Here is a 143,791-nt window from a genome sequence, read left to right as displayed (position 1 = left end):
AGAGAAAATGAAGTTAGGGAATATTCCAATAGAAAATGACACCCCTAGAAAAAACAGTAAAGAGAAGGATTATAAACAAGTCTTAAAGAAGACACACAGGTCAGTTGCTAACAGCAGTCATTTTGAAGTCCAATGGCTAGAGTCGGAGTCAAGGCTCTGCCCTTTCTAGTTGGCTGACCCACGACAGTATGGAGGCATTTCTTGCCTTCTTTCCCTCATCTTTCAAGTCTTGATGATGATGTCATTGCATCATGATCTTGTGAAGATTAATGGATGATGCTTGTAAGGTAACTAACAGTTGCACAGGTCCCCACACATACATGTTACATGAGTAAATACGAGTAGCTGTAACAATGATCATGTTGCTATGTACATATAAGAGTGCTGCCACCACCCCTAAATCATAGTATCTCTGATAAACCCAGGGCATTTTAGTCACGGTCACAATGCCCAAAATGAGCCTTCAATTAATATTTACATTCAACTGAATACTTGCCTTGTGAGTATCCATCTTCATAACCAGATTTTTCCTCTTACCATCCCAAATGCATTTCTAACAGTTACCAAGTCTTGCTGGGTGATGTGAGTCCATGTGGCTTTGATCTCTTCTGAGCTATCCTCTAACCCTCTTCTTACCAGTGTAACTGATGTGAGTCCATGTGGCTTTGATCTCTTAGGAGCCATCCTCCTCTAACCTTCTTCTTACCTGTGTAGCTCATATTGAATAGTTCAAAGCTCACTCATTTGAGCCATTATTATTTTTTAAAATTCTTGGGCTAAGGAGGTAGTTTCATTAGTAAAGGACTAACACCATGAGGACCTAAGTTCAAACCCCAGCACCCACATAAAAGCATAGTGTGGTAGTGTGTGCCTGAAATCCCAGATCTGGGGATGGGAAGGCAGAAGGACCCATGAGGCTTACCAGTCACCCAATCTAGATGACCTAGTGAGTGCTGCCTTCAGTGGGAGAGGAAGACACCGGCATCAGCCTGTCCTTCACATGCACACACACAAATATTCATGCACACAAGTGCACACACAGAGTTCTATTTGGGGGCACCTTGAGGGTGGGTGACTTTAACAGGAATCCTGAGTCCAAGTGCTCCAGAAGATTTCAGTTTACCAGTTCCCAGCTTCCGCTTTGGTGAGATAGCCAGAGTAAGGACAGCATCACTCTGGAAAGCACTAGGTAAATGTCCAGGCTACCTTCTTTATTTATACCTTGTGAATAACAAATTTTAATCTATGAAAATTTAATCTATTGATTAATTCTTGGCAGGCAGGTTTCATTAGGCCCAGTCACACAAGAGTTCTAGACCAAGCATGCTACAGACATTCTGACCATTAAAGAATGGCTGGCTCATGTATTTTACATCTTTTATTATGAAATATTTATAGGCCTAGAAGTCTGTGGTCTACATCACCAAGCCTCACTCAGAGTTAACCTTCTGCATAATTGCAGTGCTGTATCAGAACTAGGTCACTGATGCTGGGACCATGCACAGTCATTCTGATTTCAACAACTGCTTGCACTCTGTGTGTGTGTGTCTGTGTAATTGTGTGCGATTTTGTCTCATGTGCTTCATGTAACTACCACCTCAATAAGATAGGAAGCTGTGTCGTAAGTGCAAACCTGTTTCCTGTTTCTCCTCCTGTTTCCAGCTCCTTGAAGCCCTGTTGTTTCTATCATGCCATTTGCTAAGTGTGCTATGAAGGAACTCATGCAGTGCTGGTTTTGCCCAGGTGGAACGTAACCCTGAGGACCGCCGAATTTCTGCACTCATCCCTGTTGATCCTTTCTTTAGGGAGAGGCACTGCAGGGCACAGCTGCTACACTGCCGCAGGCTGCTTATTTGCCCTCCTCCCCACTGGAGAAGTTGAAAGCTGTTCCTATCTTTTGTTTATTACAAATGCATTAGTTACTTTCCTCCCTGGTTCAACCAAGCACTCAGCATGAAGCACTTTGGCTACTGTTGGCGGGACGCAGTCCCTCATGACTGGAAAGGTGTGGCACAGGTTTGGAGCACTGGTCACTCAGCAGCTGAAGCAGAGAGGAGACAGGAAGTGGGCGGGGCTATAAATCCCAAAGCCTTTCCACAGGGAGCCACTTCCCCTAGTGACATTCACCCCTCCTAATGGTCCTACAACCTGCTAAAATGGCTCCATGAGCTGGGGACCATGTGTTCAAATGTGTGGGGACATTTTACATACAAACCCTAACACCAAATAAAGCTGTCGCTAGCATCACTTACGAGTGTTTGCATAACGGGAAATGTCCACTTCTCTGCCATAAATGATGAAGGTGGTGTATCTGATTCTTGAGCTGCCAAACTATTTTTCAGAAGAAAGGGTTATTATATTGCCGCTAGCAGTGTATGATAACGGAATCTGTCTGTATCTTTGCCTACATTTGCATTATCACTATTGTTTTATTTTACTCGTGATCTCTTGCTGTGGTTTTACTCTGTGCTTAGTGGGTTTTAATATGGCCATTTACTGTCAGTATGGACTTTCAGTGACATGTGTATTTGTGTAGTTTGCCTCTTTAACAACTGCTAAAATTTTACTGCATACATACATACATGTGCATATGTATATATAATATATATATATAGTCTAGAAACAAGCCCTTTATCGTGTATTTGCAGACATATTCCTGAACTCTATAATCTTTGTAAAACAAGTATTTAATTTTGATAAAGTTCACTTTATCATTGTTTTCATTTTTATCAAATGTCCCTCAAACATGTCACATCCCAGCCTCTCACATTTTCCTCTGATGCATTGTGCTCCTATTGTAAGATTTAACCTTTTACCAAACCATAATTCATGAAGATTCTCAATTTTTTCTAAAAGAGTTGTAGCTTTACATATTGTATTTACATTTTTATTTACTTTGCATTGGTTTTTATGAAATATCATGTTAAACCAAATTTAATTTGGAGGAAAAGTGTGAATTTGTCAAAATTTCCTAGCACCATTTTTTAAGGGCTAAATCTGCTTCATTGAGTTCATTTTGTACTTTGGCAAATGTAAGTTTGGCAGGGTTTGGTGGCATGCCTGGAATCCTGGCACTTGGAAGGCTGAGATAGGAGAGTTGCTGAAAGTTGGGGGCCTGCCTTGGGTACACAAAGAAAGTCTTACAAACAAACAAACAAAGAACCTGGTATGAAATTTCCCATTCTTCTCTGCAAGGGTCTGAAGTCAAAGTCTGTGGCTCCTCCTGGCCCTTCCTTTGTGTGAGTTTAGTATGGGTGTGCCTTTCTTTTATAACTGGACTCTATTTATAAACTGCTTTATAATTGATAAATCAGCATGATTTCCAGTCAATTCTTACAGTCTTACAGCACTAATATACTTCAATGATGGCAATTCTGCAGTATAACTTGTATTTTGTTAACTATAGTCTGAGGGCTATCCATATCCCCATTATTTTACTTAGGAAGAAGGTTGAGTATCCACACCCAAGAGCCACTTGCTCTGTAATCGCATTCCATAGGGTAGATTTATCCACCTAGCCTTTCCTTGTGCATTTGGAATGTTAGTTTTGTGTACAACAAATCAACTATGTCAGTTTTGTTATTTTAGCCGAAGTCTCACTCTATAGACCAGGCTGCCCTTGAACTCACGGAGATCTGCCTGCCTCCCAAGTGCTACGATTAGAAGTCTATGAGACTATGCCTAGCTTTGCGTCAATGTTTTTTTGACCAATGGTTTATTTCAGCTACAAGAGCACACTGCTTTCTCTCAGCTTCACGGTGAATGTTATTATCGATGTTATATGCGCGTCCACATCTGCACATGCAAAGGAAACCATTGGAAATGAAAACAAGACACAGCAACAGTTACATCTGGGGAGAAACTGTTGGGGTGTTACTGGTGAGGGAGAGTGTTCCTTTGGGCCACACTCACTGCCTGTGTTCCTGAAAGCCTGATGAAGGAGTGTCTATGTGTTACTTTCATTATTAATAAAGATACTGCCTTGGCCCTTTAAGAGAACAGAAAATTAGGTAGGCAGAATAGACAGAACAGAATTCTGGGAGAGTTGGGGAGACGCTTCAGGCAGTCGCCATGCTTCTCCTCTCTGAGATGGACGCAGGTTAAGATCTCTCCTGGTAAGCCACACCTCGTGGTGCTACATGGATTACTAAATATGGGTTAAAGGAAGATGTGAGAATTAGCCAATAGGAGGCTGAAACTATGGGCCAGGCAGTGTTTTAAAAGAATACAGTTTCCGTGTAATTATTTTGGGTAAAGTTAGCCAGGTGGCGGGACACAGTCTGCTGCTTCTTTCTACAAAAGCCAACAAACATTTCATTATGAAAGCATTTCTTTCACAATGGAAAATAATGTCTGCTCAAAGCATAGTCCTGTAGGGGTCTTATTCTGTACCTGGTTCATCCACATGAGAATAGCTTGGGGAGCTTTTAAGAGACATGGAGGCCTGGGGATCACCCCTAGAAGTTGCTCTGGTTTCAGTCCCTTAGCATACTTTAAAAGTCCCCTAGAAACTTCTGATGCATAACAGGAGATGAGAACTTCTGCTGCAGGGGATGAAAGGCATCGCAGGGTCCCCGGAAGGCCACCGCGGTGAGGCATTCCCAGCATATAGTGGTCTGGTACCACACTCCCGAGTGAGCTCTCCTTCTCTGCTGTGTTGACATGAACTCAAAAAAAGCACAGGGGAAGGTGTGGGCAAACTGTGTTCAATCTGTGCGCAAATCTTCACTTCTGGAGCAGGCTTTTTTTCACCAAGCTTCCTCTACGTAAAAGGCTACAAAGAACCTATCCTAGCCATGACTGTGAGAAATTGCACCAAATATTAGTATTGGCTGGACAGCTGTTCCCATGCTGTGACTGGCATCAGGAGGTAGGAATTCATTGCTCTGAGCTCCTCTTAAAGCAAGTTTTCAAACATCTTTTATCTGGGGAGCCACTTTGTTCTGATGAAAGCTGGACGCCTGGTCTGGGGAAGAGGCTGAAGAATTATCTGTCTGGTTTCTAGTGCTTCTGCCTGCGGAAACCCAAGGCGGGGCTGGAAGGTCAGTTCAGCTAGCTCTTCCCTTCTCTGCTCCACTCTGTGCATCTCTCCCGATGATTTTTCCATCCTGAGCGAGTGTTCTTGACATATCTGCTTGACCTACCTCACAGTGGGTCCGCCTCTCGTTGAGTGAGGTTTTCCACACTAGGCAACCATGGGCATGTCTATTTGTTTGTGAAGGTTTGTGTCCCTGTGGTTGATAGGGCCAGACCGAAGGGGGAGAGCAGCAGCAGGAAGAGGGCAGCAAAGCCACCATGGACTTGAGAGGTGTTGTTCATGAGCGTGGAGAGCACATAGAGCTTGCATGGTGTATAGCCTGTCCAAGTTGTGTGTTAAATCAGCCTCCGGCACATGACCTACAGGATGGATCTCAGTGCAGTATGGAGCCAGAGTGGAATAAGATGCTGAGGGAAGGCTGGCAGGAAGATGGAGTGTCCCCACATCCCAGACATCTCCAAAGTCCTGTTCTGACTGCAAGAATCTAGACTTCTCAAAGGTCTCGTCAGCTGGGAAGAGCAGGGAGATGGTGTTGGTTTTGCCCTTGGTGTTGAATATTGGTTTCTGTGTAGCTCGTCAGCCTTGAAACAAATTTAGTTCAATGTGCTATGAAAATGTACATTGGATTTCAAATCTTGTGTGATAGACAACCTAGCATTTACATTAATAATGTCTTCATTGATCACATAGAGAAATACTATTTTGACTATGTAGAGTAAATAAAACATATTACTGAAATGATGGGGCTGGGGACATTGCCTAGCAGTGAGAGCACTGGTTACAGGAATGTGGAGACTAGAGTTTGCATCTCCAGAACACACACAAAATGATGAGTGGGCGTGGCAGCCTGCTTGTAACTCCAGCTGACAGAGGAGATGGGGACCTTGGAGCAAGCTGCTAGAGAGGAGAGCCACACTTGCAAGCTCTAGTTCTGGTGGAGAGACCCTGTTTCCCTGACAACCATTGACTTCTGTGTGCAGGTAGGCACATGTGCACATGCACCTCCACACACGTAAACACACACACACATACACACACACACACTCACACACTCACACACAGAAATGGAAAATGAAAAAAAATCCCCTGTATTACTTTTAAACTGAATACTTGTGTGTTGAGCATTTGCTTCCATCCTAACTCCAATTCGCATGGTGAGGATCTAGCCCTCCTGTGGTTAGAGGTGGGGTTTTTGGATTTATGTGAGATCACAGAGTGAGGTGTCACGATAGTAAGGGCCCTTGTAAGAAAAGGGACAAGGGGACAGGCAGAAGCTCCCTTCTCCCTCTCCACCTTGTGAGGACACACAGAGCAAGTGGAAAAGGGCCTCCTCTGTGGCAGAGAATTAGGCAGTTGGCACCTTGCTCTAGAATTCCCCACCCTCCACAATAGCTAGACATAGATTGCTGTCACTTAAATGTTAAGTTTGTGGCATTCTGTTATATTCAGCCAAGATTGCTGAAGCTCACAGAGATTAGAAAATTCAAAATAATATATGACCCTCATGGTGCTGTTTTGAATGGTAACTTATTTTCCCCTCCAACTCAGATATGCCTGTCATTGTTTGAGAATGAGCCACAGCCTCACACTGGAAGATCTGTTAACACTCTATTCTTGGTTTGTAATCAGAGCCGTGGCTGTTTGTCTCCAGACTTCAGCCCTGGGCCTTCTCTAATGAGACAGTTAATCCTCTGCAGTGGTCTCCAGCTCCCCATGTCCGGTGATGCTGTTTATGGCTCTGCCCAGCAAGCCCTTGTGGCACTGCGCCGCCTCTTTGCCTCTGCTGCTCTTTCCTGGCTTGCTTTCCTCCTCCCCGTCTAGAACTGGCACATGGGACAGCTGTACTCTTACCCACTTTTTCCATGGATTTTCTTCCAGAGACGCATACTCCAGCCATCAGCCCTTCCACCGAGGTAAATGGTTGCCTTCAAAGACTCTTCCCAGTTCATGCTGACTCCCTGTGGAACAAAAAGGACCAAGGCCCTCTTAAGTGTTACCAATGGCAACCAAGAGCAGTGGCTACCCTTAGTTGCCGATTTCTTTCTTTTTTAAGGTGGTCAGCATTTGTAGTGGGTACATTTCTCATTTGAGTCCTACAATGACCTGACGATCATATATTACATACGATCTCATGTTACAAATGAAAAAAAAAAGTCAGGCTGGTTAGGTTATCCTGCTCAAGACTACCGCCAGTGGGTGATGACTGTGGGATTTAGCTTCAGAGCCATCCCCAAAGTCCTTCCTGCTAGCTACCATTTACCCTGCCTCCCACAGACTTGCACCTCACAGCTTGAAGAGCCAACTTGAATTTCAATGCTGAATAGCAAGTGACATCTCTGAGCAAATTTGCGAAGATGAGCTGCTGCACATTTGCATGTTGCTTTGTGTTTTCTTTAGCTGGCATCGAGTTTTCCCCAAACTGTGTTCAGGATGGAAGGGGCACTGTGAGCCTTCTTCCACACACTGGAAGAACTGAGTTCAGGGCAGAGTCTCCTGCTGGGTCAATACAATAAGAAAACACTGTGAGAACCCAGTCTCTTCAAACACTTTTCCCTTCTCTTTGGTATCAATTTGTAACTGGACATAGAACTACCAGGATGACAGAATTTGATGGCAGAGATTTTGTTATTACTGCTGTTTGAACTGTGCTATTGTTGAGTGATGTTTTACTCTTTTGGAGTTTTGAGGGGCCACCACCAGCTCCCAAATAAATCACATACAGAGGCTTATTCTTAGTTATGAATGCCTGGCCTTATCTTAGCTTGTTTCTTGCCATCTTCTCTTAACTTAAATGATCCCAACTACCTTTTGCCTCTGGGCTTTTATCTTTCTCTCTTTCTGTATACCTTTCTTTATTTCTTTCTTTACAGCTGGATGGTTGACCACTAACATCCTCTTCTCCTTGTTCTCTTACTCCTCCACTTCCTCCTTCTATTTATATTCTCTGCCTGCCAGTCTCACCTATCCTTGCTTCTGCCTCGCTATTGGCCACACATCTCTTTATTAGGACCATCAGGTGTTTTAGACAGGCACAGGAAGGCAGCTTCACAGAGTTAAACAAACGCAATGTAAACCAAAGTGACACTTGAAAATAATGCTCCCTAACATGTTATGTGAGCAGTTGAGTTTCTCAGCTGACAGTATAGTATACCTGCCTCTACTCAGCAACATTACCTGAGCCAGTCTGGTCACTATGCTTCCTGCGAGAGGGGAAGGGTAGAGAAGATAAGACTTGTCCTGAGGAGGTGATGTTAGTGTGAGAACATCACCGTGTGTGTGTGTGTGTGTGTGTGTGTGTGTGTGTGTGTGTGTGAGATCCTCCAGAGGCAAAGGACTGTGCTAAAGAGCATAAGGAGCTCTGGAAAGCAAGGGAACCCAGAAGCAGTCTGCATGGGAAGGTGCTGTGATGGAGGCTTCCAGGTTTGTCCTCCATGGACTGGCTTTAGAGATAAAAATCCTGAGTTCAACAGAGTACCTCATAACTTTGTTTTTAAACGACAGCGTTGCTTTATAGCTTTGGAGCCTGTTTTAGAACTAGTTCTTGTAGACCTCGACCTCACAAAGATCTGCCTGCCTCTGCCTCCCGAGTGCTGGGATTAAAGGTGTGCGCCATTGCCGCCAGACATAACTTTTTAACTTCATTAGGCTTCCTAAAAATCTGCTTGCTACCACAGCTCCTTAGAGAGTGTTATAAATTATTTAGTGGCAAACTCAAAATACGAACATCAATAAATTTGACTGGAGCTCTGAAAACATCCTACCCATTTGGATAAGCTAGTCTGAAATAATGTTTTTCAAGTTATGGAGAATATCCAGTTCTATGGTGTTGGGAAAATTCTCAGAAACAAATAAGAAGCCCAGGGAATAGGTATCCCAGGTCTCAGTCACCAAGCATTGCAGATGGAAGATGGTTCAGTCCTTCTCAGTGCTTCCCAGCCTGTCATTCACAATATACATTCACATGTTTTCCCCAAGGTTTAAGTGCTGCAGAATTATATTTTTTGAATAGTAAGACTCCACATATCTGTTCTACATTTTTGGTTATTCTGAGATAGAGAGAAAAGGATCTTCCAAATTTAGACGTTGAGACTCATCAGAATAAACTCTTGAGGCTGCCCAAAGAGGAGAGTACCAACAATTCAACTGTCCTCCAGGTCATCTTCGACTTTTCCCCCCTGGCATCTAAACTTGGATCCTAGGTAATTGAGAACTCAGCTATGAAGGAGGCCAGTCCCATACTGTGGTCTCTTTCCTTTCTTGCTTCAATTAGTTGTTTCATTTAGCTGCTGGGTGGCACCACGTCCATTTATGTCACCACCTGTGCCTAAGCTGCTCTTCTTACTCCTGACTCATCAAAGAAGCAGGCCTAGCTTTATAAGCATGGAGAATACTAGAACTGGGTGAGATCTTGTTATTCACGGAGAGATGTCCATCTTACCTATGGGCAGCCTTTTTAAAACAGAGCAAGGTCCAGGAGGTACTGGAACAGTCAGAATGTAGGGTATTATCAGTATTTTGTTGAAAATCTAAATATGAATTGCTTGTCAGGTGTTCACAGATGCAGTGGGTTAGCTGGGGAGCAAGGGAGCACTGTATCCCTGTAATAGCTGGGGAGCAGGGAGCACTGTATCCCTGTGATAGCTGGGTCACAAGGGAGCACTGTATCCCTGTGATAGCTGGGTCACAAGGGAGCACTGTATCCCTGTGATAGCTGGGTTGCAAGGGAGCACTGTAATCCTAGGGTAGCTGGGGAGCAAGGGAGCACTGTATCCCTGTAATAGCTGGGTCGCAAGGGAGCACTGTATCCCTAGGGTAGCTGGGAAGCAAGGGAGCACTGTATCCTTGTGTTAACTGGGGAACAAGGGAGCACTGTATCTCTGTGTTAACTGGGTTGCAAGGGAGCACTGTATCCCTGTGTTAACTGGGGAGCAAGGGAGCACTGTATCCCTGTGTTAACTGGGGAGCAGGGAGCAATCTATCTCTGGTAGGGTTCCAGCTCAGGTTGAACAGCATTTACTAGGGAATCATGATGAAGGCAAGGCTGGGAGTAAGAGCTCCTCGTCTTCCGACTTCTGTTCCTACTGTTTGCAAACCCTTGTGTTCCCCTGTGTGTGCTTCCATGTTTCCACTTGGTACATTTTTCTGTACTGATCTGTCCAGATGTGTTTTCCCAACAACTCTGAAAAGTTTTTGAAGAAAGGGACACAATCTATCCTTCTTGACTCCAAGTGTTTATTTTAGTGGCTAGGATATAGGAGCATTATATAAATATTTATCCAATGAATAGGTGAATTTATGTGCATGCATTTATGTGTACAAGTACATACTTGTGTGTATTTTAATTTATAGCTCAAATTATTAGTAGTCTTGCTTGACATGATTCTGTCTACATTCCTTGGAACCAATGGGTGTTTGATTCCCTTAGTCACAGAATATGCTTCCTGCTTCTCCACCTGAGTCCCCAGGCATGGTACTTTATAAATTCCCTGAGAGATGGAGCTGCAGGAAGGCAGAGTAGATAACCAAAGAGCAGGTAGGCCTTCTACATTGTATTTCTAGAACAAGTTCATAGCAGCAGAAGTGGCCCTGGTGACTAGGACCTCAGGTGTGACTCAGCTGCATTTGGGAGGTTGGTGTGTACACAGGTATCAGACATGCCAAGCCAACGGCAGATGAAGCGGGATCATGGGTTGGAGGATCTCAGCCAGTTAAATCAGACAGGGCTCAGGACCAGGCTGAAATGAAAAGTAGATATGATGTGCAGAGACTGCTTGTTCATTTCCTGGCTGCCCAGACCCAAAAGAATCACACAGAAAACTCTATTAATTACAGTACTGTTTGGCCAATAGCTTAAACATATTTCTAGCTAGCTCTTACATCTTAAATTAACCCATTTCTATTATTTTATATTTTGCCATGAGACTTGTGGTAGCTGGGCTTCTGGCCTGGGTAGCTGGGTGAGTGCCTTGCTGAGGAGGCACACGGGCAAGAAAAGAGAATGTCAGTTTCAAGTGAGCTGAGTGACGTTGCTAAATTCCCACACATCCGAAGACCCCGTCTACTCACCTGGCTCGCCATACCTTATCAGAATGCGCACATCTCCCTTGGGAGTTTAGGAGATGCAATGCCTTGCTAGGATCCCCACTCGCTTGCCATTAGCACTTATTCCTCCATTTACTCAACCAACATTTAAGTAATAAGTGCATCCTCACAGCATCCGGTGTCTCAGCCCCCAGTCCATGTATGCAGATGGTTCATCTCTGTAAAGGCAACTGTTCAGAGGGCAGCTGTTCTAAGGATGCATCTTACTGCATGCTCTGCCTTGTGCTGCCACGTCATCCTTGCTCCCTGTTCTCATAGCTGCAGCAATTTTTTGGCTACTAAATTCCTATGACTTTCTTAAATGTTAACTCAGTCTTTGAGACTTTACTTGGGAAGAAGTTAAACACTTAGGAAAAATACTAGATGAGTTGCTTTATATGGGCAGAGCCCTGGAAACTATTTTCTAAACTCTAGAGTTTTACGAGAAACCCCAGGCTTCACTGGGACTCCAGGGATACTGCCTGCTGGTTTCAGTAAAAGATGTGACCGATCCAAAACCTTCCTCGTAATATTTGAGTCATACATTTTCGCTTCTTATTTGTTGCCTTGCTTTCCCTAGCCGAGGTATGAAATTCAGGTATCATAAACATCAGTGGGGCCTACAGAAAGACCTAAAAAGTTCAGGTGGCTAAGATTAAATTGGTGGAGTTGAGTCTGAGAGCACACATTCAGAAGACAGCATCCTGCAAATCTAACCTCTGGAAGTCAGGGATGTCTGCATTAGTGGGGCAGTAGGATGAGGAATTGACTTGAAACACTATTTACTGACCAGCAATTAAAAGTCAAACAAAGTTCTTGGAATTTTCAGCTCCTCAAGGGTACTGCAAGGATAAATTAGAAGGTGATTTGGAATTTCCCGTTTATTGTAAATAAAATCTTTTTCAGTACAATATCTAGCTCCAGGACAGCCAGGGGTGTTGCATAGAACCCGCCCAAAAACCCCCCAATATTTTTCAGGATATATTAGTATTATCAATATTATTTAATGATCAATAAAGACACAGCTATTATATATTTATTTGGGGCCATTAAATGGTGCTATTGTAAACACGACCCAGGATTAGATTTATTCCAGAAAAATATTTTTAGCTTTTAGTTTTGATTTGTTTTAGGTGATACCTCATGCAGTCCAGGCTGGTCTGGAGCTTTCTATGTAGCTGACAATGACCTTGAACCTTTTACCCTCCATCTTCATTTTCCAAGTGCTGAGATAGGCTTATGTCGCCTAACTTGGCTTATAGTCTTAGTTCGCATGGAGAATGTCTCTTGCTCAATAGTAGGCAATCTCTCGCTCAGTTGGCTATTACGTGCTCAGTTAGCCAATGAACAAATAATGCAGCTTTCTCAACCTCTGACACAGGAGAGAGGTTGCCATGTGTCTTGCTTTTCTATTGCTGTGAAGAGATAGCATAACCAAGACAACTTACAAAAGAGTTTATTGGGGTTCTGGTTCCAAAGACAGTCCATGATAATCTTGGTGGGTAGCATGGTGGCAGGCAAGCAGGATGCTGGAGCTGGAGCTTAGAACCTACATCTGATTCACAAGCTGGAGGCACACACACACACACACACACACACACACACACATACATACGATGTGGAGTCATATATATACTATATATACATATATATACTATATATATATATATATATACATATATATACATGTATATGACTACGTGGCATGGGCTTTTGAAACTTCAGAGCCCACACCCAGTCATACACATTCTCCAGCAAGGCCACACCTCCTATCCTTCCCAAACAGTTCCACCAACTGGGGACCAAGCATTTAAATTTATGAGCCCATGAGGGGCGTTACCATTCTAATCAGCAGATATGTAAAAGCAAACTATTCTAGCCTGCAAACTCTGGGTACCTGGACCAGCCTCTACCAGCATCAGTTCTGAGTTCTTTCAGTCAGAACGGAAAACTTTAGCCTGGGTAAAGACATTTGTCCAAAGCCAATGTCAGAGTCAGGCTCAGACCTGGATTCTGAAGTCCGGTACTTCACGTGTCATATTGATTCTTGTTTGGAATTCTCTTCTAAAACCTCGAGGCACTAAACCCACAGGGCTGAGCACAGGTTTCTGGCAGGCCTCCTGGTGCGCGTCACGATTTTATCCCCTCGATACTTCATCAGAGGCTTTGCTTGGTACAAACGCCAGGAGCAGCACATCAAAGAGAGACAATTCTGCTCTGTCTACAGCCCTGCAGGCTGCACAGGGCCCACAGGGCCACTCCGAACAGCATTCCAGAGGTTTAGAGACCGAATGGAGCCATTTGCTCTGATTACAACGGCCCATCAACTGTGCCCATCCAATTAGGCTTCAGGGTTTCTGCCATGGTGGAGGTCTCTCTCTTGCCACGTTCACAGATGAGTGACTCAGTCATGTTCAATTATTCAAAAACCACTTCCATTTGAAGCCCTGCTCCGAGCACAGTGTTAGGAAGATTGCTTTGTAATCTGGGGAAAAGTCTGGCCATGACTTGTCATCAACCAAGATGCAGTTTATTTCCCAGCATGCCTTCTCAGGGGCAGCCGGTGTGGTGGATGGACCTTCTCATGAAAGCCAGGAGGCCTTGGGACACACGCCTTTGGGCTTTGCAGATGGAAGTGGGAAGTTGGTCCCCCGGGTCCTTTGTGCTTCTGGAGTCTCGCTTTAATGTGACCTTCACTGCGGATCTCTTTCCTACTATGGAGGCCTCCAAGGAACTGCAGGAATTTACAAAAGAAAATCCATCATAATGGCCATCTGAAGAATTTTGGTCTGTTTTTCACACACACACACACACACACACACACACACACACACACACACATACACACACATACACACGACTATATTCTCTTTTCCTCCCCTCCCTCCCTCCATCATTTTTTCTCCTTCATCTCCTCACTCCTTCCTCCCCATCTCCCCATTGCTTTCCCTGAAACTCTAGGAGTCTATAATAAATACATGAAAGTCAAAAGGAAGTTCTCTGCCCAAGATCCAGGAGTGGCGAGAGCTGCTTCAGGAACATTCCCTAACCAAGTGGACAGAGGACCGTGGCTTCGGGACTTTGGTAATCTCACCCTCAGGCCATGCCCATATCTCCACAATAAGCCTGCAGCCAAAATCATAGAATGGACTGGAAATCAGTCATGTCTGAACAAGAAGGCTTCAGCCCTCAGGAGGGCATTAGTAGTAATCCACACCCCTTTGCTTTCTGTCTTTCAGGCATTTGTTCTGAGAGCTGCACGCAGGAGGAACTAGGCGGAAGCATGGACCTCAGTGAAAACTGGTCTTTGGAGGAAGGAAGCTGGCTGTCACACACTGGGGCTCAGCATTTCCCCAACCCCAGAGCGGGTATGGCCACTCTTCACGGTCCTGATTCACATGGTCTCTCTCATTCCTGCCCCTCGCTGTGCCAGCCTGTCTGTACTCCCTGTTTGCCCAGAATGGTTGGCTATTCAAGGGCTGCTGGGTGGAGCCTGAGCTGGGACTTGGAAGTCAAACAGACCTATGTTCAGATCCCAGAAGCATTCATTGTTACCTATGTTACTATAAGAAATACCATTGCCCTGGGGGAGACTAGGATTAAGAACTCTTGCAGGGTCCGGATGGGGACCAACAGTGACAACCAGTGGGTTGTCATTTCCTGAGCTCTCACTGCGTGTCAGGCACTGGGCTCTGATGGAGTCCTCTGAGGGGCCTGCAGTCCCTGAGGCAGAGGACAGGGTAGCCAAGGGTAGCAGTGTAAGGTAGCCCCCCTACCGTTCTTTCTCTTTGTCCGATTATTGAGTTGGTGGGGCCCAGCCTTAAATGACGGCGGTGATGAGACTTCTCTGGAGTGGAGCATACAGATGGCAGCAGCAGACAGCTGGCACAGAGCTGTGGTCCTCTGTTGAATTTGTCACCCTTCCCCAAGCTGCTAGAGCTCTATGGTAGCCGCTGAGGCCACTGAAGAGTTCCAAGATACCTGAGATACCTGAGGGCCATGCCTTTTGTTTTTAAGAACATGCCTCCTGATGTGTATATATGAGAATATCACAGAGAGTAGAGCAGACGCCAAGCAGTGAAAAGCTGAGAAATGGAGGTGGGGTGTGTGTGTGTGTATGTGTGTGTGTTTATGTGTGTGTGTGTGTGTGTGTCCAGACAGAATTGGATCATTAAACATCACTCTGACATGCCCCTTCTCTGAGATGGAGTAACTTACACCAGTGAGCACCGACAGGGCTTCTATATTATACAGTGTACCTCTTCCTACCAAACCAACCAGAGGGAACGCCTTAGGGCAGTGCTTCTCAACCTTCCTAATGCTATGATTCTTAATACAGTTCCTCATGTTGTGATGGCCCCCAACCGTAAAATTATTTCGTTACTACTTCATAACTATAATTTTGTTACTGTTATGAATCATAACACAAATATCTTATTCAGGATATCTGATATGAGACCACAGTGGGATTGCAACCCTATTGCTCTGAAAGGAACATCTTATGGTCTGAGGGAGAAAAGACTGGTGCATCCCATAATACACACACACACAGACACACACAGACACACACACACAGACACACACACATACACATGCACACACACGTGCACACACACACGCACATGCACACACACACACACACACACACACACACACACACACACGCATACAATGCCCACACAGTAAGTGATTCCTGGATAGCTCATGAATAAACGTGTGATGGATGGGCCTGTGCTTTATGAATATCTCTTGTGAGAGAGAGCCTTTCCGCTTCTGCCATCCTCCTACCCCTTCACCTTGCTCTCATCTATGATGTATGAACAGCATCTCAACCAGTGGCCTGGAAGGCAGAGGGGAGAGCAGAAGCCAGTGGGACTTGTGGGTGCCTTTGGAATCATGCAGTAGAATCATCTATAGAATTTTAGAATAAGAAGGCTCAGTGACCATGGTAACGTGGGTGTGGCCTCGCTCATTGTGATCTCACTACCACAGTGCTCTGTAAGCTCACAAATCTACACTCCTTGGGGCAAGGCTGGCCATAAGAAGGGAAGCAGAGCTGGTGCTGAGGCTGCCCACAGGGGAAGTCCAGATCTCAGGTACGTGCAGAGTATCTGGTGCTGATGGTGCTTAGCACCATCTTCGTTGAGAACTCAAGTCTCAGTTCAGGTCATCAGTCTGTAGTGATGGAGACATCTGGGACAGATGAAGTGGGATGATATCGGAGGACACAGCCCAGCCACAAGGGGTCATCCTGGCTGGAATTTATGGGAATCTGGTATTGGGGTGATCTCCAGAGGACCTGGTCAGAGATTCAGGAAAGGGGTATGTCCTCAAGGGAATGAGTAGAGCCTGGTGAGGATTGGAAACAGGATGAGAAAACGTGTTAAGAAACCAATTGTACAAGCCTCTCCATGACAGAGCTAAGTCTAAGTTGGATAAATTATAAAATTTAATTATTAGTTATGTGCTATTTCCTGACATTTGGCTGAAGCCTTTTTGGATGGATATAGACTATCTCAAACAATTCTTACTGGAAAAAATCATTTCAGTTGATGAATGAGGAAATGAGGCCTGGAATGTTGAGGACTTGCCCAGCATCGCTCAGCTGTGAGTGGCAGAGCTGAACCGGCAGCCTGGATGTGCACCACCCCAGGCTCATAGGCCCGTCCAGGCACTTCCCAATGCCCCTCACTCTGCCAATGGAATCTGAGACTCTCTGGGTCCAGTGGTGGACTTGGATGGCTAGGAACTTAATTGCTTCATCGACAAAAGAATTAGAGGCAGAAAACATTGATGTTGAAACACTCAGATGTTCGCCCGTGCCCGCATCTGTCTCTGTTTACGTATTTCAAGGCTGTGGATCACCTGCTTGGCTCCGAAGACACCACTCTCTACCCCACCTCCAGCCACTGGCTCCTGGCGTCTTGGAGCCCTGATTCCCAGGGCAGGAATTGACTTTCTAGTGAGGTTCCAAGGAAAGTTGAAGTGTCAAGACCTTCGGGCCCTGTCCTTGGCTTCTCAGAGTCTTCAAAATTCCGTCTCTGCCGGTGAGGCTCAGTCACCCTGAGTCACAGACCTTCCGGCAAGTCCACACACAGCTGCGCTTGCGTTATCCTCAGAGCTTCTCTGGGCAGTTGTCAGGAAGTTGGCTAGGAAGGCCCTCCGTCCAGGCTGTGTGTGTGTGGTGTTGGTGGGAGGGATTCGGAGTTTCCAAAGGAAAGTCCCTCTTCTGTTCTTACTTCCTACATACTTTCAAATACTTCAAAGGGCTTGGACCTTCAAAGGACTTAGGATTTTCAAACATATTTACCACCTGGCATATTTCTGGATGAAACTGTATGTAGTTGCTGGCACACAAAACACAAAGAGAAGTACCGTGTTTGGCCAGTCCCCTGTTCCCGAGTGTCACCTTACAATTTGGTCTGGCCCGGGCTAGAGTCTACCACAACACTGCCTTGTGGTTTAGAATTTGGTGCAAGGTAAACTGGCCTGTCAGGGCACTCACAAAGCATTTCCTCTTCTGGCTGCACACTCTCAGCTGTTTGGGGTGGAGGCAGGGGACTTCCCCCACCCCCTACTTGCATTCCTTCCTAGGGCAGAGGCAGAGGCTGGGAACCCTGTCAGCCTGAGGCAGGCAAATCACAGAAGGTCAGTGGTTAAGGTCTCCACTGTGGTCATCAAAACTGGAAGATTTCCCTTAGTGTCAGGGTCAGGGGGAAGCCAAATCTTGGTGGAGAAGAAAGGAAGTGGCCATTTTCTGAATGCCATGTGTGTGCTAAGCACTGCTTCTTTATAGTTCAGAACTCTGCCGTGTCTGTAATTTCTCCGCCGGTTTCAAAGGCCACACTCTCCAGATGCCCCACTGTCAGTGACTATTGATGCCTTGTGTCTTGTATCCCCATGGACTGGATCATAGAAGTACTGTTACTCATGACATCCTGTTCGAATGTGTCCTCTTTTCCATTTTACAGAGAAGGGCATGGTATAGGAACACTGAGTGGCAAAGCCAGGTCTAGAGTGTGGGCCTCTGCCTGTCTCTGCCCCAGGTACACGGAGCTGACTGCTAAGGTGGTTGACCCCTTAAGGAAGCCATGTCAGTGTGACAGAGAGAGGCACCCCAGCAGCCCAGGAAGACTCGGGGCATCTCTAGCAGAGCAGGATACTGGGGTGGGAGTCATGACCAGAGTGCTTGCTGCATATTGGCCTTCATGCCACTCTTCCCGTGTGTTGTGTTTCCTAATGGTTTGGCTGTGGATTTCAGTTACAGAAAATACCTTTGCCCCTAGTCCCAAATATGGGTTATTCTGTCTGATTTCAGTGAGTCCAGCTGAGAGTTAGTGGGAGCGTGCGATTTTTCCTCTTCAGGGCCCTCTTTCTGTGTGTATTTTTGGAATCGTTTTCTTTCTGGTTTGTGCCTGCGTACATCTTCAAGGAGCATCTTGGCCCAGCCTGCGCTTATTTCCTTTGATGCGGTGCTGAGTGCGGAGCTTTCATCTTTGTGCCATTCTCAGCCATGGGAGTGTGGGAAGAAGGGGCTGGACACATCCAAGCTTGTATGCTTCAAAAAGAATCTTGCATTTGTTAGCAGTCTCTCTTGTGATAATAGGTGGTATTTTGGAGACCTTACTTAGCATTTTCCTAGGATGCATCCCTGTAGTTTCTGCCAAGGATAACAATTGTTTTCTTCAGATGTAGAACTACCTCTCAACCTATGCAGCTCATTTATTTCTTCTCAGATTTACAAAAAAACTTAAAGCAGTTATCTGAGGTTTGACTTTTATTTAAGGGGAGGGAAACCAACCATTTTTTTCTTCCTTTTTTTTTTATCAAGGATCATGAAGTAAGATTGTGCTGAAAGGAAGAAGTATAAAACCCTAAGAGAAATGGCACCTGCGCCGATTTAGCCCAGGTGCTGATCAGTCAGTAGTAGCAAGTGGCCTTTTGATAAAAACCAACAGCAACGATAAAGAGCAGCACAAAGGCTCTGGGTGGGTTTGTGCCTGTCCTCGGAGGTGTGGATGGGGACAAGGTGACAGATCAGCAGCTGCACTGCTGCAGTCACCACCCGGCCATTGTCTTCCCCTGTTCCAGGGAGAGAAAGTAGGAAGGCTGCACCTGCTTCTCCCCTGTATCCTGTGCTTAACTGCAAAGAGATGAATACCTGCAGAAAAGACAGGCAAAGTGGGGTGCTGCGAGGGGAAGCAGCAGCAGAAGGGCTTGGCTCCCTCTGTCCTTCACTGGCGATCTCCCCAGGCAAGGGGCTGGGAAGGCTGTTCAGATACTAGTGAGCTCCGCCCACGGTCCAGCCTGACTTGTTGGGAGGACTCCTCCATAGCTCCTTTCTTCTGAGACAGTGTCTTACTCTGTAGACCAGGCTGCCTTCCAGCTGGTGGCAAACTCACGGCAACCTTCCCACTTTAGTGGCTCAGGTGTTGGGAGCACAAGCACGAGCCAGCACACCCAGCGTCTCGCTCTTTTCTCTGCCAGGATAGTTTGTAGCACATCTTGCGTCCTAGAGCTTTCTGTTGCAGTGATAAAGACCATGGCCAAGAGCAAGCTGTAGGTGTGTGTGTGTGTGTGGGGGGGGGGTGTTCAGCCTACAATCTATAATTCGTCACTGAGAGGAAGTCGTGGCATGAACTCAAGGCAGGAACCTGGAACCAGGAACTGAAGCAGAGACCAGGGAGGAATACTTCTTACTAGCTTGCTCTCCTCCGTTTGCTCAGTCTGCTTTTTATATAAACCAGGCCCACCTGCCCAGGGATGGCACTGCCCACAGTGGGTTGAGCTCTCCTGCCTCAGTTGTTAATCAAGAAGAAGCCCCATAGATGTGCCTACATGCCAATCAGATGCAGGAAGGTTTTTCCCAGTTGAGGTTCCCTCTTCCCAGATGACACTACCTTCTGTCAAACTGACAAAAGATGGTTTCCATGTGGCACTGAACAGTGACCTCCTACCCCCACCCCTCACCACTATCAATCTTAGAGGATTACTGTAAGATACTATGGCTTTTTCTCCTCTATGTAAATGATGGGTCACTCTTGGTGAGTTCTCAGAGTCATACAACTGTTTTTGCCCTTCCTTCACGCAGGGCCTCCAGAAGGCTTCCCTCAGCAGCAGAGGCTCAGCCAAGGTTAGCAACCTTCCTACACTACTCAGGGCACACTTCTGCTGGGGTCCCTGGGGACAATGGAACTGGGCATTTTGCTAGGAACACTCACAGCCATTCTAGAAAGCATTTGGAATGTGTTCTTAGCTCTAGAAGTGGAGGGAGAGCCAGTGTAGCCGTGTAAGCATACCTCAATAGTGAGAAATAAGGCTCTCATGGAATGTTCCAGATTTCATTTAAAACTGTACAGCATTTTGAAAAGTGGGCATATGTTCTTTTCTGTGAGTTTTCAATACATTTGCCTGCTCTTTAAACAGAAAACAGCCAATACCTTAGCTAACAATTGAGACTGAAGCAAAATTTAATTTAGAAATGTGTTGCCTTTGATTTAAAAAGTATTCTTTATTTTATGTATAGAAGGACAACTTAGCTTTTTGTGTTAATTATACCTAGCTTATTTTTAACAATTTACACACATATTATGTTCACCTGTTCTTTGAAATGGTCTTGTGAGATATCTCAGACTCATGTGTGACTCACTGTGTAGCTCGGGTAGGCCTTCAGTCTGGGATCCTCCTATCTGAGGCGGGCATGAATTACAAGCTCAAGCCACCACATGCAGTTCACGTGAACTTTTAATTATGTTCAAAAGATAACAAACAGGGTGAAGGAATGAAAAGCTGGGGTTGCAATTTAGGCTAGAGGTTCGGGAAGATGGGAAGCAGACTTCCAATGTTTGTGCCTGTGTGTACCGAGTGTCTCTTTCCTTGACCTCAATCAAATAGCATCATCTTGTCTAATTATAAATATTTCAAAGCTTAGAAAAATAACTAGTATTACATTAGGAAGTGGGGTCCAAAGCTACCTTCCAAAAGCCTACTGGGTTAGCTGTACATCAGGGTAACAGTGAGAGCGTCATGCAAAGCCCTCATTCTGTTTATTCTCCTTTTATGGAAAAGCTTACCTGTGCCACCGAGAGAGTTTCTCTTTGCTGCTTTCTCCTTTTGTGTCTAGCTTTTTAATATTGCTGCCCTTGAAATGGCAACAGGGACTCCCTCTTTCTGTCTAGAGGGGCCAGTGCAGCAGGAAGTCACTCTCCAGCGGGGACATAGAAAGGTAGCACTCTGAAGTGTTGGGAATTCTGTACGGGAGAATGAAGGTTTAGTCAGCACCTGGCTGCCTGACACCACACCCGCTCTGTTTCTCCCAATAATCTAGTGAGGAAGTACTTACTATCTGCAGGGAGCTGAGCCTTTGCAAGGCAGCTGTCATTCCTGAGTAGGTGTCCCCTTCATAATGGACAGCTACTGGAAGTGTGGTGTCCATTATAACTCAGTGATGCTCCCAAACCATGCTTTTCTAGAGTAAGTACTTGGCATGTGATTACGGGAGCCCAGAAGGTCCTCTGCAGTGGAAACCCTTTTTAGGAAGTGATAGAAAGTGGTTAATTGCTTGCCAATCAGCTGCGAGGGTCAGAGTTCAGTTTCCTGGAACCTACCTAAATGCTGAATGGGCATGGCAACCTGACAGTGATTCCAGACTCAAAAATCGAGGATGAGTTTCCAGAGCAAACTAGCTAGTGAGAGTGATCATTGTCAATGAGTTTGACTAAGAGACTTTGCCTCATTGAATACGGTTTTGGAGGCGTGATGAAGGATGATTGCTGACATCAGCCTTGGGTCTACACACACACACACACACACACACACACACACACACACACACACGCACAGACACATGGAAATGGAAAGAGAACAGGAAGGAAAGAAGGATGGAAGGGAGGAAACAACAGAAGGGCTGGCACGGTTTGCTCTGAATCTGCAGCTCTTGAAACAGTGCTAGAAGCAGGGCACATTCCCAACACACATCTTTGTTTGTTAGAGACAGGGTCTGCCTTCTTAGTCCAGACTGGCCTGTAGCTCCTATCCTCCTGCCTCAGCCTCCAGAGTGCTGGGATTACAGGCATTTGCTACCATGCCTGGCATGCACAACATTTCAATTACCTAAATAAAATAAAATAAGAAAAAATTGTTCACTTTACTTCATAAGATGGAAAATTGGAGTCATAATTCCAGAAAAGTTTTTTAGTAGCAAATATTGACACTGAAAAATATGTGTTCTCCTTAGCTCCCAGGTGACTGGGAAATGCCAGTGACTGAAGTGCCGGGAGGAAAGTCCTTGGTTTGTAACGCTCCGTTTTGGTGACAGATCGAGTCCTCTGTGGATCAGAGCAGTTCAGCCAAACAGCGTGGCAGGCTCCGTATTCTGACCACCCTGTAGAACATTCGTTATGCTGTCCTCATCAGTTCCCTTTGCTGTAACAAAGCACTAGAGGCTGGCAGTGCATAATAAAAATGTTCTTGCCTTGTGGTTCTGGAGGCTGGCCCAAGCGTGTGTTGCTGGCGCATGCTTAGCATCTGATGAGGATCTTCTTGCAGCATCCTGAGCCTACTGGAGGGTACCACATAGGGCCATAGCATGAGTGCCAGCTCAAATTTAGTTCCTCCTCTTAGAAAGTCACTAATGCCACCAAGGGAGGTCCATTTACAAGTTCATCAAATCCTAATCATTTCTTCAAGGTCTTATGCATGAACACAGAACTTGGGGGTCACAATATCTATACATGGGGTTAGGGGTATCATATTTAAACTACAGCACTATTCAGAGAGGGTGAGGTTGTTGCCATGCAACCAGCTTTCAGCCCAATCAGTGCAGCACAAGCGAAGTGCTAGAAACAATGAATACCATTCCTCCTTAATTTGAGTATATTTTGTGGTGAATGTTTTTCTTTCCATAACTAAAATTTGTAAGTAAACAAAAAGAGCCCATTGGCATGAGCTATAAAGACATACCAGATCCAACAATAACCCACAACTTTTCAGACTTTACAACAGGCCCTCTCTCTTCTTGGAATTTACTGAATGAACTTGTAGTCTAGCAACAAGCAGTTACTAGATGATGATATAATCTCCATTTTTATAGAAAATAAAGGCTGGCTGAAATTGCCAGCAAATGGTTCAGCTGGTGTTAGACTCAGGTCTGAGCGGCCTGAAGCCCTCATTAGGAGGAACTGGCTGTGTAATTGACAAGGGTGAGACTGGGCTCTACCTTGGCTAAAGAGGACATTTCAGCATACAGACAGGTTTGTTGGCTTGCCTCCGAGAGTAAAAGGAAGAGAGAGTCAGACTGACACAGACTATTCTTTATATGATTTCTGTTGTGAAGGGCAGCTGAGAGGGGGTAGGGAGGGAGAAGAAGTTGAAGAAGATGGGCGTTAATATAGGAACTGGCATGTCTGTCGCCTCGACGGAAGGGACAAAGGCAAGCATCAGTTCAGGTCGGGGAAGGGGAGCCGTGTCCATTAGGGCTGCTTCACAATGGAACTGGCCTTGCTTGGATCAGGACAGGTGGTTCCTTCATAGACGAGGAGCGCAGGGGAGAAAATGCAGCAGGGGGTGCTGGAGAGCAGAGGAAGTGTGGATTTGAGGGTATGAGAAATGGAGATCCCACTTCCTTAGAGCACTGGAGCCAGCTAGCTCACTACATTTTGGGGTCCTGCACCCGCCCCACATGGCAGGTGTGCTGCTTGAGTGGAAAAACAAATTTTAAATCCCAGTTCCATAAGCCTCTTCCTCCTCTTCTCTTTGGCTGTGTAATCAGGAGGGGATGATCTTACATATGCCATCCAGGTCTTGTGTTTCTCTGTCACTTATGTCTGTTTTTCAACAAAGCCATCTGTAGGACCATCTCAATATCTCAACCCTGTTCATTTCAAAGCTCATGGGGCACGTGGCCTTGTCACCCCTTTAGGTTATTAGGTCGGTTTGACTGTTCACTTTCTATTCTAAACTTATAGTTTGCGTCTGTTGGTGGGGGAGGGCAAAGCTTAGCAAAATTTGTGTATGTAGGAATAGCAAACGTGGTACACATTAATAGGCCTCTAGTGTTTCTGTTCACTTGTAACTGGACATACCTAGCTTGAGGCACTTTGAAAATGAACCATCAGACTTTATTTGTTACAAAGAGACAAATAAATGAGAAATGATAGCAATTGTCCTGAAAACTAGGAGGGCAAGATGGAAGGGAGTTCGTGAGCCATGTGCAGGACAGGGAAAGAGCTAGAATGCTTCACTTAAATTCTGCTAGAGTCAAGGAAACTTTGGACTAAATAAAGGGGCAGACTGGAAAGGTAGGAGGTGTTGAAGAGCTCAGTACTGGCCTTGATCGTAAGGATGGTGTTGCTATGACAATAGGGGCCTGGATGGCAGGGCAAGAATGAGAGAGATGTCAAAGAGCTGAGCAGACGGAGGAGCAGAAGAATCTGCTATGTACAAATAGAAAAGTCCAGAATAAACACAGGAGTGTGACTGAGGAAAGTACCAGCAAGCCAGATGGCCATACCTTCAGGAGTCAGGAAGACACGCGGGTCTGTGTGTTGTCAAGAAGAGCCAGGGTCAGACAGCAAGGAATTCAAAGATACCTTCAGGGAGGAGACTGAAGACAAAACAAAAGCAATCTTGTTGCTGCTGGGAGTAATGGAAGGATCTTGGTGTGTGTGAGTGTGTGTGTGTGTGTTTTGTGTTTGTGTAAGGAGTGGAGTGGTGTGGAAACATGCATTCCCATATATTCAGTTCTTGAGTTTGGAACTTCCGTCTTTCATAAGACAACATTCATAAGAGGATGGAGTGATGGTTCAAGAACGGCTGCCTGGGCAGGGAAGGTCAACCTGTCCTTGGGACTCCGTGAGAAATGCAGGATGATGCTTCTTTCTAGTCTTCCACAGTGTTGTGTAACTAAAAGCTGAACATGGAAACCGAGAGTTACCTGTTTACAGGGTAACACTTTGACCAAGACACAGGGCTGCAGTAGCCTGCAGCTACAGCCCTAGCCACTTTGAGCCACAGAAGGCCCCAGAAGCTCTGAACTGCCAACCGCCCCAGTCCTTTAAGGAAGGAGAGAGAGCCAGGATCTCTCTCTCCTCCCTTTTCTTTCACCTCTCTGATCCCAAGCATCACTCCTGGAAAACACACAGGGTGTACCCACATTGCTCAGTGATCCAGACAAGGAGAGTCCCATGTCGGAAGCTATCAGACACTAGTTACACTCCGATGGAAACGTCCGTGTCTCCATTCTGTGCTTGAAACCAGTCAAGGTACACTAGAGAAAGGCTACTTTCTCTGCCTGTCACAACAGGGAAGTCTATCTCAGTGTGCCCCGACTACTCAGGTTCTGCTTCCCTGTCCATAAAATGGTGAAATGGGGACCAAGTTACTTAGCCTATTTAAACCAAGGGGTCCCTTCAGAGGAGAGACTAATGCTCAGGCTACAGTAGAATGCAGATTAAAAAGAAGGAAGGGCGGAAGGCATAGAACGCCCATCCTGGCTGCCAAGACAGTGCCCAGTTCTGAAAATTCTCTCCGAAGCCCCGGCACTTGGAGGAGGGCACACCCAATGCAGAGGAGCAGTGGATCCGTTCAGAGCTGGCAAGGCTCTAAATTTTAACAAATGGGCAAAAGGTTAGGGTGCGGGAACACATTCTCTGACGGGGAGTGGGGAGTCAGCGCGCGCACGTGCGCGCGCGCATACCTCGTGATGGCCAAGGTAGCCTAGCAACGGGCGGGGATGCATGCATGCCCTGGGACCGGGTGGGCTCGTGGAGCTCTGGTCTCAGCGGTTGCGTGTCCACGAGCCTCCGCGATCTAGGAAAACTTTGGGGTTTCTCAGAGTTGAGGTGTCCGCACCGGGCCAGCTGGAACCAGCGATGCGCCCCAGGGGATAAGGGAAGACGATGGGGTCTCAGCCCCGTCCCCCAGGGACTGCGCGATCCCAACCAGGAAACTCGGTGCGCATCTGCGAGCTTCTGGATGACAGCTCCTAGACCAAATCGCTCCCCAAGTTTCTTCAGCGAGTCCTCACTCACATTCAGTGAATGAGGCAGTTCAAACCCCGCGTGGATCCAGTTTCACCGAGTCTAACCGTTGAAGAGAGAGAGAGAGCCCCGCTCTTTTCTAAGGGAACTGAGCTCATCAGGATGCCTGATTTATTGGTCCTGCATGGTTGCAGACTCAATTTTTATTTTCTTCTTTCCTTCTTCCCCCAGACAGTGATTTTGTGGATGCCAATCCCGCACCTTACAGCCTGGAGGAATTAGGTAAGTCATTTTCTTTTTCTCCTCACTGCTGGAATTCGGCTGTAGAACCGCGAAGGTCCTGAGGGAATTTTGTGGAAGGTGCATGGAAAAGTCCGGGAGACATGCCTGGGTGCAGGCTCCATTCTCTGGGATTGGCCATCAGCCTTTCCTTGGTTGGAGCGTTTTAGGTGTGTGTGTGTGTGTGTGTCTGTGTGTCTGTGTGTCTGTGTGTGTGTGGTGTGTGCCCTGTGCCCAGGTCAATTGCTACCTGCAGCACTACAAACTTCCAAAACAAAGGGTGTGTGTCTGTGTGTGTGTGTCTGTGTATGTGGTGTATGTGCCGTGTGCCCAGGTTAATTGCTACCTGCAGCACCACAAACTTCCAAAACAAAGGGTGTGTGTGTGTGTGTCTGTGTGTGTGACTGTGTGTGTGGTGTGTGTCTGTGTGTGTGGTGTGTGTCTGTGTGTGGTGTGTGTGGGTCTGTGTGTGGTGTGTGTGTCTGTGTGTCTGTGTGTGTGTATCGGTGTGTGTGTATCTGTGTGTGTGGTGTGTGTGTGTGGTGTGTGTATCTGTGTGTGTGGTGTGTGTGTCTGTGTGTGTGTCTGTGTGTATGTCTGTGTGTGTCTGTGTGTGTGGTGTGTGTGTCTGTGTGTGTGTCTGTGTGTGTGTCTGTGTGTGTGTGTCTGTGTGTGTGGTGTGTGTGCCGTGTGCCCAGGTCAGTAGCTACTGGTAGCATCACGAACTTCCAAACCTGGCTTCTGTGATCGTCTTGAATTCCCTCACCATGTCTGGTGTCTGCCTCTGTCTTGCGGAGTACCAGTAGGAGAAGGACCCTGTAAGGGTCTTCTTTCTCTGGAAGCAGCTGCAGAGTCATTAAATTACAGGTCCTACGGTCCCCTCCCTCCCTAGTGTTCACTTCTCATTGAGTCTGTAGGCATTGGGAATTGAACATTGTATCCTCTGTGCCTGTGGTCTTTAGTGAATAGGGACAGACAGACTTCTCTGCATGGAGGGAGGACAGTCTTGCATCCCTGTGTCCACCCTCACTTGGTGGCCAGTAATGGGCTCCTTTCCCTTCTCTGCTCTGTGTTTCTTCAGCTACTAGCAGTTTGGTTTGCCAAGGCTCTTACCAGCTGCAGAGCCCAGCCTTGAAATAAGATTTGAGGGGATGATGTAAGGCAACAATAACGGAGAAGAGATTGCCCACGGCAGTGTTTGTCCTCAGAGCCAGAGACTGGCTGTTGCTGTCGCCTGCCTCATCTATGATACACCACAGCCCTGGAAGGGAAATTCCATCCTAGCAGCTACTTGCGCCCCCTCCTTGGAGCCAAGCACTCAAAATAGGTCAGAAAGTAGACGTGGTGACTCATGCCTGAAACTCCACCACTTGGGAGGCTGAGACAGGAGGATCGCTCTGACTATATGAGGCTAATATGTACTATAGAGTGAGACCCCATTTCCAGAATAAGGAAAAGTAAAAATGCAAACAACCAGTCAAACAAACAAACAGTCTGACTTCCAAGGCTGCATCCTGAGACAGGGGAGAGAGCTTTGTCTGTGTGGAAAACTGGTTCACACAGGTTGAGACTGCTGCACCTCTGTCGATAGAATCTCCCACCCAACACTTGAGCAAAGCTGCTCTTCCAGGCCCAGTGGTGAATCCTCTTTGTAAATGCAGTGCCATGCACAGCACTTTCCAGAAGCAGCTTGTTAGAGAGAAGGGACTGGATCTTGTTTTTCACTTGTACCTTTCCACCCACACGTCACCATGTGCCGTGGCACAATATGATAGATACAGTTCCACCCCTTGTGCGGGAGCTGGGCAGGAGCACTGGTAAGCTGGGCACTGCTTGCTCAGAGGAAGTTGCTCAGAGGAAGTCTGGCTTCGAGTAGTCTCTGTTGCACGATGATGTATGTCTCTGGAGGCCTAGGTGTTGCGTCCCCTCTCATCTCCACACATCTCCCTCTGGGATTAACAGGTTGGGTTTCTCTGCTGAGGCACTATTAACAGAGGCAGCACCCCGCCCCAAATGGGCAGTACATGAGAAAATAACCTTTCTTCTCTTTAATTTCGAGTGAGAGAATAACCTTTGTTCTTCTTCAGCTCTCCTGAGACAAGCCAGTTTTCTCAGGCAGAGGTAAGGGGGCTCTTCTGTTAGGGCTGCAAACAACCATAGTAACAAGAACCATCTGTAGGTTGGACAGTTTGTAAGCAACAGAAATACATAGGTTCTGATTATGCTCTCTTGAGTCTTCTGCTTCCCGTTTCCTAAGGTGTCATGAGGGGCCGGAAGCTGAAGGTGTTTGTGGGATGTGCTTATGCTTCAGGCTAGTCGCGTTCCCAACATCCCCAGGCATTTGTTCTCCCTGACAGAGCTGCTCACTGGATGAGAGAGCCTGGATGAGTTCTTTCACACAATTCAGGTCAGAGGGAGTTCCTGTCTGGCACCTGGCGTAGCCACGTCAGGGAAGACGCCCCCCACCCCCCTTGCAACAGTGAGCTCACTAAGCACTTGTAGTTTCTGGAGCTCTGGTGCAGAGGTTCAGGCCTGGCTAGGTCATACCAAGAGGTAGAAAGAAGCTGGAAGAAATGATTTCCCTACCCACTACCCTGTTGATACCACTGGGTAAGCTTCCTACACCAAGCAATGATCCTGTCCTGTGCAGATCTCACATGGCTGTCCTATCAGCTAATTAAATCCTGCCATGACTTACCAGACTTAGTGCATGGCATGGGTTCAGTCACAAAAGGCTGCTTCATCTTTGGTGCCAGTTACAAGCTTAACTTTACACTTCGAAGTGGAATTATTTAACTACAAATTGAAGATTCCTGTAACATTTTTCTGCATTGAAGTGGACTATTACTTTAACTAACCAAAGATGTGTTCCATTTGTTTATACTGTACTTGTTTAAGATGTAAAGATGTGTTGTTTTGCCTACCTAAGGCAACTGATTGGTCTAATTAAAGCTGAATGGCCAGTAGCTAGGCAGCAGAGAGAAAGGTGGGGCTGGTGGGCAGAGAGGATAAGTAGGAGGAGAAATCTAGGCTTGAAAGGAGAAAGACAAGAACACAAGAACAAGAGAGAAAGAGAGCAAGATGCCCTGGACCTGCCAGGTAGCTACCAGCCAGCAGACACTCTAGAGTATGACAGAAAGAAAGGAGAAAGAGAGAGAGAGAGAGAGAGAGAGAGAGAGAGAGAGAGAGAGAGAGAGAGAGAGAGAGAGGAGAGAGAGAGAGAGAGAGGAGAGAGAGAACCCTGAGGCAAAACATAGATAAAAAGAAACAGGTTAATTTAAGTTATAAGAGCTAGTGGGACAAGCATAAAACAGAGCATTCATAACTAAATAGGTCTCTGTGTCATGATTTGGGAGCTGGTTGGTGACCCAAAAGTTCAATATTAGTCAACGGAACTCCGGAAAATGCTTTGGTTTTATTTGCTAGTATATTATAAAGGATATGAGTGAAGAGTCAAATGAAGAGCCATACAGGGCAAGATATGGAGCAGTCCTACACATAGGGCCATCTGTCATGGAGAGTTCGGGTATGCTGCTTCCTACCATGGGGGTATGATGGCCAACCCAAAATCTCTCCAAATTTCATTTAGTGTTTAGAGAGGCTCTATTTGTGTAGGTATGATAGAGATAATCTTCAGCCATTGTGATTATATTAATTTCTATTTCATTGCTGTGATAAAACACCATGATGAAGGCAACTCATAGAGGGAAGTGTTCATCTGCGCTTATGATTCTAAAGGAGGAGTCCCTTATGGTGGGGAAGGCATGACAGGAGGCAGCTAGAGTTGGAATCTCAGGGGTCACATTTCCACCCACATGTATGAAGCAGAGAGCAAGCTAGAAGTAGGGCAGAGCTAGGAATCCTCAAGGGCCAGCCCAGTGACATATTTCCTTCAGCAAGGCTCTACGTGTTAAAGGTTCCATAACCTCCCTCAGCAGTGCCACTAACTGAGAACCAGTTGTGTAAGTACATGAGCCTCTGGGGAACACTTTTCGTTCAAGCCACCTTGGAGACTGATGCAGTCTTCTGCCCTTCCCAGAGGTCAGGTTGGACACTGGGGTCTGAAAAGAGCCCAATCCAAAGTTCCCAACTGCTAAAGATAGGATTATTCTGTTAACAATCAGCTTCCGGTTATCTGATTAGAATAGACTTAAAAAAGGATTTTGTCACCTCTTGGGACATTCCAAGGGGTCTAAGAACTCTGTACCTGTGTGGTGGTTTGAAAAAAATGGCCCCCAAATGGAGTGGCACTATTAAGAGGTATGTCCTTGTTGGAGGAACTGTCACTGTGGGGGCAGGCTTTGAAGTCTCTCTTGCTCAAGCTTCCCTCAGTGTGACAGTCAGATGACTTCCTGTTGCCTGCATGCCATTATGTTGTCATGATAATAATGGACTGAATCTCTGAAACTGTAAGCCACCCCAATTAAATGTTTTCTTTATAAGGGTTGTCATGGTCATGGTGTCTCTTCACACCAATAAAAACCGTAAGAGAGAAGTTGGTAACAGGGACTGGGGTGTTGATGTGATAGGCATGACCGTGTTTTTTTTTTTTTTTTTTTTTTTTTTTTTTTTTTTGAAAGAATATGGACTTTGGAATTATGGATTAGAAAAGCAGTTGAATATTTTAAGTGCTGCCATGGTCCATACTAGAAAGAGCATGAAAGACAGTAGTACTGAATATGACTTGTTGAACTGTGGGTGCCTGGATCAAGAGGTTTCAGAGAAGAATTTTAGTATGTTGCCTAGAGATCATTCTTGTGATATTTTGGTGATGAATGTGACTGCCTTTGCCCTCGTCCAAAGAGTCTGCCTGAGACTAATGTGAAGAGTGTTGAATTAATTCTGTTGGCAGAAGAAATCTTAAAATATCCTAGTATTATAGACTCTGTCATGTGGTTACTAGTGTTTGCTTAGAAAGATTTATAATGAAAAGGAGCAAGCTGAGCAGGATAAATTACAAAATGTAAATTTTGAAGAGAAAAAGAGCACCAGGAAGTGGAATGGAGCTAAATCCTATGTTCCAGGAGATAAATGGATTAAGAAATGGAATATAGGGAGTGGTGACCTCAGGGCAAGATCCCAGCCATTTTAGCTTCCAATTTGTGAAAAGGAACTAAAGAAGAGATTACAGCCAGGTGTGGGGCAACACACCTTTAATCCCAGCACAGGGGAGGCTAAGACTGGCAGATCTCTGAGTTTGATACTGCCAGCCTGGTCTACAGAGCAAGCTTCAGGACGCCAAGTTTAGGCAGTGAAGGACAGAAAGCACTTTGCTTAACTACCTGTAATTGGCTCTACTGTAAACTAGGCCCTTGCTCTGGCACAGGAAGATTTCTCAGATATGCACCCTCCCATCTACTATAACGCTCTAGTTGTGCTGGCCAGTTCCCTAAACCCCTTTGTTCCCTCTTTCTCCTCCTTTGTCCCCTGGAACTTGAGTTCATCCTTCAACTCTGTTTCCATGTGCCATGCACTCCTAGGGTGTCTTAGGTTTTTTTTGTTTGTTTTTTGTTTTTTGCTGTGAAGAAGCACCATGACAGCAGTAACTAATAAAAGAAAGTTTATTGGCTCTTACAGCTTCAGTTGGTGAGTCCATAGCCATGATGCCCGGGGGACTGGAAGCAGGCAGGTAGACATGGTGTTGAAGCAGTAGCTGAGGGCTTTCATCGGATCCACAATCAGGAGGCAGAGAGAGTGAAAGGGAGAGAGAGAGAGAGAGACAGAGGCAGAGAGGAGAGACAAACAGAGAGAGAAAATTCAGAGACTGAGATGGGAATGATATTTCCTCAAAGTCTACTTCTGGTGACACACCTTTCTTCGGCAAGGCCCTACCTTCTAATCCTTCCCAAACAGTTCCACCAGCCTGGGACTAACCATTCCAATATATGAACCTATGGGAGCCTTTCCTATTCAAATCACCACATAAGAGTTCTCAGCCTTGGCTGAACATTAGCATCAAAGTCTTTTCAAATCCTGAGATGAGTTCATAATCTTGAATTTCTGCAGCTCAAACCTTGGAGGGGAGACCAAAGAATCAATGTCGTTCTGCTCTGCTGCTCTTGTTTTGTTGAATCACACAGTCCAGTGTGCAGGCAAAGCTGCCACCACTTCACAGACTGCGCTTTTCCCTTTGTTTTAACAACAGTGCTGGGCATACATAAATCTTTAATACCTATTTATTGAGTAGGTACAGGGAGAACGAGCTACCCCTATGGGGCTTCTTTTTCTGGTAGTTCTAGAGCTCTAAGATTGATTTCTACTGGATGCAAACGTGTCATGGGACATCACTGAGGATGGTGGCTGGGTCATGTGGGCTCTTCGTTTTTGTTGTCTCTTGACTAGGTTAAGGGATGCTTAGGGTGTTATAGGGTATACATTTGAGCGTTTCTGTGAGACCATTTTTGCATCTTTAGGGATGATAGCTTAGGGAGAAGACTTGCCCTGAAGGTGATGGCACATCCTATGGATGGCGTCCCTGACTGAATCAAAGGAGGAAGCCTGATGAGCCTTTTTCTGCTTCCCCTCAGCTGAGATGTGAGCAAACAGCTTTGGCCAACATGTCTTCCCACCATGATGGACTACACTCTCATCCTCAAACTATGGAGTTACCGAGGAGACTGGAGTCTTGTTCTGTGATCTTCTATCGTCTATGTGTCCCTTGCAATCATTAGTTCACTCTATATCTTTAAAGTTGACACTTTAGCCAGGTGGGCATGAGAGTGTAGGACTTCAGTCCCAGCACTTGGGGAGGCAGGAGAAGCTCTGAGTTCGAGGCTAGCTTGATCTACATAGTGAATTCCAGGACACCCAGGGCTACAAGGAGAAACCCTGTCTTGAAAAACAAACCAAACAAAATCCTGACATTTTAGAACTTTAATGTCTTAGTATACAGGAATACATAGTTATTTTAGAAAAAAATGGACATTGGGAAGAAACCCACTGGCCCTTAGAGCAAACTGCCCCCATTCTGTTTCCTGATTGCTTGTCCTGTGCAGTGGCTTCTTGATCTGGCACCCTGAGTGAGCCTCTTGGCTGTTGTCTGCTCAGACCCCGTGAATCACCCTGGGAGAGCAGAGGCAAGGTTCCTAAGAACAGCCTTCTTGGGAACCATCAGCATTAACTCCCCTGTGGGCCAGTGTATTATGAGAAAGGGTTTTCTCATGCTATTCTTGCCTGCCTTATCCGGGCAGGATGTGTGGGACCAGTTAAGGGAAAATGAAAGATAGCATTTGTGTGACTTCCTTAAAATAGTAACCTAACTGTTCACCCATCACAGCATCTTTCTTAAACGAGGGAGGAATTTGGAGCACTGTATACAAGTCTGTGTGTTTGACTCTGGATAGGCTGAACCTGAATGCCAGAGGTATAATCCAACAAAGTCCTGTTTCTGGTTTGTGACTGAGCCAACATTGGGATGTTAGAAGGTTTCACTCCACACAGCCATTGAGAATCGGGGCTGTTTTCCTCCCTCCATGTCACCGTGGGATACTGAAGTCTCAGGGTTTATAAAGTCCATTGGACTTTCTGACTTCATTTAACAGAGAAGTGGGAAAAGAATAGGCTCACCCTTGACATCCTGTCTGAAGAGAGAAGTACTCTTTCTCGCATATCCAGGCAAGAACCTGCTGTTGTCTCCCTGGAAGGGAGGGCTTGGCAGTACAGTCTCTTTTGGTGCAGGAAGGACGGAAACTGATATACAGATGATTGTCTCCAGCAGCCCTGCCTCCCTCATTGTTCATGCTGTGACCCGAGTCTCACTTTGGCCATGGACAAGCTTGGCATCTTTGTTACTTGGGCTGCTCTATCGAAGGCCAAGATGCAAATGCTCAAACAGGGTCTAGGCTAATTTCCCTTTCCCAGCAGGCATCCGCAGTCCATAACTGTGGGACAGTTTCTCCATTCTCGGGATCCTCCAGGGCAGGTCCATGCGTTAGTCAGAAGAAGCTGGTCAGATTCCACAGCACATCCACATTCCACAGGGAGGAGAGACGGAAAGGACAAAGCATAGCCCAAAAGTCATGCACAGCCTTCCTCTGTACCCTGCACCCTAAATCTCAGTCCTGTTGCCACCCCCAGCTCCAAGCAGGCTGCAAACGGACTAGATGAGGAGGGGAAGAGTCTCTTACGAGGGGTTGGGGTGAGTAGAGAGAGAAAGAGGTGTACTGGGTGGTCCTTACGAGTCACAGGCAGTGTGTCTTGGAGGTTGAGGGGACAGACCAGAGACGCACCGTGTAGGTTTGGATATTAGCTTACTTCTTGATCGCCTTCTGCTCTTGAGCAGGTTCACCAGCACCCGTATTCATAACTGTGTCAGTTGTTTTCAGACATATTTCCAGACCTCCTCATCAGCCTTTTCCACTCAGTTCTGTGCCTTGGAGGATGTCTCTTTGTAATCTACTTCTAGGCTTCCACCCGGACTGGGCTAATGGGAGGTTCTGGATGCATATGGTATGGGACTGGGGACATTAGTGATTGTCTCTTAATACAATCAAGACAACGCTTCAAATTAGCCGTCACAGGGACCATAACATCCCCGCCTTTGACCAGCACTGGGTGATTCATTCTCTCTACTTTTCCTGTGCTTTGAGCATTACAGTTTGCTAAGCAGTCCTGTCTCCAAACTCCCGTCAGCCACTCCTCTTGAACCAGATTGATGCAGCAGGATAATAATGATGCTGACCTCAGGCCGTAGTGGCGAGCGACATCTGAACTCAGCATCTGGTAGCAGCAACTTACCTTAGGCATCTTCCTGGCCCCAGGCAGGTGTTTGGACACCTTCCAGCATGATCTAAAATTTGTAAACATTTAATATTTTTTACATTTTACATATGCACTTAAACATTATTGCCGCTTGCCACATCTTCCTTGTTCTGTGTCAAGACTTAAGAAATCTTGCATAATTCAGGTCTGGGAGAAATACATCACAGATTTGGTTTGGTCACTCCCGTTATATGAATGAGATGAACAAAGATTTAAGAGAACCATGCTTTTCCAGCACTTGCTCTATGCTAGGACTTCATGTAAGGAAGCGGACCAGCTCACCAGAGTGGGACTTAAGACACACCCCTACATTGGTATCCCCAATATAACAATTTCCAAGGATTCATCAGGTCACTTAAGGAACCATGCATGGCTTTCTTTCAAGTTACCATCCAGTTCAATGTCCCAGAATCCTCAGGGGTGGGGGGATGCTGGCTATCATGTCCGGAGATCAGGAAGCCAGTGTGGCACACTGGATCCAGTAAACACCATGATAAACAGTCCATGACCTCTCTTCTGCAAAAAATGGTGGCCACTTGATGCTCTCCATGGCCTTTACTGTCCCTGCTTACATATAAACTTAGAGGCTTGGTCTTGGTTTGATCAGGGCCTGGCTGGTTCCCATTGTCCTGTATTCTGCTGGTTGCAGGCATGAAGATTTGGTGCCCTGTGTCCTCTTGCCATTTTAAAAAGGGCCTGGTCCTTCTGATAACCACAGAAACCCAACTCATTCTGGGATGTGAGATCCATTTGGCCATCTGCCTAGCCTGAGCTCTCCTCTGACTCCACCCGGAATCAAGCCCAGCTATCTCCACCCCATGGAAGCCAGTTGGTCTAGCTGTTCTTCTTGGAGGCATCAGAGGGAGCTTGCGGGGGGGGTGGCAGGGAGATTTTACTCCAGATGAATTTTTTTCTCAAATGATTGACAGTGGAAAATTCAGTTCCCTTCACAGGAAACCTCGCCCTACGACAGGGTGTGGTCCAGCCTCCTGGCTCCAACAGAACAATCGGAGAGGCCCTCACATGATTACTGCTGCCTACACCGAGCAGAAGTCTCTGCCGACTTCTCTTTGTGGGCACTCCAGCCCTTTGCATTCTCAGACAAGCCAGGAAAGCCCACTAAGATATTTGCATTTTATGGAGAAGAAGACAGAGACTCAGAGGGATGGATTTATCTGCCAGAGGCTACTAAGCTAGTTAGAAGATTAGACATATAATCCCTGGCTCTGCAACCAATCTCAGTTTCCTGGGGAGAATCTACCTTATTGTTCTGGGAGATTCACTTGAGAGTTGGATAAAATGAGAATGACGAAGGCGACGATGACGACGGCACACACACACCTCCACGCACACGTGTGCACACGCATGCACACAAATATACGCGCATACACACGCATGCACACACATACATACACACACCTGCACTCACATATGTGTGCATGTATGCATGCGCACTCGCACACACACCTGCACTCACATGTGCACATGCATGCACGAGCACACGTGCACACACGCATGCACACACATACGCACACACACTCATGCACACGCACACCTGCACTCACACATGTGCACATGCACGCAAGCGAGCGCACACACGCATGCACACAAACATACGCACACACGCATGCACACACATATATACACACACCTGCACTCACACATGTGCGCATGTATGCATGCGCGCACACACACACATGCACACATACACACGAGCCTCTCTACTCATTGATTCTACATCTGTGGACTCAACCACCTGTGAACAGAGTTTTTTTTCCCGTGTCTTTACTGAACAAATGCGCACTTCTCATTATTCCTGAAACAGCACACTGTAACCTCACTTAACAGTGTTTGCCTGTGTTAGATGCTGCGAGCAACCTACACATGATTAAACGTTTACAAAGGACACGTGTGGGTCATATGCAAAATCACACCATTTTACTTGAGGGACTTGGGACTTAAGCATCATGGATTTGGGGTGCTGGTCCTGAAAATAATCCCCCCAAATATTTGGCGGGGGGTGCTATATCTAGTTAGGGGCCTGACCATATGTGGTTGTTTAAGCCTCATTTGTTGAATAGATAGCAATGTCCAAAGTCCGACGTTTTAGGCCATCTAATAATAGTGTGCTCCAGAGGGCTTTCCTATGACACGGTAGAAAGCAACAGCCGCAGCATAAGCCCCCCCCCCCCCCATCCCCAGCTGAAATCCCTCTGTGTGTCTGGTTCCTGGTGATGCTGATGCACATGCAAAGGAAGCCAAACCTTTGTGAACCAGAGCAAAGCAGCGGAGGTTGGGAGGGCGGCTGGGGGGGAAGGGGGGTTGGCTGTGTGGGAACGTGGTGGAGTCAGGGCGGGGCACAGCAGGGATAAAGGGAATCACACACTCACACACACCCCAGATTTGGTCACAAAGTGATGCTCTGACTTGCCTAGGAGGTGACATCCTGGGTTTGGAGAAACAATGGACTGAGAAGGAGAGAATATGGAATTGTGGGAGGGGCCTACAGAGGGAAGGAAAGCCTTTGCTATGCCAGGTGGATGTTTCTAGTAGGAATGAATCCAACATGGCCAGTGGTCCCTGGGTGTCAAGCAGGAGTGTGCCTCCATGGAAAGGCTGCTATTGTGCCTGTTTTTAAGCACTCTGGGGCCTGGGGAATGGTCTTTTCTGGGGTGCTATGGTCACAGTTTCTGGGCACACTCTTGCTGAGGTTCTTTCCAGGTAGTGCCCCGTGTGTGTCTCTCACGCCCCTTGCCCTGTCTTATCAGGTGGATGCATTAAGCTGACTTGCTGTCCCATGTTGCCTGCCTGCCTGCCTGTTTCCCTTCCCTCCTCCCCTGTCTCCTTCTCCTCCCTCCCTTTCCTCCTCCTCTTTCTTCCTGTCCTCTCTCCCTCTCCCCATTTTTCAGCCCTTTTTCTCTTTCCTTCCCCCATTTCCCTTCCCCTACGTCTTTGGGCTTAGCCTCTGTCTGCTCAGGCCAGTCCCCTCACTTCCTCTTGCTCCTTCTTTCCCTTTTCCATCTTAGTTGGAAGCCTTCCTAGGGCCCCCTGCCAGCAGAGCAGGTCAAATTATAAAAGGAGATTTAAAAAAGAATGTTCTTTGGCAAAATGGGGGAAACAGATGTTCAGGGCTGGCGTGGCTGTCTCTCGCTGTCTGTTGCAGTGCAGCCCTTGCAGGATTTCTAGAGATGAGCATCCATCCCCAGAGCACAGGCACGTGTTTGTTTCAACACCAGATGTATCCGAATATTTATTTCTCCTTAATTCTCTTCTCGCTGTAACCTTTGAGCCCTCGGCCCACTGTGGGCAGGCTTGCTGGCCACCTGGCAGAAACGCCATTTTCTCCTTCTCTTTAAAGCTTTTGAAATGCTGGACAGAGTGGCTCCCATACCTATGTCCAGGCTGCGCCTACACAGGAAGTCATTTACAGCAGCTTCTGGTTCTTGCTACAGTAGAGGAAGGAATCTGGGAGTCGCACAAGGGCTGCTGTGGGGCTGAGGAGAAGAAGTATTGGCTTGGTTTGGGGACAGGGCAGGCTTCCATATGGTCTGCTGCTGAGAACTGGTGTTTGTATGCGATAAGATTGTCAAGCCTCAAATTGGCTATGTAGTTAAGAATGGCCTTGATCCTCCTGTGCTGGCCTCCCAAGTGCTGAAGCTTCAGGTGTGATCTGCTGTGCCTGTACACATGCACACACACACACACACACACACACACACACACACACACATCTGCCAGGATTCCTATGTCTTCAAGACCTTCAGGAAATGAGAAAGCTCTACTATTGGCTAGTCAGTTTTCTTCGACTCTTTTTTTGAAACCGAATCTCAGGTAGCCAAATCTGTCCTCAAACTCACTGTGAAAACTAAATATTTAGTTAAGGTTTCTACTGCTGTGATAAAACACCACAGCCAAAAGTAGCTTAGGGAGACAGGGCTTATTTCAACTCCTACCCCTCAAGTGGCAATCGCTGAAGAGCAGAAACTATGTAAGAGCTGAAGCAGAGGTCGTGGAGGGGACCTGAGGATGCTCTGACATCCTCATCTGAGGTCACGGAGGGGACCTGAGGATGGCTCTGACATCCTCATCTGAAGCAGAGGTCACGGAGGGGACCTGAGGATGGCTCTGACATCCTCCTCTTTGTGCCCCTTTTCTTCTGAGTTCTGGGATTGCTGGTGTGTGCCACCATGATGCTTTTACTTGGTGGTGGAGATCCCACACATGTGTTCTTGCATGCTGAAGGAGTGCTTTCCCAACTGAGCGACATCCCCAGCCAAAGTTTCTCCTTAAATGCAAGTTTCCCCCTTGAAGTCTCAAAGGACTCAAAGGGAGGCCGCAAACTGATGGTTCACTGAGGAGACGGAGGAGGCAGACAGTGCCAGGACCCTGTGAGACAGACCCTGGTGTGGGTTAACCGCAAGGACCCAAGCTGAGGCAGGGTTTCCCTGTGTGTCCCCAGCCCAGGGGCATCAGTAAGTCTGGATGAATGAGCACATCTACAGCACAGCCCACATTTTATACACACTGTTCTCGTCTTCTCAGCCCACTGTTTTTAAGTTAAATTAAATGGATTGATCTATTGTGAAAAATTTTATCATCTGTCTATCTATGCATCTTGAGATGAAGTCTCACTGTGTAGCTCTGGCTGGCCTCGGGCTTGCTATGTAGACAAAGCAGGCCTTGAACTTAAAGAGATGCATCTGCAGGCTTGTCCCACTATTGCCTTTTTCCCTTTTCTTTTCACCACTCCCACAATCCTTTCTTCTCTGAAGTCCACGCTGTTTCTCCTCTATTCTGTTCGTATAGTGACACCGAATCGAGAGAAATAGAAAGGAAACAGGAAAAGCACAACCACCACACCTAAACTCGTACCGTTTAGGTAAAGAAACAGGCTCCTATTCCATGTAGACTAAGAGCAGAAATGATGATCCTGTGCCACCCTTAGCTCCCCAAAATCTCAAGGTTGTATTTATAGTTGCCCAGAGTGTTCCGCTCGGTAACATGCGGGGTCTAATGGGGTCTAATGGGTGAACAACAGGCCTCGCCAGGCAGTCCAGGCGTGTGTGTGTGTGTGTATGTGGTGTGCAGCCCGTTGTCACATGCTGACAGAAGTATCCAACAAGATACTTCTGGGAGAGAACCCCTTTTTTCTGAGATGCGTGGCTGTGCCCACTTTATAGGACTGCTGGGATGGGTTCATCAAGATAGTGAGGGCTAAGAGGTTGTGGTTGTGCTTTTTAGTCTGGTGGTGCCTGAGGGCTGTCAGGACACAGTCCCAGCGCGGGGGGGGGGGAGGGGAGGGAGGGCACTAGGCTTTGCGGATGAGATCCTAGAGCAGCTGGCACGCTCGTCCTTTGAGCTCTCTCGCCGCAGTCCAAGGGCTGAGTTCAGAGTGGTGGGGGTGCGATCGATCAGCAGGGAACTACATAGTGACCCCATTGTGTGCCTTCCAAAATGCTGCAGCCTGATGCCCGGCAGAATCTGTCTGTCACCCTCTGAAAAGTCACTGAAGTGAGACTCAGCAAGGGTCGGTGGGACAAAGTCACCATCACATGTTTGCTAATGACTGATTCCCTCTTTCCCCTCTGGTACAAACGCTATTGCTGGTTCATGGTTGTCAGTGTCTTGGCTCAACCTCCACTGCTTATTCATACTACTGGTCATGTTGACTGGAGTTCATGGCCCATGTATAGGCTGCCAACAACTCTTTATCCTGACCCTTTATAAGGTTTAAAGATATACTCATCATGCTGAGTAGGGTTTGGCAGACCTAGAAAATAAAAGCACAGCACAATTATTTATTTATTGTAGGTATGATAAGCCCCCTGAGTATTTGGGCCACGCTGTGTAAACACTTCTGTTGCTTATCTGGAATTCAAGCCCCAGCAGTCCTGGCTATGGGACCCCCTCTGGGTCTGCCCTGCTCTTTGCATTGGATTTTCTCTCTGTTAGCAGATATGGCAGAGATGACTGGGTGCTGTATCTCTGGATTAGATGCCCACCTGGCTCAGTTTAGGGGGCCTACAGTAGTCAAACTTGATTTTCAGTGGGGTATTTATCACCTCAATAAGAAAACTGAAGCTACAAATCAACCTCTTCCTACAGAAACCGGGACTGGTCCAGGGGTTTGACGTGTACCACATTTTGTGCAAACATAGGAGAATCCTGCAGTGGGAATTTAAAGACTGCTGTGATGAAACACGTAGTAAAAGCAACTTAGGCAAGAACTTGTTCTGCCTTCCAGTTCTAGGTGCGGTCCATCATGGTGAGCAGGCATGTGGCGGGAAAGAGGCAGCTGCTGCGTTGTGGTCGGGACAGAATGGTGAATGTGGATGCTTAGACGGCCTCCTCTTTCCCCCTTTATCCAGTGTGAGAACCCCATAGGATGGAGCTCCTCAGTTAGTCCTTGCTGGGAGCACCCCCAGATCTCCCCAGAAGTGTCTTCTATGTGGTTCTCAGTTGACAGTAAAGATGAACTTCCACAAGTCCTCTGAACTGGTTACATGTCTTCTTGGATATTAAGATTTTGATTTTTTCCTATTCTTTTAACAAAAATCAAGGCTGAGCTGTTCCATTTTGGAGAAGTCCGAGCATCTAATGTCCCCATGGGTGTGAGCTCCAGGACATCCTCCTCACCTCACACTTAGCACCGTCATGACATCTGGCAGGATGTCGTGTGATTGGGAGTGGATCCCTGCCTCCAGAGAGAACCCGGTCTGTTGTACAGTGATGGTTAGTAGCAAGGTCTTAGAGGCTTAAAACTTCATTTCCTGTTTCCTTTACCCAGTTATCCACCCTTTGTCTTCTACAGTTTCCTCTCTCTCTCTCTCTCTCTCTCTCTCTCTCTCTTTCTCTCTCTCTCTCTCTCTATCTGTGTGTGTGTGTCCACAAATTAATTCTGATTATTAATTCATCTAAAATAGATAACCTAGCCCATTGGTCCCCAGGTTTGTGTATATAAACACACACAAACACATACACACAAGGATGCATTTTCCATTTGACCGTTAATTAAACAGAAATTTAATGGAATAGAAATTAGTTTTTAAAACATGTTTTATTTTAAATCATATGTATATGTGTGGCAGGGATGTGAACAGATGAGTTCAGGTGCCCATTGAGGCCAGAAAAGAATGCCAGAGCCCTGAAGCTGGATTGACAGGCTGTTGGAGGCTACCCTGTGTGGATCCTGTGCAGGAGCAGAACACGTTAACTGTGAAGCCATCTCTCCAGCCCTACTAATTGCTTTGGTTTTTTTTTTAATGATGTCCTAGTTCAATTATTTACAATACTGGTTATTTGACATTGAATTTGTGATCCATGAATGGACAGTCAATTACTGTGTGTGACATACTGCATCAGGGCTCTGTGGAGCAAATGCGGAGGAGTCTTGGCTCTTCAGATATCCAGAGCCAGGCATCATCCCATGTCCCAGTCTCCCTTCTCCAGGCTAGGGGTGTCTGGGGGCTCGCTCCACTGCTACCCTGCCCAACATCTTCTGGGCGCCTTGTTTAGGAATGTTGCCCTGGAACCTGGCTGCTGCACTGAACACACAGCCTCATGCATGACTTGACTTATACATGGCTCAGTTAGTGGCCATCAGACCCTTTTGTCTCAACCCCTGTCTGAGTTGCTATCAGCCAACAAATCAATTCTGATTTATTGTTCACCTAAAATGGCTAACCCAGCCCACTGGTCCCCAGGTTTGTCTTTTAGGATATCTTAGGATATTTTCCTTACTTATGGGAATGAGGGCAGTGAATATCTCAAATCAACATGGCCATCTTTCATACTTCTTACAAGTTCCTGAAACTCCAGAAGTATAAAACGGAAGCTGTAACTACCCGCAGTCTGCCCTGGCAACAATTTAAACCCCTGTACAATGGCTACTTGATAAAAGAGCAGGTTAATTACAACAGCTAGTAATCTGGAGAGGAGCTGTGAACTGAATGTGTGAACAGCTTTGCTTGTGATCTGAATCTCCCAAAGCCCCTCGAGGCAATATGCAGGTCACCACACTAATAAAAAGAGAAAAATCCCGAGTTTTGTGTAACTTAAGGTCATCCTCAAATAACTAATAAATGAGGGGGTGAAGAAGCCTATTCCAGGACCATCTGAGTGGGAAGTCTGTTTTAAAATATGCAGAAAGTGTGTGCTGTGGTTGTGGGAACACAGAGCTTGCTTCTTCCTGGAATAAGAGGAAGAGACTGTGTTTACCTTGGGGGCTCATCACTCACCACCTGGGGATCTGTTGCAGAGGCCTTTGCTCTAGGCAGTAAGATCTGGAGTCCTAGAGACTGTCTGGAGAGGTGAGCTAGGAGGGATGGAACCGTGAGTAAACCTGCTCTGTCCCTTGCTACGCAGACGAGTTTACCTGCCTCTTTACTGTCTGGATAATCCTCATCTTCATGGATAACCAGCCCGGCTGAGTAGCCTGCACTGTCATGTGTATAGTCACAGAGCACGGGGGAGACAGTGTGTGTGCTAGCTCAAGGAAGAAGTTGGGATTTGCTCGATTTGTTCCCAGCATCATCTGTCTGAATCCTCATTTAGACTGGGATTCTGAGAGCCAGACAAGAGGGGCCCAGTGTCCCGAGCCAGCGGCTCTCATCCTGTGTGATACCTTGACAGATAGCCTCAGCATCACTGGGAAACTTGTCAGAAACGCAAATTTGAGGCCCACCCAGACCTACTGAGTCAAAAGCGAGGACAGGCCCAGCAGTCTGCATTCACAAGCCTCACAGATGGCTCCCAGGCTACTGAGGTTCACCAGGGACGTCCCAGCACACAGTATCATGGATCTTTCCTGGTTTCTGTTTCAACTGAATCTGTGTTGCCAGACACCCTTGCCCAATCTGTGAATTGCTCTGTGCAGGGATTCACCTTCCCCAGTTACGTCGAATTGTTCCTGTCCCTACCATCTGTTCTCAAGCCTCTGTTGCTCTTAGAATGATGCTGGCTCTATCACAGACACGCACACTTTGATTGCTAGATGGATAACTTAGAACATTTATCACATCAATTTTAACATTTCCTCCAGATTTATGCTGTAAAACGACCTTCTAAATCGAACTTCCCAGTGGTGGAACCATTAGAACAGTGGGGCCTTCCCACCGCCCTGTCTCTGTCGTGGCTTTCATGGTGTAAGAGCTGCCTGTCTGCAGTCCCTATTCCAAAAGAGATAAACTGTGCAGGTCACAGAGAGGCCGGTTCCTTCCATTGTTCTCTGGCTCTAGGTTAAAAAGATAGGTTTTCACAATGAAACACCCAAGCTGAGCCTAATCCCCTGTAAGCCCTCAGCATGAACATTGTGATCCAAGTTGTCTCTTACTGTGAAAACTCTTGTTGGTTGTGTTAGGTCGCCCTGGACTAGAATTTTCGTTCTTGGGATTGCAGATCTGTACCACTATGAAAGGTTCAAATCCTTGCTTTTAACAGTGGCTTGATGTTCTTAGAAAACCAGTGTGCTTTCAGCTTTATATACACAAATGTGTATCACTACTAGGAATAAAGCAATAAACTGTTTTCTTTGTGTGAGATAAAATCACAGGGCAAACAAAGCTGAGGTTGCTTTCTGTCAAGGAAGAATCAATAGAGAGAGAGGCCCAGGGGCTTCCTTCTCTATTAAGCAATGCCAATTAATTAACCAAGTCAGCAATTCTCAGCCAAGGACAACTTAGTACACTAAGGTACAGTTAGCAATGTCTAGAGAGCTTTTCCTTTCCTTTCCTTCCTTTCTTCCTTCCCCCTTCCTTCCTTCTTTCTTTTTAAGTTTTTTCCTGCATGTATGTATGTACACCATGGGTGTTCAGGGCCTGCAGGAGCCAGAAGAGGGTGGATTCTCTGGAACTGGAGTTACAGACTGTTGTAAGTCACTATGTGGGTGCTGGGTACTGAACCTTGGTCTGAGCAAGAACATCCAGTGCTCTTAAATGCCAACTCATTTCTCCAGTCCTGTTTTCTTGACCAGGCATCAAGAGGTGACTGCTACTGACTCTCCAACTACAATGCATAGAGCAGTATCTCACAACAAAAGCTATCCGCCTATTATCCATCAGTGCCTCTGCTGAGAAACCCCTAACCCAGAGAAATCAAGCCATAATCAGTGAAAACTATCACCAGCTCCCAGTGGTCCTGAGGTTTCTGTAGTGAGAGTCTCAATAACAACCAGAATAGCTTAATCATTTGAATAATTACTATTTGCCAAGCTCATATCCAGAGCTACATGCCCTGTTCAGCATCCTCCAGAGTTTGTAGCCAGTTTTTTAGAATTAAACCCCCTCTACCCTTTCCCACGTTTTCGTTGTAGATGCATTCTCTGGTCATGGTCTTATCTTCTCTGTCTCTCACATTTTAATAGCTCCAATTACAGGCAATCATATATTAGATAACAACACCCCTAGGAGGAGTTGCTGAGGCAAGAGACCAGTGTGTCACTGAGGGTGTGAAACCGAAAGCATCCAGACAAACAGGCCTCAGACCCATAACTTAGTCACTGCGCCAAATTACCTGTGGCAATTTAGGTAGCTCAGAGCCTGGCCTTCTGTCTTTCCCTAAGTCCTTCAGTGAATTTCAAATAGAGCAGATTTCCAGCTGATGGTCTGTGCTGGTTGATTCTCTGTCAGCTTGGCACAAGGTCCACTCATCTGGGAAGCGAAATCCTCAGTTAAGAAATTGTCTCCGTCAGACGGGCCCGTGAGCATGTCTGAGGAGCGTCTTGTTTACGGATTGATGTGGGAGGGCGAGCCCAGCTGTGGGTAGTGTCACCTCTGGACAGGTGGTCCTGGAATGTATAACAAAGCAGGCTGAACAAGCTATGGGGAGCAGCCAGTAAGCGTGTTCCTCCACGGCTTCTCCATCAGCTCCTGCCTCCAGGTTCCTGCCCTGACTTCCATTCATGATGGACTGTAAGCTCTAGGGTGGAATAAACCCTTTCTTCTCCTGGAGTTCATAGCAGCAACAGAAAGTGAACTAGGACTGGATTCTGCTGTGGAACAGTTTTCTTAGGAGCGGCTGCCTTGTCCTTGGGCACAGCTTCCAGGACTCAGAAGTGTCTGTCCATTTTCCTCATTATGCTCCTTCCCTTTTGCTTTTCCTCTTCCATGGTGATGAATCTGGCCCTGGCCAGATTCTCTGGCCTCTTCCTCCTCTCTCATCACCCACACCCTATAGACACTGGTCCCTGAATCATGGAGCTAGCTCTCAACACTTCCCAAGTTGGGGGCAGGGCATAAGCCTGCCTCTTGAGAGGCGCCATGCATGATGTAAGGCTTACTCAAGAATGTGACGGTATGCTTGGAGACAAGTTGGGGAGGGAAGACCAACTGCTATCTTTACAAACTACACGAGAGAATGAAAAGCTTGGAAAGAATCTTTGTCTGTGGAGAGTACGCCCTTATCCGAAGAAGGCCTGCAACAAGCCTCCTATGGGTGCCAACCGCCTCCTGTGGCCGTTTCCATTGTCAGCCTGATTGGATTGAGAAACATGCAGGGCATCGATGAAGAATACCTTTGCCTGTGTTTGTCAGGGCTTTCCCCAAGAACACCTGAGGGTGGAGGACCCATCTGGAATGTGGGTAGCGCCATCCTACGGACTAGAGTTCTCGCTAAATAAAACAGGAAAAGACAAAACCAGGTAAAAGCTGAACACCCCGTTCTCTCCTTCCTGATCTGCCCAGATGTGACCAAGCAGCCTCACATTCCTGCCACCATGCCTTCCCTATTAGCAATGGCATGACATAAAATGAATATTTTCTGTCTTTAATTATGTCTTGTCAGATCTTTGGTTATGAAAATGAGAAAAGTAATTCATGTGTCTATATGCCGTATGCTTTTGCCTACACATACATACAAATGATAAGTTTAAATTATATAATAAGCTTATTAAGAAATTAATAATAACTGAATAAACTAGGGCGCTTATACAATCCATTGTTCTCCCTGGTTCAGAGTGCCTTCTATTGTAATTGCTGATGGAAGGGTAATGCATCCTGCATGGATACACTGTAAAGGAGGACAGTGAGCTATCACAACACCACAAGGGTACTCAGAAAGCATATAAATTTTTTTTCTGGAATTTTCCGTGCAGTAGTTTTGGACTGCAGTTGACTAGGTAAACTGAAACTACAGAAAATGAAATTGTAGATAAGAGGATGCAGCCAGGCAGCGATGGCACACACCTTTGATGCCAGCACTCGGAAGGCAGAGGAAGTCAGATACCTGTGAATTCTAGGCCAACTTGGTCTACAGAGTAAGTTTCAGGACAGCCAGGGCCACACAGAAAGACCCTGTCTTGAAAAACCAAATATCAATAGTAAAAAAACAAATAAGAGGACACTCCTGTGCCTGGGCCCATCAAATCCAGTGTGAATGTGGCCATTGGATGTTTATGAAGAGATTAAAAGAGGAGATGCTGTGGAGCAGTGCTTTCCTTTCTTGTGCCCATGGCTTTGTCTAGAATAGCCTAATTCAGTTGGGTCTAGTGGGGTATGCCTGTAGTTCCTGTAGCGTGAATTCTAATTAGTTGTAATAATCAAAACCCCAAGTCAGATATAAGGGTAAATGCTGAAAGATCAAAGAGAAACAGAGCAGTCAGTCACTAGTTCTTACCTCTACAATGGGGTATCCTGTCTCTACAAGTCCTCAGACGGAATGCAATGAGCTCCTATCTCCTTCTCCCCAGCCATACCCCTTCCTGTCTCCACCTCCTTAGTGTTGGGATTAAAGGCATGTACTCCCAAGTACTGGAATTAAAGGTGAGCCTCCACTGTCTGTCTTTGTTTCTCCTTGAGACTCGACCAATCTTGTGTAGCCCACGGTGGCCTTGAACTCACAGAGATCCATCTGCATCTGCCTCCCAAGTGCAGGGATTAATGTGTGTGCCTGGCCTCTATGGCTGACTAGTGACTCACTTCACACTATGATCTTCAGGCAAGCTTCATTTGTTATAGCACAAACAAAAAACACCACATTTCCAACACTTGAGAGGCTAGGGCAGTTTGACCATGAGTTTAGCGTTAGCCTAGGCTGCATAATGGACGCTAGGGCATGAGAGCTGTCCTGCAAGGACCCTGCTTAAAACAAAACCAAACCTACCCTCAAACAGCAGCAATACCAGACACCCCCTTGTCAGTCCTTGGGTCCCCCTCAAACAGCAGCAATGACAGACACCCTTTGTGAGTCCTTGGGTCCCTTTCAGTGCTGAGTGCATGTCCTCTTGTGCCTCAGTAACCCCCTCTTTGTGACCTCTGTGTGTCAGCCACCACTCCTCACCTTTAGCAAATTGAGTTTGGTGTAGCCAGTACTTCTGAAAGAATTTTGAGAGTCCCGCTACCCCAGTGAACCTAGGAGGGACTCTGTGAGCTCCAACATCTATGCTGAGATGTTCTGAATTTGGAGATAGGCTATGGGAATTCAAATTCCTACATGCTGTGGCTCAGAAATCACACTTTGGAAAGTACCGGGGAACTGGAACTTTAAAACAATCTTTTTAGAAGCAAAACAAGTCATTTTAATCAAGGATGCCTGATTGAAACCTTCCATTGGTTTGTTCTTTTAATAGTCATTCATTATGCCCTACAGGTTGTAGTGCCCATCTCAGAGGAGGCTACGTGATTCCCTGCATGGCTTTGTCTGTGGACTCTTCTGTCGTTAGTCTTCTCTTGGGCCTTCCTCTACAGCTACTTGGTGTCCATCGAGCAAGGCCCAGGCTAATAAAAACTTAGATGTGTGTTCAGAGAGGAGCTGAGTGTGTGTGAATGGAGGGTGTTTGCATGCTAATAAAGTATTGAAAATCCTGGTATTTTGAAATTCTGGAAGAAAAAGGAAAGACTCTCGCCGACTTCCTAAGTTGCGGATACTGGTCTGTTATCTCAGCCCTCAAAACAAGATTCGGAGTTTGAGGCGGAAGAAACTGTGGTTTGTGGTCTAACCCTCCCAGTCTAGAAGGGGGAAGAACCTAGGCTAGTGCTCAGGCCTTACCCTCAGTCTGCTGGTATCCTATTGGCAATATCTAATACCCATCCTGTTTGGCCCCCGATCACCTTCCCTAGCAGTTAGCACGTGAAAGAGTGACTCGCTGCAGAATGGATGTTGACATTTAGTTTGAGTATGTACACCCCCCTCCCCCAGAAGCACAGTATGAACCACTGCTTTGCTTGCTAGTTAAGACATTATTTTAGGCAAAGTCTTACTTGTCAACATGACTGACCTGACATCCTCTTTGTGGGACAGGAACTTGATGCATTTCTCCTGCCTCTGCCCCCCTTTAGAGATGGTATTATTGGTGTGTACCACCATTATTATTATTATTATTATTATTATTATATCTTGTTTCTTTTTGGCTCAAATGAGGCATTGGAATCTGTGATCTGTTACAGAGAAAGCTTTGATGGAACTGGCACCTTTTCTTTCAGCCTACAGTTTCTGAGCCGTCGATTCAGAGACATGGAGAAGGTCACTCATTTTCTACATTCAGGGTGTAGACTACTAGCAGCTGAGAGGGCTAAGGCAGGGTTAGGGAAGCTGGCCTCCAGCAGGGCTTTCTGCCTAGGCTGCCATGTGTGTGGCGACGTGGAGTTAATCGAGGAGTGCAGAGTGTGGGCCAGACTTACCTACAAACTCCCAAGATTCTCAGCTTGCAGACTGTGCCCTAGAGAGCTGCGGAGCTGGATGACGGAGTAGCCTTGGCACTTCCCAGTCCTTTTCTTTCTCTCCCAGCCCTTGTTTCACTTGGAAGCGTGCTTTCCATGTGAACTGCTTTGCATGCTTCCACCTTGTCTCCTTCACACTCCAGAGGGCCCGGGACCTACATGGCAGCCACAGCTGTCTGTGTCTCAAGTTCCAGGGCCTCTGGCAGCCTCACACAGACATATCTGCAGACAGAACACCATTGAACACAAAATAAAAATTAATTATGTATTAAAAAAGAGAGTGATTAGGTGTCTTGTTCAAGGTCAGTAGGATACCAGTCAGCTGGACTGTGATGTCACCCATGGAGGTGTTTGTATTTTGGAGCTGTTGCTTGTAATTGGTCAGTTTTGCTCCCTCCAAGGACAGAAGCTAGTAGGGGAATTAGAATGTGTAGACTAGCCTCTTCCCCTCCATTTCTGTTCACTACTTCTTCTTTATAACTTGTCCAGATAAATCACTGAAGCAATTGTTCCTTCATTGACTGTAAGGCACAGCCTCAGTTCCTAAACCAGCACTCAACATTGACACCAAGTGGTAGGAAGTGTTGTATGGAGGTTTCTTTCCCTCCCGGTCCCTACATAATCACACAGAAACTATATTATTAAATCACTGCTTGGCCCATTAGCTCTCGCTTCTTATGGGATAACTCTTACATCTTAATTTAACACATCTTCATTAATCTATGCATCACGATGAGGTCATGGCCTACCAGCAATGTTTCAGAGCATCTCTCTCTCTGGAGGCGGCTCCATGGCTTCTCCTTGACTCTGCCCTCTTCCCCTCAGCGTTCAGTTTAGTGTCGTGTCCCCCCCACCAACTACGTTCTGCCTTGCTATAGGTCTAAAGCAGTTTCTTTATTAATCAATGGTAATCACAGCACACAGGGAAATCCCACCAAGGAAGCACATGTGGGGTGTGCGGTTCCACCCCTGGCTTTGCTACTGAACTTGTTCTGTGACATTAGAGAAGTCGTTTCCCAGCCTGACAGGAGTCTCCTCGACAGCCAGCAAAGGTGCAGTTTCTTCATTTCGTCCCAGGCCTACACTTTTGTGACTCTGCTCATCTTCTGCAAGCGTGTTGCCTCTTCCTTTGTAGCTAAAACTCTTTCCCACATTTCTACTTTCTCACCAAGCACGTGAACCCTGCCAGCTCCTTCTGGACTCCACTGTCCTTGCCAGCCAGTGCCTCTTTTTCCTGCTCATCTGATCTCCACCCCTCCCCCCTGCACTCTTTCTGGACCAGACTCTCCAGTCCAAACTTAACAAGTGAGGATCCACTGCCCTGCCTTTTCTGTGCATATATCTTGACTTTGTGTGTTTTACAAGAGCAGGTGACTTTAAGTGAAGCCTATGCTTGAGAAATAACTCTGCCAATTACATTTGGGCCCTCTGTCTGCGGAGCCGATGTTACCAAATCTGAAGGCTGTCATGAAATCTGATGAAGAGCAGAGAGCAAAGATGTGAGCAGCTGAGTTAGGGAGTTGGCACAACACAGACAGGAACCCTTTGATGGCCTGGGAAGAAGGGAGAGAGGGAGGAGACAGACAGAAGCCCGGATTTGCCCTAACTCTCTAAGAGCTTGGTCTGCAGCCCCACCTTTCAGAAGACCAGAAAGGTCCCAGAACATGGCTTCAGAAGGCAAGGACTCTAATCCAGTACCATGGGTTGGGTGTGGAGTGTTGCTTAGAAAAGAGAGCCTGATTTCAGAGGTGGGACAGAGTCATAAACACTGTCCTAAGACTTAAAATTCTTTACATCTGGTTGAACAGATAAGGGCCTGGGGGTTGTGGTAACAGGATGTAAAGTTCTAGAAACCTATTGAACTTTTAAGGCTGTCAGTAAGATCTGTTTAGGCCATTTTGCTCCTTAGAGGGACATATCATAGCCCCTCCTATCCCGATCCCCCTACCTGATGAAAGCACTCGGGCCTAGGGAACGCTGGGAAAAATAAGGCCACTTTCACCTGGAAATTCCGCGTAGGAGAAAAGTTGACCCTAAACTGAACCTAGTCAGGAGTTCCGAGGCAGATCCCAGGGATGGAGTCTAAGGCATTCAGAAAGAAATGGTGAGTGTGTCAGGAATTCAGAGCAGCCAAGGACAAAACAAGGGTCTAAGGGAGACACGTCAGCCTGAGCCCCGGCAGTTTTTGAGGTCTCGGGAGGGGCGACGGGAAGCTGGGGACGGGCTCTAGGGCCCCGCGGCCAGGGCCTGGGCGGGGTGGAGTGTAAGGTTACAGGGACCGGACTAGCGACCCTCCCGGGCAGTTCGGGCGGCCGGGAGCGCTGGGCGCTCAAGGACCGGGTGGCTGGGTGGGGTGGGTGGGACTGGAGGGGGAGCTGGGCATCTCTCTACTTCCTGAGCGCTGGGGCGCCCCTCGCCGCGCCGCCCAGCCGCCAGCCATCCCCCCTGCCGCCATTCCCCTGCCGGGATCGCCCCATGATCGCCCCATGCGGAGGGCAAAGTCGCGCCGGGGACCTTGCGAGCCTGTGCTGAGAGGTAACCTGCTCAAGCCGGGGGTTCAGGGAGGGCTCCTCTGGACTGGGCCGAGAGGTCTCTGTGGTTTCTCCACGGATTCCAGGCTGACATCAGCTCTACTCCAGATGTGGGGACTTGGGCGGCCAGGTCGGCGCCGGGGCCTCCGAGTGTCCCATGAGGGATCCAGAAGGTTCAATAAGACACAAAGTAGAATCCAGTCCTGTGCCACCCTCCAAGTGCCCAGTACCCTCGGGGCGGATCCCTACGGGAGACCGGGGACTCTGGTCCGCGCGTGGGCCCCCGACTCGGGACTGACTTTTCCCGTGTGGTTGGCGGGTCCCGGTCGCCGGTGGAGCAGGAGGGTTGGCGGATGCTGCTGTCCCGGCGCAGACAAAGGCGCACGGGGCGCCCAGCCCGGACCCCAGGACGCGCCCTGGCCGGGAGGCTCGAGGGCCCCTCCGCCCCTGCGCCTTCTTTGTTCTTCCCAAACAAGTTTCTTACACAAATCGGGGGTTGGATCCGGCTTTCCCTGGCCTCTTGGCACTGCCTTGAAAAGAATCTGTTTTCTGGGAGGAAATGTAAACTTTCCAAGGGGGAGTTGGTTGAACTTTCTTGGAACGTGACATTTGTGGCAGGCCGGAGAGCGGCACCCAGGTCCACGATGGCTCTTGACAGCCCAGAGGAACCGCTGGTACTGCCTCCTAGGGAACCATGCTGGGGAATGAGTTCCCTTCGCCAAGAATCCCAGGCCTTTCCCCCCTTCCCATTTTTTTTCGGAAAATGTTTGCTTTTCTGCCTTTGTCGTGGGTGTATTGTCTCTATTAACTGGACTGTGGCTTCAGGACACAGGATCTTGATCTCAAGGGCCTTGGCGCTTACATTTTGGATGGAATTTGGTCCCTCTGCTTCCTGCTCCTTTCCACATGGTTCTAGCTTCCTCCTCTGAAGACTATTAAAAGTTTGGCTGGTTTTGCTTATAAACGTCCTTGGTGGTGGTGGAGGGTTGATACAGCAAAAATCCGTTTGCTTCAATAGTGTCAGCTTGTTCTCCAGAAGTGAGCACAGCAGACTAGGGTATATCAAACAGCTACAGTCCTCGGGGAGTGAAACGTCAGGGCTTGACGATGGAACGCTCCTGGCTTCCTGCTTCCAGAACTAGCCTGTGGATCCTGCCAGACTGCCTAAGATTCTTCCTGGCGGCCTACCATATGGGGCCCAGGTTGGCGTTGCCCAGTCCAACACTGGTGCTTAAGGTTCTCTGGGGTTCAAGTTCTTGTCTGCTCCAGGGGAAGAGAAAAAGTGTGTGCTAGGACTATGTTCTGAGCATTACATGGTTTCTCTCCAAGTTGGCTTTGTATCCTAATAACGAGAGAACAGTACTTAGGTTGAACTGTGGAAGAAAAGCAAAGGATTAGGAGGCAGACATTGGAGCAGAACGAAAAAGAGCAGGGCATAGAATAGAGTATTCTAAAGATCTCTTAATTGGTGGGTTCCTGCTCTGTGTGTGTGTGTGTGTGTGTGTGTGTGTGTGTGTGTGGTCATGTAAGGAGCAGGACATAGGACAGAGTATTCTAAAGACCTCTTAATTGGTGGGTTCTTGGTGTGTGTGTGCGTGTGCGTGCGTGCGTGTGTGTGTGTGTGTGTGTGTGTTTGTGTGTGTGTGTGTGTGTGTGTGTGTGTGTGTCTGTGGTCATGTAAGGAGCAGGCATAGAATAGAGTGTTCTAAAGACCTCTTGTTTGGTGGGTTCCTGGTATGTGTTCACAGGTAATGTTTAGTTGTTAGGTGAGCTCGTTTTTGTTTTGTCTTGCATGCCACATTTTTTTCTTGATGAGGGAAACTTTCATCCGCTTGAGGTGACAAGTAGGTGAGAAGAGGCTGGGAAGAATGCCCTCATGTCTAGGTATTCAAGGTTCTGTTGAGAAGGTGTGGGCTGGGGGCTCCAGTGGACCGAGAGCACGCACATACTGAAGCGTGAAGAGTGCATCTTTCATGGACCACAGCACACGAATGAAGAACTGTGCGCCATTTCCCGGGAAGGTGCTCGGCTGATGAGCGTGGCAAGTGTCTGCTCCCCGCCAGCCAGTGTGTGTGTCTGGAGTGTCTCTGTGTGGCACTATTCTCTTTCTGAGGTCCGACACCACCCAGATGCATGACCCCAGAGCTAGACGCACCTAGGTGTGTGACCCCAAAAATGGTGGGCCAAATTAACTGAGGCAGGAGCTCTGCTGGGAGAGCATCCTCCAGGTGTGCGTGTGTTTTCTGAAAGTGCACAGCAACACCCGGAACTGAAAATATTCAGTGACTGACCCAGGGAATTGCCAGGGACACCGTCAGATCCTGCGGTTCACACCCATGTTTTGAAGTTTGTTGGAACTGCAAGCATTTCTAGTATTTACCAACGTTTTCTCAAGTAACACTCCTTTCTGGCTGGGTTATGTGTGTCCCTGTGCACATGGAAACGCAGGCCAGGGATTTTGTAGTATCTTGAATGTTTTTGTTACCATACCATTGGAGGGTATCTGAATTCAGTAGGTGACAGAATCCTTGAAAAGCAAGAGGTGAGGGAGGAGTTCAGGCCAGAGGATGTATTTGATTACAAAGTTTGCTAGGAATTGTCTGAGGTTATTGAGGTTTTATGTTTGTTTGCCGAGAGATTTTTTCAAAGTCCTGTTGGTTTGCTCTTGCTTTGTTTTGGAGGAGTGGTTCTGTGTACACCTGGCCTAGGTGGGTAGGTCAGGGCACTGCTTCTCTGAAAGGAAGTCGCTTGGTGCTCTTGGATGTTGCGCTGGGTCCTGGTTGAGCCCTTCTGTCACTTGTGAAACCCTAGGGTGCATTCATCCCAGACTCAGGGCAGAACTAGCAGCCTATCAAGGGGCTCAACATCAGGACTGTTTGTTTGTTTTATTTCCCCCTTTTCTTTTTAGGAGGAAGTAGGCATTGGGAACACGACCCTGCTAACTCAATGGGTGCAGCTTTTCAAATGTTGGTCCTGTTTGTGTTTGCGGGTCTCACTGGGCAGTGCTGCAGCTCTGTTTCCTCCACTTCTGTTGGTAGTCTTTTAAATGTTAGTAGAGTCCTCAGCGTCCACTTTCCATTTGAAATGATCGTGGCTTCCCAGGAGGTTGCAAGTATGGTAGTGAGGTCTAGGGTACCCTGTCTCTTCTGTGGTGACCCTTATGTGGTCATGGGACCCTAGCAGAACCAAGGTGACTTGAGTGTACTCCTCAGAGCCCAGACCAGGCTCTTCAGGTTTCAAGCACACGTGTTTGCTGAGTGTGCACCCCCCGTGCACTATCAATCCAGCTCCACGGTCAACATGCAGAGCAATTCCGACTCTCGGGGCTTTTCCTTGCTCAGTCCCTGAATCGCAGTGATACCTCACCTAATCATAACTCTCTACAATTCTGCTGTATTATGTTTTATGTAAGCAAATCCTTGAAACATGGAACCCTTGAGATTGGCTCCTTCGTCTGTGCTGTTTCATGAGATCCACCCAGGGTTTTGCTTGTATCCATGATGGTTCATTTTCATTGCCAAGTAGTACTCCAAGGGCTGGATGTGGTTTGGCCACTCATCTGTGAAAGGACACCTGGGTTGCTTTCAGTGTTTGCTTATTACCGAGGAGGTTTCTGTGGATGTTCACAAACAGGGGTGTGTGTGGACATAATTTTTCACTACTTCAGATAAATACCCAGGAGGCTAGATTAGATGGTAACTGTGTGCTGTTAATAAAATAATTGCTAAACACTTCTCCAGAGTAGCAATTTCATTTTAGATTCCTCCCTGCAGTGTATACACCCGGCGCTTCTGTGTCCTGACCAGCATCTGATAGCACTGATTTCTATGTTAGATGTCCCAACGGGTGTTTTAATAGGTGCTGTAAGCTTATTGTGGTTTAAGTTTGTGCTTCCCTAAGGCCCACAGGCCTGCGCATGCTCTCTGCATGTGCTCTGTCTGCATGCTCTGTTTTGGGGGAGAAGTTCATTACTTCACTGCCCTAACTGGGTGGTTGATTTTATCCCGGGCTCTGAGCATCCTTGGTGTGCAGGCTTGTGGCATGCATCTTCTTCCCACAGTGGGCTTCTGTCCTTTACTCTCTTTCTGGAAACATTTTGAAAAACTAAGTCTGTAATTTTGGTAAAGTACAATTAACTGATTTTTTTTGTCTTTATACGTGGTGCTTTTGGTGTCCATTCCTCCTAAGAATGTCTTGCCTATCCCTGTGTCCCAAAGCCTGCCTTCCTATGCTTGCTTCTACAATGTTTGCATTTTACGTTTAAATTGTAAATTGTCTTTTAGCATCTGCGAGTCTTAGTGTTGATCTTTATTCATTTTTACATTTTTAGGAAAGAATTTACTTATTATGTGTATATGTATGTGTATGTGTGAGTGTGTGTGTGAGTCTGTGTATGTGTGTGTGCGTGCACGCATGTGTGTGTGAGTGTGAGTCTGTGTGTGTGTGTGCATGCACGCGTGTGTGTGTGTGAGTTTGCACACGGAGGTCAGAGGGCAGCTTGTGGGAGTTGGTTCACTCCTTTACTATGTGTGTTCTGGGGATAGAACTCAGTTTGTCAATGTTGGAAGCAAACACTCTTACGCACTGAGCCCCATTTTTAGTAACTAAGCCAGAAAATGTGGTTTTTGTCCTGGCTTTCACACACTTTGTTTTGTTGGCCCTCCCCCCACTCTTGCCTCCCATCCACTCCTCCTCCAGAAAAGCTCCACGTCATCCTCATTGAAGTCTTCCTTCCCTTCCCACTTCCTTGAGGACCCCTCCCCCTTGGTGGTCCCTCTTCTGGCTTCATGACGGGAACCATGCACTTGTGAAGGCTGCAGTATGGGATCTGGTCTCCAGTGCACAGCAATCTCTATGCCTAGTCCCAGGTACGCGGGTCACATGCACCAGAGATTACTGGTGGAGAATTTTTTTTTGAACAGCACATGAAGCAATAGCTTAAAACACAGGTAGAAAGCTTAGTGCTTATAATTCAGCAACACAAAGACTGTCAAAAGGCTGGCTGGGTTGAGTTAGGATGCATTTAAAAACAAGAAAAGATTAAGAACAATCGTAACCCCCAAAGGGAACTTTGCCCACCGAAGCCTCCAAGGTGGAGCGGGATGAAGCCAGATCCCTTGTCTCAGAGTTGCGTGAGAGCTAAATGAAATAAGACATAGTTCGAACTCAGCAAAGTGCAGACACATCAGAGGCCTGTGGTAGGCATATGCTACTATTGTTATTAAACCAGCCGGAAGGCTGATGAGGTGGCTCACTGGGTAGGGACACTACCACCCTGCCTGATGACACGAGCTCAGTCTTGGGGCCACACATGAAGGGAGAGGAGGGAACGAGTTCCCTAAAGTTGTCCTTTGACCTCCACACGAACTTGGCGGCATGTGCCTCTCCTCCCCCACAAATAAAATAAATGCAATAATAAATTTACAGAAACGGTAGGAAAGTCTACTGCTTCACAGTGCGTGTTCTCATGTGTAGCTGACAGAAACTCCCCCTTCTTCAGCTTGGGGCACTCCTCCAAGCATCAGGTACGACTGATCCGTGTATTGGAAGGGGTGGGGGGGCTCTGTAGTCACAGTCTAGTTCCGACTGTAGCACAGGCCTTTTCCTCTGTTAAGACAATGAGGGAGTAGAGAAAGATATCCTTTCTGTGCTGACCTCAGCAGGTGGCAGGATGTGTGGCCACTGCCCCAAGGCTGGAGGCAGCCAGGATGATCTGAACCTCCTGACCTGACCTACAGCTGTGCTTCCCTTTCCTCTGTGACCTCCTTATTCTTCTTCCAGAGGGGAAAACGGGCAGTAATTGTCACTCTGAGGGTGGTAGCGGAGTCCATTGGAAGCCTCAGAAGTTGTTCTGCCTCAGTGGGTCACAGAAAGGCCTAGGGCTTTGTGCTCTAGGGTCCCACAGCAGGGTCCTTTACGTTGGGCCTGGCCTGAAGCGCCCTCTTTGGGACGGAGTTTGTCTGTTTGAAGGGGTCCACTTGGAAGGGGCTGGTTTCCGAGGTGAGTGGTGGGCGTCGCTGTATTTTCTCCTCTGTACTCAGGTCATACGCTGTCCCACACCCTTTCCCTCCCCACCACCTGTGTCTTATAACCCAGAGGACGTGCCAGGTCTGGGTCTGTGCTACTGGAGACAAGTCATATTGCCTGAGAAAAGTCAGTTGGCCTCTGTAAAGTAAATGGATTTGCTAAATACTTATATTCTAAAGTTAATGTGAAGTTTAAGTGGGATAATGAGTATGAAAGTTCTGTGGTGGTGGTGCACGCCATTAATCCCAGCACTCAGGAGGCAGAGGCAAGCAGATCTCTGTGAGTTCGAGGCCAACCTGGTCTACAAGAGCTAGTTCTAGGACAGGCTTCAAAGCTACATAACCAACCCCCCCCCCCAAAAAAAAAGTTCTGTGGGAGAGACAAAGATTTTTTTGATTGCTTGTGTGCGTGAGTGTCTGTGAGAGGCTATGTGGACACCGCCAGCCTTGCCTTCTCGGGCTGGAGTTACAAGGGTTGTCAACGTCCTGACATGGGTGTGGAGAACTGAACTCAGGTTCTCTAGAAGAGCAGAGAGTGCTCCTAACTGTTCAGCCATCTCTCCCGCTCCTTTTAAAGAATGGCCTGGTGCACCCTTGATATGTCTTTGCGCTTGGAGCGGCTGTCTCTCCAGATGCTAAGAAGGCAACCACCAATCACCATGCTGCGGACCACTCGATTACAGCTGCGTAGACTCATGCAGAAGGTTCTGGCAGGGAGTGAGCAGTCGACTGGGGTGTTTTGGGGCTTCTCAACCAAGATGCTGTGGAGGCAGAGTGGCAGACGGCTACAGCAGCAAAGATGGCATCGAGTGGGTAGACGCTCCGTTTCCTCGCAGGGCAGAAACAGGATTCCGTGTGGTTTTTCCCGTCAGTTTAGGAAAATGAGATCCGTACCGTATCTGTTTATCGTTTTCTCTGTTAAAGACGTAGGCCTGCAGCCTTCGTGGACACCTCCAGCCCCCGTAAGCCAATGGCTACTTAAATCCGTGAGAAGCAGAAGTCCAGGTCTTCTGCGTTGCTGATCACAATCCAGGCTACAGCAATTATCTCCACTGTTAGAGGAATTTCTGCCCAGTGCTGGTTTACAGTGAGGTTGGCTGCCTGGTGACAGGAGCATATTCATGAAGGGAAGGCTGAGCTCCCTCTTGGAAGTCAGCGGTGGCCAGGTGGAAGAGCATCCTGAGGGTGACTGCTGTCTGTAGATGCCTCCCCAGGCCACAGTTTTCTTCATTTGGAAGGCAGATCAGCACAGTATCTATGTGCTAGGCTCTTATCAAAAGGTCCCTTCTGTTTCTAGGAATGCTCAGCTCACGGATTCTCCCATGGCTGCTGCTAGAGATGAATAAACAGAAGGGCCGGGTATAATTGGCACGGAGGCCCTCCTAAGCAACAAAATTGACAAAGCCAGCTTGGCCACCCCACCTTGCTCAGTCTCACTGTTGAACCAGCTTTGGTAATCCAGAGTCGGGGGCTAGCCCAGTTTCTCTCCGCATTGTTTGGGCTTGCTCACATCCCTCCCACAGTGTCATTCTAGCTGTGATGTCCTTTGAAAGTGTTCTGTAAGCTGTCAAGTTCCTCTTCTTGCTAACCGCTCATCCCCAGGTCTTTGCAGATGACCCGTGAAACGAGACACTCTTTACATACTTTCTCTCCCTCTGCTAACCAGTCTCCCCAGCTCTTTACACACTTTCTCTCCCTCTGCTAACCAGTCTCCCCAGCTCTTTACACACTTTCTCTCCCTCTGCTAACCAGTCTCCCCAGCTCTTTACACACTTTCTCTCCCTCTGCTAACCAGTCTCCCCAGCTCTTTACACACTTTCTCTCCCTCTGCTAACCAGTCTCCCTGACTCTTTACACACTTTCTCTCCCTCTGCTAACCAGTCTCCCTGACTCTTTACACACTTTCTCTCCCTCTGCTAACCAGTCTCCCCGACTCTTTACACACTTTCCCTTTGCTAACCAGTCTCCCGCTCTGGTTTGCTGCAGGCACTGCGTGACAGGCCTTGGGGCGGTGTTGCTCTCTCTCTGTTTCTCCCCCTTTTTCCTGCCTCATCCCAGAGCAGGCCCAGGATGACAAGGATGGTAGATGCTTGTTTTGCAGGTTTGTTTTGCCAGGAGCAAGCGAGGAAGGAGCCACCTCCTGCTCAGCTGCTGCTGTTCCTCTACCGTTAGGGCAGCCTTGGGTTCTGTGGCTCAGGAATGGGGGCAGGAAGGCAGGTGAGAGGTAAGGCTCTTCCTTCCTGAAAGGCTTTGGAACTGTGGTTCCTGCTCTCCAGTCTCCTCCATCTGGGGGCTTTGTGGAAGGGGTACTTCTTGGTAAGGTCTGTTTCCCTGGGAATGCTCGTCCTCCCGTGAGTATCTCTGATACTGTTTCCCTGGGTATGCCCCCACCCCCCAGCCCCAAGTAGCTCTGATATTATTTTCATTGCTCATTCTGGAGATGCAGGGAAATGTTGAAAAATTTAAAGACAGACATACTAGGAATGCCTTTTTGTAGCACTATGGGGAATTATGGGCACTGGAGAATTAAGGATAGACAGTCCAGGGCTGTGCTGTTTCAGAATTACATAAATAGATTTACACATGACCCTTGGAAGTACAGAGCAGGAAGCTAAGAATACGTCTGAATGCTCTACTCTAAAATACACATTTTCTTAGTTCTGAGTTAAAAAATGAAATTTCTCAAAATTGTGAAGTCTCTTACATTTTTCTCCAAAGTAAATTCTAGGAGTTTGGAGGGGAAAATGAAATAAACACACACATTTATATTCTGGTGCCATTTACTCAGTGACTTACATCATTTTGTTAGTTCAGGAGCACAAAGCAGGGATTTTATTAAGGCCGGTTATAAAATGAACAGGTTTTGCAGTGCCGAGGTGGTTGGTGTGTGCACACACCCACTCGTGGCTGTGAGTGTCAGAGGGCAAGGCGGAGTCTCCCTCCGTTCCCCTCCACCCGTTTTCAGTCTCTCACCAAATGGGGATGGACCGGAATAGCTGACCAATGGGCTCCAGAGATCTGCATGGCTCTCCTCCTTCCCAGAAGGAATGGCAGGCCCTCTCCCGTGGGTCACATTTTATTTGGATGGTGGGTTTGTAAGCTCTGGTCCTTACTGACTGAGCCCTCTCTGCAGCCCATGGTTAGTGGGGTTTTTATTGCAAGGCAGTAATTACAAATATGATCATGGAGTCTGCTTGGAGTATCTTCAGCTTTATTTTATGGAGGGGGCATCTGCTGGGTAGCACTGAGGTGATTTATGAATTCCTGTTTTTAGACAAATTAAGCAAAAAGATTACAGAAGTTGGATGTCCCCTCAGGGGTTTTTGAGACTTGGTCCCGAGCTGGTGTAGATGTTTTGAAAGGGTCTGGAACATGAAAGGGCTGGGAACACTTAGGAGGTGGAGCCTCCCTAAAGGAAGTAAATCACTGGAAGTGGGCCTTGAAGTGTCATAGCCCTGGAAGGGGGCCTTGAGATGTCATAGCCCCGGAGGTGGGCCTTGAAGTGTCATAGACCTGGAAGGGGGCCTTGAGATGTCATAGCCCTGGAAGGCGACCTTAAGATGTCATAGCCCCGGAAGTGGGCCTTGAAGTGTCATAGCCCTGGAAGGGGGCCTTGAGATGTCATAGCCCTGGAAGGGGACCTTGAGATGTCATAGCCCCGGAGGTGGGCCTTGAAGTGTCATAGACCTGGAAGGGAGCCTTGAGATGTCATAGCCCCGGAGGTGGGCCTTGAACTGTCATAGGCCTGGAAGGGGGCCTTGAGATGTCATAGCCCCAGAAGTGGGCCTTGAAGTGTCATAGGCCTGGAAGGGGGCCTTAAGATGTCATAGCCCCGGAAGTGGGCCTTGAGATGTCATAGCCCTGGAAGGGGACCTTAAGATGTCATAGCCCCGTAAGTGGGCCTTGAGATGTCATAGCCACGGAAGTGGGCCTTGAGATGTCATAGCCCCAGAAATGGGCCTTGTGATGTCATAGCCCCGGAAGTGGGCCTTGAGATGTCATAGCCCCAGAAGTGGGCCTTGAGATGTCATAGCCCCAGAAATGGGCCTTGAGATGTCATAGCCCCGGAAGTGGGCCTTGAGATGTCATAGCCCTGGAAGGGGACCTTGAGATGTCATAGCCCTGGAAGGGGGCCTTGAGATGTCATAGCCCCGGAAGTGGGCCTTGAGATGTCATAGCCCCAGAAGTGGGCCTTGAGATGTCATAGCCCCGGAAGTGGGCCTTGAGATGTCATAGCCCCAGAAGTGGGCCTTGAGATGTCATAGCCCTGGAAGGGGACCTTGAGGTGTCTATTGAATGAGTGCATCAACTATTAACACAGCAAATCTGAGGTAGAGACTCAAGTGGACAGCTTGCCTAGGAAGGCACCGAGATGATTTCTGTGAACTACATGACACAGCCTAGAATCACAATGAAGAATTATCGGGACAAGGTTGCCTGTGGGGCACTGTCTTGGTTGTTGACTGATGCAGCCCACTATGGGTGGCCCTATCCCTTAGGCTGGGTCCTGCCCTGTTTAATAGTAAAGAAAGCTAAGTGAGCAGCCAGCAGACGGCACTGGTGTGTTTGTTGTCCCATGCTCTTGACTGTAGATATGGTATGACCATCGGCCTCAGGGTTCTGCCGCTGTGACTTCTCTTCATTATGGGCTGTAACCAAGAACTGTAATCCAATAAATCCCTTCCTCCTCCAAGATGTTTGTTGTAGGGATATTTTTATCATAGCAACAGAAACAAAATAAGAACAGGTACTATAGACATAGTATCTTCTCGATGTTTAAGGTCTGTCCGTACCAAATCCCAGATGAATACCAGCTATATGTTCTCTGCCCCCATGAGACATATATGTTTTATGTTTATATACTTTTGTGTGCATGTGTGTGCATGTATGTAGATTGACATTCACACATATGTATGTGTGTGCATGTGGAGACCGAAAGCCAACTGTCAGATGATGTCATTAATCATTCTCCGCTTTATTTATTTTGTATTTTCTCTGCCACCAGGGATTGAACTGAGGACTTTATGCATGCTGGCCAAGTGTTCTCCACTGAGCTATAGCACTCAGTTTTCTCTACGTATGTTTTGAGACAAGGTCTCTCACTGAACCCGGAGCTATCAGAATAGTGTTAGGCTAGCGTCCTTGGCCAGAGCCCTTGGCAGCTTCCCGTAGCCTCTCCAGCACTGACAGTGTATGTGTGCACTACTGCACACATGAGCATGACTGCCTGGTACCTTCATGCTTGCATGGAGAGTATTTTACTGAGTAAGCCCTCTCTGCAGCCCCTGGAACTGATTTTCTGATAGGAATTTAGTGTAGGAAGATACTAGAAAATAGACTGAGCTGTCTCCCCAGCCCAATTTTCGTATCTTGTTTCTCATCTTGACTAGACCATTGCAGGACTTACTGTTTGGGGGCTGAAAGTCAGTTGTCACCAGTGTTGTGATTCTAGAAACTGTCTTCAGCATTACACACTTAGTTTCTCCTCTGTTGTCAGGGAAAGTTCCTGAGTCCCCTCCTCAGGGGTTGCCCTTGGCCTTTCCCCTGGTAGGCCACTTGTGAACAGAAAAATATAGAGTAAAGGTTCAGGAGAGAGTTGTTTGTGTGCTTCCAGCACAGAAGGTAGATCCGTGCCACCCCTCCTGGCGCCTTTGCTATCGCCAAGCTGTGAGGGGCTGTGAACATTAGAGCCTGGCGTACCGGGTTTGCGTGACACAGTAGCCACATAATTTGAGGACTTGGAAGAGTCTTTGGAGGATGCCAGATATTCCTTTATTTTGGTCTTTGCCAACAGGACTACAGAGGCATGGTTTCAGGGAAATGGTCAATATAGCCTTCCCTCCTAGTCCCAAGTGCTTGGAAAAGCGAAAGTAGTTTCAGTGTGGATTGTTAGGTAGCTGAAGACTCTGAACTCAGTGTGGCTCGAAAGCCTTGATCTGCTGAGCTTACAGACTTCACTAACTTACCATCTTTGTATGAGTTCACATGGGTGTGTATGCACGTGCACATGCGTGCATGCGTGGTTGTGTATGTAGAGACCATGACCATGGGTTGACATAGAATGCTCTCATCAACAGCTCTCCATTGTACTTTTTGAGGCAGGGTCTCTCACTGAACCTGAGGGCATGAATTGTCAGGCTGTCTGTTCATGAGGAGCTCCAGGGATCTGCCAGCCTCTTCCCCCGTGCTGGGGTTTATACAGACTACTACATCTGGTTCTTCACCTGGGGGCTGGTATCCTAAGTAAGGTCCTCACACACATGTGTGGCCAGCATTCACCTCACTGAACCTTCTCCCCAGCTCCCTGTGATCATCTTGTGAACATGCATTTTGCTGTTAAATTTGCCTATTTTCATAAAATAGATAACTTTGTCTGAGCACCCACTCTGCATGGGAACACTGCATAGCCCGTGTCTCGGTTGGTGGACAGATGGGCCTAGGTAGCAGCTGTGATTTTCCGCCTCTGCTCTGAGGTAAAAGCTTACGTCTGATCCAGTCATAGCCAATGAAGGGACTGTGATGCCACCAAGCAAATCTCCAAAACAAAGCCCAAGGCATGCGCGCTCTTGGCTGTTTCCTCCTGTCTTCATCTTTTCTGTGTGTGGCAGGGTCGTTCTTGGTCCCCTTCAGTCACTCTGCCCTAGTCCTAGTGCCCTTCCCCTTGTCTGTCCTGGCTTCCTGTTGGATGAGTCACCACAGTGTCTTTTCCACTTCCCAAGATCAGAGTGTGTCATGGAGCCCCTCCTCCACTCTGTGAGGTCATCCTGGTTGGCTCACATTTCTGCCCACAAGCCTTCCCACAGGGCTGTCCTGAATCACAGGGTTCCCCTCCTCTGACAGAGTTCAGCCGTCCTGTCCTGTCCGCAGTCTGCCTTCCCCAGGGTTCACCTGGAGGTGCGAGGCCTCCCCCTTTGCCTGGGCTGGGAGGTAACTCATTTCTAATTAGAACTTGTTTTTAGCATACTCATCTTAAAATCCTCTTCCGCTTCACCTCTTGCAGACGTATCCCATAGTGTGTGATGCAGAACAGTGGTTCTCCAGGAGTTCTCTGTGGAAGCTGGGAGATTCCTGAATCTAAGCACCCTGCCCTAGTAATCCTGCCCACTTGTGCTCTTTTCTGTATGTCAACATTTGTCCTGGTGCAGAAACAATGCTGTAGTGACGCTGCAGGGGTCAGCATGCCGCACTCGACGGTGCCAGTGGTTGCAGTATTCTGCACACACAATAGAAAATAAAATTTAAAGGCCTATTTCCATTAATAACAATCTAGTTGAAGCAATATAAATGATTGTTGTAGTCACATCTCAAATTTGAGTACTATTTAGAGTCCCGCGTCCAGGAGAAACTGCCTCTGCTGGAAGTGGAGCAAAGTACCCATGCACCTGAGATGAGGGGCATTTAATGAGCTGCTTTCAAAGGGAAAATTCTTTTTTAAATCCAATATGTTTTTATTGTATGTGCATAAGTGTATGTCAGCGTGTGTACCATGTGTGTGCAGTACCCACAGAAGCCAGAAGAGGGCGTTGAGTCATCTGGAGCTGGAATTGCAGACACTTGTGAGCCGCCATGTGGGTGCTGAGAATTAAACCCAGGTCCTCTGCAAGAGCAGCTCATGCTCTTAACCACTGAGTCATCTCTCCAGCCCGGAAAGTTGCTCCCAGTTGCAGGCTGCAGTAGTAGCCTCCCAGTTCTGTGTGTTGTAAAAATAATGCCCTAGTTCTAATAGAACACACCGCAAATGCTCAGAGTAGGGTCTGCTGCTGCGGCTTCCCCCTCTCTCTGACCCCAGTCACTTTGGAGACACTTTGGTGTGACTCAGTTCCACGCTGTGCACTTCCCTTTGTCATCAGGGCTTTGTATGACAGCCGTCTGCCTGTGCTCGGTGGTGACTCCTGGAGTTCCCTTGTCAGACACTGGTTCTCCAGCAGATGTGGGCAGCTGTGCATGCTGTTCTCTGGAAGCAGACCCTGGTATCTTCAGGGCACGGGCTTGCTTGCTTACTTCTTGCTTACAGGTCCCACCATGCTGTTCTTGAGCATGTGCGGCAGTCCGGCTCACACTGATGAGGACTTAGAGACTTTTCTAAGTAAAAAGTGTAAGGATAATTGTCACACATTTCACTTGAGGGAGTCTGATTACAGGCAGCAGAGTATTGGTCTCAGGTGTTTTCTGGAGCAGGTGGCTTGGTCCATGGAATGGAAGATCATCGTGTATGGGGCTGAGAATGTTGGAAGCTGCATTCATTACTTCCCACACTAAAGCCTGTGCTTTCAATCATGATTTTTTAGGGACAAAGAGTGGGAAAACCCTATTCCTTGTACATTTCCTCTTAGGAAAGTATGTATTGTGAGCAGGTTGTATGTTATGCACAGGTGTGTTGTTCACAGGTATGTGTTTGTGCACAGATACATGTTTTGAGCGGGTATGTTGTGTGCAGGTGTGTGCTGTGCACATGCGTGTTGCGAGCAGATGTATTGTGTGCAGGTCTGTGTTGTACACAGGTATGTGTTGTGTGTAAATGTGTTGTGCAAGGTGTGTATTGTTTTCAGGTGTGTTGTGCAAGGGTCTATGTTGTGAGCATGTGTGTGTTGTGCACAGATATGTATTGTTTGCAGGTGTGTGTTGTGAGCAGGCGTGTTGTGAGCTTGTGTTTTATGTGTATGTGTGTGTTGTGCGCAGGTGTGTATTATTTGCAGGTGTGTGTTGTGAGCAGGCATGTTGTGAGCATGTGTGTTGTGTGCATGTGTGTGTTGTGCTCAGGTATGTATTATTTGCTGGTGTGTGTTGTTTGCAGGTGTGTGTTGTGTGCAGGTGTGTATTGTTTGCAGGTGTGTGTTGTGAGCAGGCATGTTGTGAGCAAGTGTGTTGTGTGTGTGTGTTGTGCACAGGTATGTATTATTTGCGGGTGTGTGTTTGCAGGTGTGTGTTGTGTGCAGGTGTGTATTGTTTGCATGTGTGTGTTGTGAGCAGGTGTGTTGTGTTCAAGTGTATGTTGTGAGCATGTGTGTTGTGTGCATGTGTGTTTGTGCGCAGGTGTGTATTGTTTGCATGTGTGTTGTGCGCAGGTGTGTATTGTTTGCAGGTGTGTGTTGTGAGCAGGCATGTTGTGTGCAGGTGTGTGCTGTGAGCAGGCGTGTTGTGTGCAGGTGTGCTGTGTCCAGGTTTGTGTTGTGTCAGGTGTGTCAGATGAGAAAGTTGCCTTTACAAGTCTCACCTTATCTCGGGTGCCTATCGTATGAGTTGGCTCATCCCTTGTTTTCCAGCTGTGTTCGTGGGCTCTCCGGTTCCCTTTCAGCCCGTGTGTCCAGGCAGGCATCTCCTTGAGTGGGGTATTCCACACCTCAGGAAACCCTGAACCAGGTGCTAGGTTGTCGGGTTCAGCTGTGAGCGTTTGGCACACTCGGCAAATTCCTTAGCCCTGCAGACGGTGAGGTAGAAGCTGCAGAGTTGGTAGTGGAGGTTGAAAAGTCTCTTGTAAAGTTAGAGGAGGCTAGATGAGCTGGCGGTGAAGCAGTTGTACATGCACAGGAAGCTTTGATGGTATGTAGCAGGAAGTTTGACATGTTGGTGACATCTGGAGTTGTCTTGCTGTCAATGGCGTCTTTGAGGAATGGGCCTGTGGCCTGCCACCTCCAGAGCACCAGTATTAGCTGCAGAGGGGACAGAAAGCACCCCTGCATTTTAGGGAGCTGAGGGTGCAAGGAATTATCTGGGACAATCTAAGGGTACTCATAGAGGGATCGGTAGTATTTTATTTCAGCTGTGTGGTCCTGAGAGTGTCCCAGAGAACCCTGCTTTATTCTCTGTGAGGTCAGAGAACATGCCTAACTGCGCTACTGACAGAAACCCACAAGTACACAGCCCGTCTTCAAAGTCTTGGCCATCTCTCAAGGGTGATAGCAGCATCTACCTTAAACAACTCTATTACCCAGTCCTGGGCTGTGGGGTTAAGTGGTAAGTTTTGTGTCCTCCAAGTCTAGACTGCTGTGGTGGCTGATGGAGGTGTGTGCATGGGAGGGGAGGCACTCCAGCGGAGGTAAACCTACATAAAAGTTTACTGTGAATTTAAAGCAGTTTAAGGGAGTGTGTGAAGCTAGGGGGGTAGTACTGGGAGGATGAAGGGGACGTGTTCACAGGATGCATGGATGCTGAGGGACAGCCAGAGGATGAGCCTAATGATTGACAGCTCTGGAAACCAAACAAAATCTGACCTCAGAGTGATCGACTCGAAGGTTATGTACAAAAGTAGTAATATATGGAAAGGAACTTAATAAGGACAGGGAAGTCTCAGTGTCCTCTCCCACAGACAGGAGTTCCCTCCTGCACTTAGGTTTTCTGGCCGCCCAGACCCAGATAATCACACAGAAATTAATTAAATTAAATCACACTATATTAATTACAATATTGTTTGGCCAATGATTCAGGCATATTCCTAACCAGCTTTTATATCTTAAATTAACCCACTTCTATTAATCTGTGTAACACCACTAGGCTGTGGCTTACTGGTAAGATTCTGGCATCTTTCTCCTTTGGCAGCTATATGGCATCTCTTTGACTCTGCCTACTCTCTCTCTTTATCTCTGTTCAGATTTCCCGCCTGGCTTTACTCTGCTAAGCCATTGGCCAAAACAGTTTTATTCATCAACCAACAAAAGCAACACATATACAGAAGGTCATCCCACATCACTCTCCCCCCTTCCGTATGTGTATATGTGTGTGTGTGTCTGTCTGAGTGTGTATGTGTGTCTGTGTGTATATCTGTGTGTTTGTGTCTGTGTGTGTCGTGTCTTTGTGTCTGTGTCTATGTGTCTGTGTGTCTGTGAGTCTGTATGTGTATGTGTGTGTCTGTGTGTCTGTATGTGTCTGTGTGTCTATATGTGTGTGTGTGTCTGTTAGGTGACAGTAGTGTGACTGGTGCTCAAGGAGCCATCTGAGTCTGCTCAGTTGTCATGGTGATAGATGCTGGATCTACCTCTGAGGAGTCCATCACAGAACGGAGTTGAGACGCTGCTTACAGTCCCTTGCCCTGCTTCTTTCCTCCCCTAAGAAGATGGTTTCATTTTAACCCTAATTCATTTTTCTTCAACACTGAGATTCTTTATCATCGCTACTGTTAGTGAGAGAAAAAGTCTTGGTCAGGTCATATCACCAGCAGGCCTGGAAGACAGGCACAAAGAAAGGGACAGTCTAGAACTGAGGAGGGGGCATATGTTTCCAGTGCCACCAAAGCAATCCAGAAGCACCTGAGCTCTGGAGGGGTGTGGCGGCAGGATTCTGTGGCTTGTGGGTTTCGTTAGGCAAAGGAATGGCTCTTGGTGAAATGGGTCTTGTTGGTGTGGGGAAGCATTAAACTCCACAGAACTTCAGAGCATCAGCCTTTGCTGCTTTCTTCCAGTGGGGAGCACAGGGAGCTTCATTGGCCTCCCTAGACCTCCTCCCCAGAAACCCGGTACCCCTTTCCAGTGCTTCGTCCCTGTCTCCAAAACCCTCAGCAGAGGGTCTGGGGTACAAGAAGGTAGGTATAAGCCACCCCCTTAGACCAGGGGCCTTGTCCTTCTGATGCCCTTCCACACAGCCACGTTGTGCACACACTGCTGAGCCAGCAGTCATGAGAGGCCCTTGCTCTCCCTACTCTGGCAGGGATGTCGTTCCCGGGGTCTGAGCCAGGCCATACAGGGGCCTTCTGGGTGGTAGTGGCATCTGGAAAGCTTTTGTGGCTTCTTGCAGCTCCTGCTCCCCGTAAGGAAGTGCCAGCAAAGAAAACAGCATTCTGCTCAGGCTGTGCATCTGCTTCCAGGTTCTCGCTGCAAATATCCTTGGTCTGGCACTTTGCTTAAGCAAACAGAACGGATTTTTTGCTAGAGAAGTCCCCTGTGCAAGACAGTGAACTGAAATGGACAAGAAGGACAGGGATACGTGTGACGGAACCCCAAGACCTTGTAGACATTTGTTGACTGACTTTCCCTGATGCTACGTTGACTCTGGTTTCTAGAAGGGTGTCAGTGCTGGGGCAACTCAATTTTCTCTTGCTGTTCATCTGCAGGGCCTGTTCTCTCATCTGTGGGCCCTCTTGCCTTTCGTCTGCACCCAGAATCCTGGCAATTGTGAGAATTTTAGTGAATGTATGAGCCCAAGTGTATGTGAAAGATATCTTTGAGTGACCGCAGACATGTAGTCATAGTTGGACAAAGCATCCGTGTGTGTGTGTGTGTGTGTGTGTGTGTGAGTGTGTGTGTGGTGTGTGTGTGAGTGTGTGTGTGTGTGAGTGTGTGTGTGAGTGTGTGTGTGTGTGTGTGTGTGTGTGTGTGTGTGTGTGTGTGTGTGCACTACTTCTTTGGTTGACGATCACGCAATAAAAGGCAGTGAGTGGCGCCTGCACCACGGGACGCATTGCCAGTCGGGCAAGGGTCTGGAGATTGAAAGACACAGACAGAGACACGGGTCATCCTTGAAAGAAGAATTGTGTTCCAGGGTAGCTTATATAGGGATCTCCTTGACTAATGGCCACACCCTAGCTCTCGGGACTTTTCAGCCGCAAGCCCACCAGAAATCACTCCCCTGCCATCAGGAACTCATGAGGGTCTCGTGCTCAGAGCAGCTGCAAGCATAGGAAAACAAGTTTACTTCTATGGGCAAGGGGTCATAGAAAATTCAGGGTCTGAGGGCCTGCAGTCCCCAACAGCAGTGTGTCTTTGGGGTCCTCTGAGCACAGGTTCCTTTAAAGACTACTCTTGCGTGGCTTGGCATGCCCTTTTACTTGGCTAACCATGAAAAGGATGGAGAAAAGTGACCCGCATGAACGCTGTTGTGGCTGTGATGGCTAAACGCATGATCTGTTGCGAGAGCTAGTGCACACATTCTCTCTCCCCTTATGTGCGTTCATATATACCGATTGCTTTTGTTGTATTCAAAGCGTGGCCTTTCAGTCACATGACTAGACAATAGCCAGTAAGGTTGTTCCATGATGCCTCACACCACTCCTGACCCAGCACAACTTTAAGGAACCACCACACTTTGATTGGAGCACATAAGCTCTAGACTCCAACCCCCATACAGGGTAAGCTTACAGGGTAGGGGCAGACAGTGAGTGGCATTTTGTGGTTTATTTTTGTTCCTTGATGTGCCCCACTTTCTTCTAGCTTTGGGACCCCAATATTCAATGCTTATTGGACTCATTTTGAGAGCTTTATAAAAGACAGCCTGCCTTAGCCTGGTGATACAGTTGCACTCCCAGCTACTCTGGAGGTAGAGGCAGGGGGATTACATGTTCAAGGTTTCCTGCAGTACAGAGTTGAGCTGAGTTTAAGACCAGCCCAGGCAACTTAGTAAGACCTTATATCAAAATTTAAAAAAATGCTTTAAGAAGCAAGACATAGCTATATCTCAATCAGTGGTAGGATGCTTCCTGGCATGGTCAAGACATTAGGTTCAGTCTTCATCACTACACACACACACACACACACACACACACACACACGGGTGGGGGGGCGAGAGCGCAATTTCCCGGGCCCTGCCTGGTACTAGGGTTTGAAAAGTACCCCGATTTCTCATATGCAGCCACACCTGTGCTTTGCTCCCCTTTAGTCTGACATCCGTCTGTAGCTAGAAACTGGGTCAGGATCTGACGTTAGAACAAAGTCATATAGAATCTCCAATTTTAGCCCAGGATTTCAGATTTATAGGTGTAAAAGCTGGGGCCCAGTAAGGGACCTAACTTTTCTTCTCCTCAGGGCAGTCATTGCATGTTGCTGGAAGGAGATGCCTCAGGCATTAGGACGGTAGCTTTAAGTTGATCTTGGTATACTAAGTCTTTCCTGCTTAGTGTATAATCATCTCTAAGGTGAGAGTCCTAACTAGATTTATTTATTTTAAATTTACAAGTGAGTATTTCAGCTGTGGAAATCCTAATCATATCTTTCTGGGTCAGACATGCCTGTGATACGGTGCACACGCACGCACAAATGCTATTTTACCCGTGAGGTCCAATGGCTCAGGGAGAAGGCTGCATTTCTGGTTTTGGCCCTTAATGTCGTGAGTCACTAGTAGCTCTGGTTTTGTGCAAAACCTAGGAGAAATTTCAGATGCCTGGTTTAAAACCATTGCTGAAATTTTCTTTCCAATATGGAATTTTCTTTTAGGCAAGCAGGAAGGGATTTTAATAAGAAATAATAAGATGAGTCTCCCAGAGGAAAATGGGGGGAAATCGCAGAGCTTTAATCTTGGGGTTCACACAGAGGTATCAGAGCAGGAAGGGAAAGTGGCCTGATGTGCCAGAGTCTCACAACTGGCAAATGTGTTGTCAGTCTTCATGAAGTGGAATCTCAGGTTGGTAGCTGTGGGTCCAAGTACAGCATTGAGTTTAACTGAGTGTGTGTGTGTGTGTGTGTGCGCGCGCGCGCGCGCACATGCCTGTAACACATACAGGAGCTGAATGGTCATTGCTTGGCTGAGGCCCAGATCCAAGCCCCTGGGTCTGCTGAAACGTGAGACTGAGACTTCACAGGGAATCAGGGCACACTGTGTCTCAGCCTGGGACATTCTCTTGCTGACACATGGCCTGGCAGCGTGGCCATCTTTTCTACCATGTATTTTTGGAGAGACAGCTGATCTTCTCACCTTTCCTTTTCTGGAGTGCTCTACTCCCTCCTTTCTGACCTCTACCTTGGCCATTTCAAAGCCCACGCCTCTGCAGTTCCACAGAGGACGGTGGGCACTGCTCCTGGGTCACAGTTTTGCGCCTCCACTCAGCAGGTCATGAGACCCGTGGGTCAGCCTGGTGAGTGGCCGGGTTTGTGACAATTGTGAGAAGTACCTCTGGAATTTTATGAATGAAACAGGCAGACTCGTTGCCAGTTGCCATGTGGGGGACGTGAGTCACACAGGAAGGAGGGGCACGTGGTTGGCACTAACACACACATCATTTTCTCTCTCTCAGCTCCTCCCCGCGTCTGCTACAGCCCCAGCAGTCCTGTGCAGATTCTAGAAGAGCCCGCCTACTTCTACCCAGACTTGCAGCTCTATTCTGGGAGGCATGAGGCATCTACTTTGACAGTGGAGGCAAGCGGAGGCCTAAGGGGGAAAAGCGGTAAGTCTTTAGCCGTTGGTTTGTTAGGAGCATGACGGATCAGAATTTCTCATTTTCAACTCTTCTGCAATTTCTGTGCCTGTGGCTTCAATTCCCACTACTTTTCAATTTCCAATTACATTGACTTGAGGGCAATGGCAATATGAAAATATTAATGGAAAATGCTAGAAGTAAATAGTTCATAAGTCTAAAATACTGTAATGGCAGAATTTTGTCATAACGGATCGATTTTACTATTGGCTATCACTGATATTTTCTCGTTACTCATAATTTGTGTTAATTTTATACACACACACACACACACACACACACACACACACTCCGGCATGTGACATTTCCTGAATTTGGCACCGTCCTTGGTTTCAGGATTCCCCTGAGGGTTGGAACACATCATGAAGATGAAGGAGGGGCTACCGTCTTGCAGGCGTTTCTTTATTCTCTAGCCTAAAGTCACCATACTGAGCTGTCTCATGCTAGATTTCATTCATGTTGTACCATGATGTTAATAAGGCCATCTGGGGCTTGAAGAATAGCTCAATTGGTCACTGCTTGTCACCGTGCACTAAGGTCTGAGTTGGATCCCAGAATGTAAAGAAGCTGGGGATGGGGCATGCTTGTCAGCCCAGCTCTGGTGAGGTGGAGAGAGACAGGTCCCTGGGACTCACTGGCCTAGTTATCCATCTCCAGGCCCTAGTGAGAGACTGTGCCAAGGGGGCCTTCTCCCCCACCGCAAGGCTCAGAGGCTGTGGTGGAAGAGAGGACCGACGTAAGAGCAGGGGGATGGGAGGAGTTCCGGGAAGGCTGTTTTCACGACACAGCTGTGGCATGTTGAACTCACAGCAGCTTTGGGCCCGCACAGGACCAATCCAGCTGCATCAGCCAGGATCCCTGCTGGCAGCACTGAATCCAGTGGGTTACAAAAAGTTAGAAAGTAAAAAGGAAGGAAGGAAGGAAGGAAGGAAGGAAGGAAGGAAGGAAGGAAGGAAGGAAGGAAGGAAGGAAAGGAGACAGGCAGAAAGAAAGAAGAAAGAAAGAAAAAAGAACGAAAGAAAGAAAGAGAAGAAGAGGAGGTGGGGGCAGGCGTGAAGCCATGGGACCTGATGGGAGGAGTAGGTAGGATCAAGATACTCCATTTACATGTATGGAATTTTCAGAGAACGAATAAAGGATGTTCTGTTAAGAAAAATAAGGAGGACGGCCCCTGAGAGCAACACGTGCCATTGCGGCCTCTGTGCACACAGGTGCCCTCAAGTCTTCACACATAGCTTCAGAATCGTATCTTCCGTATCCAGTTATCCTCTGCTCGAATTGTAAATGTTTCTCCCTGCCTGGCCTCAGATCCTTTGCCTCTTTCCCCTCTTCTCTGCTTTCATTTTCTTGCTTTTGCAAATAAGTCAGAACTTCAAAATAAGTTCAAAACCTTAGTAAATAAGGGACCCCCCCTTTTAAACAGCTTTCTAGGTGGTATCTCTGGGTGAGGGAGAGAGGCGAGGCCATCTCAGGAAGGGTCCCAGGGTCCCAACAAATGTGCCCCCTTTCCAGTGGAGAAGGAAGTTAGTAGTTTTTCCTGCCTATTGAGACCCCTCTGTTTATTATTCATCCACACAAATAAGTTTTTCTACTGGAATTGTATGTTTATCTTAATTTTATCTAAACTTCTAAGTCTTGCGAATCTGTGGCTTTGGGGATAAATGCTTCATTCCCTTATGCCCCTAACTCCAACACTTATCCGTGTCCTGGACAGGAGAAGGACACAGTCTCAGGACAATGAGACAGTCAGCGAAGCCCACACGGGCTGTCTTCCTTTGGGATGCCCGTTGTTACAGGTGTTACTGTTGGGTTTCTTTGCCTGTGTCTCTGTGGAGCCCTGGCTAGCCTGGAACTGACTGTACAGACCACACTGGTCTCTGTACAGGGAGGGAAACGGGCTCGGAGGCAGAGGTCACAAGCAGGAGGCTTCGGGGGCTGTTTGGAATCTCCCAGCAACTGGTTAGCAGAGCCTGCGCCTGGGCGGGGAGTGTGTGAAAGAGAGGTGGACAGAAGCTAGGGCTTGTTTCTTCATTCTTAGTGTGAGATTTCTTAATAATAATGAAGAAATTAACAAAACACAGGATACAGGAGCTGGGGCAGGAAAGGGAGGTGTGTTGGAAGTAGATGGCTACTAAGTGCCATCAGCTACCCTTGCAGAGATGGGATGGTGACGCAGGAGCTGAAAGCAAGAGTGGACATTTTGTTCAGTGGAGGCAAAAAGAGACTCAGAAAGAGCTTGTGGGAAACCCAAAATAGAAGAGGCAGGTAGTATAAATGGGGCCAGGAGGAGGGTCCCAGACGAGAAGAGGCAGGTAGTATAAATGGGGCCAGGGAGGAGGGTACTGGAGCAGTGGCCTGGATGCTAGATCAGAAGAACATTTTAAACAGAAGGGAAACAACCAGGCTGAATGTTCTAGAAAAAACTCAGAGTGTGCATGGTGTCTGGAAGATGGGGAAGCCAATGCGGGTTGCCTTCCGAGACAGCCCCGAGAGAGGAAAGCAGCGATAGAGGAGCATCACAGCGACCTGGCAGAGGGCTGTGGGTGCTTTCTTTGTGATGAAGAAGTTTTTGTTTTTATGATGGGAAGACTTAGGTCAATTTCTGCCACAGTAGGACTGTTAGGAAGAGAAAGGGAGATCCGATCACAGAGGAGACAGAAAAGGGATTGGGGGTGGGGGGTGGGGGATGAGCAGAGTCTCAAGAAATCTGAGAAACAGTCCCTCGATGCATTGCAGGGTAGAGGTGCTGGCACCTTTGGAACCGGGTCTTTGAATGACACTGCTTAGAATGTCATTGGTGTCTCCTAAAGACGGCCTGCTAGCTCGGTTCCTGTGTCTGTCTTTCAGCGGAGGACCCTCTCTCCAACTTCCACTCCCCGAACTTCCTGAGGCCCCCAGAGGTGGAGATGAGAGGTTCTGAGGATGTGGCTGCTGGAACGGTGTTACAGCGGCTGATCCAGGAGCAGCTGCGCTATGGCGCCCCGACTGAGAACATGAACCTGCTGGCCATTCAGCACCAGGCCACAGGGAGTGCAGGGCCAGCCCACGCCACCAACAACTTTTCTTCCACGGAAACCCTCCCTCAAGAAGACCCACAAATGGTCTTCCAGTCAGCCCGCCAGGAGCCGCAGGGTCAAGAGCACCAGGGGGACAATACGGTGATGGAGAAGCAGGTCCGCTCCACTCAGCCTCAGCAGAACGATGAGGAGTTGCCCACATACGAGGAAGCCAAGGCCCAGTCTCAGTTCTTCAGGGGACAGCAGCAACAGCAGCAGCAGCAGCAACAGCAGCAACAGCAGCAGCAGCAGCAAGCACAGGGGCCCCTCGGCCACACTTACTACATGGCCGGAGGTACCAGTCAGAAGTCCCGCACAGAGGGGAGGCCCACAGTGAACCGGGCCAACAGCGGACAGGCACACAAGGATGAGGCCCTGAAAGAACTAAAGCAGGGCCATGTCCGATCCCTCAGCGAGAGGATCATGCAGCTGTCACTGGAGAGGAACGGAGCTAAGCAGCACCACCCAAGCTCGGGAAATGGAAAGGCCTTCAAAGCTGGAGGAGGGCCGTCCCCGGCCCAGCCCACCTGTAAAGCGCTGGACCCTCGTGGTCCTCCACCCGAATACCCCTTCAAGACAAAGCCAGTGATGTCCCCAGTCAGCAAGAACCAAGACCACGGACTTTACTATAGTGACCAGCACCCCGGAGTGCTCCACGAGATGGTCAAACCTTACCCTGCACCTCAGCCCGCGAGAACAGAAGTGGCCGTCCTGAGGTATCAGCCACCACCAGAGTACGGGGTCACCAGGTAACTATCAAAGCTCAGCTTTGCAAAGCTCAGCCATGCGTTTGTCGTTTAGTCTTTGTGAGGTATCTTGGTTTTTTTATCAAAACCTTTGCTTGTCCATAGTATTTAATGAGCCATTTGAGGGCTCGTATACGCGGAAAGCGGACACTAGGAACGTCTTCCGTTCTTAGCAGTGGGCAGCTGGGGATGAGTGAGAGTCTTGATTCTTGAGGAGTGTTATTACTCTGTGTGTGTGTGTGTGTGTATGTGTGTGTGTGTGGTTATACATACATAGATACATGTGGAGACCACAGGAAACAGTGGGCTGTCTTGAGTGCTATTATTCTGGTACCATCCACTTTTTTGCTGTATTTTAGACAGGGTCTACCCAGAACTCCCCAGTTAGGCTAGGCAGGCTGGCCAAGGAGTCCAGGATCTACCGTCTCTGCCGTCTCTGCCGTGGGTTCTGGGTCCCGAACTGTACAGGTCCCTATTCCTGTAAAGCAAGCACTGGACTGACTGAGTCAACTCTCCAGCCACAAAATTGTTCTTTAGTTTTCTCTGTTATATTAATAGACCCATCCTCCCATTCTCTTCCTACCTCCCTCTTTCCCTTCCTTTGTTTATTCAGTCAAGGTCTTCATCGACACTCACACACACCACACACACCACACACATCACACACACCACACACCCACACCACACACTCACACACATATCATACACACCACACACATCACACACATTCACACACACCACACACATCACACACATCACACACACTCACACATACTCACACGTACCACACACATCACACACCACACACACTCATACACACCACACACATCACACATACACACACACACTACACATGCTCACACACACCACATATACCACTCACACACACACACACACCACACATACCATTCACACACCACATACTCACACATACCACACACACTCACACACACCACACACTCACACACCACACAGGAGAAAGCAGACTCTGGATGAAGGCATTAGCCAGACCGTGGGGTCCTTTGGTCCCTCCTCCTCACTCAGTAGACGTGAAGCTGGGCGCAGAGGTCTGAAGGTGTCCAGAACATGCAGCTGAAGGAGCAGGGCACAGCTACCTGCATCCAGCTTCTTGCTCTTTCATTGTGTTTCATCTTCCCGCCTTTTAGTGTGAGAGTGCCTTCAGATTGCGAGTCAGGCTGAGCAGTTCTTCCTGTGCGAGTCCTCTGCAGCCTTGCTCCACAGACACAAATATAGTCCCTTCCCCAGAGGTCCTTTAAGCCTCGTCTTTGGGAAAACCAGTATTGGAACACACGACTGCCACTCCGTGTGGTGTTCAATGTGGAGATATACAGGAAGCACTACCCAATTACATGGGACAGAATGACTCAAAGTCAGAGGACGAAGGATGCTTCCCTGCAACATTGACTGGGGTCTCAAAGGATTAATGCAAGTTGTAGGTCAAGGTAAGAAGGCCACCTCCAGAGGCAGGAGAGCCGTGGGATCAGTGGAGAGCCCAGTGGATAGATGTAGCAAGATGTGACAGAGAGTGTGTTTGGTTGGGGATCTCTGGACATTGTGCTAAGGAGTGTAGTGTTGGTCTGGAGGCAGTGAGAAGTGTGGTGTTCACAATCAGAGATACGTGTCAGAGACTAGCTTCAGTGATGGTGCAGGCTGGTGAGACTGGGGGAAGGGGCCCTTGAGGCCTTCACGGGAAGGGTGCCCAGGAGCGGAGACGGCAGGAGGAGGGCGACGGTGTCTGCTAAGAGAGTCAGGGAACTAGAACTGAGAAGACTCTGATGGGTTAGGCCTCAGAGGAGCAGGGCATGTAGCTCTGGGGAGAATGTGGGAGTGGCCAGCATCGGAGGGTGCTGGGCTTGTGCGGGAAGAGCAGAGCCCCCAAGAAGACAGGTGCCGCCCGCTATTATTGGATGTGTCATCATCGTAGAGGGTTTGTCTGTGTCGAACTGAATGAGCTAGCGTCCCCGATGTGACCCCGGTGGCTGGGTACAGGGTCCACCTGGCTCTGCATCTTCTGGGAGGGGCTGGGTCATTTGATTTGAGGTGGATTTGGTTGTTATCTTTCTGTTACTGTAACCAAATACCTGGCAAAAGGCAACAGGTAGGAGGAAGAATTTACTTTGGCCCGTGGTTTGAGAGTATGGTATCTGTCATGGATGGGAAGGTGCAGTGGAGTTGGGGCAGGGCAGGGATGTGGACCAGGGTGCAGAGACTCTGGGGGTGGCAGCGCTCAGAAGATTTTCTACTTAGATCCCTTATTTAATCTGGGATGCAGTGCCCCTCACATTCGGTGTGTCTGCCCTCTCAGTTCTCTGAAAACCCTCACACAGACACACCCCGAGGTGCATCTCCTAGGTGAGTCCGAGTCCAGTCTAAGTGCAGATGAGCCACCACAGCATGGAACGCTGGCTGTGATGCAGCCTGGCCAGCCTGAGCCCTCATGAGCAGAGAACACACACATTCTTCCTAACATGGTGCAGCCTGACTGCGACGGAGCCCAGGAGCTCTCTGTATACTAAAGGAGAACTTTCCCCTCAAAAGCCATCACGCCTCCGGTGTTTATCGCTTTGTAGTTTCATAGATCACCCCAGACATTTCTCTCAGCCTCTGGAAGGTCTTGCTAATGATGGAAATCTTTGCAAATGAACGTCCCTTCTCCCTCGATGGCCTGCAGTTTTTATGGCTTTGTTTGATTTATGTGTGTGGTGCTTTGCCTGCATGTGCGTCTGTACTGCTTGAATTTCCGATGGGCCTGGAGGCCAAAGAGGGTGTCAGGGTCTCTGGAACTGAAGTTATGGACAGTCGTGAGCCACCATGTGGGTACTGAGAATTGAACCCTGGTCTACAGCACAGCCAGAGCCACCATGTGGGAGCTGGGAATGAACCCTGGTCTACAGCACAGCCAGAGCCACCATGTGGGTGCTGGGAATTGAACCCTGGTCTACACAGCCAGAGCCACCATGTGGGTGCTGGTAATTGAACCCTTGTCTACGGCACAGCCAGAGCCCTTACAGAGCCATTTCTGGTGGCACATGACCGGGACCCTCCTTGTTCTTGAGGTGGGTCAGTGGGAGCAAGGCACTTCCTGGGGGCACCCCTGGTGACCGGCCACGGGGCATAGCCACAGCGAGCCAGCCTGACTCAGCAGTCCAGCCTTTGGCCAGCTAGGTAAACAAGCTTGTCTTCACGCAGCCTGCTCCAGACATGTTTTGCAGAGATTGATCTCCAGGCTTTGAACCTGGGCCTGTGGTGTGTGGCATGACGTGTGACCCAAGAGACAGCTACGCTCCTAGGAATCTCATGGATCAGTCCTTTTCTGGTGCTGGTCACTAATGGTGATGAATTAGGAAGCTGCAGGTTATTGGGTGCATGCTATATACCCAATATAGAGTTCTGGACCAGGATGGGTCCTGACTGAGGTCCGTCGGCCATCTTCCTGCCTGATGCTGCAAGGAGCCCTTCTTGGGATATAATGGACATCTAGCCCAACCCACTATGTTTTGAGACGGGCTCTTCCTTGCCTGTTGACTGACAGGTCTGAAGAGTGTGTGCTAGAACTGGGAGCAGTGTTTGCCTTTCGGTCCCTCATGGAGCTCCCCTGTCCTGCTGCACTAAAGGGGGGCTCCTGGTGCTTGATGTCATATCCTTTACGTCCTGGGTGAACTGCTAAGAGCAGTCACTGGCCCCAGCATTGTCAACCTGCAGCACTGTGGTCCTTTCTGTGGATGCGCTCACGTGGCTGAGAAAGAAAGTGCTAAGACAGAGAACCAGGGTCGGGGGCTGCTTCCAGGATGTGGCTCTGTTCCTCCTCGGGCTCCAGTTTGCTTTTCCTTCTCCTGGCAATGAAAGTGGGTCACACCGAGGGCAAGATGAGACCAGGTCTGTTCTTGTGAGGACGGTGACTCCCTCCGCCCCCAAAGCAAACATTTGGTTATTAATTCTGACTCACTCGTGGTGACTTGGCTTATGTAGTGTGTACTAATGGAAGTGAAGGCATGAACGGATTCCAGGTATGGCTGGGTTTTCTACCAGAGCAGTGCGGAGTATATTAGTCAAGGTGCAGCTTTGTTTTCCTAAGAAATCTGTCTATGCTTAAAAAGGAAGGGAGGATGGAAGGAAAGAAGGAAGGAAGAAAAAAGAAGAGGAAGAAAAGGAAACTAGAGTTGCTAAAAATTACATATTAGTCTCATATTTCCCAATAAACCACTAACATTGTAAACCATGGGAATTTACAAGCTAGATGTAATCAAATGGTTTTTATTCCTATGATTTGTATACTTTAATCAGGATCATGTATAACATAACTAAAACATGTTTTCTCTGTTTCGATTTTCCATTACAATGTGTGGCACTCTGTCACCTTGGTGCAGCACTTGGTGGAGCACTCGGTGGACTGTGGAGCACTGTGGAGCACTGTGGTCGGAAGGCAGAGTGTCCCCAGGGCTCATTGGTGCAGACACCTAGCATGGCTTATAGTCCTTGGCCTTTACAACAATGTTAAGAAATGGGGTCTAGGGGGTGGGGAGATGGCTCAGTGGCCAAAAGCACTGGCTGCTCTTACAGGGGACCTCGGTTCAGTTCCTAGTACCCTCATGGTGGCTCACAATTGTCTGTAACTCCAGTTCCAGGGAATCTAGCACCCCCTTTTGGTCATGGGCGCTGTATGCACATGGTCCACAGACACCCATGCAGACAAAACACATCAGTAAATCTTACAAAAAAGAAAGGGGATACAGTTATACAGCCCATCGTTATGTAAGTAAAACCTGTCCTGAAGAGAGAGGTTCCAGTGACAACAGTGGCCAGCAGATTGGTGGTGCAGGAGCCATATCAAGCCCAGGGCCCCATACTGCACATGGCACCCCCACTTCCTCACCCCATTGACACTCAGTGATTCTACACGCAACGGAAACACACTAAATGTTCACTTGAGCTGGCATACCTGATTAGCTTGTAATTAGTTTATTGACTCTCACCAGACTCCTCTCCCTTCCCAGATATCCTGGGGACAATGGGAGCAAACTTAACTTTGCTGGGAGCTTCAGGCTGGGAACTTCCAGGAGTGTCTAACTTTTTGGTATGAAACGATGTCAGCTCCAAAATTACACTCAGGAACTACACAGCCAAGTTATAGAGAAAAGTGTACCGTCCATACCACTACGTGTACTATGGTACTACGCCTGTATTGCAGCGCCTGCAATACAGGACCGTTCGTGAGCTGGGCAAGGGCCTGGAGATTTAAACACAAAAAGACACACAGACAGAGCCACGGGTTATCCTTGATGCCAGAATGCCCCTTTATTGTGTCCAGGGGCAGCTTATATAGGGATCCTTAACTGACAGCCATGCCCCAGCCAAACCCACCAGAAACCACTCCCCTGCCATCAGGAACTCCTGAGGGTCTCGTGCTCAGAGCAGCTGCAAGCATAACACGTTGTTTACCAGAAATTCAGGATATGAGGGTTCACAGGTTCCAACAGAAAAGAAAGAAAGAAGAAAGGAAAGTGAAGTCTCTTGTGAATAAGCTTGACTTTGTGTTGGTCTGCCCACCGGACCCAGGTTGGGCAAACAGGGCAGCAGTGTCTGCAGCTTGCTCCCAGTGAGGGGAGGTCTGTGGTGGGATGGTGGGATGTGGTCAGCCCTGGCTTTAGACTACTGTCTGTTTTACCAAGACCCACCTTTGGAAGAGGCGAGCAGCTGTTGGTGACGGGACTCTGAAAGCCTTTCTCCCCGCCTGCTGAGCCAGGACACGTCTCTGCCCTTCATCGTGGCTCAGCCATGTCATTCAACAGAGGGGCTTTGCTTTCTAGCTTCCCAGAAACAAAGGAAAGACTGCCGCCAGTTTGCTGGTCTTCTGGTCTGGGAATGTGTTGACTTAGTTTTTAGTAGATAAGCGGTAAAGTAGGGGATAGAGAGGTTTGGCCCAAGCCTTCTGACAGCTCTGAGAAGCCAGGAGCCGTGGCCTTCTTTGCAGAGGGCTGGCTTCTTGCTTCTTGTCAGAAACATGGCATCATCCTCTCCTTCCTCCTCGTTCAGTTCAGTGAACGGGCGGTGAGTGTCCGTGCTGACTGGGGGAAGCTGTCGTTTGACCAAAGATGCACTGAGCGTGTCTTCCCTAGACATGTCCTGGGGTGTGTGCGTAGTGGGGGGGTGGGTAAGGTAACGTACAGGGTCATTGTGCTGGCTAGTTTTATGTCAACTTGACACAAGCTAAACCCATTGGAGAGGAGGAAACCTCCATTAGAAAAATGCCTCCATAAGATCGGGCTGCAGGCAAGCCTGTAGCACATTCTCTTAATTGGTGATTGATGGGGGAGGGCCCAGTCCATTTTGGGTGGTGCCACCCCTAAGCTGGTGGTCCTGGGTTCTGTAAGAAAGCAGACTGAGCAAGCCATGGGGAGCAAGGCAGTAAGCAGCACCCCTCCATGGCCTCTGCGTCAGCTCCTGCCTCCAGGTTCCTGCCCTCACTGCTTTTGATGATCTGTTACATGGAGCTGTGAGTGAAATAAACCCTTTCCTCCCCAAGTTGCTTTTGGTCATGGTGTTCCAACAGAACAGCAGTAGCCGTAACTAAGACATCCTCTGGGAACATGGCAAATGGCATTCCATGGGGGAGAGGGAGGCAAGTGGGAAGCACGCTCAGAACCACGGGTGACAAATGAACAACTGTAATGGTGTAAGCAGAGGACAGTTTAGCAGGAGCATGTACAGAGGTACCTGGAAATAGCAGGTCTGCCTATGGGCCAGTGCCATCTCTGCCAAGAGATAGATCATAGGAAGGTGGGCAGTCTCAGAAGTAACTGGATAGGGAGTGGGTTTTGGGCCGTGTATTTCTGAAGTGGTGAATTTGGGATTTGTAGTTTATACAGTCATGAAAATAAGCCAATGCCTGGCATCCAAGGTAAATCAGACGGATCCTTGGTTCCTCAGAGAAAATGAGGCCTTGCAGCTTCATTTAGGTTCGACTGTGTAGGTCAAACTTCCTGTCAGAGGTCTCAGGCACCTCAGGGGTGCACACCTGTAATTCTAGCACTTAGGAGGTGGGGGCAGGAAGGTCAGTAATTTAGCCCAAGTCATTCTTGGCTACATGGCAAGTTTGAGGTTAGCCATGGTTAGTTACATCAGACCCTTTCTTTAAAAGAAAAAAAAAAGAATTCAGTAATGTCTACAGCATTTAGGCTGAATTCTGGCTGGATATGCCAAGCGTATGCCTCTTGTGTCCTGAGAAGTAGCTCTGCGGTGTGGGTCAAGTTCAGGCTACTTTCCCAGGAAACCTGACACAGCCCCAGCTGGAAGGCATAAAAGGGGTAACTTCTTTAAACAGAGGGCTGTGGTACCCACCCACATAGCAGGGATTCTGAGTTTAGTAAAGACTCAAAGCTTCATTTCATCACTGATGAGACCTATGGCTGTCCGCAGGAGCAGAGGCCACAGGTGGGGACTTTGGCTCCTTCACTTTTCACAGCCTCAGCTTCCTCTCTTTCTTGAGTTTTGAGAGCGTCTTGTCCTGTTGCCCAGCTTGGCCTTGAACTCCTAGGCTCAAGCAATCCTGCCCCAATCAGCTGGTTACGTGGCTGTGATCAGGTGTGTACGTCATGCCCCGCTAGAGACAATTTTCCCTACAACTGAGTTGCTTCTTTACATAAACATAATGTTTATTGTAGAAATGGTATGTGTGTTTCCTGCAGTTTTTCTCCCAAAGAGAAAATATTGGTCTTCTCCATTTTCCTGTCAAACACAGCCTGTTTCCTGTTAAACACTCTGTTCACCATGTTGCTTAATCAAAAAGTTTAGAGAAAACACTGCAAGCTGCAAGGCTCTTTAAAAGTGGGAATTGTTTTTGTGTTTTTTTTTTATTATTTTATCCCATTGTTTCTTTTTCTTAATTGCTAAAATAACGATGCTAATTATTTTGTTTATAGTTTCTATTTTTTATGTAATCGACGTGTATTGCTTAGGGAATAATTTATCATTGTTTTCACCTCTCCCTGGCCAGATAACAGAAAAGGAAATGGAGGAAAGGAAGGGCTTATTTTTGGCTCCTGGTTTAGGAAGGACTGCAGTTCATCACGGTGGGGGAGGCGTGTTTCCAGAGTGTGTGGGTGGTCACAGCGTGTATGCAGTCAGGAAGCAGAGAGAGATGACCACAGGTGCGTAGCGGGCTTCTTTATCCCTTTTACCAGTCAGGGCCCCTAGTCTGTGCATAGCGCTGCCTACATTCAGGTGGGTCTCTCCTCACTTAAACTCCCCTGGGAACATCCCCACAGACACCTGCAAAGGTGTGTCTCCTAGGTGACTCCAAATCCAGCTGGGTTGACAATGAAGATGAACTTTAATATGAATTTTTATAAATCTAGCTATATTTATCCAATGAAAAAGAATAGCAAAAAATAAAATAAAGAGCCATAGTTCCACTAATTGGAGATAATCACTTTTATTGTCTATTGGATTATGTAGTAGGATTCTGTCTCATAACAAACAAAACCCAACAAGAGTCCCAAGAGTACTCTTGGAAAAATTTTTAAAGTGTTGCATAAAAGCTTGGACAGACTTATTAATAGATACATTCAAAACTTGTTTCAGTTTTATTTCTGTTAACTGTTTATGTTGGAAATTATGTATTTGAATGTTTACACTTTCTCTTTTGTGTCTCATCTGTCTACCCACTAATTTTTACTTTCCATTGTATTTCACAAAGTGTTGGTCAGACAGACAGTTTTCTGTAACGGCTGACCTGTCGATACACCTCGAGTTTCATGCACAGAATGTGGCATGCACGTCCCATTCTGCCCACCCATGCTCTGGTGCCAGCATTCTCTGATACCACTGAGTTCTGGAATTGGTTTCCAAGGGAGACTGCTTTGTGTATGTGCAGTTTGGCCCTGTAGAAGTAATGGGCAAGGCCAGTGACATGGCTTGACAGGGAAAGACACCAGACACCAAGCCTACTGACCCGAACTTGATCCCAAGGATCCACTTGGTGGAAGGTCAGAGCTATATCTTCACATTATCCTCTGAATTCTGAACATGTGCTCTGATGGAATACACATACATGCAATCACACTACACATACATACATACACATGCACAGCACATTCAAACACATGTAGAACACATATGCATATATACACACATGTACATACATAGGCATGTACACATACTAAAAATGCATATGGACATGTATGTAATGTAAGACTTTTCAGCATCACCTTTCATAATAGACTTTTTATTTTAAACCTCTATTAATTTGAATTTATACTAGTTTATAACATACTGGCTTATCTAAAACTTTACCCATCTGATTTCTCCTCATGGTTAAAATGTACTATGTTTAATTGAACTAATCTATTTTGAGAAACTAGGATCTTTAATTTGGAGGCTGGTTGTCTCTTCAGTTGGAAGTCTTCATATATTCTGCTTTGGAAAATTATTTTTTAACACCCTTCTATTTTTTAAACTGTGTGTGTGTGTGTGTGTGTGTGTATGTGTGTGTGTGTACACGCACACATGTGTTTGCCACATGTGGTGGTTGCCCACCTCAGAGACTAGAAGACGGTGCCAGATCCCCTGGAACTGGAGTTACATGCAATTGTGAGCCACCCAGTGTGGGTGCTGGGGACCAAACTCTGGTCCTCTGTAAGAACAGAATATGCTCTTAACCACTTTGAACCACCTTGCCATCCCCCTTTTTACAAAAAAAATAAATAATACAGATGAAATTTATTTAGAAATCTATTTGTTCATTCACTTAAAACATTTAAAAGACATTTTTGTGCTAAGGGCATGACCCAGTAAAATGCCTGCTATACAACTCAAAATGTTGAATTTAGATCCCTAGAACATGGCATGATATCACCTCCCACCTGGGAGGACAGAGACAGGAGGATTCTTGAAGCAGCTAGCCCAGCTGAATCGATGGATTTCAGGTTCAGTGAGAGACCCTGTCTCAAGAAATGAAGACAGAGAGTGGCTCAGGAGTGACACCTGATCTTGACCTCTGGCCTACACACAGAACTGTGCCCAAATCTATGTGCACACATCCACACACACAAACATGTACACAGTACTTAGATCTATCAAAGTCCAGGTATCTAAAATATTATCTTTCAGCAAATAATTAGTATAAAAACCCTTGAGATGTTTTCCTTCTTACTCAGGTCTACATTCTGATGCCTTTACCCAGAGCTCTTGTAAGTGCTCGGAGACCCCTTTCTATTTTGGACAAGCGGAGTGAGACCTGAGCTAGGTTACGTGTCCTGATGCGTCCCGGCAGTGCCCTAGAGCTGCTCTGGCTTTTTCACCTCCATTCCGTGGTGCTGACAGAGGGGCCCTGGCGTGGTGGCGTGTGTGCCTTGGGAAGTGTTTTTAAGTTTTGTCAGAATGTCAGTGCCATGGTTCCCCTGTAATCCTGGGAGCTTTAATTCGCATACCAACAAAACAGAATAATGGCGCACCTGGTGTGGGAACAGTGGATGCTCAGGTTGGGGAGAAACATTAAATCAGTGCTATTCATGACACAGCTCTTTGCTGGCAGAATGTATAAGCTTGTCTAATATGCTTCTGAAGACTGTTCCATGTTGAGAGGAACATGTTACTAACAACCTGTTTCTCTGGACCGAGTAACACTATTATTTCGGTTTTGTGACCTCCCCACACAGGAGAAGGCAGAGTCCCAGTACTACATGGGGATCTTCATGATCCCAGAGTCTAAGTAGCTGTGATTGGCAGGGGTTAGCCCCTTCATCACATAGGGTTGAAGGGTTGTCTCTTCTTTGAAAAGCAACCAAGCAGATAGGAACCAACTTGGTCTCAGAGTTGGGGATTAAATCAATGAACCGAAATGAGTGCATGTTAAGTCACTATGAGTTATAAGATTCTATCCTTGGAAAGGTTGCACACCGATGATTAGGTAGAAGAAAGGTCATAGGCATGAAATAATGAGTGATACTAAAGTATAAATTTGCAAGAATAAGTAGCATAAGCCTGGCCATAACAGGTCGTCAAGGGGTGGAGGGAGATTAGGGCAGCAGTGGACGTGCAGTAGTCCAGGCTATCCTGAAACTCACCATATGGCTGTAGGGGAATGTGGTACAATAGTGGTGTTGGGATATCCTGACTTATCGGGAAGTCAGGAATACTTAGAGCTGCTATGGGACAGTTCTGGAGGCTGGAGCTGCAATGGGACAGCTCAGCTCTGGAGGAAAGGTGTCCTGACTATCGGGAAGCCAGGCTACCTGAAGCTGGGGTATGGCGGGGGATGGTCTCCCCGCAGGATACAGGGATCCTGCTCTTCTCTTGGAGAGCAGCTCCAGCTGAGCTCTGCTCTGTTCCCTTATAGGAACTTCCTAGAAGAGCTATCAGGCCCAAGATATTTCTTCTGCTAAGGGGAAGCCCCCTGAAGAAATATAGCAATCTCCTCCAGCAGTGAAAAGTTGTTACTTTTTCTCTGCTGGCCTTGCTCGGCTCCCCTTAAGGAGCTTCCTAGCAAGGTTATTCTGTTCTGTTCTGCCTTGCTGAGGCCTAGGGGGCCTCAGCAAACTTTTTCAGCTCAGTCCCCTAAGGGACATCCCAGCCAGGTTCTTCTGCTCTGTACCTGCAAATGAAGGTCATCACCCAAGAATCTTTTGAGAAAGAGATTTATTTGGGAAGGAGAAATCCAGGAGAGTGTCTGCCTATGCCAGGGAGGGATTAATGGCAGTTCTTATCTGAAGGGGTGGAGAGGCTTTTATAGGGCCTCTTAGAAGAGTTTTCCCAGGGAGAACAGGGGATTGGTTAGTTTTTTCCCTGCTCAGGGATTGGTCAGTTTAGCTGGTCAGAGGCAGAGATGGCTCTGACTTTATAGCCAAACTGTTTCTTTCACTGGTCCTTTTTAGCTTTTTGACTCTAATCTTAGGACAGGGCATATTTCTTTCACTGGCTCTGATTCTAGGGACAAAGTGTGTTTCTTTGACACTAATTTCAGAGCCAGGGCACATGTCTTTAGTCCTGGGTTCAGGGATAAAGATGTTTCTTTCCTGGCTCAGGTCTCAAATACAAGGTGTGTTTCCTTCTCTACTGTAGGTTCAGAGTCAGGGTGCTCAGTGATTGGTCGGTTTCCTGCTCCAGTTGTCCCTTTTACCCTACACAGGCTTTCCTGAAACTTGTGGTCATCTCCCTGCCTCTGCCTCCCAAGTGCTGGGCTTATGGGCCTGTGCCAGTGTACACACTGTCCTGCTGTCAGTCAAGTCTCGCCACCTCCCCTCCAGTTCCCAGACCTGGAAGTAGAGATTAACGTAAAGGTTAAATTCCTGTCTCCGGAGAAGAGAGGCAGTGGGATGGGAGAACCAGATGAGAATTATGTTCCGCGTGTTCCCATGAGGACTTATGTTCCGCGTGTTCCCATGAGGTTGCTGTGTGAGGCTCATGACGCAGGGTAGCAGAATAGGGAAGGCAGAATTTGGGGGAGATGGAAACAGGAAGTGGAAATTCGTTATTTCACATTGAAGCCAAACAGCAGGAGCTCAGCCTTTAAAGAACACTATTGGGTGCTTTTGGTCATCAGGCTAGATTTGAAGTCTGGATGTTTAGACCTCAGAACAGAGTCATCGGAGCACAGATCTTTGCCTACACCGCCCCATTCTATTAATTAGTACCACTTCCCATTTCTTGCTAAACCCCAAATCAAGAGGTAATATTTTTATCTTCTTCCCTTCTTATCTCTTCATCCTTCATAGACACAGAACTTCTCTCCTGGGCCTTACCTAGATCTCCTTTCCAGGGCTTTGCCCTGTGACTGAGTTCTCGGCGCACCACTCCTAGCAAGGTAGCCCCCACTAGCCCCTGATGGACAGGCCTGCCGTCCAGGCTAGCACTGCTGTCCACTGGCGGTGCGTTGCATGGGTTGCGTCCTTCTACTTGGTGATGCTGGCTGCGGCTGGTTTCTGCCGTAGGTCTTGTGCGCTGGCCAGTTCTAGCTGAAGCCCAAGTTTCTCCCATCTTGCTCTTCCATCCGAGCCCCTGCCCCCTCTTGGCTGCCTTACAGTCTTCAGCCCACATTCTGCCTGTGAGACTCTCTCCCTGACCTCTTACATAGAAGTAGCTTCTCCAGAGTTCTGTTCTTTAGAGGCTACACTCAGCTTTGTCTAATTCTAGCAGGGCTTGCCCGTCGGCTTGTCCACTGTTTGCCCAGTAGCCAAGGCTGGTGTGTAGAATACGATAAATGCCTGAACTTACTGCTGAGTTGAGTGTGGGGAAGCGCACAGGCGAGCCCGGCCAAAGGAAGCACCATCGATGCCCGTGCTGGTGACCTTCCTTCCTCTCCCATACTAACTCTGGAGTCTGACGGCTGGTCCTCTCTTTCCCACAGCCGGCCATGCCAGCTTCCCTTTCCATCCACGGTGCAGCAGCACAGCCCCATGTCCTCTCAGACTTCCTCCGTCAGTGGACCGCTGCACTCCGTCTCCCTGCCTCTTCCTCTGCCCATGAGCCTGGCTGCTGCTCCACAGCCTCCACCCGCCTCCCCCAGCCAGCAGCTTGGACCAGATGCCTTTGCAATCGTGGAGCGAGCCCAGCAGATGGTGGAGATCCTCACAGAGGAGAACCGCGTGCTTCACCAGGAGCTTCAGGGCTGCTATGACAATGCCGACAAGCTTCACAAGGTACGTGACGTGATGTGCTGAGTTGATTTGATGGACCGTGGGAAGGAGAGAGGGAAATGATGGGCTATTATTATCAGGACAACATGGGATGCTTGGGTTTCATTCTGAGCACAAGGAAGTTCATAGAGATCTTATGATGCTGAGGGCCTGTCTTGGCACTTCCTGTTTTGAATGCAGCCATACTGTGAACACGGTTTAGGACACACCAGCCACTCATGGTAGCTCTGGAAGAAGCAGAAAGGCATTGTTCATGAGTGGGACAAAGGAAAGAGCCAACTCCAGTAGAAGGAGGCCTAAGGGAGAGTCCCATGGTACCAAAGGACCTGATCTCTCAGCTCCACCCTCCTTAGAGGACATGTCTATTCCATGGAGGGACTGAAAACTTCCTCTGGCCTTCTGGTGACAGAGGTGATCGATGGCACAGTGCTTTGCTACCCATGGTTAAGGTTCAGCTGTCGCCTGCCTTTCCACGTGGTCTCTTTCAGTCCCCTGCCCCCACTTTTTTGTATCACTCCAGTCGTCTAGCCTCTGTAGCTGGCTTACAGAGTAGTGGGTTCCACCCTGACATTTCCACACACAGTGCCTTGACATGCGAGTTTGCGTACAGCCCTTTACCCCGTCACACAGTCCTGTCTCCCTGCTCTGCGTCCCTTTCTTCCTTCACACAGCCCCTTCAAGTTTCATGCTCTATACACCTAGATTTAAACAGAACAAAACTAGAATCAGTTGTGAGAGAAAAGCATCCTGTGGTTCTGAGTATGGCCTGCTTCACTCACGCCATTTCTCTGCAAATGCCATACCGTCATCTTTCTTTATAGCTGAGAAAGCTTCCCTGTGTGTTCAGCCCACTTTCTTTCCCCATCTGCCTGTTGGATGGGCACCTAGGCTGGGCCCATGGTCTCATCTCGTCTGCTCTGCTACACAGCGCTGCTAGGAGTTGTTGGTTTCCCCTTGGAAACGCTACTATGCTAGGCTCCCGTTGTGACAGTGACATACTTGTTGGATCTGTCTTCACAGTAGTTAAAGGCTCCGTGGTTAGCTTTCTTGACCTGGTAAGATAGGAACAAATAAAGTTGCACCTACAGCTGCAGTCCCATCCCCCATCACGCCTTCGCTTGGAGAGGTTTCCCACGGCACATCTGCTTACAGTTAGCTTCAAGGCCAGTTGTTCTCCACAGCACTGCTTCGCAGGCAACACAGCACAGAGGCAGGGGCAGGGTCTCCAGAACAAACAATGTGCTGAGTCTGCAGGTCTGGGTTTCGGTCAGAATGCTCGTTTTCCACCACTTTAACACCTTCCTTATGTGGAATTGGAACTTCACTAATCATTATAAATGATACTACAAAAATAAGCTATTTAGGGGGCTGGAGGTGTGACTCAGTGGTTCAGAGTGCCTGCTGTTCTTGCAGAGGACCTGAGTTCCCAGTACTCTTATTGTGTGGTTCACATTTGCCTGGAACACCACCTTCAGGGGATCCAACACCATCTTCTGGACTCCTTGGACACACACACACACACACACACACACACACTAATTAATAATAACAACAACAACAACAATAACCAAATAAATTAAATCTTTTAAAAGGGATGTTTTGGGTATGTTTAGATTCACCTCTGACCCTTGTCAGTACCAAGAGACTTCACTGGGTGAGGTTAGACTGTGGCCAGACTTGACAGCCTGGATAGGATCACTGTAGCTCTTACAGGGCAGAACGAGGAGCGAAATGGAGTAGATATGAAACCTGAGGTACAGAAAGGCGTCCACGGTGCAGCCTCATACGCAGGGTGCTGAGCAGCCAGCATCACACGGGCCCTGTCACAAATGCTACTTTAATGCTAAGTCTGTCTTGCAGTTTGAAAAAGAGCTGCAGAGGATCTCAGAAGCCTACGAGAGCCTGGTCAAGTCCACCAGCAAGCGTGAGTCTCTCGACAAGGCAATGCGAAACAAGCTGGAAGGCGAGATCCGGAGACTTCACGACTTCAACAGAGATCTCCGAGGTGCAACCTGGTCTCCTAATGCTGCCAATGCTGGGTGTTTTCCATGGCTACTCTCCACCTTATTTTTAATCTTGTTATGTGTGCTCAAGCGTGTGTGTGTGTGTGTGTGTGTGTGTGTGTGTGTGTGTGGCTCTATGGCTCTGTGTCTGTGTGTGTCTGTGTGTTTACTTCAGAGGAGAGTTGATTTTCTCTACCTTGCTGAGGCACGGCCACTCTTGCTGTTTCTGCCGCACTTCATGCTCCAGGCTAACTGGCTGATGAGCTTGTAGGTGATTCTCCTGACTCCACAAGAGGACTGAGGCTAGAGAGCCAAACACTGCATCTAGATTTTTTGTGGGTCTGGGAATTAACTCAGGTAGTCTGGGCTTCATTGTTAGCCTGTTTACCTGCCAAGCTATCTGGCTAGCCTCACCCTGCTTTTTCTCCCCACTGGAGAGTGGGGGTCTTGCTGACCAGGGAGCTGGCTGGCCATCAAGCCCTAGGGATCTTCTGTCTCCACTTCCCAGAGCTGGATGACAGATGCCTGCTGCCAGATGCAGCTTTCACATGAATAAAATCTCCAGTCCTTAATGATGTGCAGAATAGACTCTGCTGACTGAGCTCATTCCCAGTCCCACAAGGTTTTTCTCACGAGAGCTTGGAGAATACCCCCGGACTGCTCAGTCTGGGCCCCTGCCTGATCATCTCCCTCCTCATCTGCAACTTTTAGTACTGACCGTGTTTCTTTGTGGTGTGATGACTTAGGCTCATCTCTGCTTTGTTTGTAGATCGACTGGAGACAGCCAACAGGCAGCTGTCCAGCAGGGACTATGATGGGCACGAAGACAAAGCCGCAGAGGGCCAGTACATGTCCCAGAGTGAGTCTGTGTGTCTAAAGGTTTTATCTTTAAAATACAGGAGACTGAGGCAAGGGTGATAGTAGTAGCTTCTAGGCTGTGCTCTGGGAGTTCAGGGGTTCAGCCAGGCTGCTGTCTTCCTGCACACCCTCCATGTGAATCACTGTGCTTCCCTTACTTACACTTGGCGTTGCAGAAGCCTTTGAGTCCATTTAATTTAGGAGCAGGGCCAGTGTCTTTGTGATCCTTCAGATTTATTGGGAACATATTTTATTAATTTTTCCAGAGGCAAATGATAGCATCAAGCGGGTTTGGAAAAATCATCAGCCAAGGTTTGAATTTTTGCAAACTCATTGCATGAGCCAGAAATGTAAAACTCCAACTGTCATATTTTAAAAAGCTGTTTAGATAATTGTATTCTGGTATATGTCATAATTCTTAGCAACATCATGACTAAGTGCTCACAGCTTAAATAAAGACAATCCAAAACAACAAAAATTAGCATATTCAAGGAGTAGTCATGCATGCTCTCATAATAGTATCCTGATGTATGGGTTTGTCAGAGCCCTAAATCCTGAAGACAGAGAAATTTGCTGAACTTTGTGATTTTTGGTAGTTTGGCCTGACTTCCTTTCTAGCTCCCAAGCTGACTCTTGACTGGATCAGTTTCAAGCCCCCGCCCCCCTTTATTTAAATTCCACCTTTGGCCAGGGCTCACTGATGCTAGCCAGGCTTTTCCTGACATTCCTTTGCAGTCCTGCAGGAGCTGATTACTGTGGGCTCTAGGGTTACAGAAAAAGCGGTGACCCTTTGACCCTTTAGCTCCTGTTTGAAGAGTGTGTCGTTCATATCGATGCCGTGTATTTGCCGTCTCATCTGGGCTTATGGAGGGGAGCTGTGCTCACTGGTTTATGTCACCTTTACACAAGACAGCATCACTGGTGAGGTAGGAGCCTCAACTGAGAAGAGGCTTTCATAAGATCGGTAGACAAACTGTAGGGAATTTTCTTAAGTAGTGGTTAATGTGGAAGGGTCTGGCTCATTGTATGTGGTGCCATCCCTGGGCTGGTGGTCCTGGGTGCTATAAGAAAGCAGGCTAAGCAAGCCAGAGGGAGCAAGCCAGTGAGCAGCACCACTCCCTGGTCTCTGCATCAGCTCCTGCCTCCAGGTTCCTGCCATGTTTAAGTTCCTTCCCTGACTTCCTTCAGTGATGAACTACAATGTGGAAGTGTGAGCCAAATAAACCTTTCCTCCCAACCCAACTTGCTTTTGGTCATGGTGTTTCATCTCAGCAACAGAAGCTCTAACTAAGACAGAAGTCAGGTCCTCTGTGTCATTTGCACAGACAGTGTTGACACCTCCTTTTGGATAACTGTGTGCCTTGACAGAGGGAGACGTGCCGGCTGTGCTCAGGGTGGAAGTCTATCACGTAGTTCACGAGGCTGGTGCTGACGGAATGGTTGGGTTTGGTGTTGGCAAGCTCACATTCCTGAAGACTTTCACCTCTGCCTCAAAGCTAAAGCATCAGCAGTCAGGCATCAGGCCCTTCTGAATTTATAGGGGTGATTTATTCAGGTGCAAATATGCTTTGCTGGCTTTCAAAGGCATAGACAAAGAGGCCACAGCCAGTTTTCAACTGCTTAGAGGTATTCCAAGGTTGGTGTGTTAGGCAATTAAGTCTAGGCAAAGCAATTCAGACAGGTTTCTTAACTAGTGTACCCACCCGGAACCTTCACAGCAACCCCCTCTTCCCACCCAGAACCTTCACAGCACCTCCCCTCTACCCACCGGAACCTTCACAACACACTCCCCCTCTACACACCCAGAACCTTCACAGCACCCCCTCTTCCCACCCGGAACCTTCACAGTACCCCTTCTACATACCTGGAACCTTCACAGAACACCTCCCATTGCTTCAGTATTATCAGGATTCCAAATGGTCCACTCTCTGGTCTGGATAAGGGGTGGACCTGGGATATTATTCCATATTTACATAGGGCTTTTTCCTTAGTGAACCCTGAAGACCTTTGGAATACTGAGAAATGTAGGCAGTTTTCATTGGACCATGATTAGCTCTGTTCTGCCAACTGCTTCCCAAATGATCACTCAGAGACTTAATATTAATTATAAATGCCTGGCCGATAGCTTAGATTTGTTTTTAGCCAGTTCATATAACTTAAATTAACCCATTTCTCATCTACCCCTTGTCACATGGTGGTACCTTCTTTTAACGGGGTACACTCATCTTGCTTCTCTCTGTGTGTCTGCTGGTGACTCCTTAGACTCCACCCTTCTTCCTTCCAGCATTCGCTCGGTCCCGAAAATCCTGCCTAGCTATCAGCCAATCAACTTTTTATTAACAATGATAGCAACACATCTTTACAATGTACAGAAGAATTATTCCACAGCAGAGGAAATTAGCGCATCCCCCAGTTACAGTGCAGATACTCCCTAGTGTTTATACTTGCAAGCAAGCATTCGTAGTACTGCAAAGTACCATATCTGTATGGGGACTTGAATGAGATGTCCCCTAGTCTCAGGAATTTGAGTTCCTGGTCCCCAGCTAATGGTGCTCTTTGGGGGACTGAGGAGGCGTGTAGCCTTCTTGGAGGAAGTACGTCACTAGAAGCAGGTTTGAGAGTTAAGACTTTCACCATTTTGAATCAGCTTTCTCAGCTTCCTACTATTAGTTGAGACGAGAGTTCTCAGTTGCTCCTGCTGCTGTGCCAACCTCCTCCTGCCACAGTTGCTGCCATGATGGAACCATACTAAACTCCTCTCTAAGTTGCCTTGCTCCGGGGTCTTACCATAGCAATAGCACGGTCACTGACTCAGCATGTCACTGGGGTGAAAATCATCTCCATCTCACCTGGCTGTGAGCCTCCAAGCTACGATAACAACCGTCTGTCAAAATATGTGCACAGGTGCAATGGTGGCATAGATGTGGGAGCAACCAATCCCTCTTAACCATTAGATTTAAAGCCCACCCCACAAGATGTAATCCATACCTGACACTGTCAGTGACCAAGGACACGTGGTTAGACAGGTAACAGACCCCAGGCGAGAGCATGATACATTATTCTGCTAAAAGAACAATGTAAAATGGCTCCCAATGGCCTATTGTACCCATAAATCAGTGCGTCACTCAACCCTCATCCTTACAGTAGGTGGTGACTGATTATGATGTTCGTTATCTTAGAGATTTTTCCAGTAACTGCACCTAACACCTTCTAAGTTTTATGTCAGATTTTTACTTGCTTTTAGTTTTATGCCATATTAGACATAAATCTAGTACTATTCAACAGTGTATTCTTAAAAAATGAGTGATTCCTGTTTATTTGTAGTGTTTGAAGGCCAGTTACATAGGCAGTGTAGATAACAAACTAGGGGGGACTAACCTTGGCCAGGAAGAACAGGCACTTTTAATATATGGACACTTTAATGTCTTCTACTGAGACAGAAGCCAGAGATGGAGACTGAAACCAGAGAAGCAAATGATACATTTGTAGGGGTTGGGGGCCAACTGGTTAATGGCAGCATGGAATAGATAAGACCATAGCAACCAGATAGGTTATGTATTAGTTACTTTTCTCATTGATGTGGCCAAATACCTGACAAGAAATAATTTATAGGAAGAGGGGTTTATTTCTGCTCCAGGCTTGAGGGGATAAAGTTCATTATGGCCAGTAAGGCATGGTGGCAAGAATATGAAGTGGCTGGTTGCATCGAGGAAGCCGTCAGGAAACAGGGAGAGGACAGGAAGTAGGTATAACCCTCAAGGCCCACCCTTGAGTGACTTACTTCCTCTAGCAAGGTCCCATCTCCTGAAGGTTCTACAATGTCCCCAAACAGCACAACCAAGTGTCCCAGTGTTCAATTCCTGTTCAAATTATAATGAATGGTCACCCTTACTAATGAGATGCAGGAAGTATAAGTTTGGGTCAGATCATGAGGTAAAGTTGAGCTGTAGATTCTTCCTCTTCCATTTGTAGCATCGTGAGCAGCTGTAATGAAAGGTGCGTAGCTGTGCAGAAGGCTGGATGGGAGGTGCGCCCCACCAGGCTTTCATTCAGCATGTAGCTACAGAATTACAGGCATGGATACATCTCTGTCTACTTATTCATATGCTCTGTTGCATGATGTTCTCCCAGAAACCCCGTAGTAGAACAAAGGAGACCAAAGACGATCAAACCCAGTCACCATAGTTTCAGTACCGCTCATTCAGGAGGCAGCGTCCTTTAACATGTGGTTCAGAGAAGGGCAAGACAGCCCCACATTAGTAATGGACACATGGATGCTGAAGAGAAGGGTGGGGTGTGGGGTTGACAACCACCTCGGCTGATGTGGAAGAGAGGGAAAGAGGAGGTAGATAGTCAGGAGCTTGGTGTCCACCTGATGCAAAACATGTAAGTACAAAGGGACACACACACACACACACACCACACTTAAAAAATAACAATAAAAACTGAATTCTGCTCTGTGAAGTTGCCCTTGAGTTCTGAAGGCCAAGGTGGCGCCTACATGGGTCTTCTGGGCTATGCTCAGTCATGAGACCTGCCAATGTGGACAGTCCTGGAAGTTCAGTGACCCGGAGTTTGAAGTCCCCATTCCTGTTCCCTATGATAATGTAACATTGCCATTAGAAGAACTCAAAGAATTGTTTGTTTCATGGTTTTGCCTGTATGTTTTACCAAATTTTTATAGATCGTAGGATGACGGTGTCAAGCTAAATCATTACTGAAGAAAAAGACTATAGACTGTCACCTGTTTGGTCTGGCTGTTTGAAATTGGGGTTTCTTAACTGAAGTTCACACTTTCCCATTCTCCCGCCACTTCAAGGCAGGTTACCACAAAAGCAGACCCCTGGGAATGTTTGTCAGTCTTAGCTGCAACTTCTTAGTCATTGGGCTTTTTTTTTGCCATTTCTTTATGAAAATTAGCTTCTACAGATTTCTTTCCGTTTTAGGCTAGGGAACTAAAAAGAAAATATTATATATGGGGAAGCTAGGTTAGGAGATATAAAATTTTATTTTATGTAATTTTTAAGGGATTGTGTCAAGCCTTGTGACATTTTTGGAAGAGGCAGACCTGACTGGCTGGGCATGTGTGCTCTTCAGGGTGTCGTAGTCATGTGAGACCTGACTGGCTGGGCATGTGTGCTCTTCAGGGTGTCGTAGTCATGTGAGAACAACACAGGGGCTTGGTCTCCACAGCTTGACAACTCTCAGGGGAGCAAATTCCCCAAGAATGCCTTCAAGGCTTGCTCAGCCATGCTGTACGGAGGCAGAACATCCCAGGGCTTCATCCACTTGGTTTATCTCTGGCAGGCACCCCTGAGGAAGCCAGGTCTCTACAGGGACTAGACGAGTGCGGTCTACAGGGTGGCTATTTTATATTCAAAGGAATCTTCTCCCTAGTGTCAAAGTAAATGGTAGTCCTCTGAGGCTCTGGCTGTCCTTGCCTAATGAACAGAGCTGATTAATGGAGACTGCAGTCACGCGGTGATGTCTGGCTGCCTCCAGGAAGCCTGTTAGGATTTTCACATTAATGGTTGTTTTACTTGGCATCATAGTGACAGAGTTAAAAATTGGGCCGCTTATTTGGGGCATATTCCTTCCACTATGCAATGAGCCAGATGGATGGACGAAGTGGAACACCGTTTGGGCTTCATGTGGCCTCAGGGAACCCTCACAGAAACAGGAAGCTGTCCAATAAGCCAGGCAAAGGGCAGCTACTTAGGGAAGCCTGCTGAGAGGAGTTAGATATTCCAGCTACACTCCATGTGCGTCCTGCAGCCTCCCTCCACAGCTACAGATCAGTAATGGATAATCATTTCCTCCACTGCCCCATCCACTCTCTAAAAGCGGGGGTCTGACCTGCCTTCCCGTACCATTAAACTCCTACTTGGATGTTTCCAGAACCAGGAATTTAGAGGCATTTGGTAAATATTTACTCAGTTTCCAATGAACTGGCCTCCACGATCTTTCATTTAAACGAGTAGTTGGTGAACTCTGTGTTCCAGGCCATGACAAGCACACTTTCTGCTGAGGGATGATGCTGTGAAGCGCAGGCCTGGAAACAGGTGTTCAGCTCTTCAGCTGTAGCCCCAGAACACCCACAGATAATTCCTAAACACATAAGTGGAGCCACAACCCAATAAAAGGAAAAGCAGGCCACGGACCACAGTTTACTGATCTCATTTCCCACCGCTGGCAGTGACAGAGGAAGAAGAGGAGGGGGAGGGAGGAGGTGGCAGCAACTGCAGCAGCTGGGGCGCAGTAGTACGGCAAGTCCTTGCCTTGTCTGCCCAGTCCCGGTTCCACTCCTGGCATAACTCAGGTGTGGTAGTACGCACGGGAAAACCCAGCATTCATGAGCTTTAACAGGAGGAGCGGAAGGTCAGGGTACTCCAGCTTCATCTCATGTTCAAGGCTAGTCTAGGATACAAGAGATACTATCACACACACACACACAGACACGAAGAGAGAGAGAGGAAAGGAAGGATGGAAGGAAGGACAGGAGACGAAGGAGAGATAGGCCTGCGGTACACAGCCCCCTGAGAGCTTTGTTGAGCCCCTGCGAATGTTTATTGACAAAGCCGAGGCTAGAATTGGGATTTGCTTTTATCTCCCCCCTTTCCCCAAAGGTCAACTCTTAGTGCCAGGATCTCATGACAGTTTCCCATTTTACTCCGAGATGCATGCTGGGGAGTGAGCATGGAGTTCTTGTGTTGGAAGTCTTAGTGGGCAGTGAGAGACTCACAAGTGAGTTCTCGCAGAATCACACGGCCTGCTCTCACTCCATTCATTTTCCAGTCAGATTCAGTGCTAAGAAAACATCCTCTTCAGATGTTCCTACTAAAAAATATAGGCCAGAATAGCGTTTAGATTCTTTTTTATGGTTACAATAGATATTTATTTAAAGCGAGGCATCTGCAGAACAAATAATTGTTAAATTGTGGTTCAGGTTGAAACAACTTCATAAAAATATGCTGAGACCAGGCACATCCACGCATCTCAACCACAAGATCACTTCGCCCCTTCTCTCTCTTCTCTTTCCCGAATGACCTCTTTCAGATAGGGTTCACAGCAGGATTTGCCCTCCTCATACTTTGTCCACTGCTCCCTAGACAAGGTCCAGGGCTCTCTTGATTCGAAACATCCTGCCATTATAAAGATGCCTTCTTATGGCTTCCTGCACACCTTCATTCTCATAGTATTCACCTCACACTGAGCCCCGTTTGTTGAACCCTGCAGCATTATAATACCATTCCGAAATCCATCCAGCCACTTGCTTGATGCTGCAGCAGCGGGTCTGCCCGCCATAAGAGCCAGTTTTTTCAAAACATCTGGGAAAGCAAGTGATCCCCACCAAAAACATAAATCAGATACAATACAGGAAAAGAAACTCTGTACCCTGTTCCTTCCAATTAGCTTTTGGAACTATTTTTAACTCATGAATTACAGTGAGAGCCCACAGTTACATCTCAGCGGAACCAGAGAACTCTGGAGAGGCAAAAGATTTTAAGTCCGAAGAACCTGGCCTTTCCCACTGGACACAGATGTGCATTTGCCACTGAAGAACGTGGCCTTTCCCGCTGGACACAGATGTGTGTCTGAAGAACGTGGCCTTTCCCGCTGGACACAGATGTGTGTCTGAAGAACGTGGCCTTTCCCGCTGGACACAGATGTGCGTCTGCCACTGCTTTTCTTCTTACTCGCAAAGGAAAGGACAATGAAAAGTACCTGTTTCAAGGAAGCTACATAGATGACTGGAGGGTTCCAGAAGATCTAAGGAGAGAGAACACACTGTTCTTTCTTCCTAATCAATCCTAGCATGGGGTACTTTTCCCCCCAGAATTAACACTTTCCCAGGTTTCACCTTTAATCTTCACGTCAGGCTCTGGTGCACCATCTTCCCCTCAAAGAGGACTTTTAAAAACAGGACCCTAAGCCAGGTGTGGCGGTGCACACCTTTAATCCCTACACTCAGGAGGCAGAGGCAGGCAGATCTCTGAGTTCAAGGCCAGCCTGATCTACAAAGTGAGTTCCGTTTCAGGACAGCCAGGGCTACACAGAGAAACCCTCTCTTGAAAAACAAGACTTAAGTAAGTATTTATTAGCTTTGTTATAAGTAATCAAAAGTCCACTAAGCATCGAGTCCCAAAAAAGCATCTTTGATGGTTGTTTTAGTTCTTAAAATGATCCTGCAGATTCCTCTTGCTGGTTTCCTGGATGGATGGAGTGTCAGAGAGGTGACACCATGTGTTCAAGTCCCACTTTCCCTACTGCTAAAGGTGTCCAGTCCGGCCAGGCTGGCCCACTTCAGAGCCCATGGCACAACTGGTTTTCACAGCTATCACTGTATGGGCAGACGTCCTTCGGGTCAGTGGGACCCTTCCTCCCACAGTTCTGGGCAGGTCACCCCCTGACCAGACAGACTGCTCAAGGCAAGAATCCCTGTGCATCGCCTTGCCTCGTTTAGGAATTCTCAGCATACACTGGGGTCCATTCAAAGTATTGCTGCGAAACTGACCTTTCTTGATATCCATCCCGAGCTTTTCACCAGTGTGCTGCCTCCAGGCTGCCTAGTTAATACTTGTGAGTGGACACATGTGTGACTGTAATGTGATGTGTTTGGAAAAATCTGGTGTGAGTTGAGTCTATGCAGTGGTGGGTTGGGTTATAATGAGACCTTTGTGTAGTCTTCTGTGATTCTGAAGTGTGTGTTTGTGTACAGTTACATGGGCAAGTGCATAGTTACACTAGCAGGTGGAGAAGCTTCTATAGGGCTTCTTAGGGGCAGAGTTTTCCCAGGGAGACAGGGGATTGGTTAGTTTTTCTTACTCAGGGATTGGTCAGTTTATCTGGTCAGAGGCAGAGATGGCGCTGCCTTCATGGCCAAACTGTGTTTCTTTCACTGGTCCTTTTAATATTTTGACACTAATCTTAGGACCAGGGCATATTTCTTTCACTGGCTCTGATTCTAGGGACAAAGTATGTTTCTTTGACACTAGTTTCAGAGCCAGGGCACATGTCTTTAGTCCTGGGTTCAGGGATAAAGATGTCTCTCCCTGGCCCAGGTCTCAAATCCAGGGTGTGTTTCTTTACTGGCTCTGGGTTCAGAGTCAGGGTGCTCAGTGATTGGTTGGTTTCCTGCTCCAGTTGTCCCTTTTACCCTACACTCACATCCATAGATGAGAGAAAACGTAAAGTGTGGCTGTGTGGAACTGGCTTAGTTTGCTGGTTTGCGTGCGCGCACACACACACACACACACACACACACACACACGTGCGCATGCATGTTGGGGTGTCAGAACACTTGCCATTGTAACCTAACAATGACAGCCATCGGTTTGGAAAGCACTAAGTGATGGCCACAGTTTCAGTTCATGAGCTTAGTCTGCCGCTTGACTGCTTTGGATCAAAAGGAACGTGTATCTTTTGTAAAGAGAGGAATCTTTATGCTTAGATTCATAACCAAATGAGCTTGGACCCAGTCACCCTGGGTGCTCAGATCTGGACAAGGCTGTCAGGTCCCATGTTCCCAGCATTTTCATCCAGCTCCTGGGAGATTGTTCTCGGCTCCAAGAGTTTGACAAAAATGGTGAAGTGCTGAGGTCCCGTGGGGGCCTTCGGTGGTGGGGCCAACAACCCATGTGCTCAGGGCTTTCAGCCTGTGTTCTGTGTACACAGATGGAAACCTCACGGAAGGCAGAGGAAGGATGGTGGTTGGTCACTGCGGTGGGACAGAAGAAGCCTGAAGTCGAGCTCTGCCCTGGGAGCGGGTTTTGGTGACCCGGGTCACCTTCCTTTCCAGGAAGCACTCCCTGTCCCCAGCTGAGCAGTACCTATCTCCTGAAGCCTTCCCCCCCTGGCCCCACTGGCATAACTTGCTATGGCAAGAGTGGCTCACTTCAGTGAGGACATGCCAGTGGGTGCCAGGCGCCCCAAGTCCTGCTCCTGGCCTTTCCCTCCTTACCCAATGCACTAGGTGTGCTCGGTTCCTGAGAGCCCTGCTGATACTCATGGTGACTCTGTGGGCAGGCAATGTGTCCTCGGCCTTTTTTTTTTGCTACCATGCCCCACATCCAAACCCACCTTTACTGCAGCTTTGGAGAAATCCTCCTTCAGTTGCTTCTCAGTTCACGGTGCTGGCCCTCCGTGCTCGAGAGCTGCTTGCTTACAGTCATGAGTGATTGCCGTGGAAGGAAATGTTGAGTGAATGCCTGCACCCACTGCAGCAGGCTGGTGTAGCTTCCAGGGTGTGGGGCTGGGACAGTTGGTACCAGTGCTCAGGTGGCGTGATATGGAAAATCAAATTCTACTCTAGCTGCTGTTGGAGTCACATGTCTCTGTTCTATAAATATAAATGTGTGTATGGTTTTGTTAATTACCTTTTATCATCAGTCATTCTAGTTTGCTTCTGTTGCTGTAGAAAGCACCATGACCAACAGTTCCCTGGGGGAAGAAAGGGTTTATTTAACTCATAGGTTACAATCATCAGGGAAACCAGGGCAGGAACTCCAGGCAGGAACCTGGAGGTAGGAACTCAAGCAGAGGCCATGGAGGAGAGCTGCTTACGGGCTTGCTCCCCATGGCTTGCTAGTTTGCTTTCTTACAACATTGGACCCCCTGCTCAGGGATGGCACTGCCTGCAGTGGGCTGGGCCCTCCCCCATCAATCATTAAGAAAATGTCCCACAAATTTGCTTACAGGACAATCTCATGGAGGCATTTTATCAAGTGAAGCTCTGTCTTCCCAGATGACCCTAAACTTGTGTAAAGTTGGTGAAAGACTAGCCAGCAAGCACATCAATCATGATTTTTTTTCTAGTATGAATGGCTGTATGAGGTTCTCTTGTAGGATTATAAACAGCCCCTTACTCTGTTTTTGCTTATAATAGAGATTGAATCTAGGCATGCAATTCTAGGCAAGTGCTCCACCACTGCGCCACACTTCCAGTCCTCTTTGACCTTTTCTTTTGAGGCAGGGTTTCACTAAGTTGCACAGGCTAACTTTTAAGTCACTGTAACCCAGTCAGGCCTTGAACTTGTTATCCTCCTGCCTCAGTTTCCTGAGTATTTAGGATTTCAGGCCTGCACCACCTAGCCTGACTCCTTGATTCTCACATGTTAAATTCTTTCAAGCATTTTCACACTGTAGAAATATTATCTAAATAATGTCTATTTAAAATGGAAAAAACTGCTTTCATAGCAAGAAACACATTTTCCTTAAGAAACAGTTGTCTCATGGCTGTGGTCTTTCCTGGTCTTGGGAAGTTCGGTTAGAAAGGTGGACGAAGGTGAATAGGTCACAGCTTCTACTTGCAAAGGCATGTGACTGTCGTCTTTTGTAGAACAGGAGGATGGTTTTTCTAAATCTGAAGTTCCTATCCCTTCTTGACAGGACCATGGGGAGATTTGGGGCCCTTCATATAAGGGGGTCAGGCTTGAGGCTCCCTCCTCATCACGCTGCAGTGAATGAACCCCTTCTTAGAGACCTCGGTTTACCATTCCAGGAATGGGAATTTTAATATTATTGCAAGTGGCACCTGCCCTTTGACCTGAGGCGTGAAAGATGGCTGCAAGCAAGGGAGGTTGGGAGCTTGCAGTGAACTCACAGGTCACAGGTGGGAGCATCACGGTCGGTGTTGTAGAGAAGTGAGTCCAGGAGAACGTGGGGCTCCTGGCTCCTGTGTACACTTTCTGCTTCCTTCTTGTTATGCTGGGATCAAACCCAGCACCTTGCACATGCTTAGCATGCACTGTCCCACTGATGCGACCCAGCACCTCGTCATTGGACACAGGTCCCGAGCAGAGTCAAGGGTGGGTTTGAGGAAGTCATTTTTCACTTGCCCTTCATCGCTGCCCAGCAGCAGCAGCTGCGGCAGCGGCAGCAGCAGGGGCAGCGGCAGCAGCAGGGGCAGCGGCAGCAGCAGGGGCAGCAACTCACTGCTATTTGCATAGTTTTTATTTTCAGTCCTTCCAGATGTAGCCTGGCAGTGAGCCTGAGGCTGAGCACTTTCTGACGGAGCTTGTTCTGTTTTTTTTTTTTTTTTTTTTTTTTTTTTTTTTTTTTTTTTTTTTTTTTTTTTTTTTCCCCTTTCCAGACAAAGAATTCTTGAAGGAAAAGGAAAAGTTGGAAATGGAGTTGGCGGCAGTGCGGAATGCAAGCGAGGACCATCGGAGGCATATCGAGATCCTGGACCAGGCTTTGAGCAATGCCCAGGCCAGAGTCATCAAGCTGGAGGAAGAGGTGAGAGCAGCATGGGAAAGGGACAGAGGAGAGGTGGGAGACGTGCGAGGAACCCCCAGGTGCAAATGAGTAAGAGGGTTTTCCATCACGGAGGCAGGCAGAATCTGAGAGGCAGGTAGTAAGAGCATGATCCAAGCAAGGACCCACACCTACCCTGTTGGTAGGAAAGTGCCCAGGGCTGCAAATTATTGGCATGACCAGAAGCTACTGATACCGGTAGAGCAAAGGGAGCTGCCGTGGCTGGGTCTTTGTGCTCCCAATTCTAAGGCCAATAATTAGTCAGGTGGGTTGGGCTGGTGCCATACGCTATACCCCAAACCCAGGAAATGCTGGTTTAGCAGTCTGGGTGAAACCAACTCCTTAGCTTGGTGCTGTCATTTCATGGACTGTCTTTTTTACCCCAAGAGAGGAATCCAAAGATCATGTGTAAGGTATAAGCTAAGGACTCTGGGCTGTAAACTGAGGCAGGAGGAGGAGAGGAGTTACCTCAGGCCTGCACCTTGTGGCTCCCTGCAGAGGTAGCTGGCACCTCTGTGATGGTGCATCCTAAACAGACATCATCTTGGTAAGTAGATGCCAGCAAGTTTGGAGGACAGCAAGAGAGCAGGCCAATACTTAGCCCGGTGCTTGGAACAGAAGGCAGAGAGGACTGTACCTCTTAGGTTCATTTTAACCCTACAAGTCCCATGTGAAAGCTCAGATTTTAATGCCAGCAGGAGAGTCCTGAGTGGCAGCCAAGAGCTTCTACCTTGTTGTCATAGAAGGTGCCCTTTGACCTTTGACAGTGGGTCCACTCTGTCAATGCCTGGATGCCTGTATTGTTGTCCTCAGTAAAATCACTCTTGAGAACTTGTCTCCATGCATGGAACTCAGGAGATTCAATTTTGTAAACTCTTTCGTTTATTCCCTTTTAAAATGTATTATTATTGTATGTTCATGGTGTGTGGAGGAGGACAGTGTCATAGTATGAATATGGAGAATCCATGTCATAGCATTCAAGTGGAGGAGGATCTGTGTCATAGCATACATGTGGAGGAGGACCCATGTCATAGCATGCATGTGGAAGAGGACACATGTCAGTATACATGTGAGGAAGACCTGTGTTGTAGCATGCATGTGGAAGAGGACACATGTCAGTATACATGTGAGGAAGACCTGTGTTGTAGCATACATGTGGAGGAGGACCTGTGTCATAGCATGCATGCGGAGGAGGACACATGTCATAGCATGCATGTAGAGGAGGACCCGTGTCATAACATGCATGTGGAGGAGAACCCGTGTTGTAGCATGCATGTGGAAGAGGACACATGTCAGTATACATGTGGAGGAAGACCCATGTCATCGCATGCATGTGGAGGAGGACCCGTGTCATCGCATGCATGTGGAGGAGGACCCGTGTCATCGCATGCATGTGGAGGAGGACCCGTGTCATCGCATGCATGTGGAGGAGGACCCGTGTCATCGCATGCATGTGGAGGAGGACCTGTGTCATCGCATGCATGTGGAGGAGGACCCGTGTCATCGCATGCATGTGGAGAAGGACCTGTGTCATCGCATGCATGTGGAGGAGGACCCGTGTCATAGCATGCAGGTTGATAGACTTGAACAGCAAGCACCTGCTGAGCCATCTTGTCAGCCCTTCATTTAGTGTTCATAGACCTCACAGAAGTGAAAGTCATTTATGGGCCGCTGAAATGTGACTGGTCACTCTCATGGCTCCTGTCACTGATTCCTAAGCTCTGCCATGTCTTCTCTTGGCCTCACTTTTATATGTCTGTCTGTCTGAATGAAGCCCTTTCTAAAATGGCTCAGGTCCTGGCTGTCACTCCCACTCTCTGTTCTTACACAGGTTTCTTTGGAAGGGTTTTGATTCATCCCAGGATCTTGTGCCTGCTGCTCACTTCGTACCACTTTACCACCGCTCTTACAGTACGGATGTGGAGCCAGGCTAGTGAAAGGGGAGCGTACAAGCTCCCCGACATAGCAGCTATGTGACCATGACCCATCATGGGGCCCCTTTATAGTATTATAGTATAGTATATAGCATGGTATAGAGTGTAGAGGTGGCGTAGAGCATGGGAGGAGTAACTGAGAGACAGCGTACAGAGCACAGTGCCTGGCACACCAGTGCTCTGAAAACTCCAGCTGGCAGAATGGCTGTCACAAATCATCCTCATCGGAAAATCCTCCTCGCCAGCCTTCAGGCTGAAACCAATAGAGGGGCAAAGCCACGCGTTCAAGGATCTTGCAGACGCTCAGGGATATACGCCTTCGCTTAACATTAGCACTGCGGACTGGCTGGGAGCTGGTCTGTCCCAGGCACCGGAGACGCCTAGACAGGTCTCATGCTGGCTGTATAGTCAGTAGGTGTGCATAGCAGAACACCACAGCGCTGCTCCAGCAAGGCCGCTAACCCAGGAACCTGCCTGCAGGCTCTCAGAAGCCTGCTAAAGTAACAATCAAGCTCCATGAAAGAAAATTACCCTAAAGTCGGTTGTAGCTGTCCCCTCCTGGCGCAATCGGAAGGGCTCTATTAATGCAGTGGCTCTGATAAGGCTGAGCAGAAGCAGGCAGGGCTCACGGTGGAGCCTCCCTCAGCAACAGGCTGCCAGAACTGGCACGTCGCTACCTGCCTGTGTGATTGTGCTTCAGTGCAGGGCTGAGTCACTCATAAAGAGACAGGAAAGCAACATCGCTGTCTTCTTGCAGAGCACCGGATCCACTAAATGTTTTGGTATGATTTTTTGGCTCAAGTTGGTTCCCAGGAAGCTAGAAAACACCTGGATTTCTGAATGTGAGCCAGACTCCCAGAGCAGAAAAGAGCACCCAGTATTGAGGGTTAGGATTGGCACTGTGGGTACCGACACTAAACCCATACCTGATGGTGTGTTTATGTAATCATTCCACATTCATTCCTACTTCAGTCATGGCCTCGGGTGTTCACTGTGCCCTTCCTGTCCCTGTAGGAAGTTATTCAGCTGCAAAGGAGAAAGTTACTCCATTCACTAGCAAGCGTACAAAGGGGCACATATGTGTGTATGAATACATACAAATCATATGTGTGTGTGTTTATAATTTCTCCATTGTAGAAATGATTGTAGCATGTTCATTACATAATGTATTGTTTTATTAATTATACTTATCATGCATTACTTGTAGAAATATTTCTTTATTTACTAGAGAAAATTAGAAAATAACAAATTTCTTATTCTTGCAGAAATAACCTTTCTGCCATACAGATAAACGTGACAAATACTTTAAAGCTCTTACCCAGGCTTTTTTTCATGGATCTATGTATAAGTAGAAGATACAGTTGTGATAATGTAAATAATATCTGATTTATGATTTTTCATTTAACTTTAGAGACTAAGTATTGCTGGTCTCATTTCCAGTGGCTGTAGGCGCTATGATTAAAACCAGTAATGAGGCAGAGAATGCAGAGCTGTTCACGAGGCCCATAGCAGGCCGTCAGGGGACCTTCCATCCCTAACCTCCTGGCCATCTTGCTGTGCCTGCCACAGGCTCCTGAGGGATGGAATGGGGCGGTGCACACATCCGGTTTAGCTGGGGTCTCCAGCTGTCTTCCGGCCCAACTGCAGTGCTGACTGGTGTCCATTCTGTTCTGTTTTGCTGTCTCCCTCAGTTACGAGAGAAGCAAGCCTATGTGGAGAAGGTTGAGAAGCTGCAGCAGGCCCTGACCCAGCTGCAGTCTGCATGCGAGAAGCGGGAGCAGATGGAACGCAGGTTGCGGACCTGGCTGGAGAGGGAGTTGGATGCTCTGAGGACCCAGCAGGTGAGCGACTGTCAGATGGCATGGCAGCTTACAGATCAACCTGGTAGCCCCTTGAGGGCCGCCCAAGGGGCTCTGCACCTACATGGCCTCCAGGGGGACTGGGGTCTCTGGCTTGAGCCCAGAAAGCGGGGACTGCCTTTACGTGGCCTTACATGGGGGACATTGATTTAATGGGCACACAGGACGAGAATGCAGAGGCAGAGGAGTGGGGCAGGTGAAGGGCAAGGCCTTGAAAGTGTTGCGAGGCCAGGGCAGCTGGGTGCTGCTCTGGAGGAGTGTCTGTGGGGTGAATTCTGATAAGGTGATGCCCAACCGTGGAAGGCACTTGGCCAAATGGGCAGAGTGGCTTTCTTCTGTAGCCAGCAGAGAACCAGCACCTGGGGAGAAGTTCAGGTTAGGGGAGCCTGTGGTAGATCAGAGAAGAGCCCCTAACGGGGCTAGGTGGTAAAGTCGGGGGCTTCCCTGGAGTCTCTGAGTGATGACCCTGGGAAACCAAGGAGCAGCTGTAAGTAAGGGTGAGCAGGGGTCACGTTGGCCACTGAGTTCAGCTGGGGAAGGCAGGGGTCACGCTGGTCACTGAGTTCAGCTGAGGAAGGCAGGGGTCACGTTGGTAACTGAGTTCAGCTGGGAAAGGCAGGGGTCACGTTGGTAACTGAGTTCAGCTGAGGAAGGTAGGGGTCATGTTGGTCACTGAGTTCAGCTGGGAAAGGCAGGGGTCACATTGATTCCCCAAGTTCAGCTGAGGAAGGCGCTTAGGGCTCCCTGTAGTAAGACTGGCCATATGCTACCGTTCTTCTACATCTGCTCTGCCAGTGACAGTTGGTGGTGAAGCTCAGCGGAGAGGAAGCCCTGAGATGATCACACCAGCCCATGTCTCAGCAAAAAGAATTCCTGCAGGAAATGCCAAGTCAGGCAAGCCAGAGGCTCCAGCCTCAGATGTGCTCGGGCTTGTCCAGTATGCTGGTCATGTGTCAACTTCGCACAAGCTGGAGTCACCAGACAGGAAGGACCCTTAGCTGAGGAGATGTCTCCATGAGATCCAGCTGTCAGGCATTTCCTCAATTAGTGATCAATGGGAGAGGGCCCATCCCATGGTGGGTGGTGCCATCCCCAGGCTGGTGGTCCTGGGTTTTATAAGAAGCAGACAGCAAGCCAGAGACAGCAAGCCAGTAAGCAGCTCCCCTCCATGTGGCTCTGCATCAGCTTCTGCCTCCAGGCTCCTTTCCTGACTTCCTTTTATAAAGAAGAGCAACGTGGAAGTGTAAGCCAAATAAACCCTTTCCTCCCCAATTTGCTTTTTTGGTCTAGTATTTTTTTTGTAGCAATAGAAACCCTAGCTAAGACCCCTGGTTTTCTAGGGAGCTGGGAAGCTCTCCATGCAGCTGCCTGGGATATTTGTGAGGCAAGCTCCGTGGAATTGTCACTGGATAGGGCCAAGTGGTTGAAAGCATGTCCTCTGGTCAGCTTAGCCACAGTGCATGCCAGGTCCATGCAGGTCCCTCTGGAAGTGTGCCTTTGGCTGAAGAGGACAGTGCTGCCAACATTTTCTAGAAAATGAATTCATTTCTGGCCTCCCGATTATCTCCATGGCAGGTTCTGGTTTGTAAGGAAAGGCCTGGTCCTTAGACTGGGTGCTCACCATGCACAGAGCAGAGCCTCTCCTCCATCAGCCAGTCTCTTGCTCAGCAGTTGAGACTCCCATAGTCCCACTGAGCACAAGGCTGGTGTGCAGATGGTAGACCTTAAGATCTCTGGCTAACAAAGTGAGCTGGGCTACAGCCATAAGTGTTCCCTTCCAGTTACTATGCTACTGTGCTATCCACCCCTGCGGGTAGACGGCCTATCTGTGGGTCTTTTATTTTAGGTGCGATGAGACCGGACTCAACTGTAGATGAATTTGGCAGCTGGGGTGGGGGGGTGTGTGCCAGCTCACAAAAACCAGCACAGAGACTTATTATTGTTATGAAAGCTTGGCCCATAGTTTAGGCTTATTTCTAGCTAGCTCCTGTAACTGCCCATTTCTATTAATTTACACGCTGCTGTCTGTCTCATGGTTAGTTACTACTCCTGCATGGCCTGCTTCTTCTGCATCTGCTGGTGACTCCTGGTGGTTCTGCCCTTCTTCCCAGCATTCTCTCTGCCCCCCCCCCCAAATTTTGCCTAGCTATTGGCCGTGTAGCTCTTTATTAAACCCATCACAGTGACGTATATTCACACAGTGTAAAGGAATGTTCTACAGCTGTAGGTAAAGAAGGAATGTGAGTCTAGAATCCTACAGATATGCTACGATCATATGTATATACCCACACATACCTCATACGCACCCTATACAACATGCTTATTCCTGTACAGACTCACCCCCCAACATGTTTGCCAGCATACATAGTCACCCTCTATGTACATTCATCCCTACCCACATATTGGTCACCCCAACACATGTGGTTACTCCCTGCACATGCTCGCCTCATGGGGCAGATGCTATCGAGGATACCAGTTCACACTTAAGGTGTAAAGCCAAGGGACAGGCAGGAGCAGTTTCACATGCATCTTCCACTGTGACTCAGGAGTTGTGTCAGAATAAGGAAGTGCAGCCTTTCTGCAAAAGACTAGCCCAAAGCCTCTGACTCCCCCAACCCCAGTCACCCTGCCACAGCCAAACAGTGCCTGCCCCTTCCTGGTTCTCACATGGGCAGCCTAGGGTCAACTTCTGAAGCAGCCCATACCACACCTTGTGCTTTGGCAAGAGGGCTTCTGTCTGGTCTTTTTAGGAATCATGCTGAGGTCATACATAGTGTTTCAAAGTTCAGAGTCATCAATGGCTTGGAGAAGAGCAAGACCAGGCCACCTACTTCAGAGTAGCTCAGTGTCAAGATGCCACAAAGAAGCTCCGTCTTAACACTGATACTGGGGCACAGCTGAGTCTCCACCCCTCAGCAGAGTCCACATGTTCCTTTGCAGTGTCCTGGATACTTTCAGAGTGTGGAACACGAGATGGCCAGAGTGCCAAGGACCCTTCATTGGTTTGGGGCATGGGCTCCAGCATGAGACCCACAGGACAGGACTCTTATCTCCTCCCATCAGAGAATACGCCTTGCAAGAACAGAGACTCAATTTCCTCATCTGCAAAATAATGGAAGCATATTGAGCTTTTCCTGTACTTACAACCACAATCCAGAAAAACTACGGGGCTCAGACTGTAGCGCAATGGTTGCACACTTGTCTAAGGTGTATGAGCTTATAGGAAATTCCTCCCCCCCCCCTCTGAAATTCTGTTACCCCCAAACAGATGACAGTGTCAGACTGAAGAGATAAAGAGGGAAAGATGGGTTAGGTAAACCTGAGTTAAGGAGGAAGTCTAAAGTGTGACTCTTCTCAGCCCCAGAGACATCCAGATAGCATCCACCTTATTGCCTCTTACTAAAGATCACCCACCTTCACGTGTCACCCCGTGTCTCCCAGGTGACCGTCTGGCAGCTAGAAACTGCACTTTTGGGCATCTCACTCTACTTCCGTGCCTTTCTGCTTTTTATCCTCTGATGTCCAAGGGGCAGTCTGGAGCCGCTCCTCAGAATTCTGGAGGAAGAGCCATGAGGCCAGGACTGAATCCTGTTCTTGAATTTGTATATATTAACTATGTGGTCTACACTGAGATATGGAGCCAGACCTGCTCTGAATTGAATCCCAGCTCTGCTCTGCATTAGCTAAAGACATCAAATCATGAACACGGTCTCTCAGGCCTTAGTCTCTGCGTGTGAAACTGGAATAGCACGTGTTCTCTAAGAGCTGTGTGGGCATTAGATGAAATAAAGGGACATGGAGGTGGTATGGAGACTAGGACCCACTGAACTGACGTGGTTCATGGTGGAGAGAGGGAGCACGGACCTGGCTGATGTTGATGTGTAGACTCTGCAGGATTGAAGACCTGCGTGTCCCCTTCAGGGAGTGGACGGTCAGGTTGGTGTGATGTCTTGTGGCCCATTTGGAGCATCACGATGGTGTTTTTACTTCTCCAGAAACATGGAAATGGCCAGCCAGCCAGTCTCCCAGAATATAATGCCCCTGCCCTCATAGAACTCGTACGGGAGAAGGAGGAGCGGATTCTAGCCCTGGAGGCCGACATGACCAAATGGGAGCAGAAATACCTGGAAGAAAGCACCATACGGCACTTTGCCATGAGTGCTGCTGCTGCTGCCACCGCCGAGAGGTGAGAGGTGGTCCCACGGCGGCTCAGAACCGCAGACGACAGGTGGGACTGCAAACAGGGGACTGTAGACGGGGAACTGCAGACAGGTGGAATCTCAGCTGAGAAGTGAGAGGTAGATCACCGCTCGGGACCGCAGACAGGGCTAACAATGGAGTCTTAGCTGAAAGGTGAGAAGCAACAGGTGGGACTGCAGACAGGACTAACGGTGGAGTCTCAGCTGAGAGGTGAGAGGTGGTCCCACACTCAGGACTGCAGACAGGGCTAACGATGGAATCTCAGCACTCAGAAGGCTGGGTCAGAAGGGTGAGGCATTCAAGGACAGCCTGAGCTACAGTTAAACTTTGTCTCAAAAGCAAATAAAAGTTCAGGGGGCCCAAGGAGGTCCAGAGAGGCCTATCACAAGGAACAAGATCTGCCTTTTTAAAAATTTTTATACATTTTATTATATTTTTAAAAAATAACTTGCAAATAAAAACATCACACAGAAAAATTACCAGACCCAAAGTCCATACAATCCTGTGAACTTCTATACAATTAGAATTGGTTTTGGGGATGGAAAATTATAAGACTTGATATTAGATTTTATGCTTTCAATATCAAATATATTTTATACATGTATCTACCACCCAAACCAAAAAAATTCATGACAGAATTAAAAAATAGAAAAGCTATTATTATATCCTCTTTCCTAACATGTGTCTGTCTTAAACACTTGTATGTGTGTGTATGTAAGTATAGGCACATACATGCTGGAACATGTAGGAGGGGTGTCAGAGAACAGCCCTGGTGCTCACCTTCTGCCTTGCCTGACAGACACTTCACACTCTTTCATGGAATACACCAGTCTAGCAGGCCCAGGAGCTCTCAGGGAGTCTCCCACCTCTGCCCCTCCCCTTGCTGTGGGGACTGGGATTACAGGCGTTTGCTACAAGCCTAAGACTTACACGGGTTCTGGGGATTCAAACTCAGGTCATACTTACATGGCAACTGCCAAGGCATCTGCCCCACCCAAGGAAGTTTCAAAGCTATACTGCTGCCTGAAGACACACAAGTTCTCGTAGATAGCAACAGGCTCCACGCCCGTCTACCCCAAACGCCAGCTCCGGGGCATCCTACCCTCTCTTTAGGCATCTGTGGACACTCATACACTGTGTGTCTGTGTGTGCAAGAGAGCACACATGCAAGAAAACACAAAGCAAGTCCTATGAAAACAGAATAAGAAATAAACAAAAAACCAATTTGGTAATTCCAGCATGGCTTTCTTGATGGTACAAGGGAAAAAGGACAACACAAGCTATTTCGAGAAAAAAGGAAATTTTGAGCACTTGTCTCCACGCTGACCGGCAGCAGACAAATGGACAAAAGAGACTGTTTCCAGCCATTAAGTCCCAAGTCTTTGGTCAGCTGTGTGTGTCACATTTCTAAGCAGATTTTTAAACAAGCAATATGGTCTTTATACGCCAACTGTTTTTGCTGTCCAGTGCTAAAATTCTTTCCCTGGGGGAAATGTGAACAGTGTCTAGCCCTCCTCAGAAGGTCTCGTGGACAAACCATAGCACTCCACCAAGACCACCGTGGAGAGCCTATGAGTTTATTGGGCTCCGTTGCAGAGAGGGAGGGGGTTACTTGCAGGAGTGTAGAGGACCCCAAAGCTGCTGCACTGGAAAATCTTCACCCAGGAGGATGATGATTCTGCAGAGGGTAAAGAGATGCAGCCCCCTCTCTTGGTTTTCCCCATCCTATATCCTCCAGCCCTTCCCAAGGCCCTGCGCCATGTGCAGTTAGGGCAGAATTGCAGACAACACTTTAGGAAGAATGGTATCAGGCTGCAGATCTCATGACCCCCTGCCCCCTTTCAGGGACTATCAGCAGCCCGGCTGACGATGAGATGGGTGATTGTTGATAAGCAGACCTAGCTGGCCTTATTAACATGGTCACACAGGTCTACACAGGTCATCTTGATAGCATTGGCTAGAATTTTGGAGAGGAGGTTTTTTGTTTTGTTTTGTTTTGTTTGTTTGATGTGTGGGCAAGGTTTTAAAACTTCACAAATTTCAAATCAGAGTAGTGTCCCTTCGGAGATAGGAATGCTTGCGTTTCTAGATGCTAGCTCTCTATGTTGGTTTTGACCAAAGCTCTTGTCAGCTTACCCAGCAGCGTGAACATGAATTTTTAAATTTGCCTCTGGCTCCCTAGAAATGTTTCCAAAGCAACTTGATGGGAAATGTTTCTAGCTCTTCGTCCCTGTGTAGTTGTTTCTGTGAGCCTTGTGGTGTTTATGGTTCCCTGCGGTGGTTAAAAGCATTCTGCCTGCTTTCCCCGTGGTTTGCTTTTCTGATAAATCCACAGCCACAGTGTTTACTTTTCTGCATCATGTTCTCACCCCTGCCCTTTTGTGTGTTTGTTTTGTCACGATGCATCTTTTCTGAGACCTTCTTAAAGACACATGGAACTTGGCTCTATGCTGGGCCTGGCTAAGAGCTTTGGAGTCATCTCTGGGCTTGGGTCCCTTTCCACCCGTCCACTAATGGTGTCCTAGAAGTCACCTGATCCTAGTTTTATTCTCTGTGAACACACTGTAGAAATGGACACCATGTGAGCTGTGCTCTGTCGTTCCCTGCATGAAATAAGTGCTTGCTCATTGGTAGCTGTCATTAAGAGGGGTAAAAAGCTTTTATATTGAGTAGCTACCAACCTCTCCCCTGCAAAACACGAACCCAGCTGCTACATGGGTGACACTTAGAGGCAGAACTTTACCTGTGATCGGGAGAGTGAGCTAGGACGAGAAAGTTTAAAGGCAGCAACAAATGCAGCAGTGATAGTCTGCGTGTGTCAGCACACCCAGTCTGTAGGCTCGCATCAACACACACAGCGTGCCGGGCGGTGGTGGCGCACGCCTTTAATCCCAGCACTCGGGAGGCAGAGGCAGGCGGATCTTTGTGAGTTCGAGGCCAGCCTGGTCTACAAGAGCTAGTTCCAGGACAGGCTCTAGAAACTACAGGGAAACCCTGTCTCAAAAACAAACAAACAAACAAACAAACAAACAAACAAAAAAACCACACACACAGCGTCAACAGATTAACAAATGGCCTCGATAATAGAAGAAGCAGGGGATTTTCATTTTTCAATATGGTTTTCCTGAGATACTGTCTCTTTTATTTGTTTATTTAGTACTTTATGTACATGATTTCACCTGAGTATAATGTTTTTTTGTTTGTTTGATTTATTGATTTGTTTTTTTGAGACAGAATTTTTTTGTGTGTGTAACAGCCCTGGCTCTCCTGGAACTCTCTCTGTAGACCAGGCTGACCGGAACTTGCAGAGGTCCTCCTGCCTCTGCCTCCCAAGTGCTAGGATTAAAGGCGCGCGCCACCGTGCCTGGCCCGAGTAGATTGCTTTTTAATCTTATCCCTCCCTCAGCATCTCCAACTCCTTCCAGGACCCTCTCTTCTCCATGTGCCTCCCTTGGATTCATGTCCTCCTCTTTGCACACATATGCACACACACACACTAGCAAGCACACACACAAAAGCACACATACACACACACACACACACACACACCTGAGTCCAATTAGTGTTGCCTGTATGCACATGTAGGACTGAGCACTGGGGCATAGATAACCAAGCAGGAAGTTTGTCCCGAAAGAAAACAGACTTTCTCTCTCAGCAGCCATGACTCTTCCCAATCCGTGCTGGACTGTGGACTGGCGTGGTCTTGTGCTGGATGTGTGCAGGCAGCCATAGCCATTGAGAGCTCTTGGTGTCACTGCCCTGATATGTCCAGAAGACACTGCTTCACAGCAAGTCTTTCTGCCCTGTTTCCATGACATTCCTTGATCCCTGGTGTAGGGCTTGAGGATCCATTTGGAGATGAGCTCTTTGCAGCCAGTCGCTTCTTCGCTGTACTTCAGCCCATTGGGAGCCCTGTGCTAACATCCACCTGCTGCAGAAGGCAGTGTTTTTGGTGAGGGGTTAAAGCTGCTGTAATCAAGGTCAGCGAGCGCAGCCCTCAGACGCTGTCTTAGTTCTTAGGACAGTGTGGCCCACAGAGGGCTTTTGTGGGGGCGGGGCTTTTCCTGAAGTGTTTGCAGTTCCCCATTCTGGCCTCCATGGAGACTGACCCCCAAGGTGGGATGGCGGAGGTGGAGGACCTCTGGTATCCTCTAGAAGGTGAAGCACATGTGTCACAAAGCAAATCCCATTCTCTCTGGTCTGTGTTTGCAAGGGCTGCAGAGTCAAGTGTGTCTCGTGTTCCTAGGGACACCACCATCGTCAACCACTCGAGGAACGGCAGCTATGGCGAGAGCTCGCTGGAGACCCACATCTGGCCAGAGGACGAGGAGGTGGTGCAGGCCAACAGGAGGTGTCAGGACATGGAATACACGTAAGGATGGCCGTGCATGGCCCCCAGATCTGAGTGGAGGCAGCAGCTGGTGCTGCACTCCCTGCCCAGCCCCTCCACACAGGCGCTCTGCCCTCTGTTCTCGCTGGCATTAGCCTAAGGACCCCAGAGACTCTTGTCCTGGAGAGAAGGAGGTTGGTTGTCTCAGTGCGAAAGCAAGGGGCTCCACACAACAGTTCTGTAGGGAGACAAGTGAAGACAGCAGTTATCTAGTACCTGAAGAATTTAGATGTCCCTGTTAATTCCGAGCATTTGTTTCTATAATCTCCACATTACTGTGAGCCTGGAATGAAAAAGAAATTCCACACTCTGGAGCCAAAATTACCTATTTCCACCAAAGATAAAGAACTTTAAACAGTCAGGGTGTGCTCCTCTAGTGGACACACAGTTTCCAGGGAATTTTGATGTCACCTTAGTGCCTCTGAATCCAGTCCTGAGTCTCAATGTGCCAGAGTGAACACAGGGCTTTCTAACTGAGCCTTAAATAGGCTCAGCGAGTATCTTTCAGAGTTAGTGAAAAAGCTCAAGGCTTACTGCTCACCATCGTCTGCCGATGGTGGGGGAAAGTTGTCTTCCCTCCAGGAACCTAGCCATTCCTTTCCTTTTTCACTGCAGAAATTTCCCTGCAGTTACAGCATGGCTTGTTTAGGGCCGAAGCTTCCGTGCGCCTCTGGCATTCCACCTCCATTCTTTCCCTCTAAGTGCAATCCACATGCAGCTTAGGTCTCAAAGTCCCCAGCAGGTAACCGCAGTCATTTTCACAGCCCTCCCAGGAGTTCCCAAAGTCCCAGTGCACTGGGAAAGGTGCACTGCTTTGATCTCCTGTGGAGGGCACAGCTTGACTGACAGCTTCTGGTACACCCGAGTCTGTGTCCCAGAATTACTGTGAGAGCCCTGAGACAGTGTCCCAGAGTTTTCTAACTAAGTGGCATTTTAATCACACCTTTGTTCTTCTTTGTTTTTTTTTTTTCTCTCAGAATAAAAAACCTCCATGCTAAAATCATAGAGAAGGATGCCATGATAAAGGTCCTTCAGCAACGATCCCGTAAGGATGCTGGGAAGACAGACTCTTCCAGCCTGCGGCCTGCCCGCTCTGTCCCATCCATTGCTGCAGCCACTGGGACACATTCCCGCCAGACTTCACTTACCAGCAGCCAGCTGGTGGAGGAGAAGAAGGAAGAGAAGACCTGGAAGGGGAGTATAGGTGAGATGGGGACCCAGAGAGCAGGGCTACAGGAGTCCTGGCAGGTGGCCTCCCCATCACTGTTGGGATTCAGGATGTTACCTTATTCCAATTGTTGAAAATATCTTATTTATTAATTATGTATATGGTATTCTGTCTGCATGCCAGAAAAGGGCACCAGATCTCATTATAGGTGAAGTGTGAGCCACTGTATGGTTGCTAGGAATTGAACTCAGGGCTCTGGAAGAGAGCCAGTGCTCTTAACCCCTGAGCCATCTCTCCAGCCCCCCACCTCATCTCAATTTGAACATTCTTCAAATGGGGAGTAAAGCCAGTCATGTTGGGTTGCGAGAGCTAAGCCAGGTACATAAAAGTACTGTGCAGATTCTAAAGGTTTGTGAGCTACTGAGCTTGGCTTGATGCTTGTCAATATCGTTGACAGGAAAGACACAAAATGTCTTAGCAGGACACGCCTAGAGCCCCTCTGTCTCAGTGAGGTTTCTACTGCTGTGAAGAGAAAGCATGACCAAGAAAATTCTTATAAGGGAAACATTTAATTGGGGTGACTTGCTTACAGTTACGGAGGTTCAGTCCATCATCATCATGGTGAGGAGCATGGCAGCGTGCAGGCATATGGGGTGCTGGAGCCGGGAGTGCCACATCTCACAGGCAACAGGAAGTTGACTGACACACTGGGGAGTATTCTGAGTATAGGGAGTATTCTGGCCTCCACAGTGGCACACTTCCTCCAACAAGGCCATGGTCACCCAACAAAGCCACGCCTCCTAATAGTGCCACTCCCTATGAGAGTATGTGAGCCAGCTGCATTCAGACTACCACACCCTCAGACTGTCCCCCGTCCTGGTCGTGACTGCGACTGCTCCACAGTGTATCTACACCTGTGCAACATGCAAAGGCTCACGGAGAGAATGGGGAGAGTGTGCCCAGAGGACCACTCTCAAGAGCAGGGGTCTTCCTGTGTGGTGCAGGCAGGAGGCTGGGAGTTATCCCGGCGTGGGTCTTAGATGGAGCGGTATCTGGAGTAGACAGGATGCTTCACAGGATGGGCCAGTGAGCTTGGAAAGGATGCTTCCAAGTCCTCTGTTCCTTCCTCTCTGCTTGCTGGCAACACCAGGGGGCCCTTTTTAGACCCCTGTCTCTGGCTCAGCATGTGTTTTCATAGGCTCTGCCCATAGTCAGTTTTCTCCCATACGGGACCTCAGAGGGATCCAGCTGATTTGTCCTACAGTGTCTGAGAGCTTCCATATGAACCCACAGAGTTGGGGGAGGATCAAAGACTCTCAGCCAGAATATCTGTTTGAAGTCCTCTATTAGTGGCCTCTACAGCCTCAGCTCATCAGAGAGAATTTGTGGGGGCAGCAGCTATGATAAAGACCATTGCAAGGACACTTAGCTCCAAACCCAGTGAGAGGCAAGTCTGATGGAAACTTCCCAGGAGAGACCTGTGACATGCATCTAGGTACTCATCGCTGGTGCCCGAGTTGCAGGTCAGCACAAGGTCTGAGCGTTGAGCACCTTGGCCCTGTTGTCTGCACCAGTTTACTTCCTTGTCAGTGTAACTGGTGCCCGCATGCCAGCCACAGAATCAGGAGTGACTCTGAGGGTTCGGGTGGAGGCCACCGACATGGACCTCAGGTCTTCCCACCTCATGTATGATGACTTGAAGAAATGATAGACACGAGAGTGTCCTCTTTCTAATGGTTGAGCAGCTCCCAGGAGAGATTTCTCCATCCCACCTCTTCATCTGGGCAGTGAGGAGATGGGATTCAGGTTGGAGGGCTGAGTGGCATGGGTTTTTTTTACCCCCTGAGCTACCCCACCAGTCCAACCATGGTTTTCAGTTGTTTGAATTTAGAATACAGTTACCAACCCCATAGAGAATTTAATGACATGGGACTGGGGACATAATATAGGAGTATTTCTCATTCATCAAGCATGCACACAAGCGCTTATTAGGGCTTAGAGAATAAATCATTGAATAAATGAAGTCATACCCAGCCTGGAAAGAAAAAGATAAATTTTCTTACAAAAGGAAGTGGAGGGAAACAGATTTTCCTTGAAAAGTCACTTCTTCTGCCTTCAGGATTCCTGCTGGGGAAGGAGCATCAGGGACAGGCGTCTGCCCCTCTGCTGCCCACCACACCCGCCTCGGCACTGTCCCCACTGGTTTCCACCTCGTCGGCCAGCAGCACCCACGCCAAGACCGGCAGCAAGGACAGCAGCACGCAGACCGACAAGAGCGCTGACCTCTTCTGGCCCAGCACGGCTTCTCTCCCCAGCCGTGGCCGGCTGAGCACTGCCCCTTCCAACAGCCCCGTTCTGAAACATCCAGCTGCCAAAGGAACCATGGAGAAACTGGGTATGTGGCCCCTACCTCTACCACACTTGGAGACCCCGTGGGACTGTGGGACTTGAGGGGGGGGGAGATCTATAGGGGAGCTGTAGATCAGGAAGCCCCATCGGTTTCTATGTTTTGGTAGTGGTTGTCACAGTCACATACAGACTGAGTGTGCTCTTTGTTGTCATGGGGCTAACATGTGTCTAGATCTGCTTAGTTTGTTACTGAAGAAAGAAAGAAATAGCCAGCTCAAGTGACCTGGCAATATGCATGTTCTGCCCTTCCCCAGGGGGCAGGTAGAACAAATATCTGATAGAAGTAACTTAGGGGAGGGAGGATTTGCCGTGGGCTCATGATTGGGGGGAGGGGACAGTCCCTCGTGGTAGGAACAGCGTGGCAGGACTGAGGTGTGAGGCTGCTTGTTTACATCTGAGCAGACAAGAATTAGGGGAATTTGGATCTTCAGCAGCTTTCTCTTTTCCTAACTTCTACTCAGTCCAGAACCCAAAGACACTGTCTTCTCTAGGAGCCCCCCACCAGTCATTCTGCACTTCCCACTGAGATAGTCTCAGTCTCCCATGAGTACACCCAGGTGCACGAGACTCTTGGGTGGGTCCTGACATTAGAAATGCTCCCATCAGAGAGAGTGCCTGGAAAACCACAGCACAGGCTCCTGGAGAGCAGGCTCCTGGAGAGCCGGCTGCTGATATTTGCCCTCTCTTTGGCAGAGAGCTCTCCTGGTCACGGGAAGTCGACAGACCACAGAGGCCGAGTTAGCAGCTTGTTGCACAAGCCTGAATTCCCGGATGGGGAGATGATGGAAGTGCTCATCTAGCCTCGTCCTGTGGAGTTTCACACCAGCGTGCTGTCAGAAAGGATGGCTGGAAGACGAGAAGGTCTAGATGGAAAACCAGGACAGGTGTGAACACTTCATAATGTTACAAACAGCCGGCTCGCAGGACTGCAGAGAGGGGGAAGGAAGACGCGTGCAGACTTGGAAGCAGAGTTGAGAGGAAATAGGAGTGGATTTTCCATTGAAGAGAAGTTGTATATTTTGGGGAGGCTCCATACATTCCCCCATTCTTGGCTTATAAACAGATGAAGAAGAGTTGGGCCTTCCTTGGAATCACCCCATTCCCTTTGCCACTTAGCAGGTTTGTTTCAAGAAGAATCTGCTAGAAATCCTGAACACCCATCTTGGCATAATGTGGTGTTTCTGTGCCATCATGGGGTCTCACACACACGTGTGCGTGTGTGTGTGTGTGTGTGTGTGTGTGTATATTGTGTGTGTGTGCCTACCCTTTGAAGATGCATCCAGGGTAATGGGGAATTCCACAGGCAAGTTTTGTCACCTACTTGGCTGTTTGGTTTGTGATCTCTGTGTGAAGTTTTGCTTGTCTGGATTGAGTGGTATTTCTGACAGGATGGGAGTGTGGTGACTGTGGTCCTCACCCACCCTAACTTCTAGGAACTTATTTGTTTGTCTCTGCTCTACTTCCTTACTTTATTTTGTATTTTTTTTTTCTGTTTACTGAGACATAGCAGATTTCCTCACATGTGGGACTTAGGAGACTGTCGTCTTTGCTGTGGTGTCCACCTCATGCTGGCAACCTGGTTGCCCCACCCCCACCTTTGCTAAAGTGCGGCTGTTAATCTTACTGTGAGCCAGGGAGGCCTGGATGAGGTGGAGCAGGAGTCCATGAGCCACTGATGTCACATCATGCCTCTGCTTGGATTTTTCACTCCCGTCCCCTCTCTTGCAAGAAGCTTGACAGTTCCACCCCATGGCACCATTGGGAAGACTTCAGTATGAACCGGTGCTGCGGATACCCAATGGTGGCTTACACACAGCTTTCCAGGCAGCTCCCAAGATCTCACCAGGCCACCTGGGTCACTTTTTCATATTTGAGGCTTTTGGGTCTGTTCATTGCTCTCCCCTGGTTGCTGTTGGTAAGCAAACAGCTTCCGTGATCATTTTTTTTTCCTGTGAACTTGCTATGTAACCCAAGATTGGTCGATGTGCAGTGTGGCCAGCGTCTTACAAGGGGCACAGCTTACGTAGGTGAGGCAGCAGAGTCATGGAAATGAGCCACCGTGAGTGAGGGCCAGGCCCCTGAGGATGCTACCACCGTAAGGTCTCATGTGCATTGCTGTGGACACTGGCTGCCTGCAGAGCACAGGAGAAGCTGTCCAGAGCACAAATGGCCCTTCAGGCTCCCGGACTACCCCCAGCTCAGCAGGATTTGTTTTCCAAATCCATTTCCTCATCACTACTTTTCCCTCAAGGGAAGAAAGAAAAGCCGTATGTCTGTGATTCTCAACTACAGCACTGAAGGACTGCGTGCATGGGGAGCTCTGCTTGGGCCATTTGTTCCAGGACTCGTCCCCAGGGCAAAACCTGGGTGAAATGATGACCTCCCAGGCTGAGGTGGTGCATGGATTGTGAGAGGTGTAGCCTGGAGAACAGCTCAGAACAGAAGAGGAGAGCAGAGGAGATGCCATTGGTCTTGTCCAATACCTGAGCCATCTGACAGGACAAAGAAGATGGAGCTGACCTCTCCAAGTCCCAGTTGGCAGTGGGCACCAGGCTTAGAGCTCCTACCCACTCCTTACCTCTTCAGCCTCACGTCTCTGGCAGCCTGGGTGCTGAGATTGCCCTGTGTGCTATGGGGGAGGGGTGAGAAGACAGTGTAGGGGAGTTTGCCAGCTGAGAGGGACCAGAGGATGGATGCCCATGGGAGTGGGGACCGTTTTAGATAGGGCGTGGACTTGATGGCAGCTAACTCTCTTAAGAGCATGTTATCTCCAAAACCAGAAAGGAAAGTTAGCGAGGTCTTCCAGCCCTGTTCTATGTCTGAACCCCCTAAACTTAAGCTGTCTCCCAGCATAGGGGTGAAGCATGGCCCAGTTTACTCAAAGTCTAGACTGAGTGTTCCAGGCACACTGCACACTTGGGCGGAAGGCCCCTGCTCCAGCCAGCTGTCAACATCTCAGGTGTCAAAACACAAAAGGGATGCGGACAGTTTGGGGTTTCAACTCCACGAGTACTGTGGCTTTTGTCCAAGACTCCATGTTGAGAGAGAGGCTATGGCTTTAAGGCCGAGGCCTTCAGTCTTCCATTGCATAATTCTTTGAAACCTACAGGACAAGGAGCTATAGTACTCAGAGCCATTGCAAGCTCTGAGGTGTTCATAGGATCTGATCTCACTTGACACTGAGAACAGCGTGCAAGGACCAGAAATAGTGCCTGTAACTGGTCCCTAAAGCACCAGGGGCACAAGACCAGGTTGACGCTCCTGATTGCACACACAGATGCAGAAACTGGACGCAAGGGGCTTACAGCCCGTCTCCAACCTTTCAAGTAGATGCGAGGCCTTAGAGACATAGGAGTCTCAACCACAGGCTGCACAGTCTTGAGCATGATGTACGGAGCTGTGCCTCATGCCTTGCTTTGTGGCCCCATGTGTGATACTTGTGTGCACACAGGGACACTGCCACACCTCTTGGGGCCTGAGAACAGCACTAAGCCCAAACCACCTATTGCTATCAAACCCAGCATTCTCAGATAGGGACAGAAGTCTTTGAGTCCTGTCAAAAGCACAACCCTCACAGAGCAGCAGTCTAGCCTTCAGGTCTCCCGGGGGCATTTGGTCATAGAACCTGAGACTTGTCTCAGGGTAAAGGGTAAAGGCTGTGGTTCTGGTAATGACTTGACAGCACCTGCTTTGTCCTGGAGTGGGCAGCGCAGTGATGTCTGCATGTCTCCAGGTATCATGTGGGACGTGAGGGGTATTGGTCTGGTCTCTGCCACAGGGCAGCACAGTGACATCTGGTTTCATTAAATTCATGGTTCTGTATGTAAGAACTCTTCCTGTCTGGAGGTCCATAGCACTAAGCTGCCAGGAAAAACACATTAATTTCCAAAGAATTAAGAGTGAGCTGAACACTTGACATTGTTCTCTGTTTCCAGAAGGTGGTGCCATCGGCTATAGAGTGTCCAGCATGTCTCCACCGTGCCTCCAGGGCGGGGCTGCCTATTCTGCCCCCAGCTTTCCTTGGGGTGAGGACAGGGATTGGTAGGACCAGTCTTGTTCAGTCCTGCAGAGGTCTCTCTTTGGAGCCCATGTAGCCTGACCTTTTGATTTGAGTAGATTTCAAGAAAGTTGCTCCAAGTGAGTTCTGGCCTCAGAACAGAGAATCCAGTGTTCTACCCTCAGGAAAGAAGCTCCGGTGTCCCCTGTGGAGAAGCAAGTGTCCTATTTGCTGTCCCCTGCTTGGCCTCAGCCACCTACACATACTAAATGTAGTGGCGAAGCTCCTCCTTCCAAGAGCTGATGAGCTGAACCCTCCCGTCTCTGCAACCTGTCGAGTCCCAGAGACTTGTGTGAACGGTCAGATGAGGCTGAAGTCCCGGAGACAGTGAAGATGACAAGAAGGGACTTCCAGGCAGGTCTCTCCTGTGTGGGCTGCAGAGAGTTGGGCTGAGTGGGAGGGCTCGCTCTCCAAGCGTGAGGCCTCTTCCTTGTCTGCGCGAGTGGGTGCAGTCTTTCCCTGTGCTCTCCGGGTGGTCACACATCCCTTTTAGGCAAAGGAGTTTGGTGGACATTGGAAGCAAGGTCTGACAATGTTCTTAAACAGTGCAGCCAGAGAAATCCAGTAACTTCCCTGACAGTTGAGGCAGCCAGTCTCTAAGTATACATGTCGGCTTTCATCTACTCTTTCTAATAGTTAATGTGTTCTAGATGTCTTTGGTTAATGTGAGGATTGTTTAAGGCATTTGCTCATGGGGTGGATCCATGGGAAATAGGCTTCAGGCAAACTTACGAAGCCAGCCAACCAACAGTGTTTTTTTTTTTCCTCTTCTCAGTAGTATAGCCCTTTCTTGTTTAGTAACTTAATGGTATATTACAATATGTATATGTAAGTGCATACGTATGAGGTGGAATTCTTAATATACAGAAAGTCCTACTGTTTCCCATGAGCTTTCTGCTTGGGAGGGCTGCAGGGCTCCCCAGGTCAAATGCTATTGGCTGTTCTAGCAGAATGGCCTCCAGGGCCTGGCACATTCCTCCCATTCCCCATGAGATGAGAGGTCCTTGTCTTTTGAGAATGGATTTAAGTCATCCACAGCACAAGTAAAAGAACACAGAGGGCAATTAATCAGAGTAAGAGTTCCGGGGCCAGCGAGATGACTCAGTGGAAAAGGGATTGCCACCAAAGCCAAGGTCCCCAGGACTCAGGTGGTAGGAGGAGGGAACCAGCTCCTGCAGGTGGTTCTCTGACAGACACACACACACACACACACACACACAGGCACCAACACACACATGCGCGTGCGCATGCGCGCGCACACACACACTTTTAGAAGACTATGAAGACATGTAGGAAGAGTCATTTGTACAAGTGACCTCTAGGGCCTCATTTTCAAGCCCATTTTTCTTGCCAGGCCTCATGTGCTTTCAGCCCACTGCGTATGCTACAGCCCTAAGTACATATTCATTAGTGTGATCACCCAGTAGGGGTTCTGTAAAAATGGAGATCTAAGTGCATGTTATTGTCGTGTGTGCTGTGACTGAGGTGTGCCCTTTGCCCTCCCTCCGAGGCAGTGCATAGCCAACAGCTTCTAGACTCCGCTGCTCCAGTTCTGCCGCCTGTGTTGTGTTTATTCGTGACTCTGCCTGTTCTCACGCACACACCTGTGAGTATTTATTACCAAGCAGAACGGGACAGACTTATCCACAGTTCCTGTATTTGAATGTTTTCTAGGAGAGCCAGTGGCGCCTCCTCCTCAATGAGGCACTGACAGAATCGGTGTCAAATTCTGTGAAACAGGGCCAGCACAGGTACCAGCTCCAGCCTGACCGAGTGCCCTGGGCCACTGTCCTTCCCGCTTGCCTTGTGTGTGTGTGGCTGTGGTTGTGTGTGTGTGTCCCTCCCCTGTTCTGAGGGCATGTGTTGCACTGCCCAGCAGGCCCTGGTGTCCACATTTATCTTTGGCATCTTTGTGTCACTGGATTATATTGAGAGGCAGCATCCAGATCCGTCCAGATGGGTCCATGTGCAGAGTGGGAAGTCCCCGCTCAGCTGTGGCTGTGGATACTGTTGGTCAGCCAAAGATTCTCCTGTTCTTTGCTGCTTAAACTTCGTGCCTTAATATTGTAAATAATAAATGGGTGGACAGCAGGTGGCTCTTCTTTCCTTCCTTGTATGTTTCCTTCTGGAGGACATAAGTGAAGCACAGATGTCTCATGTTGACACCCTGCACGTGGGAGAGCCTCTCGGTGCTAGCCTGCAGCAGCCCTCAGCCCACACAGACACAGACTCTTCACGGAGGCATTGAGTCATGGAACCACTGCTGGAATTGACAGCCCGCCCTCCCTGCTTGGGAGATGAATAAGGAGGGACACAGAAATGTGAGAGGCTGGGCTGGGGTGTGGGGGTCCTCTCCTCACATATCCAGGCACCCTCTGAGAACTCATTTTGGGAACCAGCTCTGCCTTGGGCATTCACCCAAGCAGCCCAGATGCCAGGGAGCTGATCACAGTCAGACATGCTCTGTGCCCTGCCTGAAGATGGCAGCTGCTTTGTCACAAGAGAATTGGTGGTATGGGGGGTTGGGGGTGGGTTCATGTGATAGTCATGTGATAGATAAGCTAGAATTCTGGCAGGGAACCTTAGTGACTAACACTGAACAGGATAAACCCCATGAGAGTCCACATAGCAGGCAAAGGCGCTTCTGGTGGGTCGGTGACTGGAAAGGGGCCATACCCTCTGGAGTGGAAATCTGTCTCTCTCCCAGATCCCAGCATGGCAGGGAACAACCCCCACGAACACAGTGTGGTTCCCTTCAATCCTCACTGTAGTCCAGTCACTGTCTGTAAAGACCGGGAAACTGAGGCGCGAGCAGGAGCAGAGGGCAGAGATTTCAACTCTGGTCTTCCGACACACCTGGCAAGATTTCCTGCAGAGCATTTGATCCCTAGAGGCACAGGGCTCAAGCCGTTATCTGCTTTTTGTTTGTCCTGCCTTCTACCCAGATACATGCTCTGAGGACTGTTTCCCATTCTTATTAGGAATCCAGTCACATAAGACAGGACAGACGAGCTTTTCAAAGAGCTGCTACTCCAGGGCTAGGTGTTAGGTTTGCTAAGCTGTTGAGAGAAAGCAAGAAGAGCACAATAATTCCACAAATGGAGTTTCGGACAGAGTGCCGTTGAAGAGCCTCTTAGGAACGCAGGTAAACTCGTGTCTCATTGGCAGGTGCAGCAAAGAGAGGGGTCTCAAGTTAGCCGCAATCTGGGAGCCGGGAGGCCAGGTGCTGCCGTGCTGGCACACTGGCCCTGTGTGTGGCACTTGGAGGAACTGGCCAGGACCTCTCTGAGAGACTGCTGGATTCAGTCTCCCCAAGACTCTGGAGAGGAAAGCCCAGTGCTTTTGCAGAGGGACCCACGTGTGCATTCCTCAGCCAGAGCAGCACCCCGGTACAGAACCACCGCACCCTCTGAGTAGAAACTATTTGGATATTTCCCGTGTGGATAGGTGGGTGTGGAAAAGGTCAGCCCAAAATAACGTCATCAATCCTGACACGTCGTCTCTGTGTTACTGTCAACCTAGGCCCCTCCTCAACAGTTGCTCTTCACACACCAATTACATAAATAGGTGCTTTTTTGTGTGTAAAGAAAACACATAGACTAGAGAGACTGCTCAGTGATTAGAGTGTCTACCGTTCTTCCAGAGGACCTGAGTTCAGTCCCTGTCACCCATGTTGGGGGTTCACATTGCCCTGTAACTTTGGCTCCAGGGAAGAGAGGTTTGGGACATATTGTGCCTCTTCCAAGAAATGCTGTCTGGAGCTGATGAGCCATCGCGGGTGCTCAGGACCTAGGCAGGAAGGACAAGGACCAGAAAGACGATCACAGCCTATGAGCAAATCATGTCTCTCTAACTGGAGCCACAGAACCTTCCATATAAACAAAACCACACTGAGGAGAGAAAGAAATGAAGGCGGCTATGGGCCAGAGTGGGCTGGAGCTGGAAGCAAGCAAGGATACTAAGTAGGTGAGAAAGATTTGCCTGGCAGCGGTTTAGGATGGAATCTTCCAGTCAGATCTGGAGCAATTACTCCTGGCTAGATCTTTGGGAAATGGCTATTTCATAGGAAAGTGTTTTTTTTTTTATTCCCTTTTCTGACTACCATTAAAAACATTTGAATTTCCATTTCGATGTCCCAGTTGATAGTGAAATGGCCCAGAGAAACACATAGTAAACACTGAAAGTCTGTGTAACATTGAGCCAATGCCAGGAATGCCACACAGCTATTCCCAGACCACAGCAGACATTCTTAATGTTCTATAGTTAGACAGATTACAACAAGCATCTCCCCCCATTTGACGTCTGCACTAGGTTTCTACCACTGTATTAAAATGCCCAAATAATTCAACTCTTTAAGTTGAAGGAAACATTTCTTTTGATTTATCATTTTGGAGGTTTTACTCTATAATTGTTTGGCACCATCACGATGGGCCTGTGGCAAACCAGGGAACAAAGCTGGCAACTCCTGGCAGGCGGGATCAGCAAAGAGAGTGGAAGGAAGGGGCAAGAACAAACCACACTACTTAAGGCGTGTTCCCAATGACCTGCTTCCGGCTCTGCTCACATCATAACTGATGCTCCACCTCCAAGAATATCATCAGCTGGAACCGAGCCTTCAGCACGCCTTTGGGTCACATTACATATACAAACTAGAGCATCCCACGCCTGCTCTCAGGGTCTCACCAGGCGTAACACAGTCTGTCTCCAGGAAGCTTTGTCTTCTCAGCGATTACAGTACTATTGAAAGGCCAGAGTCTAAGATTCTTAACTGCGAGACTGTACAAATTAAAAAATCAATTTGCGGTTGGGCAGTGGTTGCACACACCTTTGATGCCAGCACTTGGGAGGCAGAGGCAGGTGAATCTCTGTGAGACTGAGGTCAGTCTGATCTACAGAGTGAGTTCCAGGACAGCCAGGGCTATATAGAGAAACCCTGTCTCAAAAAAACAATAAACTAAAACCAACCAAATAATCAAAAGAAAACCCATTTGCATACTTCCAGTACAAAATGGCGCTTGATAAAGGTTTCCATTCCAAAAGGAGGGAGTTGGCAGTGGGGGCGTATAAAAAGGAGATAGACCAAAGCAAAACCAAACCCAACAAGACTTTCAATCCTATAACTCAATGCCCAGCATCTGGGGCTTGTACTTATGGGATGTGACCTCCACAGAAATGAGGCAATGTCATTGCAATGACCTTGGGGCTTCAATCGACATGGCTACCCTTGGGTTCACTCTGCTCATTGCTGGTACCTTTCCTCAGCAAGATGTCCTATGTTCCAGCCTCTCTGGCTTCCTGGAGTCTCCACTGCAGCCCAGCTTCACTCCCACAGCTCTGTGCCTTGTCCTCTCCGAGACCCCTCACGGTACGGCACATGGCCTCCACGCTTTCCTGTGGCATCTGGGTGAAAATCTATGGTCAGCCTTGTATGTCTGTCCATAAAACTAGTGCCATGAGTGATGCCAGGATCTGCCACCAGCGCATGTAGTCGGTGGCCTACTTGGACCATGGCTGCAGCAATTTCTGTGTAGCTGAGACTGGGCATAGTGAAGTTACTCCATAGAGCCGGTTCTGCCCAGTCCCGTGTGAGCTGAGCTTTTCAACACTCACCCTTCAAAGCAAAACCTTTCAAACAAATGTGTGATGTTTACAGATGAGACCAGGTCACCCTGAGAAAGTTGCATGACACGAAGCAGACACAGTGTCTTTTTCCCCAGTGCTGTGGCCCTGGTGCCTAGTGCAGTTCTGACATACGGCAGCTCTGCTGGCTCAGTCAGCCCTGGGGATCTCACGAGGGATGAGTTGTAGGGTGCAGAATCCACTGGTCCGTCATAGACGCCAGTGCTGCTTCACAGCAGCTGCGCCAGCCTGGCCCTAAACGGCCTTGTGTCAACTACTGACAGAGCATCGGCCGGCTGAATTTTCTGGGCTAGGGATCCTGGACTGGACTCAAAAGAAGATGCTCATTAGAAGCTGAGCTAACTGCTCACTGCATGTGCTCAGTACCTATGTCATGGAAACTGGAACCCTGGAGGAATTCTTATCTAGAATGTTTATGTTATGTATATTTGTTATGAAGACAACAAAAAGAGTATGGAAATGTACAAAAAACTTCTCCCTGTAAGCAGCCATTATTAACAGCTTGGAGGGTTTCCTCCTAGATTTTTCTGCAGATAGATACAAACAAGTAGTCATATATAGGGCTCTGCATAAACACATAGTAATCTGAAGCAATAGATCATTTTAGTCAAACAATGTGGTTTGCATTAAATACCTCATCACGGCTTTCCCAGACAGCACATAAAGATCTGTTTCTTATGTTGAGCAGTTCAGACAGTATGGTGGTAAGGGTGACAGGAGCATCTGTATGGACTTGTGTGGTAGGAAGAAGCCTTGTTCTACAAGCACAGCTGCATCTGTGAAGAGGCACAAGAACCCACAGGTTGCATGCTCACCGTCATGCACTTGGAGGGCCTGAAAGGCTGAGGATGCAGTTTCCATAAGGAATGCTGTTGAAGATGGCCAGTTTCAGCTCTGTGGAGGTCCCCAGGGCTTAGGGAATCGAGTGGGCTCCTTACTGCAAGAGAGAGTCTCCTGCAAGAAGAGACAGCGGATAGGACCTGAAAGACTCTATGGCCAAAACTGAGCCCCTGGGCATCTGTTCTGTAAGGTGCTGAGGACAGAACAAGGTGGCTGAAATCTCAGGAAGACCGGGTGTTAACTCTGCGGACACTGGCTGACAGCTACCCTACCCCCACGAGGCGAAGCTTCCCACAGGAGTTTATCCCAACAGAGGTGCCGACTCTTGTCCTCCACTTGGATCAAGGGGTCTGGACCCTCCATGCCCTCCTGACACTGCGGCTCTCCTGTCCGTGCACTGTTGGGCAGCTCTTGTTGCAGCTGGGACTGCAATTCCCCCAACATCCCTGGTGCAGCCGAGCCTGTGCAGCTCATTCCTACCCAGAAAGCCTCTGGCAGCTCTCTCAGGGGCTGATTTTCCATGTCATGGCCTGCCCTTTGGCCTGCAGAACATAATTCCGCCAGGCCCTGGTCCAGCCCAGCTGCATTCAGGGAGGAAGTTCACATTCATCACCCTTGTTGCCGCTTTCCCTTGCCGAGGTTCTCTCTGAGTGGTTGTTGTTTTGTTTTTACAAATATTTAGCTTTAGAAGTCACTTGTAAAAAAGCCAGTTCAAGACCCATTCATGAGGAAACTGGATCCTGTGCCCAGCATTTTTCTGATGCTGGGTGGATGCAGGCTATTTGGATCACCTAGGCAATCCTGGAAGAAGCAGAGGGCCTCTGGGCGTACTGGTCTCTCTGTGTGAAGCATATTAATCCTCCCAACAAACACAGTGTGTGTCAGAGGCTCAGCAAATTACCAAGGGACACATGTAAGTAGCAGTCATCTGAGAGGAGGGTTAGGTGATTCCCAAAGCCAAAGCTTACATTGTAACATCCAAGTCTGAGGTCACAAGACAGGTATAGAAAACTGTTTCTTGACACAGTCTCATTCTGAGATTCTGGGAGGCAGGATCGTCATTTCAGACTGAGGTTGAGAATATCCAAGTAGGCGCCATGTCAAAATAATCAAACGGATATACAAAGGAGCCACTGCAGAGAGCCAAGCCAGAGATCTCTGCTGGGCAGGTGCGAATCAGCAACCTCCGAAGGAGCAGGCCTGAGCCTCCGCTGGAGCAAGCCCAGGGCAGCCACCTCAGCTGGAGCAGCTCCAAGCAAGAAACCTCCATGGGAGCAGGCCCAAATAACCCCCAGAATTGCAGAGTGAGCATCAGGAGCGCTGAGCGACCTCCAGGAACACTGGGTAACCTCTAGGATGGCTGGAACTGTTGAAGAGCAACCATCTGAGCTTTGGATCCACTGGCACCTGGAAGACTGATCACCAGAGACACAGCTCAACTACATCAATCAGAGGAAAAGACAAGGTAAAAACACATGCAACACCACAAAGAGCAACACGACACCAATAAAAACTAGGGGCCCTACAACAGCAAGACAAAGAGTTGGTTCTTTGAGAAAATCAGCAAAATAGACAAACCTTTATCCAAACTAACCAAAAGGCAGAGGAAGAATATCCAAATTAACAAAATCAGAAATGAAAAGGGGACATATCAATGACACTGAGGAAATCCAAAGAATCATTAGGTCATTTTTCGAAAACCTGTACTCAAAATTGGAAAACTTAAAGAAAATGGACAATTTTCTCGATAAATATCACTTACCAAAATTAAATCAAGACCAGATAAACAAATTAAACAGACCTATAACTGCTAAAGAAATAGAAACAGTCATTAAAAGTCTCCCAACCGAAAAAAAGCCCAGGGCCAGATGGTTTCAGCGCAGAATTCTACAAGATTTTCAAAGAAGAACCAATACCAATACTCCTCAAATTGTTCCACACAATAGAAACAGAAGGAACATTGCCAAACATTTTTATGAGGCTACAATTCCCCTGATACCCAAACCACACAAAGACATTACTAAGAAAGAGAATTACAGACCAATCTCACTCATGAACACTGATGCAAAATTACTCAGTAGAATACTGGCAAGTCAAATCCAAAAACATATCAGAAAAATCATCCACCATGATTGAGTCAGCTTCATCCCAGAGATACAGGGATGGTTCAACATATGAAAATCTGTCAATGTAATCCACCATATAAACAATCTGAAAAAAAAATGTTCATCTCATTAGATGCTGAAAAAAATCTTCGACAAAATACAATATCCTTCATGATAAAGGTCTTGGAGGAATCAAGGATACAAGGAACATACCTAAACATAATAAAGGCAATATTCATCAAGCCAACAGCCAACATCAAACTAAATGAAGAGAGACTCCCAGTGATTTCACTGAAATCAGGAACAAGACAAGGTTGTTTACTCTCTCCATATCTATTCAATACAGTACTTAAGGTCCTAGCTAGAGCAACAAGACAACAAAAGGAGATCAAGGGGATACAAATCGGAAAAGAAAAAAATCAAACTCTCACTATTTATTGATGATATGATAGTTTACATAAGTGACCCCAAAAATTCTACCAAGGAACTTCTACAACTCATAAACATCTTCAGTAATGTAGCAGATTACAAGATTAACTCAAAAAAAATCAGTAGCCCTTCTTTACACAGATGATCAATGGGCTGAGAAAGAAATCAGAAGCATCATTCTTCCCAACAGCCACAAATAAAATATCTTGAAGTAACTATAGCCAAACAAGTGGAAGACCTGTACGACAAGAACTTTAAAGAAGACACCAGAAAATGGAAAGATTGCCCATGCTCTTGGTAGAATTAACATAGTAAAAATGGCAATCTTACCAAAAGTAATCTACAGATTCAATGCAATGCCCATCAAAATTCCTGCAAAATTCGTCACAGACCTTGAAAGAACAATAATCAACTTCGAATGAAAAAGCAAAAAACTCAGGATAGCCAAAACAATCCTGTACAATAAAGGAACTTTTGGAGGCATCACGATCCTGAACTACAGAGCTACAGTACTAAAAACAGCCTGGAATTGGTATAAAAACAGACAAGAGGACCAATGGAACCAAATTGAAGACCCAGATATCAATCAACACACCTATGAACACCTGATGTTTGAAAAAGCAAAAAATATAAAATAGAAAAAAGAAAGCATATTCAACAAATGGTGCTGGCATAACTGGATATCAACATGTAGGAGAATGAAAATAGATCCATATCTATCACCATGCACAAAGCTCAAGTTCAAATGGATCAAAGACCTCAATGAAAAACCAACCACACTGAACCTCATAGAAGAGAAAGTGGAAAGTATACTTGAATGCATGGGCACAGGAGACTACTTACTAAATATAAGTTTTATATATATATATATATAATAAAATATAAAATAACATAAATAAATAACACAGAAACTGAGAGAAACAACTAATAAATGGGACTTCCTGAAATTGAAAAGCTTCTGTAAAGCAAAGGACATGGTCAACAAGACAAAACGGCAGTCTACAGAATAGGAAAATATCTTCACCAACCCCACATCAGGCAGAGAGCTAATCTCCAAAATATACAAAGAACTCAAGAAATTGGATATCAAAAGAACAAATAATCCGATAAAAAATGGAGTACACACCTAAACAGAGAACTCTCAACAGATGCATCTAAAATGGCTGAAAGACACTTAAAGAAATGTTCAACATTTTTAGTCATCAGAGAAATGCAAAGCAAAACAACTCTGAGATTTTGTTTTATACCTGTGAGAATGGCCAAGATTAAAAACACTAATGACAACTTATGCTGGATAGGATGTGAGGTAAAGGGAGCACTCCTGCATTGGTGGTGGGAATGCAAGCTGGTACAACCACTTGGATTTCAGTATGGCAATTTCTCAGAAAATTAGAAAATAACCTACCTCAAGACCCAGCTGGGAGGCTGGAGAGATGGTTCAGAGGTTAAGAGCACTGGCTGCTCTTCCAGAGGTCCTGAGTTCAATTCCTAGCAACCACATGATGGCTCACAACCATCTATGAGATCTGGTGCCCTCTTCTGGCGGGCAGGCATACATGTAGACAGAACATTGTATACATAATAAATAAATAAATAAATTTTAAAAAAAGATCCATATATATCCAAAGATATATACCCAAAGGATGCTCAATCGTATCACAAGGTTATGTGCTCAACTATGTTCATAGCAGCATTGTTTGTCATAGCCATAACCTGGAAACAACCTAAATGCCCCTTGACTGAAGAATGGATAAGGAAAATGTGGTACATTTACACAATGGAATACTACACAGAAGAAAAAAATAATAATGTCTTGAAAATTGTGGGCAAATGGGTGGATCTAGAAACATCATGTTGAGTGAGGTAACCCAGACCCAGAAAGACAAATATCATATGTACATACTCACTCATAACTGGCTTTTATTCATAAAACAAAGAAAACCAGCCTATAATTCACAATTTCAGAGAACCTAGACAACAAAGAGAACCCTAAGAGAAACATACATAGATCTAATGTACATGGGAAGTAGAAAAAGACAAGATCTCCTGAGTAAACTGGGAGCATGGGGATCATGGAAGAGGGTAGAAGGAGAGGGGAGAAGGGAGGGAGCGGAGAAAAAATATATATCAATAAAAAAATTTTAAAAAGGAAGAAAAGAAAGCTGTTTCTTGTTGCTTGGAGCCTCCCCTAGCCTCAGTGATAGGATGTGTGACCTTGGGCCTGTCACTCACTCTTTCTGGGCATCAGTGCCTGCCCTATCAAGTGAGAATGTCAGAATGTCAGTCTCTTCTCCTGGAAGTTCCTAGCAGGGAGGTGTGACAGGTCTCTACTGAAACAGAGCACTGAGTTTAAACCCAGCCCTCCTACCCAAGGCCATGCTTGTCCCAAGATCTGGGTGATGGTGACAGGAAGACCCTTCTTCCCACAGTGCATTTCTGGAAGCGGCTTCACAGTGCTCCTGTTGAAACAGGATTTTTGAGGAGCCCATCCCTTCCTTCTGTGAAACCTGTTGTCTCCCTCCTCTGACCCTGCAAGCCTCTCCCCAGAGGGGCTGAACGTGAGCCTCTGACCTTCCTTGTTTGTTCTTAATCTTTAGCTCTTTTCTGAAAGGTTTGAGATGCTCACAACAAATCACGCGGAAACAGAAGACCCTCAACATTTGTGATTCTAAGCCCATTTGGTAAGTCTCTAACAATGCTGAAGATCACTGACATAAAACAACTAAACCAAATTGAAATTCCCTGAAATGTGAGCCACTGGGGACAGTCCAGGCTACCTGCGAGGCTCTGCACATGGCTCCTATCCTTTCTCTACTGAAGGCCAGTGGCACCCTGTAGGGCAGAGCTAGTAACACCTGCTCCCTGCTTGTGCTCACAAAGCCCAGCCAAGTCTGCGTCGACGGCAGAGGGGCTTGAGTGCACTGGCAGGGCTGATGGACCCGGCATAGACAGTTGATCCATTAGCTGATGGATTTCAGATCCAGCGTAGATAGTTGATCGATTAGCTGATGGATTTCAGATTGGGCATAGACAGTTGATTGATTTCAGTGGATTCATTTTCTCACCTCTCTCCTAAGGAGTTGATAGACACATCTTCAAAATAAAAGTCTTTCAAAGGACAAATACCCACAGGTTCTCCTCTTGGCTGAGGGGCCCCCAATGCCTTGTGTCTGCATTTTAAGCTGACTTTTAAGGAAGTCAGTCATTCTGTTACTGCTGTGTGGATGCTCGGAAGGGATCCAACATCCCCGGGGCAGAGACAAGGAGTTCTTTCTGTCAGATGAGGTCCCCCAAGCCAAGAATCCACCACCTCCATAGTAAGCAGTGATATTTGACTTTTGTTTCCAGGGAGACACTACCTCATCCCTCAAACGCAAGCTTGAGGAATGCCCCAGGAAAGGGTAGCTGGGAACTTGTATTCCTTGAAGTGCTTAGTAGGAACCTGCCCAGGCGCTCAGCAGCCATGCACAGAATGCAGGGGCCATGCCTAGACTGGCCCAGAGAGAACACTGCTTACTGGTCCTGGGTTGCCATGGACAACCAGGACTGCTAAGCTGCTCTGCTCCAGCTGTCACCCCCTCAGAGAGGTCCAGCCCAGCTCTCTGGATGCAGTCTCTGATCTTTGGCATCTGACCTGACAGCCAAGACCAAGATGGTGGCTAAGCTTCCTGAGATCCCACCAGTGTGGTGTTATTTCGTTTCCAACAGATGCCCTCTTCCATTTGCAAATGAGGGAGGGGACTGAGGTTCAAGAAAAGTGAGAGACCTCAGGGCTGTTCTCTGACCTCTGACCTCTGTCCCTACTTGGCTCAGAGTCAGAGGTGCTTGGGGGCTCTGAATTAGCCTGTACAAATGTGTTGAAGAGGTTGCTTCTAAACACAATGGGCTTCTGGAACAATCCAACACTCCTGATAGCTACAGTAAATTAGAAAAGGACACTCTTCTTTCCAGACACTTGACTGTTGCTTGCCGGCAAACTGCCCGCATACACCCTAGGGAGTTAGGTCCGTGTCAGCATTTGCACTTGGGCCGTGTGTGATCTGCTCATCAAGCATGCCGTGCTATGCCACACAGGCTGCTCACTAGCTGAATGCTCTTGGGCAAGCCCCTGGGCTCTCCGAGGCAGTTCCATTAGAATGGAGACAACATCCATTTCCTTTCACATCTGCCTCCTGCCCATGTGACTCCCACATCCTACCCTGGATCCCATTACTCACAAGATTTGGACCAGAAATCAGGAAAGAAATGGTACTCAAGTTCAAGGAGAAGAGCTTCTCCTGAGAGATGACGAAAATGGAAGTCCCCTGGTGACTTCCAGATTTCCCTTGACCCTGATTAGAAAGATGTCAATTTTAGCTTAAAGGACAAGGGAACCAGTGAGCTCATCCTAACTCTCCCTTCAGTTCCTGCCTGCTCTCTCATGGAGAGAGAAGGGGAAAAGAAAGAACGGGGAAAACTATGGAGGTTTTCTACACGGGCAGACCTCTACCTGCTGGGTCTCCTTCATATAAGATGTTAAAACACCATAGAGGCAGAGTCAAAAATTAAAAGTCTTTATTAATTCAAGCTCCTTTTGAAAAATCAAAGTAGGAGCTGGAGAGATGGCTCAAGAGTACTGTTTGCGGAGAACACTGTTTGGATTCCCAGCACAGAGGTCTGTAGCTCCAGACTCCCTGACTCCCTCTTCCAGTCTCTGTGAGCACTGAGCACATGTGGTGCACAGACATGCATTCAGGCCAAACACCCATAAGCCTAAAATTAAAAACAACCATTTAGGGACTGCAGAGATGGCTCAGCAGTCAAGAGCACTTGTTGGTCTTCCAGAGGACCTAGGTTGGCTTCCCAGTGTCCATATGGCAGCCCACAACTGTCTGCAACTCCAGCTCCAGGTGATCCAGTGCCCTCTTCTGGCTTCCTCAGGCACTGAGAAACAGGGTACACAAACACACATGTGGGAAAACACCCATACCCATAAAAATAATAAAAGAAAGCAAATTTTTAGAAATGAAAGAAAAATCAGAATAGATCTTTCCAGAAAGCAGCTCTGGGCTACATTCCATCACAATAAGTGACCTGATGAGATGAAGATGCTCAGTCCCAGCCAGAGCAAGAGCACCGCACCAAGGTCTTGACGAGGCTCCACTTCTGACAGACACTAAACCTCAAACTGTTGTCAGGAAGGCTGGTGCTGGGCGCCGTGGCATCTGCCAGTAACCTGAGCACTTGGGAGGTAGTGGCGGGTGAATCTCTGTGAGTCCGAGGCCAACCTGTCTAGAACAGTCAGCACTACAGAGAAAGACCCTGTCTCAAAAAACAAACAAGCAAACAAATAAACATAAAGGAGAAGGCTGGTATGCAGGGACAAGGTAAGAATGGCAAGGCTGGCACGGGGGTCTCCAAGTTCACGTGGAAGAACTGAGTGTGGGTGCCTGCTCAGAGACAGAGGGATGCTGAAGGCTTTGATTCTGGCACCCTTCGAAACCCTCAGCAAACTTGCGTCTACCGACATGGTTCACTACTCATGAAGACACCGCAGTCACATAGCACCCTGTAGAGCCTGTGGATTTGCCGCACGGCAGGTGTAGCGCTTCCAGAGACTGCCACAGCTCTGCTGTGGAGAAAGAAGGGACCATTCCTGTGTGTCCCCTGGGCACGGAGAGTCCAGAGCAAAGCCGTTGCACCCTAGTGGTTGGTCACAAAATGAGTGACACGTGACACAGGTTGACAGGCTTCTTTGTGTTAAATTCTTCCCCAAATGAATATATGTTGTTAGAGTACTTTCAGCTCTTGGAACAACCTTCTCGTGATGAGCTAAATGTAAAATAGTGAATAAAGTCTTTATGAGAAAAATCAAAAGCATTGCTTTTATAATGAACTTTGAGAAGCTTGTGTGCAACTAACATTCCTTCAGGGGAAATAGAAGCTAGCTATCTGCTCTACCTTTTGACGTTTTAACAGAGTGTTACCCAGGAAATGAACACCTATGTTCTATGTCTATGCCACCTGTCATATGTCTTGCTGAGCTGATGGTGGTGCCCCTTAGTGGCCAAACAGGGAAATGACTGTCGTATTCCATGGGATCTCAACCTGGGACTATGGGGGCAGAGGGAGCCTGAATCAAACTTTGATCTTTCTGTAACCTTTACATGATGAGTTTCAGCTTTCATGTCTGACTGAAGATAGTTGATTCTGGGGCCACTCACATAGCTCCCACATCCCCAGGAGAGGCGGGGTCTGGCTGAGGACTCGAGATGTGCCCATTGTCTTCAGTTCTCCATTTTCTCTACAGAAATCGGGTACGTCTGCATACTGGAGAGAAGTGGCATAGCAAGAGGAACTGTGCAAAGACGGAAACTGAGCTGACTTCCTAGTCTCTGTTCTTGTAAAGAGATCATCCTAGGAGTCTCTGGGTGCAGATTACTGATGGAAAACGGATCTAAAATGGTCACAGAGAGGCCCTTGGGCATCAAAGGACATGAATACCAGAAAGCTTACTATATATACGCTCTGTTCCCAGATCACCAGTTTCCATCCCGGGTGCTGATCTTAAGAACATTTTCAGAGCTGGAGAGAAAGCTCATCAGTTAAGAGCACTGCTGTTATTGCAGACCACAGTGTGGTCCCTGGTGCCTCCAGCTCCAACTGCAGGGGATCCAGCATTGTCCTTTGGCCTCCACAGGCACCACACACCTGTACAGACAGACAGACAGACAGATAGACAAACAGACACACACACGCACACACTCACGCACACGCGCACACATGTGCACACACACGTACACACATGCACACACACTCACACACACTCACACACATGTACAAACACATGCACACATACACAAATATTTATAAAGCAGATTTTTTTAAGGCTCCCAGTGTCTTAATCTCCCTTCAGACATATGTCTCCAAATGTCTTGGCCAGATAACAAAGTTATTAACTGACCACCTACCTCATGTCTATGCCACTGCCCAGTGTCGACACTGCCCGTCTCGTCCCTGCAGTGCCCACTCCACACCTGTACTTTCTACTCTGTGGCATTTCCCAGGCCTTCACAGCCTCCCTTACCTACATGGCTTACCCCACTCCTAACCTACACAGCCAGTCTTGTGCCTACCTCATGGTAGCATGATCCTGTTGAACACGATGCTGTCTCTCAAAGCCTTTTATGTCTGCTAGAGTGGCTCCATTCATTTTATGAACCGTGACTTCTCAGATCAAACTTGGCAGGGGGAAAAAGAGGAAAATGAGGTGGTGTGTTCATTCATTGTGAATACTATAAACAATGACTTCCAACCTCAGGCTCACTGAAGATCTGCTAGTGAATTCAACCTCAATTATATACCAGATGTCAAGAGTTAGCTGGATCCTGATCTTGAATATACCAAAATGAGACACATCAACCACACAGGATCAGCAGGGGTTCAGATTGTGCCTCAGGAGGGGATGAAATTGAGTACAGAACCTGGGAGCCTAGCTAGAACACATATATGCACGTGTGTGCGCGCGCGCGCACACACGTCATAGAAGTAGATGGCGTGAGGATCCCTTCCAGTTGGTCTTTTGAGAAGTAGATGCTGCGAGAGTTTGGGAGGTGAGTTGGGGTGGAGGATTCAGTAGTGGAAGAAAGAGAAGCAGACTGTGGTCCTATCAAAGCCTTGGGCAAAACAGTGTGGGTGCTGGAGAGCAGTGCATGCTGGGGGTTTTCTAGTCAGCCTGGAACCAATGGCCGTCTCCCTGTATACCTCCCTATTTCTGGCATGGAGCTGAAGATCGGGAAGCGTCTACGATACGCTGCTCTCAATCAGATAGGTCCCTCTTGAAGGGGACAGCAGTGTGGCTGTCTCATACAGAGGCTTCTAGAGCGCAAAAGTGTCTAAATCAAGACTTGAAAAGCAAATTCCCAGGCAAGGAGGCAGAATGGCAGTGCATTGGTTGCTTCTCTTGTTGCGACAACACCCAGCAAAGCACCATAAGGAAGGAAGGGTCTTTGGGGCTTGTGGATGGAGGGTAGAGTCTACCATAGCAGAGAAGTCACAGTGGCAAAGCACTAGGTGGCTGGTCACATTGTATCTGCAGTCAAGAGACAGGGGATGAACTCTGCTTCCTTTTCATTCAGTCCAGGACCCAGCTTACAGAATGATGACACCCAGATTCACCTAAACCATCCTCACGGACACACCCAAAGGGTTGGATCCATGGTGATTCTAAATACAGCCAAAATGACAAAATTAACCATCACTGTCATCTAGACACTGAAGCACATCACTTATGTCATCACATCCCATCCTGGCCTTTAAAGCCTCACTTTCATCTCGTAATGCAAATGCATCCAGTCAATCTCCATACTCCTTCACAGACCCAACACTGTTTAAATGTCTAAAGTCTGTTCCGAGACTGAAAGCAAACTCTCAATTTGAGTCCCAGTAAAATAGAAGGCAAGTCACGTGGCTTCTTTATTCGATGGCACAGAACAGACAGCCCCATCCCCAAAGGAGGAATGGAAGGATAGTAAGCCAAGACTAGAGTAAAGCAAGACCAAAATCCAGCCGGGTGGGCAGACACCAAACGTCACAGCCCCATGTCTGGCATCTGGACCTCATGATGGAAGCATCCTACTCTGATGGGCATAAGTGGTCTTGGCTTTCAGTTCTGCCCACAGCACACAAACTCTCTCTTAGGCTGGCTCCACATCTTGACTGTGGTGTTCCTCAGATATCTCACAGTCCTGAC

At 47.8% G+C, this 143,791-nt stretch overlaps 1 protein-coding gene and 1 pseudogene across 2 annotated transcripts; one reads left to right on the top strand and one right to left on the bottom strand.

Annotated features, from left to right (window-relative positions):
- Positions 1 to 52,167: 52,167 nt before the first annotated feature.
- Amotl1 (angiomotin like 1) lies at positions 52,168 to 123,540 on the top strand. Of its 2 annotated transcripts, none has more exons than XM_038322616.1 (13): positions 52,168 to 52,322; positions 73,280 to 73,429; positions 76,307 to 77,264; positions 90,625 to 90,916; positions 92,774 to 92,918; positions 93,686 to 93,775; positions 105,866 to 106,011; positions 109,655 to 109,804; positions 113,818 to 114,008; positions 118,269 to 118,394; positions 119,390 to 119,616; positions 121,700 to 121,975; positions 122,683 to 123,540. In XM_038322616.1, exons 1-13 carry the CDS (start codon positions 52,274 to 52,276, stop codon positions 122,787 to 122,789), a joined length of 2,907 nt encoding a protein of 968 aa, XP_038178544.1. In that variant the 5' UTR covers positions 52,168 to 52,273; the 3' UTR covers positions 122,790 to 123,540. The 2 variants fall into 2 exon arrangements, with proteins under 2 accessions (XP_038178544.1, XP_038178543.1); XM_038322615.1 differs by having other exon boundaries at positions 118,236 to 118,394.
- LOC119808824 lies at positions 100,783 to 101,079 on the bottom strand (annotated as a pseudogene).
- Positions 123,541 to 143,791: the final 20,251 nt, after the last annotated feature.

Source organism: Arvicola amphibius, chromosome 3 (assembly GCF_903992535.2).
Source record: "Arvicola amphibius chromosome 3, mArvAmp1.2, whole genome shotgun sequence".
In the NCBI taxonomy this organism is placed as follows: Eukaryota; Metazoa; Chordata; class Mammalia; order Rodentia; family Cricetidae; genus Arvicola; species Arvicola amphibius.
The sequence above is the reverse complement of the archived record's forward strand: the minus strand, read 5'-3'. Positions and strand labels throughout refer to the sequence as shown.

What these genes read in the sequence shown, in the direction of transcription:
- Amotl1 (XM_038322615.1), top strand. Translation starts at nt 52,274, where the DNA reads ATGCGGAGGGCAAAGTCGCGCCGGGGACCTTGCGAGCCTGTGCTGAGA. An exon ending in CCAGAGTACGGGGTCACCAG is followed by an intron (nt 77,265 to 90,624) that starts GTAACTATCAAA and finishes TCTTTCCCACAG; the next exon opens with CCGGCCATGCCAGCTTCCCT. An exon ending in TCATCAAGCTGGAGGAAGAG is followed by an intron (nt 106,012 to 109,654) that starts GTGAGAGCAGCA and finishes TGTCTCCCTCAG; the next exon opens with TTACGAGAGAAGCAAGCCTA.